This window comes from Aquila chrysaetos, chromosome 12, assembly GCF_900496995.4.
Source record: "Aquila chrysaetos chrysaetos chromosome 12, bAquChr1.4, whole genome shotgun sequence".
Taxonomy (NCBI): Eukaryota; Metazoa; Chordata; class Aves; order Accipitriformes; family Accipitridae; genus Aquila; species Aquila chrysaetos.
The window spans coordinates 26,114,939-26,246,663 of NC_044015.1; the positions used below are offsets into that span (position 1 = coordinate 26,114,939).

At 39.5% G+C, this 131,725-nt stretch overlaps 3 protein-coding genes across 7 annotated transcripts; 1 reads left to right on the top strand and 2 right to left on the bottom strand.

Moving 5' to 3' along the window:
• Nucleotides 1–1,069: 1,069 nt before the first annotated feature.
• SH3GLB1 (SH3 domain containing GRB2 like, endophilin B1) lies at nucleotides 1,070–27,451 on the bottom strand. 5 transcript variants are annotated; one of them, XM_030032058.2, is made up of 11 exons: nucleotides 27,323–27,451; nucleotides 22,568–22,709; nucleotides 19,959–20,087; nucleotides 18,056–18,189; nucleotides 17,573–17,665; nucleotides 15,398–15,436; nucleotides 13,915–13,938; nucleotides 8,395–8,484; nucleotides 7,760–7,860; nucleotides 2,549–2,780; nucleotides 1,070–1,543 (listed from the first exon to the last, which is right to left on the bottom strand). In XM_030032058.2, the coding sequence occupies exons 1-11, from the start codon at nucleotides 27,392–27,394 to the stop codon at nucleotides 1,436–1,438; spliced, it is 1,164 nt and encodes a 387-aa protein (XP_029887918.1). In that variant the 5' UTR covers nucleotides 27,395–27,451; the 3' UTR covers nucleotides 1,070–1,435. The 5 variants fall into 5 exon arrangements, with proteins under 5 accessions (XP_029887918.1, XP_029887917.1, XP_040983638.1 ...); XM_030032057.2 differs by having other exon boundaries at nucleotides 15,350–15,436; XM_041127704.1 differs by lacking the exon at nucleotides 27,323–27,451 and adding an exon at nucleotides 27,059–27,078 and having other exon boundaries at nucleotides 15,350–15,436.
• Nucleotides 27,452–27,608: 157 nt separating this feature from the next.
• On the top strand, nucleotides 27,609–90,836 carry ODF2L (outer dense fiber of sperm tails 2 like). Its single transcript, XM_041127702.1, has 20 exons — nucleotides 27,609–28,050; nucleotides 29,011–29,125; nucleotides 31,219–31,352; nucleotides 48,118–48,164; nucleotides 48,435–48,535; nucleotides 68,858–68,977; nucleotides 70,267–70,416; nucleotides 71,954–72,016; nucleotides 72,250–72,321; nucleotides 74,131–74,247; nucleotides 77,435–77,650; nucleotides 78,960–79,069; nucleotides 80,449–80,584; nucleotides 81,149–81,259; nucleotides 82,411–82,515; nucleotides 83,676–83,834; nucleotides 85,928–86,013; nucleotides 86,100–86,262; nucleotides 87,155–87,280; nucleotides 89,255–90,836. The coding sequence occupies exons 6-20, from the start codon at nucleotides 68,870–68,872 to the stop codon at nucleotides 89,381–89,383; spliced, it is 1,851 nt and encodes a 616-aa protein (XP_040983636.1). The 5' UTR covers nucleotides 27,609–28,050; nucleotides 29,011–29,125; nucleotides 31,219–31,352; nucleotides 48,118–48,164; nucleotides 48,435–48,535; nucleotides 68,858–68,869; the 3' UTR covers nucleotides 89,384–90,836.
• On the bottom strand, nucleotides 36,351–55,050 carry LOC115348794 (calcium-activated chloride channel regulator 1-like). Its single transcript, XM_030032055.1, has 14 exons — nucleotides 54,714–55,050; nucleotides 52,733–52,873; nucleotides 52,354–52,504; nucleotides 51,590–51,707; nucleotides 50,677–50,845; nucleotides 49,581–49,808; nucleotides 47,593–47,817; nucleotides 46,299–46,476; nucleotides 44,396–44,502; nucleotides 41,383–41,607; nucleotides 40,953–41,220; nucleotides 39,590–39,754; nucleotides 38,482–38,709; nucleotides 36,351–37,122 (listed from the first exon to the last, which is right to left on the bottom strand). The coding sequence occupies exons 1-14, from the start codon at nucleotides 55,020–55,022 to the stop codon at nucleotides 36,695–36,697; spliced, it is 2,940 nt and encodes a 979-aa protein (XP_029887915.1). The 5' UTR covers nucleotides 55,023–55,050; the 3' UTR covers nucleotides 36,351–36,694.
• Nucleotides 90,837–131,725: the final 40,889 nt, after the last annotated feature.

Below are 131,725 nucleotides of genomic sequence, written 5' to 3' on the forward strand. Positions count from 1 at the left end.
GATGAATACAATTTTATCCATTCCACTGAAGTAATTTGTATCACTGAAAGTTTCATCACTACATGTTTGCAACGACAGTGTTAAAAATTCTTTACAGAATTGTCACTGCGAAGTTGCTGATCAGAAGCAGTTAGCTAAGCACCTGGTACCAGTGTTCCGTGAGAGCTGAAGTGGACTTCTGTCAATGTTGCGTGTTCTGCAAGGAGAATAATTTCCTTCTCAATGGAAGGAATTTCCTTCAACAAGTCCAACTCAATTAAATATACTGGAACTTTAAAAAAAAAAAAAAAAAGAAAAAAAAAAAAAAAGAGAGATTCCCCTCAATCTATCCTTTTAATCTTTTTATCGCCTTAAAAAAATTTGCTATTTATGAAACATTAAAGGGTGCAATGTTTAGGGAAAAGTTACGTTATTTGCAAATAATACTACCTTTGTTAAAGCCATTTTTAGGTTCAAAACTTTTTTTTTTCCTTCCCACATATTTAAAGGAGGTCCTCTTGCAAAACAAAAAAGTGTAACGCTAATTGAATCCAATTAGAACATGACAATGAACTGTTGCATAAGAATTGTGGAAGCAGATTTTCATTAAAACCTATAATCTGAACAAATGTATGCTCATCTATAGAACTACTTAAATGTAGAGAGACACTACATATTTGGTTAGCAAAATGTAGTGCTTAATTTAACATAAAGGCTGATTTGCAGTTGAAAGAATCTTAATAATTACTAATCAAACTGAATTAGCCTCTTTTCTGGAAAGCAATTAAAGGGAAAAAATACAAGGCAAGATTAAAAACAAGTCAGAACATATGTCACTAGCTTGTGTCAATTCACCTAGGTGCAGTTTAAAACCTCAACATACTAGCAATTTGCCTTAAATTTTCAATAGAGAGAACACAACTGTTTTCATTTTTCAAGGGTGATTAAATGCACAAGTTACTCAGCAGATAGCTGTATATGCCTCAGCATATTTGAACACCACAGGTGTTGGAAACAGAACCATATGGACTTTAAGGTTTACATTTCACGTTTGGTTTTGGTTATTCAAATAACGTGCATTACACCTGCATCAGTTCACAATAAGTTTATTTTATGTGAAGAAAAGCTTTGCCATTAATGAAAAATTTCAGTAGAAAACAGTACCTCCTGCTTTCAATCTAGATTACTCAAAAGTAGAAGCTTGTATTAGTGAAAACTTCAGTAGAAACAAATCTGTAGGAAACATGTTCTTGGCACATGAAGTAAAAGCTTTAAACACATTAAGTTTGAATAGAGTATTTACCATGCAACCATGCTGGCAGAAAAGCCAGTTTGTAATGGCTGGTATTTGTCCCTCAAGACAATAACATGGAAGACACTTAAACCTGCTTACAGAACGTTAATTGTATATAAATATGTGTCGCCATAATTGACAGTCTTTATTCAGGCCAACCATTTAGTTCAGCAGTTCTAAATAAGTAATAGGCACTTTGCCTTTCTGATTTCCCCTTTCACCCATCAGCCAGTCTGAATCCATGCCAGGGATACTGTACACTGTTATCACCTAAAAAAACAGAAACACATAATTATAACCTTTCCTTGCCTGGAAAAAAATTACAGTCTACCTTCATGGGATTTCCAAGGTCTTAGAATTGAGATTAACCAAGTTATATAGAGCATTTAATATGAGCATCCATGGAACTTAATCTACTGATCATAAAAATTATTTCACTGGTCCATTGAAAAGAAGTAGATATAGTAGAACATTTTAAAGTCCCTTTTTTTTCCTGATGAAATTTTATTAGTTACTGTTTCTTTTCTATTTTTTTTTAATCTATAAATCTTGTATATCGCTATCAACTTTAACAGGCAATTAAATGAAAGTTTGTTGGATCTTCAAATGCATGACAGAAGGACAGACGGTGTTGATGTGCTACATATTAACAGAAATCTTAGGCCACAGCTTCTACCTAAATCACTGTCTAGATAAGAAAAAAGTCAAATAGAAATGTTTAAGTAATGCACATTGAAAAAACCAAAAAGTCTGAAGATTTTTTTGTGGATGCTCATCTTCAGGGTTAAGCTACAGTCACATTACCAGGTGGAACTCTGTTCCAGCACTCTGCTTTATTGTATATCTCCGCCTGCTTTGCATAGTCTTTCTGACTTAACAGCACAATTGAATTGGAATGGGAATAAACACAGCACAACCATCACCATCAAAACAAGAAGCAGTTGTATTTTCATATTCTTCCCAAATTGCAGTATTTAATGTTTGAAAGACTAATTGTATCGAGAACAGTGCTAAAGGTGTAGTAAAAAGTAGACAGCAGAATTGCACCTTGATTGTCTAGCAAATGCTCTTGCAAGCTAAGCTGGTGTAACAAATGTTAATATTCACTACAGAATATTAGGGTATATAGGTACAGGAAAACTCTCTAAGAGTACTATTGAAGTTTAATTAAAAAAATCAGCTACACAGATTTCTTGACGTAGCACATCTTTGCTGGCTAGTCACAAGCATTCTGATTTTACTTTTAAATTATCAAGGTACATAGAAAACACTTACCTCATCTGCAAGTAGTGATAATTCACTGCTGTTTGCAGCATCATAATCATAGAGAACTCTAGCTTTTCTGCTGCCACTTGATGACTTCAGTTCACTGATGCCTGAAGTAACTATTGAATTGCTTACTGAAGTCAATGAAGCAGAGGCTGAGGCCAAGACTGAGGGAGTAGAAACACTCTGCACAGGAGTTGAGGAAGACTGATTATTGTTAGAGAGGAAAGTAGATGGAAAGCTGTGGGAGAAAACAAAACGAAAAGACTTCTGAGTGAATCAGTTCTACATGGGGAGTTATACATGCCTCCATGCCTAAATTAGCATTCTTGCTTTTATCAACTACAGAATAAACACGAGTAGACAGTAGTAACAGAACAGCACTGATATTTGTATAAACCTAAACAAAGATACATGTTCCTGACCTGTAGTATAAATCAAACCAATATACTTTAAAAGAAATACTAACACCTTAAAAAAACTTGATAATTGCCTCTTAAAAAAAAAAAAAAAAAAAAGGCAAAACCAGGAAAGCACTGCTGGTCAGACTTAATTCAGACTGTATTTTAATAAACATTTCTTTTGACAGCTCTGCCAGTAAAAGTAGCCTCCACCTCCTCCTGCTCATTCCTCAATTATGTGGCTACACAAAAGATTGTGCTGGTGAACCAGATCAGGGAATTATAATGCGGGTTAAAAACACAGCCTCCCTCTGAAAGAAGAAGAAAAATCACAACTATTTTTGTAATCTAAATCAGTTCTTTGATTCAGCTAACTGCAAGCTGTAAAACAAAAATATTTGTTACACTAAAGATGAACTTATATCAACTTAAGCCCCTCCTTTCTAGGTCAAGCTGCTGCTTGTTCTGTGCCAGCTGTAGTGCTTGCCAGACCCTTCTATGAAGTCAATTCAACTCATTAACCCGCCTGAAAAAAAAAGAAAGGGTAAAAAAAAGTCTATAATCTTCTACTAAGTTAATGAGCTGAATTACTAAAAACTGTGATGAGAGCCAGAGCAGATACAAGGGAAAGAACAGAATAACATGGCTGAAAAGTGGAAGGAGCAGAAAGAATACAGAAGCAAGAGATTTCAGGGCAGTGGGGTAGGAGGAATGGAACAGCAGGGGGGCAACGATGAGCTGTGAGATTGTCTCATGTCACTCTGCCCTACAACCTGGGATGCAGTTCCATGGCACACTAAACTTATTTATTTAGCAGTTGATGTAGTCAATTCCTTGTCCCTTTGCTGCCTTACTTTGTTCCAGCACTCATCTGATTCTACCTTAAAAGCAGGTCAATGAAGGTTTTGAAAAGTGGTGGAGCTGATGAAGTGAAAAAGGGTCAGCAAGTAGAACACAGACTGAGTCAGGATGACATGGAACTGTAGCTGCATTTCCTTCCATTCTTTTGACTACACATCAACTAGTTAGTCAATTCCCACATATAACTTCTACATAGATGCTTTTTCATTAACACCTGGGGTGTTGACATATTACCCGCCCTTTTTTTTTGCCTACTCTTTTGACATAAAGAAGATCTATTCATATTGTGTGTATGAATCTGTCAGAAAACACAGTCTCATCTCATCCCTTCCCACCTATGCTCCCCAGTTAAGTTTTTCTTGAAGATGCAGTTCAGTGACAACTTTAACCATATAAATCAAGATCAGTATATTCCCACACCAATGTCTGCAGCATTACTGGTGCTCATATAATCATAAAAGGAGCTAGTTTAGGGAGCTGATGCAGGTGAAAACTAAATCTATCAATACAGCAACTAATTTTTGGATCACATGGCCATGAACATAGGTGGAATTAAGGCAGCTCAAGTCTGTATTGGCTGCAGCAGTACTGCACACAAGTTTACAGTTTCACACGATACTTAATCTGCTAAATTTACACTGCCACCAAACAGGGTGGATTCGCTCCTCTACTCCTTTTTTGCATAAATGTTCATTCTCTGTCATTTGAGTCAGATCTAGCAATCTGTTGGTTTTGAGTTGTTTCAACAATCTGATCTAACAAAAATCATCAAGCAGATTGCTAATTGTCCATCAGAACAGCTTGTTAAACAAGTTCACCTTGCAGTCATGCTATTGTTATATCTGACTGAAGGGAAACAGCAGGAATATATTGTGAAGGACAGAACTAGCCCCTCCACAGTTAGACTGAATTGCGTATAAGAATTGGGTAGACTTTCAGGAGACTGGTGTGAGTTTAGTTAGCAGTTTACTACTGTCAAAACAAGGAAGCCCCACTTCCCCCTCTGGCTTACCTTTACTTCATTTGATCATAAAGACCTGGTTCAACTCACCAAGAAGACTGTGACTCCACCAAAAAAAAATTTTTTTTTCATTTGCCAGATTAGTTTCTCAAACCAGTTCACCATGTTTGCTGAACAAATCAGATGAGCAGAACAAAGGGAAGAAAAACTACACCACACTTTTTTTTATTTTTTTTTAGAGATAACTCAGCTGTGCCTCATGATATATTTATTATTTGATTAGTTGGCATTCAGAGGGATTTAATTTTAAATGACAATCAGCTGTTTCTCAATATTGCTAAATTACTGTTTAGTATACTGCTAAACCTGTTAGCTGTTAACACAGTAATTACTTGTAAATCATTCTGCTCAGTTCAAAGGGTCACTGGTTTGTACAGGTAGTGGAAAAGAAAGCCAAAGCTTTATAACTGCTGTGTCAATCAGTAAGTAAAGCATTAAGTCCCATTCTTTTTGCAAAGCCACATGTAGGCATGTTACTGGAAAGCTTCAGCTATACAGAGGTTGTCTGGGATTTGTTTTGAGCACTTGAGCAGCAGGAGTTTCACAGCTTGTAGAGTAGGGGACTAGTAACGGGTAATTTGAAAAAAAAATAACGATGCCAAAGCTTAGGCTTTGCTGTCAGGGAAGCTGAGAAAATTCAGAGCAAAAGCAGCTATCAGCTAGAAAAGCAGCCAGAGTACCAGGATATTTGAAGTAGATTTGTTTAGTTCCTTCTGAGGAACTAAAAAAAAAAAAGAAGAGAGATTGCTTTTAACCCGGGAGATTTGATTCTTTAAGCAGCCCCACTGGAGGGGGAGGCAGTAGAGGGATAAGCAGCTGGTGCTGCACTGAAGAGAAACACCCATAAAACCACGTCTATTTTTATAAAGAGAACTGAAGTTTTTTCCCCCACATCTGACTCTGGAAAGTACATCAGGAAGATCAGTACTCAGCTTTGGAACTTGAATAGTCTCAGTGTGAACCAGGTTAAGGTTTATGCCCTAGATTCTGACCCAGGTAAAACATATAATATGTAACTATTCTGAGAATCAGGTTTCTGTTTCAAGCAACAAACTATCCCACTTAGAGGCTGAACACTTCTGGTCCACCAACAACTTCAAAATAAAAATAAGTCCCTCACAGCTCTTGGCTTTCATATGAGAATACAGCACAACGTCATTCTTAGATGTGTGAAAAGAACATGCGTTAACTCAGCACTATATATCCCTTGTTAACCAACAGAGTGCTGGCAAATACCAGCAAAATCTAGCTGAGCTGCCTAAACTATTTATTTGGTGCTATATCTGCCTACGCATAACATAGAAAGAACACTACACATATCCTGCTTATCTGTTTATTTAATGCAAGTCCTATGCACCATATGCCTATAATCCCAGGAACTCTTCCAAAGCAAGTAGCGCAACTTGAGACCCTGTCCCAGTGCTCTCTTACAGTTCAGTGGGACTTCCTTGCGCAAGGAAGGAAAGACACACCCAAGATTTAATACCATTACTGTTTAGTCCACACAGGCAGAGAAACTCATTTGGCTGTTTGAGGCATTTAGGATTTTGTAAAGCTTCCATGCTTCTGGTCTTCTAGCAGTCATAGTAATTTTATCAAAAACTACTAATCGGATCACAGCCACAGAAAGATACATCCTTCTGTGTTCCTAAAGGCAGTATTCAAATATACTTTTTTATACCTGGTAGCAGTTTACACAAATTTTAAACAAAGACAGCTGTTCTGGACATGCTGTACATCCTAAATCAAGAAATTTTAAAGAGGAATACATTTTTCCTTAGGTTAACGTATTATGCTTAAAGCTTTCGGTACAGATTTTAAAAACATGCTCTCAAAATAGTTGTGTAAATATACTTCTGTATAATAAATATACTAAATATACTTAATTTCTAATTTAAGAGACGCTTGTCCTTAATCCAGTAAACGTTTCTTTTCAAGCTATCAATTCTACAACTTGCATTTATGCGCTACCAAAAAAGAGGTGGCTTTTTTTTTGAAATCACAGTTTTAAACTGAGGAAAGGAAATCAAATGCCACAGGAAGTTGCAAGTCAGGAAAAGGACACAACTCAAGAACACTTTTGTTTTTACTTCCTTGTCCTGACATAAACAGAGATACTTTATAGAGACAGTTATTTAGAATAGACACTACAGTAAACTTCTAAGTACAGACAATCCTTCAATGCATATGCTCACCTAAAGAATGTGGTCTGGTATAACCCTAAGAAAGGCTGATTTGTGAAGAAAAATTAGATAGGGAAACTTTACGAAAGTAAGTATGTAGATCTCTACATCACCACCAATCACACAAAAAAGACTATGAACACAAACTAATGTCAGACAGTTTCTTCTCTTAATTTAAAAATACTAAACCCACGAAACAGTAAAACCAGACAAACTTGCTTATTCCACTGTGAGTGCTTTGGATTACTAATTATAGATATTATAAATTACATTTCTCCCTAGATACAATACCCATGCTGGCAACTCACTTACAGTGGAGAATGCAGTTTCATTGAAAATCAGGTAGTACCCTGTAGCAAATTAAGATGTAACAGGAATTTACAGGCAGTACAAAATCTTTTCCCACCTTGCATAGTGGTTTTGTAGCACGAAGCATAAGAAAACTGAATGATTACAAGTAAACCTCTAGAAATTCCTTTTTGTGCCATTAAATGAGGTTACCATGGGCTTACCTTCCTCAATTACAAAATACACAAAATCTCAGTAAATCAACCCTCAAAAGGCATTAGTGCTGTGTGTAGGCTTAGGGAAGTAGTTGCACTGTGGTAATTTCATATTAATTACCTGAGAACAGATATATTTCCTTTCAGTCCAGCATGCCTTGTGTTCACCACTTATATCTGCCTAAGTTTTCCTACTATTCATAAGCACTAGAAAAAACTGGTTTTTTCTGAAGTTTTTACAGTGTTACTACCTTCCAAGTTGCTTCTGGAGATCCAACATGTATTGGTAACATTGTGCATAATAGGTCATCTGAGCTTCAACAAAATCATTCAGACAGCGAAGATGATGTGCCTACAATACAGCAAAGAATTCAAGCTTTTAGTCTGTAAAAATACTATACTGCATTAGAATATCTGGTGTCCTAGTCAGATGCTAATGCCAATATTGGCATATAGGGATTTATGCCACATACGCACAGTGCCTGGATTTACCAATGAAATGGGATAAAAAGTCACAAAAATTAACATACTTGAGCACAAAAAATAGGTGCTGTACAAGCATCATGCCATTTACCTATGTTGTTTCCACAAGAGAATAAATATTTTAGCACATTTTTGTAGTTTCAATATTCAGTTGATCTGATGAATGGGAAACTGAGTTTAAAGAATAAAAATGAAAGCTCCTGCATGCTTAAGGTTAATGGGAGAGTAAAGTTAAATTCAGTGGATACTTAACTAGAATTCAAAAAATAAAAGAACATGGTTTGATGTTTTAACGCACTGAAGTGAAAACTCGTAGCCCAAAGCTCCCAAGCAGCTTACTGTAGTTATTTTTAGAAAATGCCCTGATTTTGACTTTCCCCATATACCCCTTTTGGGTACTCACATGTGTGCTGCTGATTCCTTCCAGCAGAAGTCTGGTAATCTCTGCTTGACGGTCAAATTCACTCTGAGTAATTCGTACTTCCTGTTCAGACTAAAGTAAGGATGCACATTAAGTGTTTGTACATCGCACTCTGTTACACTTTCTGACTTCAACAGTTCCATTTGATTCTCAGCTACTCATACAAATGCATTAATCACAAGCTTAGGTATTTGAAACATGCTTTTTCTTTGCAGACCTTTACTAGGCAAAAAGAGTAATTGCATTTGGGGTTCAGAAATGTCGAGGCCCTGCATATACAACAAACAGTTTTATCATCAGACACCTACCACAAAGAGTCAATGTATGCAAAAGGAAGGCATTTTTCTGCCAGCGGTATTACCCCACCTCTCCCAATAACAAACCAAGTGTTCACTGGCACAACAGTGTCTTCACCAGGGCTTCTCTCAGCATAGTAGTGTGTATTGGGTTTGCATGGCAAGGTTTTGGTAGTGGGAGGGGGGCTACAGGGGTGGCTTCTGTGAGAAGCTGCTGGAAGCTTCCCCTGTGTCCGACAGAGCCAACACCAGCTGGCTCCAAGACCTGCTGCTGGCCAAGGCCGAGCCCATCAGCGATAGTGGTAACGCCTCTGGGATAACAGATTTAAGAAGGAAAAAACATTGCTGGGACACACAGAAACGGCAGCCGGAGAGAGGAGTGAGAACATGTAAGAGAAAGAGCCCTGCAGACCCCCAGGTCAGTGAAGAAGGAGGGGGAGGAGATGCTCCAGGCGCCGGAGCAGAGATTCCCCTGCAGCCCGTGGGGAAGACCATGGTGAGGCAGGCTGTCCCCCTGCAGCCCAGGGAGGTGCACGGTGGAGCAGATATCCACCTGCAGCCCAGGGCGGACCCCAGGCCAGAGCAGGTGGATGCCCAAAGAAGGCTGTGACCCCGTGGGAAGCCTGTGCTGGAGCAGGCTCCTGGCAGGACCTGTGGCCCCGTGGAGAGAGGAGCCCACGCTAGAGCAGGTTTTCTGGCAGGACTTGTGACCCTGTGGGGGACCCACGCTGGAGCAGTCTGTGCCTGAAGGACTGCATGGCATGGAAGGGACCCACATTGGAGAAGTTCATAGAGGACTGTCTCCCATGGGAGGGACCCCACTCTGGGGCAGGGGAAGAGTGTGAGGAGTCCTGCCCCTGAGGAGGATGAAGCAGCAGAAATAATGTGGGATGAACTGACTGCAACCCCCATTCCCCATCCCCCTGCGCTGCTGGTGGGGGGCTAGGTAGAGAATTTGGGAGTGAAGCTGCCCAGGAAGAAGGGAGGGGTGGAGGGAAGGTGTTTTGAGATTTGGTTTTATTTCTCATTACCCTACTCTGCTTTGATTGGCAATAAATTAAGTTAATTTTCCCCAAGTCGAGTCTGTTTTGCCCATGATGGTAATTGGTTGAGTGATCTCTCCCTGCCCTTATCTCGACCCATGAGCCTTTTGTTGTATTTTCTCTCCCCTGTCCAGCTGAGGAGGGGGAGTGACAGAGCAGCATTGGTGGGCACCTGGCATCCAAGCCAGGGTCAACCCACCACACAGTAGCAGCCAAGGACAATGTAAATTTTTTCCATACTTCAAGTTAACAGGGCTCTGACCAAATAATTTAGGGTAAACCTCACATTATTTTTGTCAGGTAACTGCATGGCCACCAGCTGTACATAAATATTCAATGTTAACAGCGTATTTCATAAATTAATGTCTCATACTGGCCACCAAGCTACTACAACTATTTCTGGAGCTCGTAATTGAGGTGTCTTTAAAAATAAATAAATCCGAACTATAACAAATGTTCTAACTTCAATTATCCCATGTTACATATCATTATCAGCATTTTAAAAATAATTTGACAATATTATAGCAGTTTTAAAGGACTTCCATCTAGCACAAGCCAAAATTACTTTAGAGTACTTGGGGGGGGGGGGGGGGGGGGGGGGGCAGGCACACATGTGGAAGGACTCAAACACACAAATACATAAAAATATGTGTTGTAATATCTAAGATTTACTGTTCCAAGACAGAATGTCCTCAGCCTGGAATCTGGACTACCTTGCCTCAATGCTTATATGCATTTAGTAGCTTGTTTCTAAAAAACAAACCCAAGGCAAAAAATCTACATTAAGTCCAAGACACAGCAGTTACTGTTCTCAACAAAACGGAGTAAGAAAATATATTTTCAGGAAACTTCATGAGGTGATACTGATAGGCTATCGGTTTCAAAAAGATTTTATGTGTTTGCAAACATCCTGTTCTTGCATTCCGCTAATGTTAATCAATATGAAAAGTTGCATGGAAGGATCTTAATCTCAGAAATGGGCACAGAAGAATGATGCAGTTACCCAAGAAATATTTTTCCAACTGAAGTCACTGCAGCTGGGAAGGCTTACACATTAATTAAACAGTGAGGAAGCAGCTATAGACTACTGTGTGTTTCTTAAAACTGAGATAGCAGTGTATGTATCAAGTTACAAACTAATTAGGCTTTCTAAGTTTGTTGAGGCAAGACTCTTTGCTTGGAATTTTCCTATTAAATCTGTATTAATATCAGTGAAATCCATCTGGCAGTCCCTGAGAGAAATGTAAGAACAAACAGAAGAAAAAAGCAGATCTGACAGCCAAGAGGGGAAGAAAAGCATTCCCTTCTGTATTAACAACATTTTCATTCCCTTTAAAAAAACCAGCAAATTCATAGGTAAACCATTTATCTGAAGATAGTCTAGTCTCTTGCTTCTCTGAAATCAGCAGTTGTTAATATGTTTCTTTCTTCCTACCAGGTAAGTAAATACATGAGAATAGTAACTTACAAGAAGGGGAAATATCCATCAGAATAATTCTATTTGTTTCAACAATATTTTAGCAAATCAACTATTTTCTATAAGAAAAGGCAAAGCAAGTAGTGTGGTAACATGTATTAACTTAGCCAGTACAGAGTGACTTTAAATACATTGCTTTACAAAAGCCTGATATACTGGCTTTGTACAGATTTACATAAACTGAACTATGTGATGATGTGTTTAATCTGTTTTGCCTATCCCTATTTTCAGTACTGCAAGGTGAACAGTAGCAGGACAGCGTATCTACTCTACACCTTACAGTAAAGGTGAAAACGAGCCAACTCTCAGTCTGGGAAGTTTATGGCCTGATCATCTTAGTTTCTGAACAGAATGAAGAGCTCAAAATACAAGCCTAAACTTTCCAGTGACCCCCAGCTGCAGTCAGATTTTGGTTTTAGAACAATTAGAAGGCCTCACTGGTTATCTCCCATGAAGATCCCTCAAAATGGTACTTGCTCCCCAAGTTCAGAATATGAACCCAGTTTCTGAATATGAATATTCAGAAGTTCATAATCTCCCCAAATTTCACATAAGAATGTGACCTCTCAGAAATACTGTGCAATCCTGTAGTGAAAGGGTAACACACAATCGTAAGAGCATAGGAAATAAAATCACCTTCCTAACATTGTTTTATTAGACATGCTATTAGCAAAACAATGATAATGGACATATTCTTGCTACCCAATATAGCTGTGCCTCCTTGTCTCCTTTGTAGTGAAAAGAGAGGAGCTCCTCTTGATGCTGAAAACCAGTCTAACCTCAACATGCTGAACAGATGCTAAAAGCCTCTGCTCTTTCCCTTGACTGCACCAGACACCTCAGAAGATTCCTAACAAAATTCACGTTTATAAAGTGTGTAATATCGGTACCCACCCTATGTGTTTTATAGTACGGTATTTAACATCCTCTAATTCTACATTTCAGAGGGGAAGTTAAACTGAAGAAAGTTTGTCATTGACACCACGCAGACCTTTTGTTCTAACTCAAAAAAAACCCTGTAATTGATCCAGAGATCACTGGACAGTCCAAAATGCTTGTTGGGACATTTCTTAGATGTAAATTGAAAACATCTATGAATCTGTTTCTCCAACTTTCAAACACAGAAGGACAGATTGCCTTTAGAAACCTGGATGGATTACTGCTTCTTTGGCAGAACACGTGTGTTGCAGTTTCTTCTCAATAGTTTCTGCTTTTTTTATATGCTTAATAAAAAAAGGGGAAGCTTGAATTATGTAATTTATTACAAGATTTAAAGCTTTTAGTCTCCTTTATGCTATGGTTAAGCACTTGTATTATTTCTTTTTCTCTCCAAGACACAATCTGTTAGATTTCACTATCCTTAAAAGTTGCTTGTCATCATCTCTGAAAAGCAAATAGTTTTATTCATCATTGTCTTACAGATTCAAGATTAGTTTTCGTTACAGCAGTACTGCTTCCCTGCCATCTTTTTTCCCCCGAAAGAGCACCAAGTACTCCAGCAGACAGGTTTGCTGCTTCCAAATTTTTACTTTACTTAAATAGTAAAATAATTCTCAAACTTTGGGATCAAAGCTGACCTAACCCTCCTTTTACAGTTCAATCTCTAAATTCCTTCTTACCCCTAAACTCTCACACTCTACACATATACTCCTCTGTCTGCACCATAACTCGGAGAAACTTGGAACAGAAAAAGCCTTCGTTTATGTTCTCTCACAACCCCAAAGATTTCACCCAAAGCTCCATATCCCAGCTTCTAATAGCAATTCCCTACACCTCCCACAGCTGCCTATCTAGTCCCCTTTCAAGAACCATACTCCAAAGCCCCTGCCCTCCAGCTACCCTTACTTTCTACTGCTACCCTTAATTTTATTTCCCCTCCTCTATAGAAATCCCCTAAGAAATTTCTCCTTAACTGTTAGCACAGCTTCTCACAGCCTGTTCCCAATACTGCTTTGTCAGAGCCAGTAAGCCTGATAACAGCCCTTCTCGTGGCACCAGAGCAGCTGTTGCCTAACACTCCATTAGCTCCACTGAGTTTGTCCCTGTGCAAGGGATGGCATGACAAGAGAAGGGTGCAGCCCCCATCCCAAGGCTAATGCTGTATTTATGAACCAGCCTTCAGTCCATGTACAGTTTTCAGATGTGCCTACCTCCTAACTTCAGTTGCTTAAGGTAAGCACAGCATTCTCTAGTGACACTGGGAGAAAGACATGAAAAAAAAACCAACAAAACAAAACCCCTCCAAAACAGAGTTTGCTCTGAGTTTCTTGCATGCACTCTAGCATTTTAGTTACTGTTCCATGTTCTGGGTAAAAGTTGAAGAACAGTGTTTTTCAGGACAGTTTAGATTACTTTCTGAAAATCTTCAGATAAGCTAATTCTTAGGAGGTAATTTTTAACAGGATGCCATACCAGTAAATTTTGAGACAAGTCCTGTAGTCTTGTCACATGAGAATCATATGGTACTAAGTGACAGTTAGCCAGAAACAGCTTACTATAAAACAAGCCCCAGGCATTGTTTCACCAGTGGAGTTTGAAAAGCCCTAGAGGGAACGAGTGTATTCTGATGTAATGCATCAGGCTGCCAGCATTAGATTGAAATCAACAACATGCAATATCCTTTATTACATTAGATCAGCACAAGTTATGGTTTCAGAATTCTGCAGTTTCTAAATTGTTTACTTACTTTTGTCACCTCCTCAGCCCATATCTAGTCAGCATTAAGAGTAGGGGAAAAAAATAAAAACATACAAACTTGAGACATTGGTGGCACTTTAATACAGGATGCAACTATACTTAGGCTTTTAACTACTTTCCTGCCCTCAGAACTTCACAGGGATTTGAGGAGTACTGTAAGTCAGTTGCCCAAAACACTTCATGTACAATGAAACTACAAAAAGTATGGATAGCACTGTATCTGTGAAATAAATTAGATACTGAAGAGTATATGACTTGTAGAACTTCTATGTTACAAGAATCTATTTAAAACAGGCTATTACAACAGAAGACATAACTACTTAGAAAATTACATGAATGAGACAAACTATATTACCTTATGGAGGAATTTAAGTTACCTTAATGTGTTAAAATATTGGAAAACTATGGAAAGCTATTCTCATTTTAACACCATGTTAAGTAAAGACTGAAACAGACAAATGAATGATTTCTCTTGCTAATTCCATTACTGGTTTCCTATTTCACAAGCATTCTTACTGAAACCTAAATTTAATTTAAAATGCTACAGAGGTATCTCAAACTGAGTATTAAAGTAGTAGCAAGTAGTACAGCAAAACCATACAACTGCAAGGAATTTACTTTAGAAATTAATTACTTCAGTTTGCTGTCCCAGTTCACTCTTGTAATGCAGTTCTCCTTTAACCTTCATTTTCTGCAGTTCTAAGATGACACAATCAGGACTTCAGTAGGAAGAAACGTGTATAAATGTTGCAGAAGCAAGTTGTAACAAACAAGTTTATTCACTCTTTTATCTGATTATGACTGACAAATCTGGAACGCTAATTGAGATGAGACCCGCTATGCTGTGCAGATCCAAGACCCAAAGCAGGACAGGCTGAACAGCACAGTCTATGTTGTACATAAATAATTAACCCCTTCCTTTTCCACTTTCACAATTATGGTGCTAAAAACAGCTGCATTAATGAGTGTTGCAACAAGTTTAGGATATACTGTACTCTAAGTTAAGCCATTAATTTATTAATTCAATTTCAATTATTTGTAAAACATTGCTTGAAGGGAATAATTTCTACATATTCCTGGCTATTTCACATAATTCACTCCTACTCATATTAAAAAAACAGGAGAATGAAATAATTCCTTTCCCTCCAATGGGTGAAATTAATTTCAGAAGTGATAAAAAAAAAATCAACTCCTTTGCATCCTAATTCATAAACTCATAGAAATTAGAATATAATGCTGTATACTTCAGATTATCAGAAATATTCTGATAAAAACAACTTCTAATGTTGTACTGACATAAGTGTATTTAGTACACTATACCAATCCAGTTTGGAATGGAAAACATCTGAAACAAGACCACATGAGCTGGATAGCAAGAGGAAACATTTGATAGGAAAATGAATGAACACAGGAGGCCAACAAACCTTTAGCCATTTTACATGCAGCAAGTTGAGCACGTAAGAGACATTTACCATAATGTTATTCTCTTCAGGCTGAGAGGTGTTTAGTTGCTTAAGTGCATAGATAAAAGACAAAAGCAAGTTACAACACTGAATATAGCAGATGAACAGATTATTGGCACAAAGCACTGCAAGTTTAAGCTAAGCAAGACTGTGAACAGAATACAGATAAATAAAACTGGTTAGATTTCTATTTTAAATACTGATCTAAGCTACTTCAGTTGTATACTAAGCATGGGAGAATGTAATTTCAAATATTTAATATTTTTTTAAACACAGAAAAAAATAATCAAGCATAGATACAATTTATCACTTTATCCTATCTAAGAAAGTAGTAAAACATAAAAGTTTGCATCATAACTCAATATACTTTGCTAACCTATCAGTTCAGCCCTGTTTGTCAGATATCTTCCTTCATAAATAAGTGAGCCAGCAGAAGACGAACCATTTGCATCACACCTATATCCAGGTTAGTTCTCATTTCTATATTGCAGAGGATAAAGTAGAGATGCAATTTTTTCACTTCTCTGAGAATTCTACAATCCAATACTTCTTAAACATGCACAGTGCTGTTAAAATGTAATTAAAATTGAAGTATAGGCAAGGCAGTGAAGTAAGAGGCCTAGAGTCTCATACTCTACCAGCACTAAATTATTTGTGCATAAATCGGTGAATTACTTGCTATATGATTATTTAAGACTGGTCAAGTAGTAGCAGCAGCAACTGCCAATAATTTTGTCCACGCACCAAGCTCTAGATATTACACTGGTGATGGAACTAAACTCAAATCTAGAGCCTTTCTTTTAACACTAAGCTCAAGAGCAACAATTTCCTTATAGTCTTTCTATTGCTTTAGAAAGTAAGGTATATGCCTGCTACCACACCAGAGGAAGTTAATAACAAAAATACTTTTTTTTTTTTTGGAAACTTAACTATGAACAAATACAAGCAAAGGAATAGTTTACTATCCATTGCTTCTCTATGCATTGCTTACAAATTCCACTACTAGCTGACCAAAACCCTACTTTGCTCTCCATTGTTAGTCTTACCAATTAAGAAAGCTTGACAAGTAGAGAAGTAACCTTTTTGCATAAAATTTACATAATGTAAGGAGAAATGCATGCATGGACTTAGAAAATACAGACAATTTAAATACAGGGACAGTGTGCATGACATGGAGAATTGAGACATAGAAGCAGAACTGTCAGGTAGAGATGACATTGTTTTTTTAGAAGGATCACCATCCCAAAGATGCAAGGTGCTTCATCTACAAAGCTCCGTCTCAGAGATGATGCTTCTAAGATCTTTCAGGACAGTGACCCATTTAGAAAAGCCAGGAAAATATGACAGTCCCGCTTCTGCCTCTTCATCATGTACTCTGTCCCTGCGTACTTACATTGCCTGTATTCCCTCAGCACCTGCGTGCATGACCCCTGCTGCATTAAACCTTATGGGAAAAAAATCTCTTCATGACCCATCATTACATGCTGCACTTTTCGGAATGCAGTCAAAGAATAGCTATGAAAATACTATAAGCGTACTCTGCTGAAATTGCATGCATTCAATCATCTATTCTTCCATTTAGAGGTGTTTTAAAGTTTAAAAAGCAAAAGCTTTTTAGTTTATAGTAATTTTAATCTCCTTGAACAAGCATTTCTTGAGGGAATAAGAATGGTTAAGAGATGTGAGTTTAAGAGTCTCACCCTGTTTGGTGGTGTGAAATAGTAAACAATATAGAAAGAGTAAACTACAAATATTTGATATAGAGAAATTAAGTATAGATAGGTTCATCAGTTGGAAGTAATTATACATATGCTTCAACGCTTGTAGAGGTTCAAATGCCAAAACTTGACCTCTGAATGATTTGTATTTACAACCATCTTGGCAGATTGTAGCAAGTCATTTTTGGCAGTATAGGCTCATCTAGTACAGAACAAGGGGAGAATATTTACTTGGGTCAAGTAAGTTCAACTTGATGGAATATCTAAAAATAGATGACTAACACCTTGATCAGCAATTTGCTTTTGTTTCCTTGTATTCCACTGAGGCATTTCTTACAAAGTATCATCTAGAAAAATAGTGAGCATAAGAAACTAGGACTGAAAACATAACCAAGCAGTTGAGTTTACAAATATACACCAATAAGTTTAAAAGTTATGGACGAATTAAAAAAAAAATTCTACTTACTGCAGCTCGAGCTTCTGCAACTTTTGCCTTCTTCAATCTGGTTTTTGCTGCATCCAAATCTAGTCTTTTATTTTGTAATAGTTTACGTTCTTTCTGAAAGCGAGTTAGGTTAGTTTGTGAGAATAGGTACACATACTCAAAAGCAAAAGCCTGTCTACTTGGAAATTTTTTAATGAAGTATCACGTGCAAAAAGGTTCTTCAGTTGAACAGAGAGGCAGAATTAGACCTTAATTATTCTCACACATTTTATACTCAAGATACATACCTTTAATAGAACAATAGTTACAAAAAGCAAGTTTTCAGAATTATTTTGATTTTACCTGGTCAAAAGGAAGGAAAATACACTGAAGGCACAAATTCTACCTGAGTTTTTCCTACATTAGTTTGAGGAAAGCAATAGTGCACAATTATCTACTACTTCATTTTGAAGATTAACAATTACAATTGGTGTGAAATGCTGAAGAACGCACAATTCAACTTACAGTAATAGTTTTGTAGTCTCCTTCAATAAAGTTTCTCAGGGGAGTGAGAAAGTTTATAGCAGAAGTTTGAATTAGTTCTCTGTCTGCTGTCCCAATTCGCTTTTGTGTTTCTCCACATTTAATAAGTGCATTTCCTGCAAAGGAAAAAATGTTAGTTTCATAGTAATTCAGGCAGGTGGTTAACAAAACAGGTTTCTACAGGCAGGAAAGTTTAGGCCAGCAGTTTGAAAGATAAGCCAATGCAATCACAAGGGCTTTCAGAAGAAATCCAAACCAGCTACAAAAAAAAAAAACCCAAACCAAAAAAACCCAAACCCAACAAACCCAAACAACACCACACACCCCGCCCCCAAATAAACAACCACCCAAACCAAACAAACCCACACACCAAACAAAACAATTTTTGTTAACAACAGTGACAGGTCAAGGCAAGATTTCAATGAGAACATATACAGCATTGTAGACATGGCACCAACTATGGCAGCTCCATTGTGAACACCTATTGTAGAACTGGATATTGTACCTACTTATTTTAATCCAACAACCTCCTCGCCTGATACCATATTTTTGTTTAAGTCAAGAGTAGTTGGTAGCAAGAAAAAAGCTCATTTAGCTACTGGAAAATAATGTGCTTTTCCCCGCCCCCATCTACTCCAACTTCTAAATATGCATTTGTACATTAACTGAACAATACTTTGAAATTTGGTTGTGAGCTAGGTATTGAAACTGAAGTTAGTGTATCAAGAATACAGTTATTATTATCATGTTTCAACAGACTGACAGGGCTGAGTTAGAAAAGACACTAAGTTTTCAGAGAACTAAAATATTTTGTGTCACCATATGAAGGCTAACAGCGTATCTATCTTTATGATAATAGATTTTACTTGCCTGAACTTTAAAAATTCTGCAAGTTAAGGGATAGTGTGCCTGTAAGTACAACTTTATTTGATGTTAAAAAGCAAGACTTGAGGCTGATGATCAGAAGGAAGGCCACAGATACCAGCATAAAACCATGTGGAAGTAAGAGGAACAAAGCCTGCCATTATTGATTTTGTGTCCATAAGTCTTCCATAAAACATTTACTTTTTTTTTTTTTTAAGTGCACTTTCCTTCTTTTGAAAAGGAACAACATTATTTCCAGATATAAAGAACTCATTCTTCCCAGAACAAAAGTTTTCCCTCCCACTGCAATTTTGAAGAAAGCAACTAAAGAGAGCTAACTCAGACTTTGATTGCAGAATATATTATATACATAGACACCTATGCATTTCAGTTGGTTAAGTTAAATTAACACCTAAATCTATTATCAGGAACGTTAAGAGTCTTGTTGTAGAGAACACTAGAATTACACTTTATAACGAATGCCAGGGTAAAAACATTAGATATAGCACCCCCAATCCGCCTATCATAGGTATATAAATTTGCTGGAGAAGGAAGAAAATTTAGATTATGTTCTATAATCTCATCTTTAGCAAAATATATAATAAGAAAAGCAGTAGTACTGTAAAGTTAGAGAGGCTTCTTTCTAAAGAAGTTAGTTTCAGATAACATTTTCACTCCACAAATAAAATGCATAAATGTTGTTAGATGTGCAAGTGCGTTCCTTTAATGAGGAAACTAAGTTCCAGAATTATTTGTTCTGGTAAGAAAGTTATCCATCCACAAAGACTGTTATCATTCCAACATCAGGTTCTATTTCTAGATTTGGATAGAAACCTCATCATTGATCTCCTAATGCTCAAAGTTATACAGCAGGTCATCTCAAACTGATACAAAAGTAATTGAACTGTTTTATCTAGAGGAAGACAAGAAATATCATTTTACATTGTTAAGAAAAATTAGAGCTGTGCATTTTTCCCCCTTCATTTCTGCAACACAAGACATATCTTTTACTTATACTTACCATAGGCTGTTCCTGGGCCAAATTCATTCCCAGCATCAATCATATACTGGCCTAGTAACTCTGGATTATTCATGCGACTTGGTGCTTTACGGTCCAGCTTCTCATAGACAAATTCTTCTATTCTGGCATCTAAAAAAAATGTTTATTTGAAATAATTACTGTCATTCAAAACACAAGTTAGAAATAGTAACAAACAAACAAAATTCAAAATCCAAACATTAAACTCAACATTAAGTGAGCAACGTTAAGCTGAAGATACTGTTCTTGGCAACTGACTTTATTCCATGTTTGTCATGCTATGTTCAAGTGTTTCTTAGAGTCACCTGTGAAAGTGAAAAATTATACTCTTCCTCTCCCTTCTATAGTTTTTCATATTTTGTTTCATATTCATAGTTTTTCAAAATTTTGTCCAGAAGTCTTCCCTGTAAGAGCATAAGAGAACACTTCTTCTTAACAAAACCAGTCTTTTTGCCCCCTCCAGAAAAAAGTTGTGAAAATTGTTCACTAGAATTAAGAGTGTAGGAATTAAGTTCAACAACTACTGTAGGTTCCCTATTAAGGTATTCTGAAAGTTTGGTAGCCCCAGAAATTATATCCTCTCTTTCCAACTCTCCCTGCTTCCTTGAAATGCTTTGAAAGAAACCACTAAAGATACTAAAAAATGTTTCATTTTGTATTCCCATCTTTCCTTAGTTTGAGCAGCAGAATTATCAAAAAAACTTGTCATGACTATATGATCATTAATATCCATCCATTTCTCATAATATTAAGGCACAGTATGCTTCTTGGGTGAAAAAGCCTCACAGACATAAGCAGGGACACTGTTAATTACAATAGCAAACTCCTCAAATACAACACCCAATTTCCCTGACCAACTGTTTTGACTTCATAACTAGCTCACTTTATTTATGCTGTCAGTATGAACTAATTTCAGCCTGCAATAGTACAGACAACCACAAAGGAGCTCTCCGATGAATAAACCTGCCACTTTGATGCAACCCAAAATAATACTGTTAATTAGACAACTTTCATCAGCACTGGATTAAATTACTCTCTAATGAAGGTTACAAAAATCAACCTGACAGAGACAAACATGGGTACCAGCACATTCCCTGGCACCAAGGGTGAACTAAAAATGATCCAAATTCACTGGTTTTAATTTAATCTATCCATAATATTTATTTTTGACTAAATGACAAAAGAACTGAAAAGTAATCTAAAATTAATGGACTATTACATGGGTCTGACCTAAAGGTACAATTAAAAATGTGATTGAAAGGCATTTTTCCCCCCCGAGACAGGATTGCTCTATTAACAACCAAAAGAAGCTCTCTACAGCATATGATAGTCCTCCCAAGTAGGCTGCCAAAAAGCTGAAGTTACATTCACCGACAAAGACCACTGCTTAATGCTGAGTATCTTTACACATCAGAAAATTGACTGGTCAGCCTAACTGAGATACTACCATACATTATCATTCAACTCAATCTTCCTCACACAGTTCTACCAGCCTTCAGTTAGTGATTCAATATTCTACAATTACAAGTTTCTGAAAAAGTCAATAGATATTACAAATACTGAATTAAATGAACAAGATAACTATTTCCTCTGGCCTAGACAAAAGTTGAAACTTGAGCCAGAACACTCTTTTAGTTCTATTGCATCCTTCCCACAGGATTAGTTGTTTTGGTTTTTACATTTGTTTTTTAAATACTGCTTTTATGGAACTAAAGTTCCATCCTTTATAGAACTAAAGGATGCAACTGGCTTCCAAAATAATACTTCTAAGATAAGCATTATAAAGAATTTATCTATTTGGCATTAGAGAAGTGCTATCAGTGTATGGTTTACCTGTACTAATAAATCCTAACTCAGTACATCATTACAAGGAGAATATTTATGTCTTCAGTGCAGAGGTATTAGCGGTATTATAATTTTATCATTTGAGCGAACATAAAGGAGGTTTCGATTTTTTTTGGTAAAAGTAGTTCACGCAGTGACTAAAGACCAGGTCTTGACTTGAAATCTAGATCTATACACTAAGCAAACTCCTATAGCTGCCAACTCTAGTAAAACTGCCACGAATGGCACAGATAACTGTAGGATGTAAGTCTGAAACTGATATCCTCAACATTACTACTCATAGCAGCAATTTAAGAAACAAATAAAATTAACACACCAGAAAACTACATTTCTTCCACCCATGGTTTTTTCTGTTATTGTTACAGTAAGAGATTCACCAGTGATGAAAATTTATTTGAAACTTTATTGTATTGCCTAAGTATGATGGATCAATCTAACTATTCTTTAGTAAAGGAATTGTTAAAGACAGACATTTAAGTTCATCTTGCCTGCTTCAAGCTGAATTGTATGGTGCAGACAGTTTAAAGTAATGAAATAGTAATGAAATTTCTTAAGCCACTGCATCTACCCCATGAAGAACTTCATTCTCAGTAGCTCTTCAAAATGTGCTTTCCCTAACTCCAACCTTTGTATTTTAAAAATACTATATTTAGTCATAACTTGTGCAATACCTATTGCAGTAAACTTTTACATTGGCAGATCTATTAATTCAAAAGTTGCAAACAAAAACCTGAAGGGCTCCTTACTTGGATTTGGCTGCAATAGTACTTCTGTTTGTTTCATTATTTTTTCTGTCCACAATTTAGTGCATTCTGCTTTGCTGAGAAGGTTCTCCAGGTGAGCATCCAGTTCAGTCTTCTCTGCTTGACCAAGCTTTTCTTCCGTAAACTATGAGTTAGACAGGTTGAAAATACTCAGTTAGTTCACAGAAATAATTTCCCAGGACAAGTTTAAGACAGTAACTATTCATTCATATTAGTTGCAGATCATGTTTTCAAAGACATAACTATTACCCAGTCATCAATAAAAATCTAAGGATATATTTGAAAGTTGTTAAGTTCAACAACACACCCTTACTATCAGGAAAAAAAAGGGGCGGGAGTGTGTTAATCAGACCAAGATGAGGAAGGTAATTTACAACATTATGAAGAAATCCTCTGCTCTACTTGGTACTGAGAGCTCTCACTTGAAGCATTTTGTCCAATTTTGGCTTTGAAACACGAGCCAAAAGGAAAGAGGCCAGCAATAAGGAAGACCATTAAAAGATTACTTCAATCTTGTATATATTTTTATAATTAAGTTGGTCCCTTCTCCCGCAGTAAAACCTGAAGACACAACAGATTCTCATTGTAGCTAGCTTTAATGTGTTTCAAAAAATGTTATCCTGCCCACAGCAAACAGGACAAAAAGTAGTGAGTTGAAACTTCAGCATGAAGATTTAAATTAGAATTCAACATTAGAGAAAGCTTTTAAAGACAAGGATAAAAAGCTAAAATAGACTTCTCTGGGAAGTTTTGGAATATATATCTTTGGGGATGGGGTGTGTTTTGCTCTTTAGAATAGGACAAATTAATGTTTTGATGAACTGTTTAGATACAAGTGATCCTGTTATGCCTTACAGAAACAGAAAGATGACCTCCGCTGTTCTTTTCCAAGTTGTGTTTTCAGTGACAATGAAATACAATGTAACTCCATTTAGCTAAGTAAATCCAGCAGATGATTCATTTCAGTTGATATTAAATTCATGCCAACTCTTATTAATCCACAAGCAGTTTGTACTTCAATCCCAGTTCTCTGGGAGAGGGGGAAGCCACACGTTCCACATCAGGGAACCAAGCAAAACCGGAACTGAGGGTTTTGCCTGCCTCTCTTTAGAGCAGTAGTTCCTCATGACAATGATGATCTCACCACTTGACAGCCTGTTTAAAGTCAGGCATTTTCAGAAGAACCTGGCTTATGATTAAATCGCTAACAAGCTTACCAATTAAGAACATAATAGGACTGGAAGCATTTTTGACTGTCAAACTTCATTCTTAACAAGTTCTTTGGTGGGATATTTAAACTTGCAGTAAGAAACAAGAATACAATACATGCAAATTACATTGTCCAAGTTTGTTTTAATTTCTATCAGATGTAAAATAAAACCAACTTTGATAGCATGCACATCTAAAGTCTCAATAAATGCTAGAGCATTTCCAGTTCCATAAAAGCAAACTGCCTTCGTGAGAAAGTTCGGTTGCAGTATAGGGAAGAACGGAGTTTATTTATGGATGTATTACTACGACTGTTTAAAAGGCTCCCTAAAAAAGATGTCAGGTATTGTAAGTTGTTCTCAAAAACTTTGTACAAATTCATCACAATACAATATTAATGGTTTTGAAATGATTTTTTACTAATTACAGAGAAGAGTATTTGTATATAAAATGGGCTTTCCTATAAATATTTCCACAAATCTTCTCAGCAGTGTGAAGATTGCTTAGTGAAGATTGTAACGTTAGATTTGACATATACACTTAAAGGAAAAACTTGATTTTGGCAATACTGAGCAGCATGGTAAGTAATAGTTTGACAGAAGTACGGTTTCCAGCATCAGTTTAATGCAACAATGCTGCCACTGATTTCCCATCTCAGCTACCCTGAAACCTAAATTTGAACTGGTCTTTCTGGTTTATGTCCTTTTTCAGACATTACTCTGTCACTTAAGGATAAGAACAAAATAAGGCAGGTGGTGCTATGAATCAAGAATTTTTCTTCTGCTTAGAAAAAATGTTCCAAGATAGGCAGATACTAATGATTTTCTACTTTGATTACAGCTCTAGGAGTTTTGTTTTCATTTTTATTAAAGCTTAAAACATGTCATACCGAGATACTTAATGTAAGCACTTGATGGAATAAATCATATCAGTAAGACATCTATCTTTATTAAATTTAACTATCTTTATTAAATTCAAAATATATACAAAAGTTGCCTGAATATGACCCACTAACACAGAAGGAAGTTGTACTGTTTTGTATACAACTGGGTTATCTCAGCCCAATCAACATTTCAAGTCTACACTGCAAAACTACTAGAAAGAGAAATTACATTAAGATAAGCCTCTAACTTCAGGTAGAGGTCATGAACAATAAAAGTGTTTCTGCTACCAAAGAGTAAAAGGCCAGCTCGCTCCCGACCGCTAAGCAGGCAGCTTGTCGATTACACAGCCTGGCAAGAGGAAGGACTCACATTCTTATTACTATACTCTACAAAATTATTTATTTCACCTCAAATATCACTAACTATAACCATTCACTACTTTGTTCCACAAACTGCAACTACTGCAAGACTGACTGAGAACAACTCCTTCAAGCATTTTCTGCCTGCCAGAAGGAAGGGTAGGCTTTGGATGAAGATGGCCAGTAAGCTTGATTTTTCTGTAGATTACTAACTAGAATATGTCAGGCTGAACACAGTATAATCTCACCCGCAGAAGGGACAGGTTTCCTGGAACATGAATATCAGGTAGTTGTGGGTAAAACAGCCCCAATCCCCTTGTAACAGAAAAGTCTGATAAGGCTGAGAAACACTAACAAGATGTTCACCATCTCACAAACTGAAATGGAAATTTTAAGTGATTTTCCTACATACCATATTATGCTGCTGAACTGTTTCATAGGGTTTGGTGGGGTTTTTTGTTTCTAATATCCCAAAGCAACTAGCGTCAGGTCATATCACATCATCTGGTGATGCCTGAACATAAGAGTTTAACTCAATATACAGAACTGTAATTTTTACTAGAGGACACAAAATCTACACCCAGATTATATTTTAAAAAATCCACAAAATTAATCAATATTATGTGTAGGCCTTACACAGTAACTTTAAAAAAAAAACAGGGGAAGCAACAGTAGCACAGAGAACATGAGTTAGTTTGTAAGAACATGTTAGGGATTTGCTCCTCCCTCTCAATGGCTTCATTAAACTTCTCGTTTTAGGGGAAAGTAGCAGCTGGTAGAGCAAAATTACTACTTCCACATTTCCACTGAATTTCAGTTTAGATTACGCAGATAACTAATGTAGTTATTCAGATGTAAACGAACAATACAGATACCACATACTGGAGTAAACCACAGTTCACACCACCTTTAAACCCTGACAGACTGCAAAAACCTACATTAGATTTAATGCAATAAGCTGATTTAAATGTAAAAACTCAAAATAAGAGATGAAATCACAACATCCCATCACAGGATCTTACAATAAAGGGTGAACTGCATCTCCTTTTTTTTCTTGTCCAGCAAGAAAAGGGAAAGGGGTGGAGGCTGGAAAGGAAGAGATGGTCTGGGAAACATGTAGACCTAGAAGAAGCCGGGGGCGGGGCGGGGGGAGCATGGAAAGACGTCCATCACAAAGAGAAGCCACAACGACTGCTTTAAGTTCATTTAAATTTGAACAACGATGTTTTCTGACGAGTTTGCATTTTCAGAGCTCTGCTGTGCTGCTGATCATTGGTTCTGCTTGAATATTGAGATTTAGGGCAATACATCAGACCGATCGGACCAGATAAGAACTTTAATCACGTTCCAAACCTGACTGTGACCCAGCGAGAACTCATGAGAAACCAAAGTGGATTACTGTGCACTGCTTGGATGTCCACCTCCCTACAAGAAATCTGTTCAGGTTTGATTATATAAAGAAAGGGGATTACGGCTCAAGACAACAGCTAAGAAACAAAAGCCAATTATAGTGCCCTTAGCGTGAAGAAAGGGGAAGACCGATTCAGAAACAATGGGCTATCGAACAAGCTTAAAAAACGATACTAAAGCTCACACAAACCCCCAAAGCCTAAGCAGACAGATACTTTCACGTGTCACACCAGAGCTCGAATTTTACGATCAGGCAGCGGGATACGTTTTTAGCAGCCAGTAAAAACACCAGCGTACTTCAGGCGAGACACACCTTTGTCCTTTCCACGTATAAAGTCCGACCGTATCTCCCCCCAGCTAATGCCTGCCCAACTCGCCCCCCCCTAGCCCAGGAGCCTCCTCCCCCCTTTGCCTGTCCTGACCTTCGGCTGCCCCAGCCCCCCCCCGCCAGCCCCTCGAGGCCAGCTGTTTTGCAACCAGCCTGTCCGAAATCCCCGCGTCTTGCCAAGCCCGGGGCTAGCAGGGGACCCGCGGGGGAAGGAGCTGGCTTGAGAAGGAGGCGCCTCACAGCAGCACATCGCCGCCCGGCCAGGCCAGAGGTCTGGGCTCACCCCTCGCCAGCGCAGCCAGGCCTGGCGCTCCCTCAGAGCTGCAAGACCGCGGCGGGCCCAGCCGCCGGCCCGGCCCGGCCCCTCCCGGCCGCCGCTCCCCCGGCCCAGGGCGGAGCCCAGCTCCCCGGCCAACGCCCCGCGCCGGGGCCGGCGGCGGCCCCGCGGTGCCAGCCCGCGGCCTCGCCCACCTCCCGCAGCTCGGGCCGCGGCGGCGAAGCCCAGTCCCGGCGAGGCCCCCGCAGGGGCGGGCGACCGGGGCCGTACCTGCACGGCGCGGCTCAGGAAGGTGCCCGCGTCGGCCGCCAGCTTCTTCACATTGAAGTCCATGATGTTCATCTTCGGCGGGGGAGGGGGCGCTGACTCAGCCCGGGCACCCGCGGCGGCGGCGGCAGCGGCCGCTCCGGCCCGTCCCTGTGGGGAGCCGCCGGGGGGCGGTGCCAGGCCAGGCCCGGCGCCGCAACGGATTGGCCGCTGCCGCGGCGTCAGCCGCAGAGCCCGGATCGACCGGTGGAGCGGCGGCGACGCCCGCCCCGGCCCCGCCCCGCGCCGCCGTGAGGGGAGCGGTGGGCGGGGCGGGGCGGGCGGCGCGTCCCGCCGCTGGGGGCGGCTGCCCCTCGGGGCCGCGGCACGCGTCCCCGCCTCAGGGAGCCCCGGCCGTTATCGGCGCGCTCCAGGGCCTGCGGCTGGGGCTGCCTCTGGAGCGAGTCTCAGCCCGCCCGCCAGCCGGGGGGAAGGGAGGCTCCCCGGCGCCGGTCGCGGCCTTTATCGTAAAGACCAGCTAGCGGGGCGCGCGGAAAAGGCAGAGGCCTCTTGTGCGGGCGGTGATGGCCGGCCGGCCCGCCCGCGGCACGTTCGTCCGCACCCCTACGCGTGGAAACCCCGCCGCCCCGGGGGACTGCGGCCCGGCCTGGCCCGCCGGGGCTGGCACCCTCGGACCCGGCTCGGAGAGGACAAGTTTCCCCCTGGCTCCCGTTTCTTGAGTCCGGTATTTTGTAAGTCAAATCTTGTCGTCGTGAAAAATAGTTCTGGGATAGACCGTGAAAATGTAAGCTGGGAAAGAATTTTTAACAAGTCGTTCAGGAAAAGGCCGTTTATTAAAAGAGCTTCTTTAGGTGAATGTATGCTGAGACGCAAGTATAAAATAGCACCAAAGCATCACAAAGGGAGTATTTGAAAATGCGGTGGCTGTAGTAGCATAACTTAATGCCAGCAATCAAGCAAATTAGAAGAAGAAAATAGTCTCTAGTTTTAATAACTTCCATTATTTTAACAGCTGTCATTGTGATTTTCAAATGCCCAGGACAGAAAGAAAGGACCTTTGACATGGGCTAGTGATTAGAAAACAGATTTACAGTGTGGCATCATTGGCAACAAACTAATATTCCCAGCTTGAAAATGGCCCTGGTCATTCAGTTAAGTAATTTACCTCATAATCCAAATAGTAAGTAATGTTTGGCTAAATTTGATACAAGTCAGAGGAAATCCTAGGGCACTTTGACAAGAAGTGAATTCCAGAGAAAGGAAATAACTGTAACAATCAAAGCAATCTCGCTTACATGCCGGTCAGATTCCAGGAATTAAAACCAAAACAAAACCCAGGCTTTGTCAAGTTCCCATTGTACCTTTAGTACTGATAAGGAGAGGCCTTGAAAGCTACTGTGTGTGTTTGCTTTACTTGAATACGTTTTACCTTTTTCAGCTTTTATTGTCTCACTTATACAAGGGTGTAAGTGTTTATATATAAAACTATATGGCAAGTTTGTTTCTATTTCTTAAAATTAGTATTACTGGTATATAAAGGTCTCATGAGTCTCTCTTGTAATGCTCAGCACTACATGGTCATATAAGAGCTGATTACGATTTATTGTGATATCAGTGTAGGATATGTGAAAAGACAGCAACATCAAAGATTTTAAATTTGGACACACAGCTGCAATTATTTCACTTCATAGCTTTCATTGGTGCTAAGCATCAGCAGTTCCCATTGATGAAGTTCCACAAAAAGACAGAGATGCCAGACAACTGAGAGCAGCAGTTCCTGAGCTTGAGGCAGAAACACCACCTCAGGTAGATGTACCCCAATAATGCCTTGGGAGAGTGGTATGTTCAGGCTGGAATTGACAGCAACCAACACAGTCTAGCTCTTCCCTGAAGTTTGCACCCTGTTGCTGTCCATGACATGAGCCTCACCTGCCAGAGGGGGAGGCACTGCTTTCTGTGGTATATTAACCAACAGCCTTGACACTGTGCTTTTTCCTTCAGAAAATGGTTAGATACCTCTCCTTTCTAGCATACTTGGGATGGAAGAGGAAGAAGACTCCCATCCTTTAAGCCCCCCATGGGTTGGAGTGTTCTTGTAGTATTTGGAATACCTCCTTTTAATTGCTGCTTTCCTAAGGAGCCCTGAACAGAACAGTACTACTTATTAGGAAAATGCCTTAAGTAGACAGTACTTCTACCTTTAGCAGATAGGCTGTTTGGCATATGTGGGACATTAGATGTGTTTTTTCAGTTCTCACTTTTAACATCCTTCTTCTTTTCATGAATGTTTAAGCAGTCAGAATGTGAGTGAGAGGGAGAAAATAATTCTTCAGGCTAATGGTTACTACACCTATCTAAGAGGAAGATCTGTTCTAGTGCATGTTTATATATTTCATATAAAACCCTAGGTCTGGATAATTTTTTTCCCCGTTTTATCCTACGATGTAAAAATAAATTCAGTTATTGGATCACAACCTGAAACTCCGTGCTTCCTGAGTTCCACAGTATTCTACTACCCTTAAAACACTGCTAAGTTACTCCCTTTCTTGAAATTCTCTTTCTCCACACCCTGTAGGCCTATAATGTAGTGTTCAGGACAAACTCTGGAATTTTTTTTGGCATCCTAGAAGGAACAGGCATTCAGGTGTTAACAGCTGAATCTTGGAGATTCCTCTTGTCATTTTAAGAGATTACCACACACAGGCTTTCTGCCCTGTCTTTATTGGAAGCTTCGATACCTGGTCCTGGTAGGAAATGTGGTCCCTCTCTACAGCTGCTATTCAGAGCCAAAAACATTGTCAGGGATTTGGGTTCAGGATAAACTGATACATCTGGCTCGGGTAAAGAAAGCCATACCTAGCATGTGGGCTTAGTTACAAGCTAGATACTGACCTAGAGAGCTCTGAAGGTATATTCAAAGAATGTATAGTGTGTAGAGATACCCTAACTCATTCTGATAAAATCAGCTGCAAACAGCTGAGGAGTCAGCATGTTTATTTCTGCTAACTTTGCTTCTGTGTCAGGCTTATCTGTGAAGAAATTAATCTTAAGGTTTTATTTCTTGTCATTAGACTTTTCTTGAAAAGCTTGATGAAAATCAAAAGCATTGAAAGTGTGTGGAATTGAGCTTTTTTTAAAGTCACTTTGCAGAAACATTGTAGGTTTAGCACAGTTTAGTATGGTTCAGAATGGCTTGATAGAAAATGCCAATTTTTATAGTGTTTGTTGACCTTGCCGTTAAGGTGTGCTTTAATTTTAAGGAATGTATGATTGTCCTAAAATATTTGAATTTTAAAGCAATCCTTTGAATACCACTTACCAATATCCAGTGTATCCATTGGGAGTGCTTCCAGTATTCTTTCCTGGATGCTAACAAGTCTTAGACCATATCCATAAAGGCTCACACTTACCAAAAAAACCCCAAACCAACCAACCAACCAAAATTGTATTAATATAAAGGTTTATAGTATAATTAAGAAAACAAAATATTTTAATATAAAGAATAATAGCTTATAACTGAAATGCTTCTAAGCTGACTCCCAGTACTGCTTTCTGACTTTATGAGAAGATCGTGTTTAAAACAAAGGCTTTGGAGTCAGAGGTTTAGCAAAGACAACCCAAAAATGCCTCCTTAGGTCTGTTTATATCACCGTGAAAACATGGTAAAATAAACAAATACATTTTGGTAGCATGTGTAATCCCAATAATGTAGTACCCACCCAAGTTGGAATTAATACATATTTAGTTCTATAATAGATTGAGTTATATGGGTCACATCTTGTGTCACTGTGTGTATATCCACTATTCCCCTTCCCACTCATGACTTACGTAACTGCATGTATTTGCATTAAACAGCTGTTTTATGAATATTTATGTATTTATGTCATCTTTTAATGCAGTTAAACAGTGGGAAATGAAGACTTCTGGCAATGTATTACCAGACACAACTCTGCAGAGCTCCAACTAATACTTTGAAGAATAGCAGCAATCCTGGAACCAGATTTTCAAAACAGATGTACGTGAAAATCTGAAGGTAAATTTGATTTAGCATTTATTAATGTAGTTAAAAGACATATAAAAATAAAAGGAGCAGAATGTGTCATTTTAAATAAACGTTATTAAACTTTAGCTCTATTTAATAGTCAAAGCTTGTTTTACTAAAATAGGTAAGGGCATTTGTTTGTGTGTGAGTCTACAGCTTCTGTGCCAACATTAACAACTGTGAGCTTAGCTTGATAATAACCAGGCAAAGATTATAAAATCAGTAGTGCCAGCTGCCTGGCCTGTGTACAATCAGGCTTTCATGAAAAATCTGGGGACTGGATTTGACAGAACCAGAAAGCAGCTGTTCTCAACAGCACACTTCCGCTCAGAAAATACAGCTATCTGAGTGAGAATTAATGCTCCTTTTCACATTAGTGCACTTTCCACTGAACCTTGTGGCAGCTGTTGCTGTGCTTCCTCTAAACACTTAAACTGGAGTTGTACTAGAACTGCATGCAGCAATTGGTGAAAGTCCTGAAATTTCAGGGAATTGGGCTAGGTAAATCATGTGTTGTTTTTGTGATCTTTGTCCTTTCAGTATCACACTTCCCGGAGCCAGAGTGGGTTAGTTTGATACCCAGGCAGGATAATAATTTGGTCCCACACCCCAGCTGTCTATCTTAGAAGCAGCTGACTCTTACACTTGGAGGAAGATTGTATGGAAAATTGTATAGGCCATAACTGGCCCCTATAGAAATAAAAATTAAAATTTTGGGGTATCTTCCTTTTACTATGCAATGATAGTTTAATGACTGGACGTGTATTTGCAGCTCTACTACTCCCCTGCTGATGACTGTGAGAAAGTCACTTTATTACATGGTACTACAGTTTCTCCATATGTGGCATAGGAATAATTAAACTTATCTTCTCCATGGAACACCATGAGGTCTGCATAGGAAGCTGGAAGCTGAAATTATTTTAAGAGCATTGAGAAGAACATATTGAGGAACAAAGCTTGTACAGTTTTGACTTTAACTATCGCATCTTTTCTAGCTAGTCTGAACGGGCATGTGGCAGTTGTGTCAGTGACAGGGACCCCAGCCCACATAGCTTTTGAGCACACATACTGTAGTGTAGACATAATCATTGAAATCCGTCAGTGTTACCCCGTCATTTTGCACTTGCTTGTCAGGAATTATGAAATAGTGTGGTGGGTTGACCATGGCTGGATGCCAGGTGCCCACCAAAGCTGTTCTATCACTTCCCTGTCCTCAGCTGGACAGTGGAGAGAAAATATAACAAGGGGCTTGTGGATCGAGATAAGGGCAGGAGAGATCACTCACCAATTACCATCATGGGCAAAACAGACTCAGCTTGGGGAAAATAAACTCAATTTATTACCAATCAACCAGAGTAGGGTAATGAGAAATAAAACCAGATCTCAAAACACCTTCCCTCCACCCCTCCCTTCTTCCCGGGCACAGCTTCACTCCCAAATTCTCTACCTACCCTCCCCACCAGCACAGGGGGACAGGGAATGGGGTTTACGGACGGTTCATCACACGTTATTTCTGCCACTTCATCCTCCTCAGGGGCAGGACTCCTCACGCTCTTCCCCTGCCCCAGCATGGGGTCCCTCCCATGGGAGACAGTCCTCCACGAACTTCTCCAACGTGGGTCCTTCCCACAGGCTGCAGCTCTTCACAAACTGCTCCAGCATGGGTCCCTTCCATGCCATGCAGTCCTTCAGGCACAGACTGCTCCAGCGTGGGTCCCCCACAGGGTCACAAGTCCTGCCAGAAAACCTGCTCCAGTGTGGGCTCCTTTCTCCACAGATCCACAGCTCCTGCCAGGAGCCTGCTCCAGTGCGGGCTTCCCACGGGGTCACAGCCTCCTTCGGGCATCCACCTGCTCTGGCCTGGGGTCCTCCCTGGGCTGCAGGTGGATATCTGCTCCACCGTGGACCTCCCTGGGCTGCAGGGGGACAGCCTGCCTCACCACGGTCTTCCCCACGGGCTGCAGGGGAATCTCTGCTCCGGCGCCTGGAGCATCTCCTCCCCCTCCTTCTTCACTGACCTGGGGGTCTGCAGGGCTCTTTCTCTTACATGTTCTCACTCCTCTCTCCGGCTGCCGTTTCTGTGTGTCCCAGCAATGTTTTTTCCTTCTTAAATCTGTTATCCCAGAGGCGCTACCACTATCGCTGATGGGCTCGGCCTTGGCCAGTGGCAGGTCCGTCTTGGAGCCAGCTGGTGTTGGCTCTGTCGGACATAGGGGAAGCTTCTAGCAGCTTCTCACAGAAGCCACCCCTGTAATCCACCCCACTACCAAAACTTTGCCACACAAAGCCAATACAAAGAGCAAATTTTGTCTGTCTTTTGCAGAGGTGTTGGGGGAGTGCTGAATCCTGCGTTACTTGAACTTAGTTCTTCAGAGCTTTTACAATAGACAGAGCTCAGTAAACTGAAGCTCCTAATTCAAATAAATCTCCTTCAGGCTCCTGTAGTAAGAGCCAGCCTTAAGTACTAAATTCAACCTTCGACTATTCATATTTGATTGTACTTTAAAATATGCATTTATATTAAGGTCAGAGCATCCTAGAGAGAGATGCTTTGATCTAAACCGATTTTTGGAACATTTGGGAAAACTGGAAGTGTTGTTGGAGCCCAGTAGATGTCAGTATTGCCACACAATAGACTACTGCAGCTCTGCTTGCTAGGCAGGTAGGATTGGGTGTCTTCAGAGTAATGGATGAGTTGTCTTGGATCATGGAGATTGGCTATGTCATATTTTTACAAAACTCTAGTAAGTAGTTCCGGGAACACTGCTGCAACCCATTTATTCTGATTGTATGATGTAGTTCCTACCATACAATTTGTATGCAGCAGAAATACTTTAGGGAATAAGAAGACACATCACAAGCAAACAAAAGGAAGTATTTCTGAATAAGTGGACATTCAGTGACCTAAAAACTATTCGAGGGAACTGATATCAGCAAATAATGCTTTGATTTCTGACTCTCTTCTCTGAAGGAGTCTCTCTCTAAAATGTGACTACTATTCTGGCCTTGATACGAACTGAAATTGTGGCATATATTATTGCTTGGGGAAATGGAATTTTAGATCTGAAAACACATCTAATAGTAAGATTCATTAAGAGATGGTGCATTAGAAGTACAGAAACCCACAAAAAATGGGAAACCTAGATAAAGAAAAAGCAGAACTTGTAGAAAGTCTAGAAATAGGAAAGGAAAGGTAGAGAAATTCCATTAAAATATTAAAAAGTTGGTGCTGTTAAAATTTAAAAGTTAAGGTAGAACAAAGGGCAAATTTCATGTTGCAGATATAAAGACGGAGAAGAAAACTTCAGATGATTATTCAACATTTGCATAGATTTGTTGGTGTATGCAGGAAAACCACAGAATCATAGAACAGCCCAGGCTGGAAGGGACCTCGAAAGATCATCTGGTCCAACCTTTCATGGAAAAGGGAGCATAGATGAGATTGCCTAGCACACCCTGTCCAGTTCCATCTTGAAAACCTCAGGTGATGGGGACTCTACCATGTCCCTGGGGAGGTTGTTCCAGTGATTGATTGTTCTCACTGTAAAAAATTTCTTTCTTGTATCAAGGTGAAACCTTTCCTAGCGCAACTTGTACCCGTTGTCTTCTCCATGTGGCTCCTTGTGAAGAGAGAGCCTCCATCCTCTTTGTAGCCACCCTTTAAGTATTGGAATACTGTGATGAGGTCCCCCCTGAGCCTTCTCTTCTTCAAGCAGAAGAGACCTAACTCCTTCAGTCTTTCCTCATAGGGCAGGTTCACCAGTCCTCTGATCATCTTCATGACCCTTGTTTTGGACCCTCGCCAGTCTGTCTGCATTTTTTTTTTTAATTGTGGGGACCAGAACTGGACACAGTACTGTAGGTGCAGCTTGACAAGTGCTGAGTAGAGCAGGGTGATCACGTGTCTATCTCTGCTAGTAATGCAGATACAGCCCAGGATCTGATTTGACTTTGTTGCTGCAGTGGCGCACTGCTGATTCATGTTCAGCAAGGACTCTGCAGGACCCCCAGCTCCCTTTCAGCAAGGCAGCTCCCCAGGCACAGACCCCAGCCTGTACCGGGCTCTTACGTTATGTCATCCCAGGTGCAGGACTTTGCACTTCTCTTTGTTTAATGTCATACTGTGCTTGCTAGCCCACTCTTCCAGCCTGTCCAGGTGTCTCTGTGAGAGGCCTCTGCCTTCTGACATATCCACCTTGCCACCCAGTTTAGTGTTATCAGCAAACTTGGTGAGGGTGCACATTATATTATATTAATTATAAAAATTGTATATTGGTTTTGAAGTGTAATTCCCACTATCAGAAATTTCATTAATAGTATCAAGCTTGTTAATAAAAATACTCATGTTTGCTAGACATAGTATATTTACTGGGTAATGCTAGACTGTGAATGATAGTTTGACTGTTGAATTTAACATTTTTTCATTATTATTGTACATTTCTCCCAGTTTTTGGAAGGCAGAGGTAAAAAGTACTTGGCCGTGTAAAAAGCCTGAAGCATTCTGGTTTGAGCCAGTTGTTAATTTGCTAGTCAGCAACCTAAGAGTCACACAGATCACCCTTCTCCCTGTATCCCTCACACTTCTTCTTCATTAGCAGCTTTTAAATTACCTCTTATTATATAAAGGTTTATTCTAGCTCCAAATTTATAGCTTTGTTTAGTCTCCACCTAGGAACGTTTTCCATGTGCTCATTTGCATATACTCTGCAACTCTCATTCTGAAAGTATTTATATACTCAACTCTTCTACACACGTATAGATATGCATACTTAAATATTTTTTGAAATATAATCAGCCTGAAGAAACATATTTTTAAAAAAATAAACAGCCTGGAGGTACATACTTTTGTTCTCGGCACGCTAAGCCTAACTGAAAACCTGCGGAAGATACATAGGAAGTCATTGCACTACTTGAAGTTTTTTCTGATTTCTTTCCCACCTTGCCTTACTTGATTGTTATGTGGAGAATAAAAATAAGGAAAGTATCACATTCTTTTGCCGCCTTTATTTAAGAAAAAAACTACACTACATTGGAAAAATCTTGCAACAGAAGAGTTAAGTATTTTTATCACATAGAAACAAATGACGGTACACATATTATACTTTACTATATTTCTGAGTACGTGCTTTCATGTTTAACATTTAATCAGTGTACATGTACTTGAATATAAGACACACGTTTGAAAATCTATACCTATCAACCTATGAAAAAAGACAAATACATCTGTTTACAATCAGTGCACTTATTTTTGAATATACAAATACCTCTTTCCCTACTTTGAAACTTGTATAGCAAAAATTACAGTAAATTCCTTCTATTTTTTTTATTTTATTTTACACATGCTTTTGCATTTTTTCAATATCCAGTCTTCTCTTTTGTTTTTGCAAAACACACAGAGTTGAACTTACAATAGTACAGACAACTACTACACACAGACCTACTATTGCCAGTATTACTATGCTGTTAGCACCATCATTGTCGCCGTCATCATCTAAAGGCACAGGTGCTTTTGGAGGAGTGAACCATGTGGCTTGTGCTATATTAGACACCTCTGAAATCAAGTTGGTATCATCAACAGCACGTATAGCAAAGTAGATTATGGTGTCATTTTCTATTGTGAAATTTTCTGGTTTTATTTTAAATGATTCTTCTCTACCAGCCTCCTTAGGTATGAGATTAGAGGAATTCAGAGAAGTAGCACGATCAAAATGATTTCTTAGGTCCAGAAGATTTTTACTACTTTTTATTATGTAGTGATCAGCTAGGGAAAAAAGAACACATGTTAACAACAAATTAAAACAGATGTTTTAATATCACTGCTTGTGGTGACAGTATAGGACTTCTAGAGCCATTTTGTAAAAAAAAAGTGCTGATGATTCCTGTTTTACTACTGACTATTGCTCAGCATGGAGGGTTGGCAAGTTTGCTTTTAAACCTTACTTTACAGCGTCAAACGTCTATTGTTGCTCAGTCTGGGAACTCATTCTTTTCAATAAAAGTTGAAATTGAATCTGCCTTAAAAATACTGTTTCACCAACACTCTTAGCTTTGTGCAGACCTGTACAAAATGTAGCTGAATGAAAAACTGTGCTGTCCCAATACAAACATAAGGTGAAATGGCAATTAAAATATATGTGTAGATAGCAGGGGCAGGCCTTGCATCTGAGCTGTTTTCTCTCTCTCAACATGAGGTTTTGATAGCAAAAACTGTGAAAGACACAAAATGATTCTCCCATTTGTAATCAAAGAACTGGTACTTATATTGCTGTAAATGTGTTTGATTAATTCTGGGGGGTTCTGCTGTTTCTCTTTCAAGTCCGTAGCTTTTCAAGACTTTCCCCTCTTCCCCCCCACTTCTTGTGAGTATCTTTTCCTCTTTAGATAGTAGAGAGATGTGCATGATATTCCCAGCTCCAAACCAGTGCAGGGCCTGCTATCTTAAACTATAATGCAATAACTGACCACTTTAGCTGTAAAAGTTTTTAGGCATATAGTTGCTAAATAGCAATAAAAGAAGTTGAGAATTTTTTTAATTTGAGTTTTTATTCCTTGTGTGGCTGGTTATTAAAAATTTTAGATAAATGTAAGATTTTAATCTGAAACTGTGGTCTGTGTAACCGTAGATTTTATTTTTTAACATACAGTCTCTGGTTTATGCAAGGAAATGCTTGTACACTTCATCTGGAATTAAGTTTCATTTTTCCTGTACAACAACTTCAAAGTGAATATTTTGGATAGAGTGTTACTGCATCTCTGTAGTCCACTTACATTTTTGTAAATAGACTAAAGCTTTGTATTGTCCATGTTGGCTGATTTTCTTTTATTTTTTTTAATTATGCACAGACATGGACTAAGACTTGTCGCTAAAGTCTCTAGTGATTGTACTATAATTTTATTTATTTGATTTGTTTATAATATTCCTTGGTTTACTTGGTTTGGTTTTTTTTAACATGAAAAATTAAGAACTAAACCAGGTATCATGCAACAGGGTAACCTTCTGTTTGGTTACGTTTTCAGGTAGGAAAGGTGTAGCCCTCGTTCCTGAGTGGTGGTCCTCAGGGTATGTCCTTTCAGATAAAAATAGCAACTTCATCTCATAAAAATGTAGCATCTGACTCACCTTTTCCATTGTCAAAGTCACCTCCTGGAGCTGTCCAAGACAAGACTATTGTTTTGTTTTCTATACGAGCATGAAGGTCTGTAACTTCACAGGGTGGATAAATAGGTGCAGAATCTCCTGCTGTATTAACTACAAGAGAACTTGTTGAAATTCTGCTGAAACTTCCCAGCTTGACTTGGATTTCTTTATCAGCAAATTTAGGTCTTGCTGCATTCATATAAATTTTACCTGTTTAAAACATTTTTCAACTTTTCATCATGACAGAACTCAGAATTGCATTTTCTTTTAATTTTTATATCTATTCTCTCTTCTCATCCTGTAATTTTTCTTTAGCTTATTCAAATTTAATGGAAAGTTAGAGAAGTAAAGACAGAAAATAAGGTGATCTCAGAATTCTCAGGAAAAAAGCGCAAAAAGCAGACAAAGTCTGAAATGTGTAAAAATTGGAAATTATGCAACCAATAAAGCAGGTTGCAGATGTTGGTGAGCCATGGCTGCATTAAGGTAGTTCTATCCATCTTTTCACCCATATTGCAAGCCCTAAGAGAGTTTCAGTTATATAGGCCATACTTTGTGAGTATTTTAGACAATTTTTATGCTGGGTTTTCTAAATTTCACAATGTATAAGTGGGAGAATATTAAATTGCAACAACTAATATATTTTTCAGGATTAAGATGAAAAAGTACTAAAAAATCAAGAATCGCAAAAGCTAAGTTTTCTAGCAGCATTAGTTTGTATACTAATGTTTCAGGCTGAATTTATTTATCATAAATGCCCATTTTAAAGTCTCAAGAAGAATTATAGATTTGAAATTCCTGTTGTGAGATGCTGAAATACAGATTCTGAGCAATATTTATCCTTCTCATGGCTGTAAGAGAAAATAATTTTTAGATTAAAGACAAGATATTATGCTATTCCCATACATAGGAAACAGTAGTTAGAGCTGGTTTGTTTTGTTTGGGCTTTTTGTAGTGAAAATGATAGATGGAACACATTTTATGATCAAATGCAATTTTTGTGAATCTAAATGATCCCATTTGCTAAACCTTTACATCCCCCTACATACATATCATGCAAAGAATTATCTGTTTCATAAACGCTCTTTACCATTTACTCTGTAGCCTGGTATATACAAGGCTCGATTTTGCTTGAGGCTAAGTCTGGTGGTTGTATTTCTCCCATGGGCATTCACTTTTAGTCTGTATCTTCCAGTGCCTTGTAAAGAAGTAAAGTACCTTGAGTAGATTCCATCATCCTTCATCGTGTCAGCGCCTTGGTATAGAATTATTGAGAATTAATATCTCAAATAAGATACCTGCTGGTAAACACGGTTATTTTTGCTATTCATACATAAACATAAAACGTGAACATTACTATGCAGAAAACCTGACAGTGTTTTTGTAATGTGGACATCTTTAAAAATAGGAGTGGTCCTGCTATGACAACCTGTTTCGTATGTATTATGTTAAAAAGAACCATTTTCCATTAACGCCTTTAACTAGGTAAATCTCTTGTTACTATATGGAACCACCAAGTTAATACTTATTGACCATCTACTACATAAAGCACCTTTAAATTAGAAAAATGTCATAATTTAACCTTTGGCCAGGAATTCATCAAAACAGGATTCCTTCTCTTTAAGTGAACTTGTGCAGTTGTACCTGACTGGCTGCAGTGGATAATCTGTTGGTGGCATCCAAGCTAACTATTTTAAAGCCTGGCAGCAATGTAAAAATAACCTCATGGGTTCAGAAAAGAGAACATGTTTAAGAAACACAGGATAACACATTGAAATCTTACTATATTTTTAAGTACAGCAATGTGAAAGCAAGTACAGAATGAGGAGGCACTGCTGGCTACTACTGAACTTACAAAGCTACAGGTCTACAGCAGTGGTGAGAGGAAAGGAAGAGGAGAGATGAAAAGAGATCGATGGATGTTGAATGCCAGGAATGTCTGGCTGTTGCTTTAAGAAAGAGTATTCTTGAAAAGAAGAATAATGCACTTATTTAGCAAACAAAAGAGATAAAGCTAATGTTTGGTGAACTAATGTTAAGACTGTGGTCCAGCTTCATTGAATACGAGATGGACTAATAAAACAGCTTGTTTTCTTTTTACTTCCCTGTTGAGGGCAGATGATTACATGAAGTACACTTTCAGAAAGTAGATACAAGCAATGTACCCTCTACCATGACAGTTCTTCTGCTTTCACCCTCAATGACAGCACAGGAAAGAAAGCAGAACAATTTTTCAGGTAAAGGCCCATGTCTTTGTTTTCCTCACCAAGAAAAAGCTTTGTAGCTTACTTCCGTCCTAAAGCAGTAGGGTTCTCTGTCTCCCTTTTTATTTTTTTCTTAATTTAGGGCATAGCCATGACTCAGTCCTTAGTGATAAATCTGAGGGGAGCATGCAGACTTGGATTCCAAAATGCATAAATGCAACGGTTTTTACTATGTATATGGAAACTTACCTGTGCCATTATCAAGAAGTTCAAGTGTTACTGCTCCAGCACCATCCTTCTCTATGGTGGCTATCACAGTTGCACCAAGAACAGGCAAAAACCCTTGGCTAACCTCTGCATAAACAACAACTGGATTAAATGCTTTATTTGCCCTGTTCATGTGAGCTGCAATTCTCACAGGAGGAACATCAGAATATGCTGGTCGAGAGGTAGCTGTTACTGATATAGTTTGAGTTGCTGTATGAACATTTTTAATACAAAACTGCCAATCACCCACCTGCAAATAAAATACAAAAATATAAAAAACTAGTGAAAAAGCTTCATGTTCTAACAGGGCCATTGACTCCCTTATATAACAAAAACTTAACTAAAGAAAAGCTGTATGATAGTCTATAGGAAATGTTAATTCAGAAAATAAAAGAAAATGTTCAGTCTTTACCTCTGCAGTGCCACTTATACTGAGTCTGGCTGTGTTTGGGTTTGAATTACTGGTTGTAAAGTCTGAACTTCCATATTCTTTTCCTTTGGGGTCCCTCAGGAAAAAAAATGGCCGAGATAGACTCCATGCAATATGGAAGAAAGTGTCATTTCCCACAGTTTTGTCCACAGGCACAGTAGTATTCATCCATCCAGAATGCTGAACAACTAGGTCTTTGCTTTCAAGCTGTTGTTAGAGAAATAAAATTTGTCTTACTGCTATTTAGTAAAGAAGCATTTAATGTATTTTCAGAGTGATTCCTCATCCATTGCACAATATTGTATCCATTCAATGCTGACTGAAAATGGATTAGTCTTTGAGGAGAGAATTGAAAAGCATTTATGCCTTTTGGAAACTAGCATGAAAAAAGGATCTCTGCTTACTTATTTATAACTCAGAGTTATATAGAGAAGATGGTAGGCTTTCTAGTTCTGCTGTCTCTAGCTACAGGAAAATTAAGAGCCATTTGGCATAACTGTTGAATGAAGAAAACTAATAGAATACCAGATTCACTTTATGAAATGGCTGCTTGCATAGTAACATTGATTTTAAGTGTGAAATTATGGCAAACAGAATAAGTTACAGTAAGTGGAAGTCCTTCATTTCTGTATCTAAACTATTTATCTACCTATCTAACCCATTGTGCCAGTAAGATGTATTTCCACTGCAGTTTGTCTGTCTCAAAATCCTGGAAGAGAGAAAGAAAATGTCTCATGTATGACTGTAAGGCTTATGAGTAATGAGAGAGACAGAAATAACAACAGAACAGAGGAGAATATATAGAAGAGAGACATAAACAATATTTCCTTTATTCAAATTAAAATAATTTTGTGTCATTTTCTCACTCCTATATTATGAACAATAAAGTCTGCAGTTAGAAAATAGCCTGCGTAGGTGGGACAGAAGAGTCAATTAAAGGCAATATAACAACTCAAAAAATCCTAGACCTGCTTTTCAAATCTACATTGACTGATGCTTATAATCTAGCTATTTTTGTGAGTGGTATATTTTGGATAAAACATAGGACTGGATCTGTGTTAAAATATTATCATTCATATCATTTATCAGCAATCCTGGTCAACGGGGGAGGTCCCAGGCAACTGGAGGCTTGCCAATGTGATGCCCATTTACAAGAAGAGTCGGAGGGAGTATCCAGGGAACTACAGGCCTGTCAGCTTGACCTTGGTACCGGGGAAAATTATGGAACGATTCATCTTGAGTGCGCTCACATGGCACATGCAGGACAACAAGGGGATCAGGCCCAGCCAGCATGGGTTCATGAAAGGCAGGTCCTGCTTGACCAACCTGATCTCCTATGACCAGGTGACCCGCCTAGTGGGTGAGGGAAAGTCTGTGGATGTTGTCTACCTGGACTTCAGCAAGGCCTTTGACACTGTCTCTCATGGCATACTCCTTGAGAAGCTGGCGGCTCATGGCTTAGACAAGTGTACTCTTCGCTGGGTGAAAAACTGGCTGGCTGGACGAGCCCAGAGGGTTGTGGTGAATGGAGTTAAATCCAGTTGGTGGCGGGTCACAAGTGGTGTTCCTCAGGGCTCGGCGTTGGGCCCCGTTCTGTGCAATATCTTTATCAATGATTTGGATGAGGGGATTGAGTGCACCCTCAGTGAGTTTGCAGACAACACCAAACTGGGAGGCAGGGTCGATCTGCTCAAGGGTAGGGAGGCTCTACAGAGGGATCTGGACAGGCTGGATCGATGGGCCGAGGCCAATTGTATGAGGTTCAACAAGGCCAAGTGCCGGGTCCTACACGGTCCTACACTTCAGTCACAGCAACCCCATGCAGCGCTACAGGCTTGGGGAAGAGCGGCTGGAAAGCTGCCCGGCAGAAAAAGACCTGGGGGTGCTGGTTGACAGCCGGCTGGATATGAGCCGGCAGTGTGCCCAGGTGGCCAAGGCGGCCAACGGCATCCTGGCCTGTATCAGAAATAGCGTGGCCAGCAGGAGCAGGGAGGTGATTGTCCCCCTGTACTCGGCACTGGTGAGGCCGCACCTCGAGTACGGCGTTCAGTTTTGGGCCCCTCACTACAGGAAAGACATTGAGGTGCTGGAGCGTGTCCAGAGAAGGGCAACGGAGCTGGTGAGGGGCCTGGAGCACAAGTCCTGTGAGGAGCGGCTGAGGGAGCTGGGGTTGTTTAGTCTGGAGAAAAGGAGGCTGAGGGGAGACCTTATCGCTCTCTACAACTACCTAAAGGGGCGTTGTAGTGAGGTGGGTGTTGGTCTCTTCTGTCAGGTGGCTGGAGATAGGACAAGAGGAAATGGCCTCAAGTTGAGGCAGGGGAGGTTTAGGTTGGATATTAGGAAAAAATTCTTTACTGAGAGGGTTGTCAGACATTGGAATAGGCTGCCCAGGGAAGTGGTTGAGTCACCATCCCTGGAGGTATTAAAAAAGTGCATAGACAAGGCACTTCACGACATGGTTTAGTGGGCATGTTTGATGATTGGACTCGATCTTAAAGGTCTTTTCCAACCTAAATGATTCTATGATTCTATGATTAACAGTGAGGAATGAGTTGCTAAATTCTAATTAAGAATTGGCCTAGATGAAAAGTCTAAAAGTTTATACATTAAAATGGTACATATGGCTTAGGAGAGAAGCTGTATTTTAAATTGTATCTTTGTTACTTAAGTTAGACTGTTAAATGCTCTAAAAGATAATATTTCATGTAAGAGTGAACTAAATATCCTGGGGGATTTCTGCTTGCTTTTTTCTCTCAAAGTCTCTTGGACTTTGACAATTATGAGAAATAATTTTCTTGAGTTTGTGAAATCAAGAATATATACATTATGTAAATTATATACTTATTTCATTGCAGTGAAATGTAGATCACTAAAAAATGTGCTTGTTCCTATTTCCACATTGAGCCACTGACAATTATGATCATTAATGTCTAATTTCATTCAATTACTGATCAACTAAAAGCACAGGAGGAAAAAGAAGTGCTGAAATTCAGACCTGAATAGATTGTTCACAAATATCTCCGCTTCTTGATGTAATTGCACTGAATGTCTCAATTAATTTACTGGGGACGGCTCCATCTACAGCATAAAGATTTAAACCTCCTGTAAGACAAGAGCGAAAGAATTAGAAATACTATTTTTTACTCTAAAATTGCTAAATTTTATGTGACTTCTGGTACTGAATGTTCTACTGAGGCAGCCAATTTGTTACAAAATCAAAAAAGAAATGTATCTTTTTATTACTCTCTTAAAGCATGTGTCATAGTAAATTCTGGCTTTTGTGATCAACTCATTTAATCTCTCATTAGCAAAGTTTGCAAAAAAATCACTCCCTGCAGCATATCATCAAGTACAGCATTTTTAGACTTCTCCTAGTACTTTTGGAGTCACATTATCCCTTCAGTGAAATTCTGCTCTGAAAATACTTCTGTAGAAAAGACACAGTGGCATTCCATGGTTTTTGACTCTTAAAATCCAGATCATCTTTATTTCCAAGTGTGAAGTTTAGATCTCTCTTCATGCATACCGAGTTCAAGCAGCTCTAGTCCATTGGAGGTTCTCATACTTGGTGCAGTTCTATTAATGAATTCATTGTGAATATGGCTTCACCCTGCTCTACTGAAGCATCTGCACTTCACACATTTGTTGCAAGTCTCTCTCAAACTAGGATCATGCATGCCGGACATAAACTGAGCCATCACTGTGTTCCTAATGTACACGTCACTGGAATCCCAGAGTGGGGGAGAGACTGCCATGCAGCACTGAGCCCTGTGGAGCCTAGTCGGGGTGTGCAGAGGCTGCGCACAGCCCTTCCCCACCACCTAACACCTCTCACCCCCATCCCTCGCACACAGACTGACATAAGGTGTGCAGGTTACATCAGGTGTATGGGTCTATCTCATGAGAGAACACATGGAGTCGTATGAGCTGGAGGAGGTGTTAGCTCAGAGATCTATTCAGTATCTTTGGAAAATTGATTTTTGTTTCTAAGCAGGAAGGCCTGCTGGTTGATGGCTATATGCTAAAGGACTATCTGGGTTCTTTCTGGCTCACAAATCATTCTTAATAAATACTCCGCAAGTGGAGCTTAAACAACAAATTCTGTCTTAAAATACAGGCCAGAATAGAATTGAACTCTGGACTCTCCCATAGTCCTGTTGATCTAATGATGTTGAGGAGTGTATAAGGGCATTACAAGTTATTTAAATTGCTAAAACAAGTGGATTGTAGTCTGAAAATGCACAGCATGTGCACCTCTTATTAGAATATTTATTCACCATTTTTATTTGGAGTCAGCTTGCTTTCTAGATCTACACAAGAAGTTTTTGTTCTTCCATGGCATTTGCAGGTGCCTTAGCATGAAGCAACATCGCTATGGGTAGTTTTTAAATGATTGTTTTCAAACTGATTATGTAGCTCCAGCTCAGCTGACAGCTATGCTTGCTAATGACAAGGGTAGTCACCGTGTTTACAATTTCCTAGCCAGTGCACTTCAGCTGCAACAGTTGGAGAAAATTATTATTCTTTATGTAATAAAAAATGCTTATAAGTAAAAGCATATAGAAAGTTCTAGGCATTGGATGTAATGCCAGAAATAAAATTCTAGACATTTCTTTTTATGTTATATAACAATATCATAATTAAATCTCCTTTAGTAATAGGGTATTGTCGTGTTATTGCATTTTTTAAATCAAGACAGCTCTTAAAGCATATCTATGGATCTAAAGAGTTCTGCTTGTTTGCATTAAAAAAGCCTGTCATGAAAACCAAATTTCTTTAAAATTAAATTTGTTTTACATTTCTTAAATTTCTTTTTTCCAGACTGATTAATTGCCATGCTTTTACATTTTCATACTTGAACATGCGTGCCAGACAAAGAGTGCATTTAGAATATTTACCTGTTAGTTTTGAAAATCTTTCTAATTCTTTGGATGCCAGTGGCCCCAGTGCAATGGTGTGAATTGTCGCTGCACTTTGTTTCACCAAATTAAGGCAAGTTGCTATACGTGGGTCCTCTCCATCTGTCAGTAACACAATTTCTGAACCACATGTAGTAGTCATTTTTTCCGCAATTAACTGCATCAAGAAAAGAATTCATGATATAAGCAGCAGAATAATTTTTAAATACTAGTTTATCCCAGAGCACAGTCAATGTATGCATTTAGAGCTGTTAACTTTGAATATGACACATTTATTCTTTAATAAGTGCTTAAATTTTTATGTAACACTATTACAGTATTAATTATTGCAGTTGATATTGCAAGATCTAATTGCTTAGATTTAGTAAGTGTTCAATTATAAACAATGAATATTTAATATATGTTTTCCTAGGGAAGGAACCTGTCCCAAATTGAAGATGTCAGAAACATTCTGCCTGTACATGCTTTGCTGGTTCAGGGACTGGATGTTTAAGGGCAACATATTAAAAACTTATGTCCACTGTCTGGAACTACTCTTTATTCTCCATCAAAATTTCAGGAGCAGAGAAGGACAGACTTCCGTCTAAGGGTGGACTCTGAGGTAACTGAAGGTGGGGCAGAAAGGCATAGGGGGCAACCAAGGGGGAGGCCTCTATCTGTGTCTGGTTGCCAGTCTTCCTCCCGATGTCCCCCTGTCCTGAGCCTCCTCTCTGCCCTGGACCGTCAGCTATCTCAGTAGTCGCATCCTTCTCTGTACAATTTCTGTCTTTCTCTTTCTTCCTTTTTCCTACACGTTGCTCCTGATTTTCAGTTTTGCATCTGAATTAGGTGACATCTTCTGGGACTTCAGACTGTCAGCCCAAGGAAGTAAAATAGACAAATAAATAATAATATATATCCATCACTGTTTCCCAATCTCATGATTTGTATGTGGTTTCACAATTTTAGGGGCTTGATTCATGACTAGTGAACTGTGGGAATTATTCTAAAATTTAGATCATTCTTGTAGTTCATTTTGGAATTTGATCTTATTTTTCAATATCCTTTTTGAAGCATGGACATAATACCTGGCCTGTTTTCTGGTAATACTCTTTCTAATGCCATATAATGGTAATGCCAAATAGTTTCTATACCAAATTTTCTCCTGATAGATTCAAGAATCATGTTGTCTTTCTTAACTCTACCATTGTGTAGAAATCCATGTTCAGGTATGTTTCTCGCTTCTTCCTCATTTTCCATACATTCCAGGAGATATTTCCACATTGTACTTTACCTTAAATCCTTTACGTATGCCTGCACAGATATTGGTTTGTCCACTAGCAATTGTAGGCAAACATTGAACAAGTTTTTGGCGTGCTGCGTCATTGGTTATTTGTTGCAAAGGAGCTTTTTCAGATGCGTCAGAGTCAAATGTGACAATTCCAACCCAGGAACCAATTTCAATAATATGGAGCAGAAATACCTCTGCAGCACTACGGAGATGTCTGAGGCGGTCATGCTGTACGTGAAAAAAACCAACATCCTTAGAATGCAATCTCTTCTGAAAAGCTATGACTATGAACAAAATGTAGGAATTTTTGATTTTGATCAGATTGTAATTAAAAATTAAAAACTATCTGCCATAAGGTAACTCGTATGTATGCTCAGTTCTAGAAGAGAGGAGATGTAAACCATGTTCTGGTATTGTGAAAGTGCAGCAAACTGCAGCTTCCAGGAAAGATGTCGCCAGGCAAAGTCCATCTTCTGATGTTACGACTTTACTCCTAATCAAGATTTTTATCACTTTTTTTTTTGATAGTGTGATGGCAATGCAAAAGGACAACACCTATGAAGCCTGAGGAGTAGGTTAGTCTAGAGACTAAATATTTTGAAAATATACATAACATTAAAGTAGAAGTATGGCTATTTTAAATGCAAATATTCAAAGGGATTACTGAAAAAAAAAAGTTATATTTGAAAACATTTATCTCTGGAGCTAGCTATTCTTGCAATATTTATTTCATAATTATCTTAATTTTGGTTTTTGTTATTACATTATTATTTACTAGATTTAATAAAATGTATGATTGGGAGACATCTGTATTACAAAAATAATATAATTTATTACAATTGCAGATCTTTGCTGAAGATCAGTCTCAAGAACAGCTCTGGACTAGAACGGCATATCTGGAAATAGATCTGTTGATGGGGCCCTATGGGAGAATCCCCCAATTATTGTATGTATGCCATAACTACAGAGTTGGAGCATATACTGCTTTATGCTTCTTCATGTATATTTTGGTTTAAGGTATGACTGTCAAATATTTAAGAGTATTTCTCAACATGTTTGAGCCTTTTGAATTACTTTCTTTAGATGAATAGTCTTGTTTTTAGCCTTGAATTGCTGTGGGAAATGAAACACTGAACTTGTGGTATTTTCAATAAGAGAGCAATGGCCATTGACTCACTACTGAACTGTGGAAGAGGTAAGTTACGGATAAGAAAATGCAGTATGTTGTCAAAAGAATATATGGGCTGATTTTTAAAAGCTGTTAGAGTATGCAAAGATGTTTGAAGTCTATTAATAAATTATGAGATAGCTGCCTTACCTACCCAGATAATTTTGTCATCTTTCTACTGATGATCAGATTGCTTACAGCTTTATAAAAGTATTGGGATATTTATGCAAATAAGCACATATTCAGTGCTTGCATCCATAAACAAGCTTAGTATCTCATGCCACAAGGAGCTGTGAAAGAATAAACCTATGCAAAGTTTTATGGAAAAAAAAAAGGAAAAATAACCTCAGCCTTGTTAAAATGACATAACATTATGCCAGCTCACATTCTTGATTCCAAAGAGCAATATTGTAATGAGGAAAGAACATCTAATTTATTGACGTATTGTGACCTACATATTTACTTTAAATTTTAGAATCATTCATAACAAAAATAAAATGTGAAACTCCATCTATGATACATTTTCTGCTTGGAAGAAATACAAAGGCATTGTCATTCTAGGTCTGGAACAAAGGAAGGAAAGGATATAAAATTGAGATTTTACAAGAAAAAAAAGACCAAGTCTGGCCTACAACTGTCAGTATTTTAAGTGGTATGTTGTAGGAATTCCTAAATAAAATTACCAAGGAGAATAAGAGTAGTCCTTTTTTTTTCTAAAATAATCAAGTTAATTACAGAATTGACTGATTTTTTTTTTATTTTGTAACTTTTTCTGTTTCTTAAAATTTTTGCCAAAAATTGCTTATAAAATGCATATTCTTACCATTGACATGCTCCCAGAAACATCAAGTACTAAGGCGACTGCTCTGGTTTGGGTCTGCAGTAGTGTGAAGGTAGTCTCAGAGGGGGGTGCAGAAGCATTTATAACAGCCGAGTTGCGAAAGTCATCAGATTCCATAATTACTTCCCACGTGCTTTTGTGGTTGCATATCTTATTCTGCATATTTGGAGCCTCACTATTGTGAGTGTTTTTGTCACAAAATTCAACCACCTAAAAGGTCAGATTGAAGCTGATAATAATTCTGAACCGAACAGTATGAGCATAAGAAAATATCTCAGAAAATATGTGGTGGGGGACAGGACAAATGGAGGTGTTCTCCTAGAACATTAGTGTGTTATTGGTACTGTTTTGGTCAAAAATCTAAACCATAGCACCATACGATCTGTTATGAAGAATATTAACTGTATCCTAGCCAGGCCCAGTACACCCACAAAGTTCTTGGTAAAAGCTTGCCCAAAGAAATAAGGTCAATAACTGGAGGAATTGTGATCCTGTACCACAGAGATCTAGCCTGCAAGGAGACTGAGTGTCCTGCTAACCCCTGTCCCCGCACCCTCTCCCAGACACTGGAACAGTACAGAGCTGGCGTAAGGAGGCCTGCCTGGTTGTCCTGGCGGCTTTCAAGAGAGGTGGGCTGCTGCTTCTGTGTTAAGGATATATAGACAGACCAGATTGTTCTGCAATGGAGTGTAATAGAGCTAACCAGGTAACGCAGTTTAGGTGCCAGTTTACATAAGGAGTGATCAAAAACCACAGTTGTCTTATGGACAAGGCATCTGGCAAGAATGCTTCATTTTCATGCCTGTTGACCTGATTCTCCAAACATGGAGCAAGAAGGATGCTGACACTGCAGTACATCTCACCCTTATTGACAGGAAACAGCTGTCAAATCATTTGTAGTAGCTCCTTTGTCTTCTCTTTTGAACAGATTCGGATAGAACTGGTAGCATCATCCATATTCTTTTAAATAGAAATTAATTAAAGAAACACCTGACTGATCATTCTCCCCAGCACAAATAACTGACTAGACCCCAAATGTTACTAAACTCTCAGTCCAGAAAGGTATAGTAATACTTACAGAAGGTAATTGCAAATACATAACAGAAAATGACGTATTTTGTTGTATATCTGGAATAAATACACATCCTTTTTCATATAGCTGACCATCATATCTACAGATTCTTGGCTCACACTTGTCTCCGCTGCAGTCTTGGAAAACAGGTATACCAGTCACACCAGCTGGACAGCTAAGGAAAGAGAAGATAGGCAGGGCTGGTAAAGAACCCATATATAGTCTGTAACTGGTTATTTATTCGAATTTTGGCTGCCCAAAGCCAAATTGCTGCTGACACAGCACTGTACTAGACACTGCACAAGTACATAGGTAGGCTGTTTCAGTGCCTGGCATGGTCCTCACTCTAATCTCGAAATAGTTAAAATCATAAAATACTTGCGGTCTTTTGTGATCTTCCTTGTGATAATTATAGGCTATGCAGGAAAGACATCCTGCTAGTAGTTGCAATACAAAAAAGTGTATTGGTATGCCTGAGCTAGGAAAAAAGGCGAGCCTGAACTAATTCTCTACATCTATTCAGTTATTGTCCCTGTTTGTAGAAACTGTTTAAAACCACAGTGGTTTCAGTAGGCAATTTCAGTGTTGTTGATAACTGCTCTTTAATAAAATTATGTTAAATAAATAAGTATGAAACAAATGGTGGCTGAAGTCTGCAGTTGCACACAGAGCACAAGATTATCCAGCCTGATCTCCTGAACCTCTTACAAAACAGCACCAGACAGCTGTGGTTTTCTGGGCTGCAGAGCAGGCAACAGAGGTTGCTGACTAAGCATCTTTTAATCATATGAACAGGTCATGGACACTCTACAAAGTACAAACTCAGCACAGACAAGGAGAATATTGAAAACGTTATTGAAAGACATTGAAATGTTTAAACCTGTGTAATGTAAAAGGAGAAATATGAAAAAAATAGTACCTTGTTGCTTCAACACTTGCTTCTTCGGAATTTCTAGACACATAAAAAGGCATGTCACTACTATATTCATCAAACACCCCCCACCGAAAGTGAGCCCATTCGTGGACAAAAACTCGACCTGTTGAAAAAGAATAGCACACACACATTCTAAATACAACTGTTTAAAAGCTACTCAGTGTTTTACTTAGACATTTTAACAATTTAAAATAATCCTTATCTGAGGTAATACAGGAAGATTGTGAAATATTTAAGCAATTGGGATAGTAATTTTTCCTTGAGGTAAAACTAGGTAGGCATCAGTTTAGCAACCAGGACCAGAGTTTTTATTCATATTTGACTCTCAGAAATGCAGCAACTGTTCTAGAGGCTTTCTTCCAAGTTGGCAAAAATCTCCTAAGGAAATTTGTGAGGTTTCTGTCCCATAGAGCAGCAAACCTTACATTTTTTTGACACAGTGTAGTACACAAACACTGGATAGTTTATTTCATTAAGTGGTCCTAAAATGAAAGCTACTGCTAATGGCAGTAGTTAAGTGCAGAGAAATAACCATTTAAGGTTTTCAAAGGGATGAACACCTTCTGGATCCAGTGTTTGAATATTTAACTTCAGAAATTTCACAGGTAATTGCTATTTCTGAAAAATAAGTCTCTCGAAGTTTTTTTCATTTTAGCAAGCAAAGTACCTAAATTCATTAATCACTTTAAAAAATCTTGGCCATTTTGTACGAACAATAAAACAGACAATTAATTAAATAGTAGTATTACCTTTTTCTCCATAAACATTAGTCAAATTGTCATTTAACAGGAAGTTAGGTGTGAAATGGATGTACTGTCCTTTCTCCTTACATCCTCTATAATGTAAGGTATAAGGATCATCTACATGTGTCATATAAGGGTCTGCTATGATGACATCTGCCTGAAAAAGTAAGACCAAAGTTATACATGACATGAGCGTAGAGAAAAGTTAGGTGATTCTTCTTGAATAAATTCAGTCCTGCAATTTTTTTTATCCTATGAACACTCTCAACATTTTTGAGTAAGAACTTCCAGGATTAGTCCTAGATTTTGCTGTGATTTGTAATGTAGCCTTATCAGTCTAGCTTTTCCTTGTTGTTCTAATCATAAAGAGTTCTCTAAATCATACCTTATCATATGATTCTGTTTTTAATCTTGAATAGTTCGTGTTTTTCTTCCACGTTTTAGGAATTATAATTTTTACAGACTTGAAGAAAAATCGATGTTTTGTCATTTCAAACAAGTAATTAGAAGCATTTTTAATCATGTTCTAGGGAATGAAAGAAAATAAAATATTAATGTTAATATTAAAAATTTGACTGTATGTGCAATTAATAATTTAGCCTTATCAAGACACAGCAGTACAATAAAGTAGAACTAAGTACATAACACAAAACTAGAAGGTATTACAATCTTTGCTAAGAAAAGAATAAACAAAGAAGCCAGGGACTAAGCTGTAATTCTTGGAATCTCTCACCCATTCTATAATCCTGCTTTTAATCAGAGATTGTGGTAAAATTCACACTCTAGCCTTCCTTTGAGATGAAAACTACTAAATACAAGGATTTTACCCTTAAATTAATACTGGCCTGACAGCAAGTGTGGGCAAGTTTCAACATTGCACCTGCTTTTCATTTATCTGATTAATGTAATAATTTTTCTGTCAAATTTGCTGTTTCACATCTCTTCTTATTTGTATTATAGCTACTATACGCTGCCATTACTTTCCTTTCCTCTTGCTCTTTTACCACCTCTCTTGGAGTAGAGGCATCAGAAAAAGCATTCCCTTTGTTTATTTTTCTCTCCAATAACAACTAAGTGTTTAGTGGAAAAACAACAAACAGGAAGGAGGGGACTAAAATCTATCCCACAGGCTTTTCATAAGCTAAGAAACAAGCTGTCACAGAGGCTTTGGAATCAAATGTCATGTTACACGTACATAAAATTCAGCTAAAGGAGATTTCTTGAAGAGGTTCAGTTTGCCAGGACTGAGAGTGATAGTGAGTGCTAACCCATGAGAAGCTGAGCAGTAATGGGACATGCCACTTCAACTGTTCCTGTGTGACCCTTACCTACCTGCTCTGCAGATAGAACAGAGCAGTTTTAACTGTTTCAAGGGAACTGAAGGAATGGTGTAAGAGCAAGTTCTCATAAGGTCAGCTATAATGTGAATTTAATATGTGGTAGGTATCTCACAGTAACAGTAACCATCAGTCATACACTTCTACCCTAAAAAACATGCAGTGCTTTGACCTTAATGAAAATGGAGTGATCTAAACTCTAGTTATTGTTAAAAAAGGGGACAGTCAGTGACTGATGGTAAAAAGTAAACTATCAGATCCACTTTTACTTCATGTAAGCCTCTTCTCACAAGATGAAAGAAATCTGGAAATGTTAAAAATGTCATGGTAGCCTTTGTACTTGATCTTAGAGATTACATGGGACTGAGATAACCCTACATCAGGATCTAGTAGGCACTAGACATACTGCAGAACCTGGGCATTTGTCAGAAGTGTCCCATTCAGCAGGTTTTCTCTAAAATGATTTGACTTTGTAGAAAACAATTTCTTTACTTTGAGACCTGGCCAGCATCCCCTTCTAGGGCGATTTATCCATTGAGGCATCTACTTGGATTGGAATAAAAGTTAAGGCCAGAAATGCCACTAAACCTAATTTTTTTTTCATTTACAATTTTTAAAGGAACATTATGAGACGTACTAGCTAATGACAAACAGTAGTATAATCGATGGCTATTAAACAAGCATTCATAGGATATTCTTTCAGGTAAACATAATTTGGAAAGCTACTTAAAGGAATTTCAGTCTGCCTCCCAACAGAGATATTACAGCAACAGTCTGCCTCCCAACAGAGATATTACAGATATTATATGTCTGAGGGAATTAGTGCTCTTAGTAGTGACAACAGATGGCAAGACAAATTAGAAGTTACTAGTTTAGTAACCATGGGATTAATCCATAATTAATTCAAAACAACAAGAAAAAAAACTATTGGCAAGAATGGGAGCTAGACCTCATTTGTGCTACTTTCCAAGCAGAAAAGTCAAGTCACAACTGCTGAGAAACAATACATGTAAGCGCAAATGTTCTTACCATCGTGTTCAGGATGATGTTGGCATCTTCTGGCACCTGGGGATTAATTGCAACAACCAAATCCTCATAGCCATTCTTATTTAGCCATACCATAGAACTTTTTGCCACATGCAGGAGCTGAAAAGACAGCAAAAATATCAAACTCTTAAACACCTCCATTACTTGTTCCTGTCTGCAAGGTTCTTGGTTAGAAAATGATAGCTTATCAGTCTTATTTATATGACCGCCTGTAGGGTGGGAGAAGACTTCGTTATGGTAACCCAGGATAGTTTGCCTCCCCCATCCGAGTATGTAGAGTCCCAAGCACATCTTATCTTCTTGTTACAGCAACCTGGGATAGTTTACTTCTTCCTGTCCGAGTATGTAGAGTGCCCAAGTGTGTCTTATCTCATTGTTGTAGTAACCTGGGGTCATTCGCTTCCCCCTCATTGCGTGGCCTCCAGCATGACAGCCAGCTACAGATCTTGGCATTCGGACAACAGGACCTACATTACATCAGCGAGTTCGCTAATGAGCCAAACAGGACATTGCATATGTATGATATGTTAATCAGCACGAGTTTTATTATCCACCCCTGTGGTGCTTTCCCTTGAGCTTCACTCCCAAGCAGGGCTCCGCTGCATCAGGTCCCCATTTTGATTAGCATCAGTGCCTTGGGGCTCCCACCGTGGTAACGCTACGCTTTCCATAAAGCCCAAGCTTTCACTCGCTGAGTGTTGTGCCTCATCCTCGAGGGATTTGCACCTGATCTTTGCTCCTAAAACTGCCTTTATGTCAAAAAGAGGTGTAACAGTTTGCAACAAAACACTGATGTTCTATGCAAGTACAGTTATATCGGATTTGTTGGCTGCATTTAGTTATGTGTTAATTTTAGGAGAAAATACTTGATGTTTTATTGTGAGCTAAAAAAAAACAATTTCATTTCCTTATGCCTCTTCAGGTGATCTATGCTTTGTTATTCATTTTAGAAGAGAGAAATAATTGCAAAAGCACAATTGGAATTTCCTGGAAAAAAATTCTGAACAATGCAATAATTATGTAATATGAACTTGAAACAATAGAAAAAGCAAGATTAGATCAGTGAGATAGTAAAATGCTGATAAATTCTGTATACAATATTTGGTATGTAAAATCTCCGCTTTTAAATGGCATTGTTTGCCTTTAGATGAATAACCATCCCATTTGGAATAAAATGTGTTTTTCTTCAGTGGGAACAGTTTGTCAAGCAAGCCAGATTACTCTGTGAGGCTGTCCTATCCCTCCTCATCATTTCTCACTTCATACTCAAAGAAACTTGTCCAGAAGTTACTTTATATTTTATTCCAATTCCTTGATAAAGTATTTAACAGCATCACGCCTATCACGACTTGCAATCCTTTGAGAAATGTCTATTAGATGATGATTCCCTACCAGCTACTTTTTGAGATCTCCCAGCTAGGTAGCTCCTAATTTGTTAACGAGGTGCTTGGTTAATCCAACATAGTACTATATTTTGAACTGAGCTATCACACAGTAATCAGTTCACAAATATCTCCTGATACAGCTACATTGTTAAATTCATAATTGCATTAAAAATAATAACAATAGAATAAATGTGGTAGTGATTGACCCTGATTATATTTTCATCCTTTGATCCATTGTTGATTAAATTCTGTATCAGCTTTCCTATTGTTTTTGTGGGACAGATGTTAAGGAGATTTTCCAATAATTTTGCAGGTCATCCCCTCTGCCTTTTTTAAAAATACTGTGTCTTCTTGGTGATGATGTAAGAGTCATTAATAATCAAGTGAGTAAACTGCTGCTGAAGGTCTTATGCAAATCTTGTAAAATCACTGTGGGAAATTTATCCAGGCACATGCATTTAAAAGTACTTCAGGCTGAAGATTTATCCCCATCTGTTTTCCTAGTGTATCAAAAAATAACTCCTGATAGTCATGGTATGAAATTCCATCATCCCACTTTTTCTGAGATACTGGACACAAAAATTAGCCAAATTCTTCGGGGGGGTGGGTTCATATAAATATGAAATAATTATTGTTTTCAGTTTGTCTTTAGCAGTCACTGAAGCCTTGGAAATAGTAATGACTAATTCCTTTTTAAACACCTCCACACTACTGGTTAGTGAAACTATTTAACTTACCTTTGCAGCCAGCATGCTCAGGTGATAGAGGGCAAGTGTTCACAAAAGCAGTGTTATAAAAGTTGCCTCTTAGTTCCAGAGGAGTCTCACCTGTTCTGATTTCATAACTTGCAGCTGAAAATACAAATATTAGAAGATAGTCATGTGTGTTAGCTATCATTCAAACTTTTGATCCCTTTCAAAATAATTTCTTTTCAAAATACTTTCAAAATATTACTTTCTTAGTTTCAGTTTCATTAATTAGTTCAGCTACTGGGAAAAATAAATGCAGCATGGCAGATAGATCTGCAAAAAACTTATTTTATTACCAAAACTGAGTGCTTGAATGATTAAATTTCTCACAGCACAGCACTGAAATGAATAGATGATGGCAGCCATCATGAAGCCACACTGAAGCCTCCCAGTATTTCTGACTTCACTGAATTTGACCTTGTACTAAATGAAGTAAAATTCCTATTTCTTGTTCAAATTTGATGTTTCTTTCCACTCTTTCCTTATATTCACAGAGTATATGTCTGTCTTCCATGAGTAGCAAAATACTACAACATAGTGAAAGAGAGCCTTCCATTAAAATTCCAAGAAGCTCTTTCTAAAAACATATTGGTTAATTCCATTTAAAATCTTTGCAAGAGCAGAGCAAGAATAAAGCCCTGGAACCACTGCACAAAATTCCCACTGGTGTCATTGAGACTAAACTCCATTACAGAACTTGTGTTGTGTGATGTATATCACACAGGATTACTAGGACAGCATATTTAAGCCATTTATAGTTAACAAAACTTTGATTCATGATGAAGAATGAGAAATGTTGAGTCTTCAGTTTCTGCTACAAAGTACAGACAAAAATTGAGTTGGCTCTTATACAGGTGCTTCCAGATGCAACAAAATACTGTTGATAAAGGTTGAGAGCTCAATTAAAATGCCCACAGAAAATGTATTCATTTTGCAATTTCACCTTGGGCAGGAGGCAGGATAGCAAGGCAAAAACGTACCTTGGACTTCATCAAAATAATTTCCTGGGGCAGTCCACGATAAAATGACCTTATCATCTTCTATGCTGGCATCAAGATGAATAATTTTGCATGGTGGAAACACATCAGCATAAGGTCCCATTGAAACTGCAGACACTACGAAGGATCCTTCTGCAGCTGTTCTATGGAAACTTCCTCTTCTGATCTGAATATCATTTTTAATAGCTGAGGGTCTTGATATGTTCATCTTGATTTTACCGCAAGCTTTAAAAAATGCTGATTAATCTTAACTATATGCATATTCTTGTAGTATGCAGGTGACCTGAATTTCACCTCATTTATATGGTTTTAAATCTGAAAAATTCGTTAACCTCAATTAAGTACAATAATTTCTAGTGCAATAGCTATTTCTTTACAGTTTCAAGAGTGCTAATTACTAAGAAAGCTACTATGAAGTTGAAGTAACTGTTATAATTACAGGACAGTTTAATTTACTGAAACTTCAACAGTTCTTAATTTAAGATGACTGATTATAGTACTCTAGTTAATAAACCTGCAGTTATTCTTTTCACAGGCAAACACAAATCCTGTCTATCTGTAGTATACAGACACTGCTCTATTATAGCTGTTTACAGTCTACTTTAAATATTCTTCTGGGGAATACAGACTTTTCTTGTGTTAAAGGGAAACAGCCACACACAGTGTTTGAAAAGTGTTCAACACTAAATGCCTCTTAGCTGGGCTGTCATTGCTCTAGTGCCTACCCTTAGTATTTGTGAAGGGACTTGACATATACAAATGCTGGAATAAATAGCTGTATAATTTTCTCTGCCTTACTTCACTGTACCATTTTCTACATGACTTGGTATAGACATGGTATGACTCCACGGCATTGCAGTTTGTGGCACCATAGTTCTGTTAGCTTGGATGTAAAATTTCAGGCTGTATCTGCCATTCTCAGGGAAAGTAAACAAGTACTTGGAATAGATCCCATCATTCTTAACAATATCAGAACCTAGCTATAAAAATGACATAAATTAACATCAAACAAAAATGGTTGTATTTATTCATGCTGTCTAGATTCATTTATCCAGAATATAAGAATAACAGGAAAATTCTTCTCTGATAGCAATCTGTGCAGGTCCTCTGGTTTTGATGGTATGTTAAAACTGTTCGAGAAGACTGCAGTCTTAAGTTAAGATGCCTTTTTTTACTGTGTTTCAATGACAAGAAATGCTAATTTCTTAACAAAATCATCTGTTATTTCATTATAAAGCTAAAGAACAGATTCTTTTCAAAATCTGTACAGTTTTTAATTACTTCCCATGTGCTTCTGTAGTCACACATTTGATTCTGCAGATTGGGTGCTTCTCTGTTCTGGTTATGCTCATTACACAATTCAGCCACCTACAATGATAAACAAATAGACAAAAATCAGAATTAAGCAACAAAAGAGTAACAAATAAAAATAGGGATGGAAATAAATCTTAACTGCTGATTTATACAGTTGAGACCTCAGCTGATGGTAAACTTCATTTTACAGTTATAACAGTATGCATTACAGTTTATTTACTTACATAAAAGTTGAAATAAATATTACATTTCAAAAAGGAGGATATAGCAAATTTTATAACAGTATGTTTCATTGAAAGAAATCTGTTCTTATGTGTTTGTACTTACAGATGATGAACTTCTTATATATATTATTGACAATTCTGCAGTTTGATTTCTTTCAGGAATAAATGCATATCCTTCCTTAAAAAGCCATGTTAGCTTATTAATGACACAATTACCTTCAGTGCAGGCATTTTTTTTCACAGATATAGATGCTGGTAAGATCAGAGGAACACCTAAGGATAAAACAGAATACATTTCCACTTAAAAACCCTATCTGAATATAGTGCTGACATTAATGGTGCTTGGAGTGTAGTCTGCACTCTGTCCATGTAAAAAAGTTATCCTTATAAAAAGATATGAATATACCTTCCAAAATGACACCAAGAATAATTATTGATTTGTTTGCTTCTCCATCATTTCAGTCTATTGTCTGAGTAAAAATATTACAGTTACAGATTTAAAGTTTATAACTGCAGAAGTAGTCTTATTAATTCAGTAGTTACCACTTCGAAATATTGCTGTACCCTGGAAAATGCCTGTGAAATTGCTTCCTGATTGTGTACAGGCACTTGATCAGTGAGTTGCAGGTCAAATATGCTGTAATAAAACTTTGTTTCTCGAGGTCCATTGGCCATATGGACAGAGAGGAAAAACAGATAGTGAGCCAGGCACTCGTGCAGTGGTAAGAGCATGGGGTGAAGTTTTGCAGAGGTAGCAAAGCTATAAAAAATGAGTTTGAAGCAAGGGAGACCCAGAAGCTTAATAGGAAAGCCCCAAAGTCGCAGTGTACTCTGAGAAGGGAGAGGTGAGATGAGAAGGAAAAGCTTAGACAAACACTGTGAGCAGAGACGAAGGAGGATTTCTGTACAAGCACCATTTCATCTCCAGTGGTGATGAAAGCACAGAAGTGATAAAGTGTCTGGTGTCAGTTCAGAAAAAAGTAATGCCCAACATCATTGCCAATCCATCAACCACAGAAATGTGTAAAGATGAATGCAGAGAAAATCACATGATCTATTCATAAAGTAGGAAAGATATTTAATGAGGGATAAGATAAGGACTAAAAGAAAAAGGTTTATAGAAAAAGTTTCTAGAAAAAGACCTGTCAGGTTTCTAAAGCCCAACACAAAGTGCTTGTAGATGGAGGAAAACGCTGAGCTACCTTGTAACTTTAACGTGATTCTGCCCAGTTGCATAGAAATGCCTGTCACTGTCATACTCAGCAAACACCCCCATCAAAGGTGGACCCACTCATGAACAAAAATTCTGCCTGCAGGAAGAACAGAAGGGCAAATGCATGATAACTGTAGTCAGCCATTATATCACTGTATGCAAAATTAGTCAGCAAAATTATATGGTGGACTTTCTGAACAGCAACTTTCCAGCAACACTCGACCTTAGGCAGTTTTTAATATCAAGTAATTCACTTTTGTGGCTACGTGTGGCTAACTTTAAATAACACCATTTGAAGGTCTTAGCTTTTATGTCTTTTAAAATTGGCTTTTACCATTATGTGTTTGAACTTGAATTCTGTCTCTGCAAATGTATGATAAACCAGCGATGCTTTTTAATATACACTTACATGAGAGTAAACCACGCATCAAATTGTAATTTAATATTTGACATTGTAAGTGGAACTAACATCAACAAACCAGTGCTTCATTTTCCAGTTAGACACACTACTAAGGGGTTAGGAAAAAAAGGCTACCTTTATACATTTAACGCAGGTTTTGCACAGCAGTACATGCTACTGAGACATGTAGGAAACCTACAGGAAAGGGTTAAACAACATATGCTCTGTATTCTTCAGTCTTTTCTTCTCAACAACTGAGGGCAAACCAGAAAAGTAAAATAGTTTAGGGAAGTTACCCTGTGACCCTTAGATGTCTATCAAATAGTGGTTTACTAGGAAGTTAGGTGTGAAACTGATACATTTCCCATTTTTCCACCTGCTTTCATGTTGTAGGGCATACAGGTCATTGCCATGTTTCCCAGAAGGAGCTGCCACTATGTATGTAGAGAACAGCAGGCATCTGAAGGAGGGAGGAGGAGGAGAGAATAAGTTGGCATTTGCAAATCAGAGGGTTTTGTAGTGAGCATCTACCTCTGCTTCAGATAGACTAGAAGGCAAACCTTGGACATGTCTCTCTTATCCTTCGCTCAGCCTCTGATAGCTACAAGTGAAAAGTGGCATGTACAGAAGCAAGGCTAACTAACCAACTGTTATGAACTACTCCCTACTTCTTTTTCTGCCTCTATACTTCTTGTTCTGCCTCTACACTTCCTTTTCTGCCTCTGTAGCAACAACCTGCCTTTGTTCTCCTTGGATTTCTTGGCAGGCCTTCCCTCATGACTCTGAAACTCCACCTAGACAAGTATTACTGCTGTCTTCAGCACAATTGCCAGCCAGGAGTTATTAGAGGTGTGATGGGTTAAGAGAGCAAGGCAGGAGGGCAGAAAAACACTGGAACTCATAGCAAAGGTTTCCGACTTGTAATAAATGTAAAACCACATGGAGAAATGAAACTGAGTATGAAGAATACACAGACCAGACAGGCTATTCAGACCAAAGCTATTCAGACCAGTCACAGACCAGGTTTCTAAAATGATTTCTCTAGAGAAAAGGGCGGGCAACTTGGGAGGAGTACAGGGATCTTGTTAGATCATACAGAGAGAAAATTAGAAAGGCAAAAGCTCAGCTAGAACTAAATCTGGCCACTATTGTAAGGGACAACAAAAAATGTTTTTACAAATATGTTAACAGTAAAAAGAATCCCAAGGAGAATATCTATCCTTTAATGGATACAGAAGGGAACATAGCAACCAGAGATGAGGAAAAGGCCGAGGTACTTAATGCCTTCTTTGCCTCAGTCTTTAATAGGGAGACCAGTTATCCTCAGGGTACTCCACCCCTTGAGCTGGAAGGTAAGGATGAAGAGCAGAACATACCCCCCTTAATCCAGGAGGAAATAGTTAGTGACCTACTACGCCATCTGGACACTCAAAAATCTATGGGACCTGATGGGATCCATCCAAGAGTACTGAGGGAACTGGCAGAGGTCCTTGCCAAGCCACTCTCCATCATCTATCAGCGATCCTGGTCAACGGGGGAGGTCCCAGGCAACTGGAGGCTTGCCAATGTGATGCCCATTTACAAGAAGAGTCGGAGGGAGTATCCAGGGAACTACAGGCCTGTCAGCTTGACCTTGGTACCGGGGAAAATTATGGAACGATTCATCTTGAGTGCGCTCACATGGCACATGCAGGACAACAAGGGGATCAGGCCCAGCCAGCATGGGTTCATGAAAGGCAGGTCCTGCTTGACCAACCTGATCTCCTATGACCAGGTGACCCGCCTAGTGGGTGAGGGAAAGTCTGTGGATGTTGTCTACCTGGACTTCAGCAAGGCCTTTGACACTGTCTCTCATGGCATACTCCTTGAGAAGCTGGCGGCTCATGGCTTAGACAAGTGTACTCTTCGCTGGGTGAAAAACTGGCTGGCTGGACGAGCCCAGAGGGTTGTGGTGAATGGAGTTAAATCCAGTTGGTGGCGGGTCACAAGTGGTGTTCCTCAGGGCTCGGCGTTGGGCCCCGTTCTGTGCAATATCTTTATCAATGATTTGGATGAGGGGATTGAGTGCACCCTCAGTGAGTTTGCAGACAACACCAAACTGGGAGGCAGGGTTGATCTGCTCAAGGGTAGGGAGGCTCTACAGAGGGATCTGGACAGGCTGGATCGATGGGCCGAGGCCAATTGTATGAGGTTCAACAAGGCCAAGTGCCGGGTCCTACACTTCAGTCACAGCAACCCCATGCAGCGCTACAGGCTTGGGGAAGAGCGGCTGGAAAGCTGCCCGGCAGAAAAAGACCTGGGGGTGCTGGTTGACAGCTGGCTGAATATGAGCCGGCAGTGTGCCCAGGTGGCCAAGGCGGCCAACGGCATCCTGGCCTGTATCAGAAATAGCATGGCCAGCAGGAGCAGGGAGGTGATTGTCCCCCTGTACTCGGCACTGGTGAGGCCGCACCTCGAGTACGGCGTTCAGTTTTGGGCCCCTCACTACAGGAAAGACATTGAGGTGCTGGAGCGTGTCCAAAGAAGGGCAACGGAGCTGGTGAGGGGCCTGGAGCACAAGTCCTGTGAGGAGCAGCTGAGGGAGCTGGGGTTGTTTAGTCTGGAGAAAAGGAGGCTGAGGGGAGACCTTATCGCTCTCTACAACTACCTAAAGGGGGGTGGTAGTGAGGTGGGTGCTGGCCTCTTTTGTCAGGTGGCTGGAGATAGGACAAGAGGAAATGGCCTCAAGTTGAGGCAAGGGAGGTTTAGGTTGGATATTAGGAAAAATTTTTTTACTGAGAGGATTGTCAGACATTGGAATAGGCTGCCCAGGGAAGTGGTTGAGTCACCATCCCTGGAGGTATTAAAAAAGTGCATAGACAAGGCACTTCACGACATGGTTTAGTGGGCATGGTTGATGGTTGGACTCGAGGATCCTGAAGGTCTTTTCCAACCTAAATGATTCTATGATTCTATGATTAAACAGCTTGCAAGGACTCCACTTATGGACTACGATAGATTTAGCCTGGAGCTTCTTACAGTCCAGCACTGTCATTGTTCATTTATAACCAACAGGATGGCACAGCTGTTATTACTGATGTTGTTACTGATGATCGTTACTTATATATTTACTAATGGTGGTTCATAGATCATGATTTTGCCAGTTCTTAAGGGCACTCCCATGCAAATACTTTTTCACATCGCTTTTTAAAATTTAAGGTACATTGGGTGCAATACTAAATGTGTGTAAAAAAATGTATTGCACTCTATTCCCTGCAACAGGCTTTGAGTTGTAACTTTTCACAGGACTCATGTTTTAATTTCTCATCAGTGATAACCAGAAGTGCCAAAACCAAATCCTGCCCATGAGCATGAAGGATGCCCGAGCGGAGCTGGCGCAGGGCGTAGAGGGCTGGAGCCCCGCATGGGAGGGCAAGGCGGGTGCCTGCTGGGCTCCCTCCTCCCTGGCCGGCTCTGCCCCAGCAGGAACCCCAGGCTAGGCAGTGATCCCCAGCTCCCTCCCAGCTTCCCAGCACGGGGTGAGTCGGGGCCTTTCCAGCCCATCTCTCTCCTGAGTAGTCATCCTTGGCCAAGTGCTGCCAAAATCCCAAGACCTGGAGCCCGCCAGTGCCCCATGTGGGGCTGGCCTCTGCAAAGGCATGGCCAGGCTGTGCTAACTGTGGGCAAGTGAGGTCAGCCCTCCCACCATGGAAAAGCTGGAGTTTTTAGCCATAGGGACTGCTGCGACCACAGAGAATGCCCAGGACTGGGGAACCCACAGGCTACTGGGGCTTAAGCAGAGGTTTGGCAAATCTAAGAGCATCTTCCCTGAGCAGCACCATGAATGACCAGCTGGGGATGGGTTCCCTGCTGTTACGCGGGGAGAATGGCTTGACATTCGTTATGGTGTGTTACATCCACCCAGGTTTCTGCTCACAGTTCCAGCTGACCACATTAAGAACTTCTAAGGAACTCCCCATTTTCCTGTAGGTATTGTTTGTGTCCCGCTAACCACATCCCGGCTGTCCGCTCCACCCATGCACAGAAGAGTGTCTGCCTCCACTCACTGAAAGGCAGAATTTGCAGGGCTACTTGTTAATGGGCTGTCACTGATAAGAGAGAATTTGGCCAGATAAAGAATAAGGCCTTCCAAAAGTCTGCCTAAAATTGAAGTTATATATTTGAGTGTGCCCCTTTCTCTTGGACAGGAATTTCTGTAACTAAATTATTTACAAATTAAACTATCTTAATCTTGCAAATACAATGCGCTCTCAGTTGTTTCTACCCTTTTGCTTGGAACTCCACTCTGTAATGGGTCCTTTTGCTCTTTCTTCCACCCTTAAAGTCTCTATCCCATTTCCCAAGTCTTGTACAGACTCCTGTGGTACCCACACTAGTTCGGGACCTCACACTGCTCTCTGACCATTTTGCAGTGTAAGGAAGGGTCTGTAGCAATTTAGGAACTGGAGCAAGCAGTTTCCCAGGAGATGCACGTGCTAAGGAAGGGGAACAAACAGGTCCCATACTCACCCTCTGGGCTGCACTGCACAGGGAAGAAGTCTAAGTTGAGGAATGAATGCAAGTGGATTTAAGGACTGCTTAATAAAAGAGAAATAAATTAAAGATATTTTTGCCTCCTTTGAAAATGTAAAAAGTCTCCTGCAAACAGCTGAGATGTCTGACTGAGCTGGAAGTGATTCACATGGTGAGTAAATGAGTGAGACTCATTTATGGTGAACACTGGGAACTCTGACCCAGGCAGGTCAATACACATAATAAGGAAAGTTCTGCATCACTGTAGCTGCTATAACCTGCATCTGGGGTAAGGTGTTCGCAAACGTCCTTGGCCAAAACCTAAGAAGACCACCATTGAATCCGCAATCTGCAAATGAAGGACATGCAGACCTGCTGCCATATAACATGCTGTTCCGAAGAAAGCCCTCCCTGCTACTTCCCTGTATCTTGGAATTGCCTTATATTTCTTCCATCACTTAAGTGGGTGCAGAAACACCCACTGCTGCTCTTTGAGCAGTGAAGATGATCTAGTGCTCCTGCTAAGTCTTCTGTGCAAAGAGATGAGGCTCCTTGAGTGGGTGACTGGCTGTGGGGAACTCAATAGCACTACAGCATCGTAACCCCACCGGGCAGCTCACCCCAGTGCCCGCTGCCCCCAGGCACTGTGGAGTCAAGGATTTTCCTGTCTCCCTGCTTGAGAAGCTGTCACGCCGTGACACGGAGTGGGAGATGCTGAGAAACAGCCAGGGAAGTAGCAAACCCCACCATAACTATTTTACAAGATTGTGTGGGAAGAACTGTTGTCATCTCTCCATCTCTGCTGGATATGTATTTCTGTGTAAGGCAGTGAGTGTCTAAGGATTGCTGGGAGAGAGACATTCTGGTCAGTATTACACCACACAGTGCATAAAAGGATGGGGAAGGAACAGTGTATAAACAGGGTCACGGCAAATCTGCTGCTTTTGTGAGACTGTGATAGCAGGCTATTGCCAAAATTAAACAATGAACAAAAGCAGGCATTGGAGTTTTGAATTTCTGACACAGAAATTAAATGTTCAGTTATACCTCTAGAGCAGATAAAGTCATGAGCTGTGACAAACACTCAGCAGAGTTCCTGTGGTATCTAAAGAAGCCTCTCTCCAGCACATCTCTTTTATTAAGGCTTGCAATTATGTCATCGTAGAACTGTGTGTCATATTTCTAATTATTTTCCAATCTGTGGATTGTGCCACAGTCATTAGAATGCGGTTTTGAGGACTGAAACTTGTAATTCATTCTTTGTTTATGAGGTACAGAGTGCAGTGCTAATTATCATCCTAATTAGCCCTCACTGATGGATAGTGGTTGCTTATTATATAAGCGATCACCACATTTTTAGGTAACTGCAACAATTTATTGCTTTCTTTTAAAAATAAGTCAATCATATAGCAAGTTCTGGGAAGCTAAAATTATGAGTTCTGTCTAAGGTGACTATGAGACACCAAAGCCACAGCTCATAAACTGCAGTGCCGAAGCAAAGGACTGAGGGGGATGGTCCATTCACAATTCAAGGCTACGGGTCCTATAGAGAACAAATCATTAGGCCTTTTGCACATGCAAAGACAAAATCTCCCTTGTAATTCAGGTACAAACAGGCACTCAGTCCAGAATGGATTTGGAGTGATTTAATCTCCACTAGTATTAAAAAGATTGAAATTTAACCTTCAATCTGTTTTCATTATGGTGCACACATGGCTAGATAATATTCTCCGAAGAGTGTATAAAGGGAATAACTGCTCTGTTTTCTGAAATTCCACTGCCAGCGAGAGAAGAAAATACACACACATTGGCATGTTTACAAGTGATGCCGAAGGATATGTTTTATATTTTGATTATTTCCCCCAATGCCAAGATTTTTTAAAAAATACAAGTTGCTGACACTGGTATTTACTGAGCATACTAAAAAGTAACATTTCTATCAGTATGCATCTTTCTAAACAAAATGTGCAGATTATCACTATGTATGATCATATGTATCTACACATATGTTTCTATATGTTTCTATACATATGATCGTATTCATACCACATGATCATTCTGGTTTGCACACTTCATTATCTGAAAGTGATCTTTCCATACGTCTGTTGCGATGCCTTGGATATTCTATAAAGTGCTGCCTTAAGTGTCATTAGTGCTTTCTCATGTGATGCAAGAGTAATTGGTTTATTTTTCATCAGAACGTGTTTATTTAAAAATATGTGGCTTTTCTACAATGTTTGAGAACGCGCAGCCAAAAAGCTTCACATACAGTCAGGTGACATGAGTTCTTATTGTTTAACGTCAGAAAAAAATATATTAATGGAAACGCCCAGAAAGAAAACAGAGGATCCAAAGCTCGCCAGAGCTCTCCAACTGTCTTGTCCATCTCGCTCCGACAGTAACCTCCTGGGTGCGCACGACCCCCACCCCGCCCGCACAAGTTACGCGGTGGTAATGGATACAGCCACTTCTTGGCGCGCCTGGGAATCCTGACGGCATGAGACTCTTTCTTTCGGGGAAGGGGGCGATGCTGCTTCTCCAGGCCCGCGGAGGTCGCAGGCCCACGCTGCTCCGCAGAGCTGGGAGCGGCCCGCACAGCTGCCTCCTATACCCCCGTCTCCCCGGGCCTCCGCGGGCCGCACCGGCCCCCACCGCGGGGGGGGGCGGCGGGGTCCTCCCGGGGCGCGTCCGCAGCCGCTGCGCCGCGGGCCAGGACGGGTCCCGGCCCCTGGGAGAAGGCTGGCTGCGGGGAGGGCGCCGCCGCCTCCCTCCCGCCCGCCCGCCCGCCACCAGAGGAGCAGCCCGCGGCAACGGCTGGTTGCTGCGGCAACGGCTCCCGGCGGGCAGCGGCGGCGGCGGTGAGGGGCGGCGGGCGCAGGCGGGGACGCCGGGGAGGGGGGCCGCTGCCCCGCGGGACACCTCGGGGGCAGGAGCGTTTGGCCAGGGGAGAGGGGACGGGGCCCGGGGTGAGGGCCGCTGTTGGGTGGCCCGCGCCCCCGCTCCTCACCCTCTGCGCCGGGGAGCGCGGGAGTGGGAAATGGCAGCTGCCAGCTTTACGTCGTCCTCGCGTGCATTCAGTTTTCTGCTGTTGAGGGGTTTGCTTTCTGTGCACCAAACGTGTGAATTCAGTGGTACTTAAGAGATTACAAGTTATGAATATGTGTGCAAGATTTCAGTTGCATTAACTGTGTTAAATCTCTGATGAGACTGGGGTTTACGTGGTCTGGTACACTGTGTTTTCTAGTGGGAACGACCAGGGACGCCGGTAACGTTTCAGTTACTGATTCACAGAACGCCAATAGATGTTAACATATACTGTCTTGTTACACAGCATTAAAACAAAATGTTGTCATCATCGCAGTCATCCTCGTCTTTACCTGTATGTAGCGGTACTGCTCCTTTACTGGACTTGGATCTTCAAGAAAAGTTTCTTCTTCCTCATGCTACTGAGGCAAGTTCATTCTGTTCCTGTTAAGCTTGATTTTTTTCATTCTATTTACTCGGTTAACAAGATTCAAACCAGATATTTCAAAACATACTTCCTAGCTACAGATGGGAAGTAGGCGATATTTAAAATATGGGTAAGTGAGAGTGCTGGACATAAAAATGATATATTGAAACTATGGAAAAATTCTTATTTGTTCTTTTCTGCTTACATCGATGGGCTAGGATAAATGAAACACAATGTTTAGTCTTCCAAGATGCTGTTTTCACTGGAAGTAATTAAATTCAAGAACTTAGTTTTGGTTATATAACGAAGAAAAAGCTGTAGAGACCCGCACTGTGTTACACAAGTTGAGGTCTGCCAGGAAATGTAAGCCTGTAATAAAAAGACACATAAATATATATATATAAAAAAAATTAGATGTTTGGAGTGTAGTTATTTGTGTTATGGCAACATCTGGAAGCAGAGCAGTCTACATTCTGATTGTGTGAGGAAGTGATTTATTTCGTTGGGGACTTCTGAAATTCTGTTACTCATTTTCTCAATTATGCTAAGGAGATATGGATATAGGAATATAAACTTTTAGTCTGACAAATCCTTTTGATGGCGATGCACCTGGCACAGGCTGAAAGCAGGAGAAATGCATCCTGGTGGGTGGAGAAGGCAAGACAATGAGCTTCTGAAAAATAATGAGTAGTCAGTGGAGCACTGAATGTAGTAAACAGATAATTTTGTTCTTGGCGAAGACATCAATCATGCTGGAGTGCAAGGGCAGAGGCAGAAGGGAGGTGTTTGGAGAAGGGGTGAGGGTGACGGCAGGTTCCTGGTGCTTGACAAGGAAGCGGGGAAAATGGGATGCATTAAGGTAGTAGGCACTGATACTTGGCTCTGGACTTGCCATGACATGGGCAGCATCATGTTCCTGTGCAGCCCTGCTTGGTGAGGAGTTTTTCCAAACTGGGAGAAGAGAAAAGCATTGCTGCCTCCAAATTGGAAGAACTCTGCTGTGAAACATAATGGTGTCTGAGCAGGACTTGGCTTCCACCTTCACTGGAGGTAAACTGTTTACCTTTGCCTTATAGATTAGGTGTGTTCTTTGAGTTTGAGGGTACATCTTGTGATAGCCCAGGCTTTTACCCTTGTTGGAAGTCATAAATGAGAGATCTCTTTGATCTTTAAAATTTTTCCTTAATGATTGTCCTGAAAAGCTGACTTGTTTCATGTTGAATTAGCAAGATCAGTGTCCTAACCATGAGTGATACTAAATTGTTACACAATTATGAATGCTATTTCAGGGAAGGACGCACGTGCCACCTGGAGAAGCAGAAAAACTCTGTTCACCAGTTCAGCTGTATGAAAAGGATTATCACAGAACTACAAAAGCCATCCAAGATGGAAAATATTTTACTGATCTAAGCAAAGAATCTGACAGTCTAGAACACCAAGTAAGAAAATATGTAAGGCATAAACATAGAACCGATGCAAATACACATTTTTTACGCAGGTCTTAAACTAACATTTAGTCTTATTATCTTTAATAGACTTACTGGGAAGATTTTTTTGTTATGTCCTGGGTACTAAGAAAGTTCCTGCAAAATTGGAAGGAATTTGGTGGGCTATGTATTTTAAAACAGGAGGTGGATCACAGTGAATTCCTGTTTAACAGTAGTGTCGTATGGAACTCACACAGAAACCTGATGGACTGAAGAATGTAGATTTCTTTTAAAATTAAATGTGATTTGTCATTGCTGACTTTCTCAGCTTTCTTTCGGAAGTCATAAAGCTAACCTTTTGCAAGCTAACAGAGATGGGTGTTTATTCTGAACTGTTTAATTTTAAGGGTAACCTTCCTGATTTTCAGGTTGTCATAGACAATGCTAGCTGTCTTACAGCATGAGGCCTTTTGTTGTTCATAAGAGAGGAAGTTTATAGAGAATTAACTGTGGGGACGACAATTTCCTGAGGATGGAATGATGGTATGAGTAATTTAGGTTTCCGGTCACTTCTCAGTTCTGGGAAGTCTTCTAAGCACTTCTGGTTTTGCTGATGAATTACTGTGGAGTCACAAAACACCATTCCTGTTTATATATTAGTTTTTTGCTGATAGCAAATCTGACTCAGTGTAGTCAGGAAAGGATAGGACTACTACTGAATACAATGTTTGTAAGTTTGCAGTGCATGCGGAGGTGGAAACCTGGGTGCAGAATTGGGGTCCATGTACTGACTTTACAGATAAACATGGGATCAAGGTTACAGAACATTCTGAGGAATTACATGCAGGCCAGGATAAGATATGCTTTGCAAGGAGTTGCAGTAGAACTTTTGATGCCAAAGTTTCCGCCCTGAGGCAGTGGGTTTATGCTTTCACTAGTGAAATTAAAATGTTTAGGATTTACAACCTGAAAGTCCCACAAGTCTATTTTTTTTAAATGGAAAGTTACCCAACTCCCAGAATCAGACGTTTTAAGATGAGAAGTTTAGCTGACAATATTATAGGCACATAAATTCTTTTGGATTTGTAGTAACAGTTAATGTAGGTTTATTTTTGTGATCTTCTAGCCTATGCTTTTTGGTTCAATCTTCACATTCTCCTATCTAACTTAAGTTCTTGAAAGGCTTTAATACTTAATCTTTAAAATATTACAAGTTGTACAAATGCTATTACTATTTCACTGAATGTTTAAATAACACTTAAGTATTTATGGTATTTAGAGTCCTTTTAGCTAAAATAAATAAATTGGTGTGTGGAATGAGCCTAGTTTGTTTTCTTCAGCTCTGAAGTTCTATGCGCAAAATAAATTGAATCTTTAGGGTTTAAACCACCAACTCTAAGTAGCTCATAAGTATGCGAGCTTTTACATTCATATGTACCAAATTAGAAAATGTAGCAAATGATATGTGCCAAATTCAAAACTGTTGAAAAATGCTACATCAATTATAATTGCAAGTAATTTTTTAATGTTTCCTGCTTCTCTCTTGCAGTTAAACAGTAAAAACATTGACACTTTGATGCAGAAGTTAAGTGAAAATGAAACCCAAAATACTGTAAGTAAATTAAAATTTTTGTCACTTTTTGTTCTATGCTGTACATCTGAAAATGGGTATGTCTTGGGATCATACAATCTCAAGTGACAGTGGCAAAGTGGGAGCATTTGTGGTTTATCATCACAAAATAGAATCTTAGTTTTACAGCTGAAATGTTCATCAGTATACATTACTGTTGCATTGTTGTGTACAAACATTAAAATAATTTCTTTGTTATTTTTTTTTCTATGAAGAATCTCAGGAGAAAAATACTTGAAAGGGAGAAACATGTTAAAGAACTTTTATCCAGGCTTCAGCTTGAAAAAGTGAGTGACCAATTCTGTTGGAATGAATGTTTTCTCCCAATGTACTAGATTCTTATTTATAAATTTTAAATTTTGAGAAGAGCAATTATGTCAAAGATCTGTGGAAAAAAAGGAAAATCCTGAAAGATGTTTCCTACAGAAACATCTTAAAACCATCAAGACTGTATCCAAACCTATTGAGGATATAGGTTATCCTTAACACTGATGTCCCATGGTTCAGGGAGGGGCATACATCTAGACTAATGGCTTTTGGCTTCTCATTTACAGATTTGCAATAGTTCTGGAAAAAATACTTATATTGAAGTAATACAGAGTGAACTAAACAGATTACTGTTCACAGTTAGTTTCCATGGCTCTTTGAGCTCAATCAATAGGGAGAGGTAGTACTGACAGCAGAGCTAGTATCATCAAAGGCTGACAAGACCTCATGCATTCTTGGAGCCAAAAGAAGGGGCTCAGTGCAGAAACCAACATAGGAAGAGAAGAATTATCTGTCCTGCATAAGAAGGTACTATGAAAGTTTCAAAATTATTTTACTGGTAGTTTAGCAATCTGTGTTACAGTACTCGTATACCTAAAGTGCACTTTATGTATGTACAATGCAGTGTGGTTCAGTGTTAGTGACGGACAGAGTAGGCTCAGTTAAACCTTCGAGGGGACAATGGTGTACTTTGATTTTTATAACTCCTTGGGGTTTGTTGAGAGCCATGGTTCTTCTTTAAGAATTTTTCTTTGCTTAACCAAGAGAATATAATGCTTGGCTGCAGGATAAACTTAGCCAGCTAATTGTAATAGAGGAGCATGTGTGGGTGCCCCCTTTCACACCTGGCAATTGGCACATCCTTGTCTTTATCTTGAAGGGAAGCAGCACTTTTTCATAGAAACATCCTTTTTCTTGAGAGTAGAAATGCTGAACAGAAAAGCCTATAAAGATTCTGAAGACCACAATGCCATCAAACCTCAGCATTGATGGCATCTGCGCAGCACGCTGTGCCCTGACTAGAGATCTATCTAACATTGAACAATTTGGGGTGCTCAGGATCTGAAGGGAGAAATAATTATCTATGCTATCCTTTTGTTCCTTCTTATGTTATCTCCAATAAATGGCATTTTCATCAATACCTAACTGAGTCTGAGTCTGCCTATCTTACTGGTATCTGTAATGAACACTTGCACTGGTGCATTACAATGCTTTTCTAATCTATACTGATAATATGACTTCTTTCTACCTGTTTTCATTATTTCTTATGTAGAACAAGCCAAGGGAATCAAGTTGCCATAAATTTCATAGAATCATCTGACCTCGGTTCTGGTGACATAAGCTGCCTCTTCCCTTATGCTTTATGTACTCCACCCCCGAATTAGAGTTTGAATTAAATGTATCAATACTTGTAATAGCAGGTGGTGCTCTTTGGTATTTAATGAAGATCAGTTCAGGCCTAATTAGTTAGGGCAGAGCTGATCCGTGTGGCTTAATTTTGGTCAACCTGCTAGCTAGATGCCTTTGCGAAGCCTGGATTTCTGAGTTTGTGCTTCCAGGCCTTGTTCATACTACTTCAAGAGTCAGATTAAATACGAGGCATCAATTATACATACACTCTTTCAAGTTTGTGGTTTCTGTTTAATGTTAATACCGTTAGTAACAAGTTACTGCTTACGAATATAATTGTAGAGCATGTTTTATCTTTTCCAGCTTTTGAGGACATTCAAATGTCAGTTAGAAACCATGGCAAAGTAGAAAGAACATAGATAGCATCATACAGCATATCCCTATAGACCAATAGATTTGTGTTTGTTTTTCTTTTTTAGATCAATGTACAGAAAGAAGACCACCTGTCAAGATCAGTAAAGGCAGTACAAGCTCACCTGCAATGTCAGATTCAAAGAAAAGAAGTGGAAAATGATGAGTTAAAAGTGAAAATACAGGTCAGCGTATTTTTACTTGTGTTTCAGTTTACTGAAAAAAATAGCAAATCCTTATTGTGGTCAGAGTTTAACTCAGGTGTGAGAGTTAAAGTACCACTTGAAATCAAACCCTTGGTAAAAGAAAAATCCCAAACAGTAAAAATCATTAGCATTTAATATTTTGCACAGTCTGCCTGACCACACTATCTTAATTGCAAGTATGTTCTTTTTAATTCTTTTCTTAGCTTGTGCATAGTAGTAGTTCTGCTGAAGAGAAGCTAAACACACAGAAGTATTTGCACTCACCTAACTGTGCTATCTAGGTGATAGATATCGATTCTGAGGCCGTCTCCATATAGTCAATAGAAAGAGATAGGCAAGTCCCCAAGATGAGTTTCTGTTGTAAGATAAGGGTGATGAATCACCACCTGTTTCTTTTTATTGACTGTGAAGGAATCAAGAAAACTCTTAATACTGACTAAAAGAGGAACACTTAAGACTAGTATCTAACCTTACTTTGTTTAAGGTAGGTGAAGTTATTTTCATTTCCTGTTCTAAAAAGCAAGAGGCAAATTTGGGCATTTGCATCAGTTACTGGCTTTAGAACAAGGCAAGGAAGAGGTCATGTGTCAGAGGCTGGTGCTGGCCTCAGATTTCAGTATTTGAAACTTGTCAAGAACTTAGGCATGAATGAGAAAACATTGGCTAAAAATAATGTATTTCTAATTTCCAAACTTTTTTTAGTAGCATCCCCTATTAATTGTGTAATTTGAAGTTGTCAAGTAACCTATAGCAACTAAATTTCAAAAAAAGTCATGTATGTCTATGTCTGTATAAATACCTCATGTTTTCTTCTGAATAAAAATTACTTTCTTGTTCTACCTAGTACCATTATAGAATTTCTGTTCTACCTAGTGCCATTATAGAATTCCAATACATAAAGTAACTTGATATACAGCTATATTTTCATTCAGTCTTTATTTAGAAGTTTTGTTTGCTCTGCACAAAGTGCTGAAGTCAGTTGCTAGCTTAAATCCTGATGATGATTTTGGTGGTATCTGGACAAAAGCTTGCGAAAGCTCCGCATTACCTTTATGAAATTAATTCTCAATTTAAATTTACCTCAGCCACTGAATAATGCCCAAAGCACTTACTCTTAGTGTAATTGTGACCTCCTGTGGTTGTAACAGGGGATAACAGCTGTTTACTTATATCAACAGTTGAAGTCCGTACATAGACCCAGATTTTCTATTTGCCCTGTTGATTGAAGGTGTTCTGCTGCTGCCCCCGCCAAGTCACATCTTTGTTTATTAAATGCCCTATAAGCATCTATATATGAAAACTGCTTCCTGCATATTTGGGGGGTTTTGTCATTTCTTTTTTTGAAGTAGTACTTTTCCTTTTTGGTGAGCCCCAGTACCTGAGACCATCTTTTACTTGGAAAACCACATACATTTTGCATTGATTGTGGAAAAGTTTGGGGGCCATTAGCAGGACCTGTACTGATAGTTATCCTCTCATATGCATAATATGCATATTTTATAGCAACTGGCAAATAGTATCTTGAATAAGGTTGGTACATTAATGTAGTCAGTAGGTAAATGGCATCTCATTCTGGTCTTTATTCATGTAGAACATAATTAAGTGTCAGACCTAGACACAAATGAAAAAAACAAATGCATTAATCATTCTTATGATTAGGATATTTATTAGTGACTTGAGCAATTTATTTACACTTCTAGCCTACTTACATTGCTGTAGTTTGGCAGAGAATAGTAAGCAATATCAATGGAACTTGCACTTGTCTTTATGAAAGCAGTTGTCTACTGGTAGCTTGCTCATGTTTTTGGTAAGCTGTAGCACCTTAAAAATAATTGCATGTGAGATTCTCTTTGAAGCAGAGTCTGATATTGTTTTTATTGTATGTCATCATGTATTGTTTTAATGTCTGGTCTTTTTTTCCATTCACATTTAAATAACAAGTGATATGTAGATGAAAAAATACAAAAGTCATGAAGTTAGAGGGGTCAGCTTCCTGGGTTGGATGGGATCAGTACACTGCCTTCATCTGAGTGATGTAAAAATCTAGTTAGTCAGAAATATTAACAGCAATAAAAAAGATAACACAATGACAGTTGTAGAACCCAGCTCTCATCTTGATTGCATTGTACACATCCGATAATATAATTAAATGCATTAAAAATACATTTAATGCAAATGTAGTTTTACATGTATTTAAATAAAAAATATATTTAATGCAAAGTTATTTTATTTCCTGAGTGCTGCAAAACCAAGCACTCAGGAAATTATAAGTTGTCCTTACAATGTGTGATTTACCACTGTAGTTTAAGCTTTTATCATAGCCTGTTTTAATTATCTTTAAACAATTGTCTGCTGTGGGCAAGGGAGTGCTTAATCTTTTCTTTTTGCGTTTTGTGCTTCACTATCCATTGAACACAAAATATAACTTGCCATAAAAAATAGTTTCTTCACTAAACAATTCTGTTTCATTAAAAGAGTGGGGCCATTATATGCATTGGAAAAAGTCAGAGATCTTCCAAGAAAATAGTATGTTGTCATCTAATCACAGACCATATCATAATACATATATTCAAGAAAAGACCCCGGCCTTTCCTAGCTTCTTGACTTAAACCCAAATCCAAGATCTTAACTTTCATATTCAAATTTTGTATGCAGTTATACTGATCTCCAGCCCTAGTTGTGTGTATGTTCACTATAGATTCAGAGCACAGACTGCTACTACATCAGTGAATATCACTAGTAGCGTTATTAAAGTGATACTCTTTACAGAAATCAGTTGCTAGGGATGATGAAACCACTTTTATTTTCCTCCTCATAAATGTGTTTAACATCCATGCCATGCCTTCTACAGTGAAATTCTGGATCCATTTCCACAAGCACACAGTGATGGTTAGACTGCTGTCTTTCCCCCTACTCCTGCCTGCTTCTGCACCTTCCTCAACCTCTTCTCTTGATCATCTTTATAATGAGTTTCCCAACATGTATTTTCTCTTGCCTACTGCTGTACGTATCTTGGCTAGCTCTTTGTATCAACCACAGGATTTGAGATACAAAGACATTTTGGAAACAGATTATAAATGTAATTGGTATTCTTGATTATGTTATGTCACAAAATGATCTGTAAGTTACAGAATTTGAAAAGAGTTGATGTTTAATTATGCTGCAGACTCTAGAAAAGAAAATAGCAGAGTGGAAACATCAAGTTGGTGAATACAAGCACCAGATGTTAGCCTTAAAGGAAACAAGTGAGCAAAAGAAGACTGCTCTGAAAAAAGTAATGAGGTCCCAGAAACAAAGAGCACAACACTTTGAAGCAGCAGTGGAAAATTTAACCTCCAGAATAAGAGAACGTGTGAGTGACTACACTGTGAGCGACTACACTGTGAGCAATGTCATCCTGTATTGTTTTAAATTGAACAATTGAGAGACTTTCACCTGTGGAAAATAGGAAAAGTTGGTTGGTCATGCTGTGTTTTTATCTCATTTATATTTTTGCTCCTTGGTTAAAGAAAAGGTTTCTGTAAGTGACATGCAAACTGTTACTACGTTCACTGCCTTAGTTTTGTTAAAATTTAGTGAATGTCTTAAGCCATGAGGTTGTACACTTCAAACTGTAGTAAGAGGGGTCTTACTAGCTTTCAGTTACACCTCTCCTATCTTCCTGTTAGACCTTTATGGATATACACTAACTCAGAAGTACAGTATACTAACTGAGAGTCCATGATTGGGGTTGGAACTCTTTGTTTTCTTTATTTATCGGTGTATGACATCTCATATGGATACTTAGCTTTCTGTTTCCAAGCAGCTTGCTCTGAACCTTTTCAAAATCCAAGTACAAAACTTCCTTAATCCAAATTGTTCCTTAGATTCTTGCCCTGCATATCTCTACAGTATGTAAATGTTAAAAAAGGCCAGGTGGATCAGAACTGTGCTGAGATCTTTATTGCCTTATTTAGATTTCCTAATAAGAGTATGTTTTCATACTCTTAGATGTGTTGCCATCATTTTTGATATTTTGATATGTCAGTATTAAAGATAAATTTTTCCAGTTAGTATACCAGGAGATGCTTAATAACTTTTTTTGTTTTCTTTGATTTTTGTGAGAAGGCAGTAGTGGATCTTTAAGTGCACTTTGCAGTGCAGAGGGCTGGCAGCTACTGAACTTTTGATGTTTTGTAGTCACACTGTTGTTTTCTTTCCCCATTGAAGACCCAGTGTACTTCCAAGATAGCATGTGTTGGTTAATTATCCATACTTCTTTGAGGGACTTTACCTAACTTTGCTTACCTAGCTATTATTTTTTATTCTTAAAATGTTTTGGCAGAAATTAATTTTTGTATTGATTTATGTAATTTATATGTAGTAGACGTATTGGAGACAAATATTTTTGTTGTAAGAAAATATTTTCATCTTAAATTTTGAAATATTGTTGTATTCTACAGTTGATATACAGTGCCAGTGTTTAACTGCGTCCCTGACTTGAAAGTAAGTCTGCACTTAGACTTTAACTTTTTAAAATGTGGGTAGTTTTATTTATTTTCTTCTTTTGAGACAAGACAAAACTTACATTGCTTTGTACTAGGGAGATCCAGTAAAGCCATCTTATATTAAATAGCTCTTGTGTTTAGAAAAATTTATACAACTAGATGGCATTATTTTGTAACACTATTTGTAATTCCTGTATTCTCTAGGAAGTTCAACTGTCTGAGATACTGTCAGCTTCCGATGTCTGGAAAAACCAGCATGACAGAATGGTTGAAGGAAAGACAACATTAGAAATTCAAACAGAAGATCTTAAGAAGTAAGTTAAACTGTTGATCTATTTTTTTTTTCTGTAGCCACACAGTGTTGATATTGACTAGTGTAGTATTCAGTGTTGACAATGTAAACAAGTTTATGTATTCATATTTTAAAATTTGGTGCAGAATTTAGAAGTTGGAAACTAGAACAAATTTAAGATTTTTAGCCTTCTTTCTGCTGCATTTCACAACTTTTTAAAAACTTCATTCCCCCATACAAGTAAGGACCATATTCCTTCCCGTGCATACTTCCGATTAGCCTGAACTTGCTAGTAGCTACTATGCTGCTTCCTCAGAACCACTTATTTGGTAACTGATTCAACCGCTTGTTAACCCTTGAGTGTTAACCCTTCTGTCTGCTGCAGTATAGAATAAGGTTCTTAGGCTTCTAGTTTCTACTTCAGACTAACGATGGCAAAATTATTTCAGTTCCACTAATGTCGCACTCCACTAGAGGACAGAGAAGGACTCCTCTCAGATGCGCATTTGAACAGTTTATTCTTGTAAGGAAAAGCAACACAAAATTGTCCAACCTTATTCAAACTATGTGGTCAAATCTTAACGCACATGAAGGATATGCCGTTTTCTTTGGCAGACAGTGACATATCCTTTTACCTTTTCTGTTGGTAGAAATACGGACTGTAATTCAAACAAGCAAAAGAAACTGGTAGATGCCTTTTTATGCTAGGTCTAACACAGAATATTTATTTTACAAAGAACTCGATTCATACTCAAATATGTAACAGCTCAAATTAATTTGGCTTGACTCTTTTGTTTTTGTTTCAGAAAATCTGACATTTCTGAAAATATTTTCAGCATATTTTAGAATTTAACAGGAGTGCAGGTACATGACATCGGTCCAGAAATCTGTCTAGCCCACTATTGGTCCAGTGTACATGAGGAGGCATCTAGGAAAGAATAAGAAAAGGGAAACATCTATGATACTTCCCTCAAGTACTCATTCTGCTTCCAGCTGGTTTTAATTCCTGTTGCTTTTAATAATGGAAAGTACCATTCCTAAACTAGCTATGGAATGTTCTTAATAGGACATTATCTGATAGACCCTATAAATTCAATATCATTCAATTTTGTACAGTATGTGTATGCATAGTTGTCTTGGAAGTATGCTTGGGTGTTCTAGGTAATGGATTTATTTATATTTGAGCTAGGACCACTTCCTTGGTGGACCACTCTTTTGGATAGTTTCTTATTTCAATAGATACTGCTTTCTTGGGATGCTTAAATGCATTCTACTTTTTTTTTGTTGTTGTTGTTTAAATAAGAACAGTGAAGGAGTATGTGTTAAGGTACAATTTAATTTGCATAGTGAGAGTTTTGGAAGCATTGTATATTATACAGAAGTTCTTGCCTATCTAACAAGGCAGATCACAAGCCTTTTGGAAGACCTGAAAAGAAAGGAGGAATGGAGAAGAAACTCAGAGGAGGAAATTCTTGGAAAGCTAAATTCTGTTAAGTCTGAAAATGAAAAGATTTACCTTGAAAATGAAAAACTAAAGGTGAGATCATTATAAATCATTGTTGAATGGCTCTGTATTTCTGATACATTAATGAAATAACCACATTAATTCCCTTTGGGCCTTCTGTCTAGAGATCCCAAACCCATAGAATAAATTTTGCCATCCATTTTTTACAGTAAGTGAAAATGAGACATTGAAAATGTGTCAGAAATCTATGGCAAAGCTAGGAACAGTGTTGTCTAATCATCTACCTGCTTAACCAGGATGCCATTTATTTTACTGTCAGTAGCTACAAAATTGCTTAACTAGAAATTGTTCTTTTATGTTTGTAAAACTTTCTTTCAAATTAAAGAACTGAGTTTAGCTGGATTATTAATTTCAATTTTTAAAGGTTTTACAGGTTTTGTATTGTGTTTATCCTACGAAGTAAATGTTCTCATGAGCTGGCAAATGAACTGTGGGCTATTAGTTTTGTTTGACAGGTTAAATGATTGTGTGACTCTTTTTAATGCCTGCAGGTCACTTGCTAGTACTATCATATTGTAGATTGTGCTATTTTAATAACACTCTTACAATTTTTATATTTTCCATGTTTTAATCAAGGCTTCCCTTGCTACATTGGAAAACAGTACCATTTCTGTTGAAAATGAGCTGCGAAATCTGCAAGAAAAGGCAAAGCTGCAGGAAAACCTTGTTGAACAGTATAAAAATCAGGTGATTAGCATATTTGAAATGTTCAAGTATGGTTTTTAAAGTTGTAAGCAGCTTTGAGGAAATGATGAAGGTTTTGTTTGTAATAAAACAGATTTGTTGTCATAGTGATTATTATACTGTCTTAGCACTGAGGATGATAGAAGAGAGTGCCATTACAAACCCTATCCAAGAGTAGTCTCCACACTGTTACTAGTATACATAATCCTTACTGAATTGTGTGAAGCCCAGTTGAAGCTCATTGAAGCCAACAGAGCTAATTACTTACTTGCTTAGAAAAGATTTGCTTCCTAAAAAGCAAGTTGGCAACCCGGTAAACTATATTTAAAAAGTAAAATTTGAGTCTGATGTCTTTGGTGGACATATCCAATGATATTTAGCCTCTCCTTGGTCATATCTTTATTTCCTCATTCCTAAGAACAGTAAACCAGCATTCAGGTACTGTTGTAAGAGTCATCTTATTTACGTAGGCAGCTCCACATTGAAAATACCAGCAAAACGTATAAATCAGACTTAAAATGAGCTTTTTATCAATTCCTTTTTTGTACTTGGCTTTATTTACACAGAAGGCATTCTAGAACATTGATTCAAAGTTGTATATATTTTTGCTATAGTATAAACAGCATTTCCCTGACCGTCTTCACTTACCTCTTTTTAAAATCATTGACAAAAGACATGACACAAAATCTAAGTACAGCCAGTGTGCCTTGTCTGTGGAATGCATCACCACAATTAAAGTTGCCAGCTTTAAGATGGGAGATGTAGTTCCAGGGAACACCCAGCCTTAAAGCAGTGAGTGGGGTGAAATACCCTAGCTCGTAGCTGTGGTGAGTCCAGATGGGAACTGTTGGTGATACTTGCTATGTGGGGAGAGAAGGGTAAGTCATGCTACTGCTTCTCTAGCACAACGGTAGCCCATTCTCCATTGTTGAAAATGAAATTTTGATATCCGAGCACTCTTCACCTGGTTACTCTTTTATATTTGCTGTGGTGAGTAGGATAATGAAAATAAATAACTTCATATAATGACAAATATTAAGATTCTATTTAGAAATCAAAGGTTTTCCTTTATGCTCCATACTCATGATTCTGTCTTTTCTATATTTAAAAGATACACCTTGCAAATGTATGTGGAAAAATATATGTTGTCCTAGGTACAAAAATTACAAACAGCAGTAGAAGAATTGAAATCCAGATATGAAACAGTCTTAAATGAAAGCAAAAGAATAACAGAAAACAAATGCTTAAAAGTAGATAAGGTAAGTTTTGCAGTAATGAAGCATGTTTCCAAACAATTCTGTAGGACATTGATCTTTCCTACATTACTGTGATCCACTTATTAGAAGTCAGAAGATACTGGCTCTTTTTTTTTTCCATGTATAGAATTGTTTTTAAATTCACTGAATGTTTTACTAACTCTTACTTGTGAGCTGGTGTTTTTTTGGATAATATGCAATTGCAAACAGGTGAGAAATGGTTCTTAGAATAATGACTAAGGAGTTGGGCTGCTATTTTAGAATTCAAGGATTCTTTTATCACTTTTTAAAATGTGATATTGGTGTTGATGATTTTAAAACTAGATCTCTCAACAGAACAGCTGTGAAGGTTGCATAGGGAAGCAAACCTACTGTAAGACTGCTTTGTTTGTTTTAACTAGCAGTTAAAACAGAGAATCCGTACAGAGATGAGTTTTAAGTTTTTTAGCGTATGGAGCTGAATACTGGAACACAGTTAGTGCATTCTTAAGCATCAGAAAACAGTAAAAAATTGGTAGGAAAATCACTTTCCTCAGTTCCACAGCTCATCAAAATACATATTCTTTTAAGTGATAAAGCTGAGGCAGGGACAGGTTTTGCATTGCCTGCAATGTTCTGTTTTAGAGACCAGAATCAGTCCTCACAGAGAAGCGTCTTAGATGTTCGTTTTATTTCATACTAACTTTATTTTTCCATGATCGAGTTGTAGAATGGAGAAAAATATTTTCTGATCCCATAAATAATATTTGCACAACATTGTATGTGGCTTCAGATGGCATTAGTTGTTGCCCTCTTTTCAAATACTGCAATACTTGTATGGTCAGAATTTTTCCTGTAAGCTGCTTAGTGTGTCTATATGCCATCTCCCAAAATATATTGCAGTAAAAATAAAATCAAAATTTGCTGTTGCATGATGAACTGCTAACACTTGCATAATTTTGTGTATGTTCATTGTGAGTGTCACTGAGTCTTTAATGAAATATAGTCAGAGGTGGAAATTTCTCGAATGATGAACTTGTAACTTTGTCAGTATTTTATAAATAGGTGATATGCAACTTGTCTAGAATTTCAGATTTATTACTTACATGGAAAGCCATTAAGTATTGCAACAATTAATTTATGGTTTTACACTTACATTTTTCTCCTGTGATGCTACTATGCAGGTGAGGGACAAACCAGAGGCTGAGTTAAAGGAGTTAGAACATGTTTGTGACTTGCTGAAAGCAGCTGAGGAAAAGCAGCAAGGATATCAGGAAAAGCTTATGTCCTGGGAAAGGATCCATGCACAGAAATGCAAAACCCTTAGGGAGCTGCAGGTTCAGGTGCTTAGAACATGCTGATTTTTAAAGATAAGTGAGAAAGTTATGTGGAAGAAAGTCTCTGGAACATTTTTCTCCTATTAACGTGTCGGACAGTTGTGTAGTTTCCCTTGTTATTTGCTTCATAACTCAAAAGCTTCTTCTGTAGAAATAGCATAATGCAAATGAAACTATTGCCAACTGTATATATGTGAATTCGGTACATGACAAGCCTAGTTGCTTTTAGATTCTGTATCTTTTAAGTGAGTATATTCTTGATCCTTTTGAATACTTATGTCCAGAGATGTGTCACAGAATTCTTCCCTGGAAATAAATGTGCAAGTCTAGTTATTGTTTGTGTCTAGTGGAATAATTTAATTCCACATTAGTTTTGTTTTTAATGACTGATTTATGAAGCAGACAATATTTACTCAGATAAATAGTCATAAATTATATTGTTGATGATGTATAACTTTAACATTTTAACGATTACATTGTGTTGGCTGATAAAATATTTTTAAAAATATGCTTTAATAGGATCATTTCTATTTTTAGTAGTATTTTAGCACTACTGCTTGTATTTTCTCTTAAGGCTGAATATGAATATTCTCAGCTTTTTTTTCTGTCAATTTCAATGGGAGGGCTAAGCTTGGGGTTTTTTGTTGTTCTCTTTTCTCTCTTTTTATTTGAAATGTGCTTTTGAGTTAGAAGAAAATACTCTGCTAACACGAATGACAAAGGTGTTTAAATCAGCAGGGTGGGGAAGGGGCTTAATCTTCTCCCTGTGTCAGTGGGAAAACTTCAGCTGAAACACAGTGAGTCTCTGCGTCCCTGTAGACTTTATATGCTTATAAAAAAAAATAGCTCTTGATTTTGTTTTAAATTTCTTGTCAAGATGATCTTTATAGCATTGAATTTTGTTCTTGTTTGTATCATTTTAAATACTCCTTCCAGGGATGCTCATAAGCTCATAAATCCATCTTTGCTTAGCAAAGTACTTAAGCAACAATGAATTTTGAGGTGCATATATAAAATGATGTATGTAATTTTAATCTTAACTACATGTTTTCCTGAATAAATGCAAAAAACCTCTTCAGTGTAGTGAAGCAATTGGGAATATAATCACTAGTCTGGTGGAACAGCGGTTAAATTTCAGCCTTAAATCTCGGTGACGTCCTTTAGAGCTTCTGACCCTTGATCCTATGACCAGAATTTAGGAAAATTCCTTTTGAAGCAACTGGACCATGTGTAGAAACCCTCTTCTGGGTTCAGCCAGACCAGCACATCAGTTTACTGCTCCTCTGCTGGAGATTCCTGCTACTACCAGTCTGCTAGCTGAACAGCCTGTAATTCACATAAACAAAATCAACCAGATTAGCTCAAATTACTGGATGGAACCACCTGAGGTAGTCCAGTGAATGATGAAGGTTGCCCCTTAAATAATGGTGCCAGCAGGCTGGTGATGTGGCTATTTATTGCTAATCTGCTGTTGATGTATGGTAGCAAGAGCAATAATCTCATCACTACTGTTAGATTTAAAAGAAAACATGTAAAAATTTGTCAGTCTGGATGCTGTGCAGGGGAAGACAGTTTGGCTGCTTGCTTTCTTCAGCTTCCACTACTGATATACCTCTTTTTACGAACTGGATTGTCTTTTTTGATATTAACTACTTTCTGAAATTCCTTGCCAGTGCTACAGTGTTCTGTGATAACTGTAGATATATATGCAGTATTATTTTTATGCTTCCTGTGACTGTAGTGTGAGAGAACTTATTTTTGCTGGAATCTAAATCTTAAGAGTCAAAGTTCACAAGGAGGTAGACCCAGCCAACTCCAATACACAAGGCTGTGTGAGCAGCATATGGGTTTTGTTAGGACTTCACTTTGTTACATAGTGGGTTTTCAGTCTTAAAGTGTTCACACAAAGTTTTAGTTTGCTACTTTGGCTGTATTTTATTTGTTTTAAATACAAGATAATGTTTACTTGAACATAATATAGCATTTACCTGAAATTACAGTTAAATTGTTTGATTGGATTTTAATAGGCAAGCTTACTTTACTCTGTAATGTCCTATATATAGGTCTCTTCAACTAGAAACTAATTGTCATTTTCCCAGGAGGAAGACAGTGTAACTTCTGTGGGTAGTCATTCCTTAGAAGAAGAAAACTGTAACATTCAGAAGAAACATGAAGATCTTAAAAGGTAACTTTTTAAAAATCTGACTGCAATTAATCCCTACACTTTTCTGCTGTAGTGAACTATAATGCGTTAATCTGTTTTGCATAAAGGCAATTAGAAAAGATGCAGTTTCAAAATGAAGAACTTGCTTGTCAACTCAAAAAAGAAGATGAGAGTCTTCAGTGCAGTAAATTGCAGCTTGAAGAGAAAATTGCAGAATATAATGGATTAACCAGACAATTGGAATCTGCTTTGGAAGAAGGGAGAAAAATGGTATTGATGATTTAATACATCTCTTGATCTTGTTTGCCATTTTCTATTTAAAAATAGCATTAAATCCAAATGTGCTTGAGAAGAAAAGATGGGACGATTATTTTGCACATAGGGAGCAATACTAAAAAGTTACTGGGAATTTCTGCATGTTTAAATATGGATTACACAATTCAACTCCTTTGTAGTATTCAGATCCTATTGAAATTAATGACAGAGGTCAGTGGACCAATATTTACTGTCATTTTTTTGGTGGCAAATCAAAATGCTTTAAGCACCTAATACTAAATCCCACACATGTGGCAAAAGTTTCTGAACAAAAGCTTAATCTTGCCTTTTTCTTATTTTCTTTAATGGACAGCTCACAAGAACTTCAGTGTTGAAATCCTTCTCATTTTAGAGGAAGGCTTTGCATACTTTCAATATTAAGCAGAGATTTCTCATTTGTAGAAAGGATGCAAACAGTAAATCAAATGGAAGAGGAAATGTAGGAATTTAGATTACAGTGAATTATATTAGTTTAATCAGAAAATATTTATGAAGTTGTAATTTCTGTCTCAGATTAATCATGTAAATAAACTATCTGAATTTTCTCAGTACTGTGTGAGGATATTGATTTGGGTTTGAAAAAATAGCAAGTTTGGCTTAACTTAAAAATGAGTTACAAAAGTGTCTCCCTCCCAATAATATTACATTTTTTTCCAAATTGAAACTTCTTTCAAATTTAGCCAGAATATTTCCCATGTTAGTTTAATTTCTGTGCATGGGAAATAACTGAAGTATTAGATGACAGACTAGGAAGTAGAGTTATTAATGCTAAGGTATAAGAAAATAATTTTGTTTGGGCTTTAAGTGAAAGTAAACATACATAATTTCTCTCTCATTACTATTATAGGTAGCTGAAGAACTGGAAAAAATGTCGTACAAAGAACAAGCCCTTCAGACAAAAATGCTAGCACTTGAAACTGAAGTGAGAGAGGGGCAAGAAGAGAAAAAACAACTCCTCTGCATATTTCACCATGTAGGTAAATAATACTGTTTATGACTTAAGAAATTACTTACCGCCTCACCATTTACAGTAAAAATTCCTTTTACTGAAAAACACACTACTAATACAATTGATACACACTTTCGGGAACAGCAAATTAATTCAACTTGACAATATGCTTTGCCTATTGACATTTCTAACAGACTTAACAGATGCCCAGTCTAACTGAATCACTGGAATAATACTGACTTTACATCTCTTACTCAACCCAGTTTTCCCAGCAAGGCAAAAATAAAAAAATATGTATGAAGATTAATCTGAGAGGGAAATTACAACATGTTCAGTAAGCATGCCTAGATTTGAATAAATGCATAACAGTTCCATAATGACATAGTAGTACCTGGTTTTTTTCCTGAGCTGATTACAAGAATCTGATGTTACTTCAATTTGTGAAAAGCTTTCAGCTCACATACTGATGTCCTACATAAATGTAGTTAGTGACAAAGGAGATACTCTGATTTTTCAAAGTGTCAAGCCTTTAAATGCCCAAGTTTTGATATGTTGATACTTACCTATTCAGCAAAGCCACAGTCGAAGAAGGTATTTTGGATGAGTAATACTATCTGAAAACAAAACATTGTTTTATTTAATCCAGAAAATTTCAGCAGATTTTCTATTAATAAAATGTCAGACATCGCTGAATTCCCTAGATTAGTGATGGCAAATCATTTGTTTTAATCAAAGTTTTGATACAGTTAGAGATCTGTCCTGTGATCAGTGATAATAAGCTACAAAGCTATTTAAAATAAATAGAGGACACTAAAAATGTTTACTATCACTCTCCTAGACTTTCAAAAACAATATTCTGTATTCTGACTTGCAGTATTGAAGATGAAAATCAAGCCAACCTAAATGCAAACTCTATTCAAGTATCAGAGATACTGTTCTGAATTCAGTATGCTTTAATTAATTTTTTTCTCTATCAAGTGTAACTTAACATCTGCATTTACCCTAAAACAAAAGTGTTCTTAAAATAAAATCAGGCATAGGCTAGTGTTTTATGCTACTTCAAATATTTTTTCATAGGAATTTCTTACTATGTTAAAGTAGTAAAATAGAAAACAAAGAAAATTTTCTTGTCTTTCATCCCAGAAAAACTCATAGGTATGTTTTCAAATGGTTTCCATTTGAAGCTTACAGTTAAAGTATAAATGTGAAAGATATGTCTGAGTGAACTGGTCTAAATTAATTACTTGCTTTTTATTCCAATTACATTTACATATAACTGAGAACGCATTACGGAAAATTATAAAATGGTCTTATTCCTGTTGTTGTAGTGAAACTGGAAACAAAATAGGACTGTGAAGGTAACTTTATTCAGTTATTCATTCTAACCTGATTATTTTTTTCTAAGGCTGGATTTAAATCTGATGACTATAATTCCATTTAAAAAAAATTAAATTTATTTTAACCAACTAGCATCTGAAATCTATAATAGACATAAAAGGAAATAGCCTGAATATCGGTAGTAATTATATAACAAATTATCTATGGTGTGCATCATTTATGGAACTAATGAGCAGGTAATATTGGTATCAATCATCCTTTTTTATATTAGGAACTATAGGCATCAAAAATCATGTTGCATCAGAGATCAGTAACAGATGTTTCCTTGAAAAGTCAACATGAGAGAGAGTGTTAAGTCCATAATAGATTTAAGATGCTAGGAATCTTTCATGATAAAAATTCAGAAGGTTAGTTTTTACGTTCCGAGGCCTTTTTTGGATTATAAGCCTATTCAAACATGTTCAGTTTGGTCCTGACTGAACATAAATAAAGCTTCAATATTCTGAGGCCTTTGGGGGAACCTTCAGTTTTGTGGAGCCTCTGAAAACTTTTACAGGTAAATAAGGCTTATAAAATTTAGGTACTAGTTGTCTTACATTATAATTTTGATTGATTTGTATTTTATTTCTAAGTTGCATTGCACTTCTCTTTTTTCTTTAGAATGAAAAGCACCATGAAGTACATTTGAAAGAGCTGGAGAACAGCCTTCAAAAGTCAGAGAACAAGAACCAGAGCATCCAGAATTATGTCCAGTTTTTGAAAGCTGCATACATAACAATGTTTGGCTGAATTCTTTAGATTATTTATTAATAAAGAAACTTTTCAAGATTTGGCTCTAAATCTTGTTGGAGGCAAGGCTGTTGAAGCCTTATAGTATTTTGCAGGACTGAGTACTCTAATGTTATTTCTTCCCTAGGAAAACTTGTGGGCAAGGAAAAGCAGGTCAATCATTACTGTATATCCTACTGGCTGGTCACATATGGAAAATTTACCCGGTGTTACTGATACAAAGAATTGTTTTATTCATGGAACAGCAGTGAAAAGGCAGACTGCATGATGGTAGTGACAGGTGTGTGAGTGTGGGGTATGCACACAAAGTTGTGAATTGGTCAGCGAATTTACCATGTGTTAGGTCCTGTGCTGTAAAATCTTACCTGCATCCTTTTAGTCCCTGGTAAATGCAGATGATCACAGATTACCTTTCAGTTCGCGTGGGGGAAGAGGACACCCATGGACTGCTTGCACAGTAATTTCCGTATTTTAATTATTAATAATTATATAATATTTATCAGTCATTATACTTCTGTTACTGTAGAAGTCTAGTTGCCCAAGGTAATGATATCTATCCTATTAAGACAGGCAAAAATTTAGAGAGCATTAGGCTCCCTTCCTTTCTTTTCCCTGTAGCTTAGCACCAATATAGCACACGCTACTGCACTGCATGAAATATTTGCAGCCACAAGGCTGTCCCATCCAGCCTTTTTTTCCCTACAGCCCATTGTGATCAGGACTATACTATAGTAATATTTAAAAAATGTAAGTAGGAAAGTATTTTAGATACAGGCATAGTTTAAGCTCTGAATGTCACCCTTTCATGGTGACTCAGCTCCAGGAAGGTATTTAAGTATTTGGCTGTGTTTGAGTACAAGAGCTGCTGTTCACTAAAGTGAGTAAGACTGACTTATGCCTCAGGTTAAACACATGTAAACATTCAGCTGATAGAGGACTAATACAAAAACAATTTTGATTGAGAAAGTAATTGTTTTTATAGATATATGCTGTGATAGTTTTTTTTTTAAAGTAGTACATTCAGATAAATATATGTAATTTAGAATGTGTATTTAAATAATATATATTTTTTTGACTGAAAACATCAGCTAGTTCATGCATGGACAATACCTGTGTGTTAAATGTAGTATTTCAGTGTTAGTTATTTATAATGTGTAAAATGTTGATTTTTTTTTTTCCATTTTTGCAAATGCTTAGCCATCCTAACAAATACTGATATGTGCTAATGATCTGCTTGTATGCACTTTTTAAAAACAGAATTATCATTTATTATATATGACATGCTAGTAGCAAATATTTCTGTTAAATTTGGGGGTTTGTTGTGTTACACACACATACTTACAACCATACTTGTGTTCATTTAGTTCTGCTTGTGCTACTTATAAAATATCAAAACCTTTTTGAACGTCATCATGTATGAAGGAAAGATTTCAGAAATAAAGTGTTGAATCTAGTCCATGACTGGTTTTTAAAAGGTTTTAAAAATTATATGCATTTCATTGATAAATGATACAAAGATGTAGAGTAACTTGGTTTCAGCCTATCTTTTGCTATCCAGGTGTCCTGGTTTCGGCTGGAATAGAGTCAATTCTCTTCCTAGTAGCTCGTATAGTGTTATGTCTTGGATTCAGTATGAGAAGAATGTTGGTAACACTGATGTTTTCAGTTGTTGCTAAGTCGTGTTTAGACTAAGTCAAGGATTTTTTAGCTTCTCACGCCCAGCCAGCAAGAAGGCTGGAGGGACACAAGAAATTGGGAGGGGACACAGCCAGGACAGCTGACCCAAACTGGCCAAAGGGGTATTCCATACCATGTGATGTCATGCCCAGTATATAAACTGGGGGGAGTTGGCCAGGGGGGCAGATCGCTGCTTGGGAACTAACTGGGCATTGGTCGGCAAGTGGTGAGCAATTGCATTGTGCATCACTTTTTCTGTATATTCCAATTATTTTATTAATATTATTGTAACATTATTATTATTATCATCATCATCATCATCATCATTATTTTCTTCCTTTCTGTTCTATTAAACTGTTCTTATCTCAACCCACAAGTTTTACTTTTTTTTCCAATTCTCTCCCCCATCCCGCTGGGTGGAGAGGAGTGAGCAAGCAGCTGCGTAGTGCTTAGTTGCTGGCTGGGATTAAACCATGATTAAACCATTAGATTTTTTTTTTCTCTCTTTTTTTTTTTTTTTCCTGCCTGTGTCAAAAGAAATAGATCTGGAATTATTAAAGTTGCTGACAGCTTCAGGTATCTATTTACCTCTAAATGTTTACAAACAGAATAAATTTAAGGTACATCAAACTATATGTGAACTGATTTAACTTATAAAATCAGAAACTTTTTTTTTTTTCAGCTCAAGCCATAGTTTCCATTCTATTAATCTAGACTTTCTTTCCTTTTCTTCATATTCAGTCACTGGAATATACATTCTTCATCTCTGAAGTCTTAGAAATAGCTTAAAAATGTAGACAGTGTTTTCCAAATGATGGTGATGTTTTTACATCACTTCTATGTGATGCAGACAGTAAAAATAAATTTTAAATAAATTAAAATTTTAATATTTTAAAAATAATTTTTTTCTTTCAAGAAAAATATTAGAATCCCAAAATACAGTCAACTCAGTATAGCTGTAACCAAGAATTCTGCAGCATGACACATGGAAGTGAAGAAACAAGACTCATTATGCTTGCTTTTCTGGGAATTTTCATCTCTAGACTATTTCAGAAGCCCTTGATAATGATGGTGTTCCCAGCATCTCACCTCTCAGCCTTTTTTCAAATGAGATTTTGATTTAGCATTTCCCCCCAAAATGCTTAATATGCTGTTGCAGTTTTCAAATACAGATGGTCAGATGAAACATCTTACTGCTGCAAATATGTACAGAAAAACTAGCAAAACAACAGTTACTGGTCTGTACTGCACTTGCTTACGTGATTATGTTTTCAGTCTGGTAGCGTTCATTCACAGGACCCTTAGCAAGCAGGAAGGTTTCTCTTCTGCTGCTCAGAAAGTCCTTGCTCAAAAGAGCAGTAGAAATCAGAGATTCTGTGTAAAAGTTTGACCATGCTTTCAATGATGAGCTCACCCAGTAGGAAGTCTTAAAGAGATTTTTAGCTGGGTAAGGACAGAGTAGAGAAAAAAAATAAGATTAAAACGCTAGTATTCTCTATCCCACTGTATATAGAAGATTTCCTAGTAAAAAGACATTTTTTACCATAGATTTACTAAGGTACGTAGTTGAATGTTACACATTGTATGCGTTGCAGGATTTTTTCGTTTTGATGAGATCTTGTGGTCATTTTTCACAAAAGCTGACTCAGTATGATCCAAGGTACATAAGAGAGCCTGTGGCTGAACTGATGCTAGTGTTCTTTTTGTAAATCAAATCAAAGCTACCCGCAATGGTCCCGTTTTTCCCCAGTATCTGTATATTGCTTTGTTTGCTACCCATGTTAAATAATGAATTAGATCTTTTTCTGTGGAGTTTTCCAGGAGTGGCTTAAGTGTGATTGCTATGGCCCTGCTTTTGGGTCAGTTTGTTCTGTCATTTATAGCTGGGTGCAGAGACACTCTGCCAGCAGGATATGTGCAACTTAACATGCATAGAGCAGTTATTTATTGGTTAGCACACACCGAAGATAGCCAGGATTTAATGAGCTATTAGGCTAAGGACTAGTATGCTCTCCAGCCCTCGTCCGCTGGGTGCTATGTGAGGCGCCTTGGCTGGCCAGGCAGGCGTTGGGCAGGCAGGAGGAGTCGGGCTCCAGGGAACAGATCCCGCTGTCGCTGGTTTCCTCCCTTCCACCAGCTTTGCCCTCAGTGGTGCCTTTCCAAATTGCATTTTAAAATGCAATTTAGCAGTCAGACAGCATTTAAATCTGTATGGCGCTCCTTGTCAGTGCAGTGTATACGGCTGCATGCATTTCCTAATGGGACAGGATTTCGGAGTTATGAGAAACGAAGTGCTTTGAGATTGGCAGATTCACTTCCTAGCCAGTGCATTTCCATATTCAATCATAATTTCAGAGCTTTAATTAGGTTAAATTGTAAGCATGTAGAGTCCTGAAATTGGCAGACCTTAAAGAGTTGACCTGAACTCCCGCTCCTGCAATTCTTTATCTGTAATAAAATGGACAGTAACACATCAGTGCCTCATATCTTGCTGGTTTTGCGAAAGAAAGGATTTGAAGTAGAAGATCATTATCTTATCATGTGCTTTAGATTTGTTAATGTATGGGAACACAGAATTTAAAGCAGAAGCCTAAGTCTTAGGGCTACTTGGGGCCCTACCCCCTTTAATCCTGTCTCCCAAGTAGCTTAATATTAGCGGCTTAAGGCCGATTGAAGAACTTTATCTGTTTCCTCTCTGTGGTGCAAAAACTGCTATAAATCCTATTGTACGATGGAGTCTTTCCAGTAAGAGCGCAGGAACGTAATAATTTCTCTCTGGACACCTGCCTCCTTAAGGGATATCTTTATAGAAGACACATAGCAATCATTGAGCTCCATACGGATGACTCCTCAGGGAAGCGTGTGGTAGCTTACTAGCGCAGCATTTCTTTTGATTAGTCCTTTCATCTAATGAACGGTGAATGAAATCAACACTTGGATTTTTGAGAAAAGTTTAAGGAGGGACCATTATCATGCAGCTCAAAATGTCTTCTGCTAGAATAGTGTCCAGCATCCTGCCTCGGAAAAGAGCCAGATTAGACTTTTTGTGACAAAATCACTTTGTTGGTGATTTTCCTACAGGAAAAGTGACCTGGCTTCCTCTGCTGACAAGCTGTTTAGCAGCATAACATCTGTGTACAGCCCTCACTGTGCTGGGAGGCCTAGAGCTGGCCAGCACAAACAGGGATCAAAGCAGGGCCTAATAGGAAAGGGTTGTGCGGGGCGTGAATTAGACGCAATGATTTCATACAGATTTCTTTGCTTTTTCAACGAAAGCTTCCTGTGGACCTTTTTAAGGCTGACGTAGCCCAAGCATGTTACTTAAGGCCAGAGAAGTGAGAACACTGTGTTGATGTCCACTGATGGGGAAGTCAAGCAGTCAAAAACATTGATTTATTGCAGTCACGCAGGTCACCCTGCTATGCGTTTGGCTTCAGAATATTTTCTTGTGTACTTCTGGCTGAATGGTAATCATGTAGCAGCTGTCATTCAGTGGTAAATCTTCCAAAGGTTTGAAGGTGGAGTTCTATTGCCATCCACACCTATCTGCACCCCTCACTCAGGATTCTTGATGTAGTGCTGTTGGCTTGCAACCTTTGGATAAGGGCTTTTACAGCTACTAACAGGCCAAAGGAATATCATCCTAGTGATAAGTAAATCATTCCCACTCAGAGAAATCTAGTGTCTTTAAAATTCTGGTTTTATTGAGAATGATAATATTGTTTCCAGGAGGGAACTGACTTATAGACAGGCCTTTTTTGTTTGAGTGTTTGACAGACCAGATCAAATACCTGATTAACATATCGTAATAGTTTTATGGCAGGTTAATCTACTTCATTTAAAAGCGATAGGGAAAAGGATGGTTTTATGTGTAGAGACTCTGCTGCAATCTTGCCTCCCTCTTCTAGCAGAATAAACATAGCATTTTGTTGGCTGTAAAACTGTACCTTCCAATCTATCGACAACATAAATATTTCATATGCCACTCTTCCTTTCGGTGGCACTACTAAAAGTTGAAACCAGGTCTTGTTGGTTAGGCTTTGCATGCTTTTCATCCAATTCAATCTTTCAAAAGAATCTTTGATAACATCTAATTTCTAGAGCAGCTGTTACCCATCCAACAACCATCTCCAGCTCTCCCATCAGTGTTTCAGGCATGCCAAGCCCTTGTTCATTATCACCGTGACCACATTGCTATTCTTAGCAAAGATTCTCCTTTGCAGAGCAGCAGCCTACTCTGCTGTGGCAGCAGTCCACTTACTAATTTACAACTCCACCCACTAAATGCCACTGTGAATTATAAACTACTGAAGTAAACCATGTATTTTTAACAGCCTCAATTTTACCATCATGCCTGTTTATAAAAGTCAAAGACATTTTTGAAGTGCAAAAATGCGAAGTTGGCATTTCAGGTTATTCTCAGGACATTAGCTGTTCCTCCGCAGTAAGGTTTCCTCCTCCTTTCTCCGCTTGAGAAAATCAGTACGTTAATATGCTGCAAAATGGAAACTGTTTTGTACCAACATTTCATTCTTTTTCTAGAGGGAAAAAATCTCAAGAAATCTGAAGAAAGAGCCCAATCTAGGAGCTTTCAAGTCTTTGTGCAAATCCTTTGCCAGAGTGCAGGTAAACTTCCCTGATTCTGTCCTAGGCTTTATTTCCAATTTGTTTCTGAATTTCTTGCCATGCAGTAGAATATTAGGTCCTATGCTTTATGAACCACGTAAAACACAGTAATGACATCAGTGTTTACATGCCACTGTTTAGCTGGGTTTTTTTTTTAAATTGGGTCATGTTGTAACACGAGATGACCTTTGAACGTAAGTGGAATTTGCTGTAGCAAATTTCACCCACAGTCTGGTAGTCATTTACGTGTACTTAGCTTGAAGCACACAAGTGACCCCTTTGAGCCAGTCGGTGATTCAGAAGCCAACTTTTTTTCTTACAGACTACTTTGTAGAGATAAACAGTATACTTCATGGGTTGCTATATTTGCAAATGATTTGATAATTGATACAATTATATTATGTAAAACATAAAATCCGTCTCATGTCTGCAGTACCTTATCAAATCTGTCAAGTATACTGAGTCATAAGTAATGTTGGTTTATTTTTTTCAAAGTGATAAGGCTGTGTAATTGTTTAAAGCCAGCAACTACCAGAAGCATGTCACATAAGGTTTTAAATAGCCTGTTTCTCTTCTACCTTTGGTGCTCATGGTCTGCCCACAATGTAGACTACTTTAATTTTGCAAGACAGTAAAATGACAGGCAAATAGTGTCAAAATGAAATTTCAGAACCAGCCAAGCTATCATAAAGGATCAGATCTTTGCCTATGATATTCTTGAAAATCATTAAACTACTGGGAAAGCTTGCTTGGGGACCTGGTTGAGAATTGTTACAGGCAAAGTGGTCTAGGATTGATAAATTTTCTTTTTTTCAGTAGCTGCTGGCCTCCATCTTTTTATGAAACCTCAGAGCTCGAGATGGTTTTAGAAAGCAAGGATGGTGGCTCTGGAAGAGGTTCAGCAGGATCAGAAGATCCTGGAATTAGCAGAAGAGAGCATCTCTGTAGGTGCCAGCCTGCTGTTGATAGGAACAATCAAGAGAGAGGAGAGTGCCTTTAAATAATATAAAATTAGATGCTTGCATTTCTCTGGAATTAAGTGTAAGCCGAATGATCTGGTTTATCTTGTAAGAATTGTAACTCCAAATATATTTTTAAAAATCCAGTTTCTTTCCATGTCAAATAAATTTCCTACTTTTATTAAGTCTTGTTTTACTAAGATTATGGTTTAGGAGAAATTTCACATGGATATTTCTGAAGAGATATAATCCTATAGTGTGTCTATAGAGAAAAAGGGAGTTAAATGCTATAAATGGAGAGTTCAAATATTGTTCCGACATTTACTGATGACATTCCAACCATCAGTAATTCGATGCAGTTATACTCAGGCAGCGACATATTTTATGAAGTGTGTGACGCAGAAATAGACATTTAAATACTTCTTTGCATATTTGTATTTCATGGGAGATTTCCCCAGACAGAAGCATTCAGAGGTGGTAGTCTTGCTGATTTCTCTTTCAGTGTGCACATATAATAATGGAGGGGAAACGCGGTTGTCTTCTAGTGACATGTTTCTAGCAGACCCATCATCCCAAAATCTGAAACAAAAACAAGCTCCCCAGAATGAAATAAATCCCAGTAACAGAATCAAGAACTCCATGCTGTTGTTTTGCAGAAGACATCCTTTGAATCCTGATAGGTACTGCTTGTTGATAGCATTCTTGGCACGGTTCCACTCCCAAACTTAGCGTGCCTAAGCAATACTCACATCTGCTGGGGGTACTTGGAACAGTGGTATCAACTGCAGTTCCTGTTTTTTATAAAATACTGCTTGCGAGGATTCAGCTCTTCTGGCCTCGGTTGCCAAGCTAACGTCTGGAAACAGGACAACTTTTTGATTTTATACAATAAGTCTTGTTTCTTTCTAGCAGCCTAATCATTTCTCAGTTCTTGGCGTCATATCTGGCTTTGAATGGTGAATATCAAGAATTTCCTTTCCCTTCTGTCTTCTCACTATATATAATGAACTAAAATTCTGTGTTAAAATAGGAACTTTGCTCCATCCATCCAATTCTGCCCCCTTTGGAGCACTTTTCAGTATCACATAACAGAAAAATAGTGGCTCTTTCTTTGAAGGTGTCTTTTGTGAAGGTACTTTATTTGAACAGTCAAACAAAGTATGAAAACTTCAAGTGCCCAAGCACCCAGTTTTTCACAAGCCCTCTAAGCATCCTTTCTCATTGTGCCTTTTGGCAAACTCACATTACTTGATCTAATCACTCTCCACAGTTTCTAAAGGACACCTTGATGATTTGGTTGTCCTTTCTTTGAACAATGTTGAAACTCTTGAAGTGAATTCCTTCCTTCAAGCTTTTTTCCAGGCAGAAACAAACACATTTTTTAATAATTTTCTAAAAGCTATTTTGGAAGTTAGATCAGAGTTATGTTAGAAATACCTTTGCACACATTAGAGTCTGATGCCTGAGTTTTCTTTTCACTGCAGCTGGAACAGTCCAAGTGAAGATGTAATTTAGCTCCAAGACTTGTTGCTCATTTCCATTTTGCCTTTGCTTTATATCTTGCTATTTACATCAGCTGTGGAAGTTTCAGAAACTCCGGATTATGTACTTCCCAGGGATTATATGACTTTACAGTGAAGACTTTGTTTTGACTAGCCATTTCATTTTTCTCACAAATGGCACATTTCAGTGACAGCTGTAATTTGGCCAATCAAGTACTGGGAACAAGACAATCATGCCAGAAAGACCTCAGTAATTATTCTCTGGTGCTACTTTTTTCTGTTTGCCTTTAGCACAAGTAGCCCAAATCTTACAGGAAGACTATAACAGCAGCTGCCCTCCCCAATATATTCTCTAGGAATCTCCTTCCTTGTTCAGGACCATCCTAAATTTGCTGCTTTTCCCTTTTTTGGCAAAAACTTATGTTTTAAAATCTTATTAGCCTCACGGTATCATTTACTTAAATAGGGGAAAAGTGTATTTTACTGTAACTATTACCTCCTGGATAAATATTGGTTTACAGTAGTGAACCCCATACTTCATTTTGCATGTCAGACTTCACTTCCCAAAGTGTGAAGAGATGCATCTAAAAACTGTACACATGGATGAATTATTTAAAGGTACGTCCAAGGTTGCCAGACTTGATTCCAGATTTTAGTGATTTAACATCTACTTTGGTCTGGGATGATATAAACTGAGTGCTTCCAACAGGACATCATAATGAAGATTCACATACACTTGCAAAGTTGTGTGAAAGAGCATATGGATTACAGAAGCCCTTCCAAGGTGAATGCCCAAGCAGTTTGTTTTGGATGGATGGCTAGATGTGGGATGGATAGTTTTAGGTACAATGTCTGACTGTGCTGTCAAACTGCTCTGAGAATGAGATTATTTCTTTTATGATAGATGAGGCCTCTGGTGGGCCATGTGAGATGTGATCAGACTTCTTGAATTATCTTACCATTGTATGTATTTGATTAGCCATTCGGAAGCTTAAGTTCTTGAATCTAAAAATCTGGAATTAATTATCCTTGCTTAATGTTTATCGCACTGGAATGGATTAATCATCCTTTGAACTAGATTGTTTCCATACCAATACATAACTCAAGATTAACTTAGACTTATCAGAATTTTATTAACTAAAAATCCATAGGCCATTAATAAAGGCTTTCTGGGTCCGTACCAGTCTCAGACATTTCCTTCAAAGCAGTAAACTGCTCTGTTTATTCTGCTTCCGCGATGGCTTTTGATGCTGTTCTGTTTGCTCATGGAAGGTGCTCCTGACCACTGTTAGTAGAGAGCGTGTTTCCATTGCTCAGAGACAAATGCACACGTGGTGGTGATTCACAGGCCCACACTTGTATGAGAAATGTGCGGACAGGTAACGTATTTCAGGCATGCACACAAACATGAAAGGAAAAGGGGGTTGTGAGCAAAGTGAGAGTGTGAATGTTTGTGGTTGCAGCTATTGTGCCTTCATTTCAAAGTACGCTCCTTTTGTCTGGCATGCCCGCTATTCCTAGCTGAATGAAATAATACTCTCATACAGAAATACCTTAGAACTCTTGGTTTCATTCCTCTACTTGCCCTCCCTTCCTTCTTTAAAAATAATGTTTGCGCACAATTTTGTGGGAGAAGAAACTCACAAATTTGTGAACTTCAGTATCTTTATTTAGAAGTTGCATGCAATGTTTTCCACACATCCTCAGACATGCTATTGTTCTTAGTTGAGAAGAAACAAAGACAAAAACTAAGTTTTAGTTCACACAACACAATGTGTTATATTAAATGAAGCAACTCCTACTCCTATGCTCAGTCTCTATCTAATTCATTTTTTGATATTCTAATAGTACCTGTTAGAGTCAATGGCTAGGGTTTTATTAAAACTCCGTAGGAGTTTTGCCAGTGACATCAGCATGGCCAGGACTTTGTCATATACTTTTCTACTCACTGTACGTGGCGTAAAAGTCTGTAGCTGGCTTCTGAAGCTGGGATTTTTGTTTTAGTCAGAACTATAGAGAAATGTGGACCGATTCAATCTGGCCATAAACAAGTGCAGCACCTTTTTAGTCAGTGACCCTGTTCCAGATCCTTAGCTTGCCCACTTGAAAATATCTGTTTTAACTGCTCACAGAGCCCATAGGACAAAAATAACTTCCACACGTTAAGCCACTTAAATCTGTCAAACTTGAGAAATTATTTTACCCAACATAATTCAATGTTTGAATTTGGCAACTTCAGTGACATATTGCACCACAAATCGTGTTTCTTAAATATGTCCCTAATGATGTAAAATTCATAGGCCAAGGCACCTGCTAACCATCTGACAGTGTCAAGGCATTTGATATTAATTTTAGAGCTCTTACTATTCCACTGTGTAAAACTCAGTATTACCATCTTCATATTTAATGTGCATATGTGCTGGCAAATACAAAGTTTATATTTGAACTGCACACCTGTCTGTGGGTGACTATTGACCATGGCCATATTTTTGAAATTAGAAACAACAGACTTAGTGTTCATATGAACGCCTCTCAGAAGAACATATTGCTGGCAGCTGTTTTATTCGCTAGGTACTAAAACATTAAAAGAAGCTATATTTAGATTCCTTTAAATAAATAATCAGGGTTTTTGTAGTTCTTAACATAACCTTAAACTCCGTGAAACCAAATAATAAATTGGGGTTGACTCTCTGGAGCATCCGCTCAAGAAAAAGGATGCTGAGTAGCCTTTCAATTGTATTGACCTCTTTAGCTGAAACCCTTCTTCTTAAAGAGTATATTGACCTTATAAAAGAAAGGAGATAATGATTGAAACTGGTAAAATTAGATGAAAATTCTACTCACACATCAAACTTGATGCTAAGGCACCCAGACAATCCCAACACTCACGGCCAATACCCTGGAAGAAATTACCTTTTTGCTATTCTACTTTATTGTTTCTGAATACTCACTGTATATCAGATTTTGTTTATGTGCCTCCATTTGCTTTGAGACAATCTATGTTTCATATGTTGGACAAAGAAACTCTTATAAAGCTGTGCTTGCAAGTGAACAGGCCCTAATTTTAGCAAAATTGCATCTAGCGCATCTTTCAATGTTAGCAGCTCAGGCACATGCCATCTCCTGTGTCTTCCCTAGCAGGGCATCAGAGTAGACCATAATAATGGGAAAAAATGGGACTATAGTATTGCAAAAAGAAGAAAAGAAAATCCTGTAGAGGACCAAATGCCCTCTTGTCAGACTACTGAAATGGGTCCAGTAAGAGTGCTGGTGAGAGGCACGAATATTCATTTTCTTGGTGAACTCTTTCACCCTTGAGAAACCGTCCTGCCCCGCCAAAGACATGCTCTGAGACCCAGGCACAGCAGCCATGGTAAGCAAAAAAAGTCAACTCTTTTCTTCCTGCCTTGAGGATCAGTAAGAGCTGGAACCCTCTAAGCAACCCTTTGCTCTTGGCACAGGATATTCTCTCCCTTGCATCGTCGGTGGTGGTTGGGAAGAAGTTTTCCCCAGGGAAGGACAGTTTGCTTGAAACTGGAAGGCTTCTTTGCCTTCCTGTCAAATAGAATTTCAGAGCTGGAGAGCTTGTGAACTGGAGAAAACCGGACAAAGAGGGTGTTTCTCTCTGCTGTTTTTTCAGCGACAAGGAGTTCGTTGCAGTCAATAAGGCAGGGAATCAGTCCTCAAGAATAACTACCAAGCACCTGGCTGAACCTAGAACCTTGGTTTCTTCCTTCCCACTCCCAAACAACCCCAAATTTTGAGGAATTTTTACATTCTCCAAACACAGGCATACGATAGGAGCTGACTTCGCATGCAAGTACACACACACAAGATCCAGTTTATACCTCAGAAAGTGTTGGTATAACTTTTTTAAAAAAACAATTTGTCATTCAATACAACCTTGTGAATGGTTTCTACGATCTTTTCAGCTGTGTGCTACTGTCAGTAGCTCTCTTTAAAATGTACCTCTAATAATGCAAAACCAGAAATACAGCAGACAGGGAATGAAACTAAATCCCTGTGGCTGCTTGTTTGTTACTCTCATGCCTAAATGTCGTTTGGTGTGGATTTGCTCATTAAAGAGCTACTATTGCTTTCTAGACAGCTCTACCATCTGCCTCTTCCACAGTCGTCGTTCTTACTGAAATATCCATGGGGCAGAATCATTTGAGAGGTGTTAATAGCATGTATTCACAGCAGGAATAACGAAAACGACCAACTTCACCATAGAGGAATTACAGCAAAATACCTCCAAAGGGAAGTTGTTTGATTCAGTTTCAGGAAAGCATTTATTATGTCTTTGGTCTGCATACTTCTCATTTTTCTGCACAATATAAGGGTTTATGTCATGATACTTATGGTGGCTTATGCAGGAATATTTTTGATAGTATTGTTTTAGTACTAGCACTGGAAATGGGGGAGGAAATGAAATGAAGCACAGTATTATTTCTGTCTTTTATCTGCATGAACTCTCAAATCAGGTTGATTCTGTTCAAATTTCTAAAACATAGTTGCTCTCCTATGGGTATGACAATTAAACTCTAGGCTGCTGTATCACAGTATCCAATGAAATTAATTATAGTCCCATATTATTAATAATTTGTGATGATAGTGGTACCAAAAATGGCCATAACAACTCTTAGCTCTGAAAAGTTTGGCAGCTGTAGCATCCGTGGAAAGGTCTCGGGGCAAATGGAAGAAAGCTTGATTATTCTCCATTCTGCATTACACTATATTTCAATACCTTGTCTATAGTAAGTTAAAGCTGATTCAGGCTAGATGTGATTTACATCATATTCATTTATACCAGATGTTAATTTAAAAAAATAATTTGCTTAATATCAACAAGTGATTCCTGTAGACTTCCTTTAACCATCATATGCAATTATATATATTTTAATATAGATATATTCAGAGCTCATTCACATGTTTCCCAACATAAAACAAAGAATGCATTGATGTGAAAAAAATCCTCCCAAGAAGTCCAGAGAATACAACTATATTAAGTTGTATTAAGTACACTTCCCAAAGATGGTGTAGGCTCTCCATTTATGATTAGTATTCAAAAGCAAGTGCTTACATACGTGTTGTATTTTTAAGAGCTTTTACACATTTCCTGCTATAAGTAAAATAAAATAAACCTGCAATAAAACTCGCAGGTATTTTCAGCAGCACCCAAGTTTTGAAGATATATGTCAGCAATGAAGAATATATTTTTACACCAAATTCATTGGAAATGAAGTATAGTCCTGACCAATTCCTTATTTTTTACTCATTTCTCTCAGATCTTTTTAGTCTCAGATCTGAGCAGCGTGACAGAAAGACCTCAGCCATGGAGGGTTTCTGCATTCAGAGCGAGTGGCTCCCTCACATCTGGTTCTGTACCGGTGCTTTAGTTTGTTCATGAATCCCCAGCTCCTCTCTGCAGGCAGCTTTTGCAGAGCTGTTTGACTGGAAGCACAGTCGAGAATGGGCTTTTGCTGCTACATCCGATCAGTGTAGAGGCACATCCTTGGTCCTTTGGCAACCAGCTGGGGACAGCTGCATAGTAGATGAAACTTGCATCTTTCAAAATGGCCCCAATGTCTTGCTTCTTATTTTGTTTCTAGCATTCCATAGTAAAATGCCGATTCTTATTCCCACAGGTAGCAATGGTGCTCCTAGGGAAGCCTAAATATTTTTGTGAATATATATGATTACCATACTTGCTGTTTTTATTCACGGATGCACTCTTGCAGGAATTATCATAACCAATAACCATATCTGATTGAATCATAGATATTTAATCCAGCGATGACAACCAATTTCTGTGTAGTGTTAGCTTTGAACTTCCGTCAGCCTATAAAACATAATGAAGCATTTGTGATCTCATTCTGGTGGGGAAAAACTCCAGATCAAAAGAAACTCTTTTATGTTTCCTTCATTTTATTATTCACAGTTTTAACTCTATAGGCTGTGGTCCACCGGATGAAGATGCTTGATTAACAGTTAGTGAGCTGTGTTGATTTGAGGAACCTGGTCTACTGGGGGCTGATGGGGTCCATCTGTCAGAGAAGGGGAAGAGCATCTTCGGTCATGGGCTTGCCAAGCTGGTGAAGAGGGCATTAAACTAAAGTTGCCAGAGGAGGGGCACCTCAATCCATCCCACTCCTACCAGTTTGATGCCAGTGCCAGCAATAGATGCCCAGAGCCTGGAGAGGGATCCCAGGTCAGCAGGAGAGCACCCGAAGAGCAACACAAAGGAATTCCAGCCACACCAGCCAGTAAGTCAGCTTCATCGGGGGCCAAACTTAAATGCCTCTATGCAAATGCACATAGCATAGGGAATAAACAGGAGGAGTTAGAGACATGCACACACCTGCAGGGCCATGGTCTTATTGCCATCACAGAGATGTGGTGGGATGGAAGGATACAGGCTCTTTAGGAAGGACAGGCAGGGGAGATGAGGAGGGGCTGTCACCCTCTATGTCAATGGCCAGCTGGAGTGCACAGAGCTCTGCCTGGAGATGGACGAGGAGCCAACCGAGAGCTTATGGGTCAGGATTAAAGGGAGGGCAGGGACAGGTGACATTGTAATGGGGGTCTGCTACAGGCCACCTGACCAGGAAGACCGAGCGGATGAGGCCCTCTATTGACAGATAGGAGCAGCCTTACGTTCTCAAGCCCTGGTCCTCACGGGGTACTTCAACCACCCCGATACCTGTTGGAGGGACAGCATGGCAGGGCATAAGCAATCCAGGAGGTTCCTGGAATGCGTTGATGGTAACTTCCTTCTCCAAGTGATGGAGGAGCCAACGAGGAAAAGTGATATACTGGACCTCGTTCTCACCAACAAGAAGGGGCTGGTGGGGAATGTGAAGCTCAAGGGCAGCCTTGACTGCAGTGACCATGAAACAGTGGAGTCCAAGCTCCTTAGGGCAGCGGGGAGGGTGCACAGCAAGCTTGCTACCCTGGACTTCAGGAGAGCAGACTTTGGCCTCTTCAGGGATCTGCTTGGTAGAGTACCATGGGACAAAGCCCTGGAGGGAAGAGGGGCCCAAGAAAGCTGGTTAATATTCAAGGGTCACCTTCTCCAAGCTCAGGAGCGATGCATCCCAGCAAAGAGGAAGTGAGGCAAAAATGCCAGGAAGCCTGCATGGGTGAACAAGGAACTCCTAGACAAACTCAAACACAAAAAGGAAGCCTACAGAGGGTGGAAGCAAGCACAGGTAGCCTTGGAGACAGAGAAATTGTCCGAGGAGCCAGAAAGCAGGTTAGGAAAGCTAAAGCCCTGACAGAATTAAATCTGGCCAGGGACATCAAGGGCAACAAGAAAAGCTTCTATAGGTACACTGGTGATAAAAGGAAGACTAGGGAAAACGTGGGCCCTCTCTGGAAGGAAATGGGAGACTTGGTTACCCAGGACATGGAGAAGGCTGAGGTACGCAACAACGTTTTTGCCTCAGTCTTCACTGGCAAGTGCTCCAGCCACACCACCCAAGATGCAGAAGGCAAAGGCAGGGACTGGGAGAATGAAGAACCGCCCACCATAGGAGTAGATTGGGTTTGACACCATCTAAGGAACCTGAAGCTGCACAAGTCCATGGGACCTGATGAGATGCATCCGTGGGTCCTGAAGGAACTGGTGGATGATTGGCTAAGCCACTATCCATCATATTGGAGAAGTCATGGCAGTCCAGTGAAGTTTCCACTGACTGGAAAAGGGGAAACATAACTCCCATTTTTAAAAATGGAAAAAAGGAAGCCCAGGGAACTACAGGCCAGTCAGTCTCACCTCTGTGCCCAGCAAGATCATAGAGCAGATCCTCCTGGAAACTATGCTAAGGAACATGGAAAATAAGGAGGTGATTGGTGACGGCCAACATGGCTTCACTAAGAGCAAATCATGCCTGACGAATTTGGTGGCCTTCTACGATGGGGTTACAGCATTGGTGGATAAGGGAAGAACAACTGGCATCATCTACCTGGACTTGTCCAAAGCATTTGACACTGTCCTGCATGACATTCTTGTCTCTAAATTGGAGAGGCATGAATTTGATGGATGGACCACTCAGTGGATAAGGAATAGGCTGGGTGGTCGCACTCAAAGACTTGTGGTCAATGGCTTGATGTCCAAGTGGAGAGCAGTGACGAGTGGCATTCCTCAGGGGTCGGTATTGGGACCAGCGCTGTTTAACATCTTTGTTGGCAACATGGACAGTGGGATTGAGTGCACCCTCAGCAAGTTTGCCAACGACACCAAGCTGTGTGGTGCAGTTGACACGCTGGAGGGAAGGGATGCCGTCCAGAGGGACCCTGACAGGCTTGAGAAGTGGACCCATGCAAACCTCATGAAGTTCAACAAGGCCAAGTGCAAGGTCCTGCACATGGGTCGGGGCAATCCCAGGCACAGATACAGGCTGGGCAATGAGTGGACTGAGAGCAGCGCTGCAGAGAAGGACTTTGGGGTATTGGCGAGGAGCTCAACATGAGCTGGCAATGTGTGTTTGCAGCTGAGAAAGCCACCTGTATCCTGGGCTGCATCAAAAGAAGTGTGACCAGCCGGTCAAGGAGGTGATTCTCCCCCTCTACTCTGCTCTCATGAGACCCCACCTGGAGTACTGCGTTCAGCTCTGGGGACCTCAGTACAAGACATTGACCTGCTGGAGCAGGTCCAGAGGAGGGCCACAAAGATGATCAGGGGGCTGGAGCACCTTTCCTATGAGGACAGGCTGAGAGAGTTGGGGTTGTTCAGCCCGGAGAAGAGAAGGCTCCAGGGAGACCTTATAGCAGCCTTCCAGGACTTAAAGGGGGCCTACAGAAAAGGTGGGGAGGGACTTTTTGCAAGGGCATGTAGTGATAGGACAAGGGGTAATGGTTTTAAACTGAAAGAGGGTAGATTTAGATTAGATGTAAGGAAGAAGTTCTTCACTGTGAGGGTGGTGAGGCACTGGGACAGGTTGCCCAGAAAAGCTGTGGTCGCCCCATCCCTGGAAGTGTTCAAGGTCAGGCTGGATGGGGCTTTGAGCACCCTGGTCTAGCAGAAGGTGTCCCTGCCCATGGCAGGGGGGTTGGAACTAGATGATCTTTAAAGTCCCTTCCAAGCCAAACCATTCTATGATTCTAAGATTTCAGTGAAATCATTAAAGAACTTACTTCAAAGATGCCAGATGGATTATGTTTACAGCTAAATTAGCACCCTTGATCTATTTTTAAGTGAGGATCCTTAAAAAATATATGAACATTTGCAAGAGAGAGTTAAAAATAGGCTGTGCTAAAATTAAAAGGAATGACAGTTAGTAAGGTGCACTACTGCACTGCACTTTAAGCTGAGCATGGCTGACTCTATTTTACTAGAGTAAAGATGCTCTCTCCTGCCTACCAGTTATGTTCAGTGATACTTGAAATAAAAGTATTACACTAATATTATCATATTCCACTGACCTTTGTCAGTATGGTCAATAATGTCAAATTTGGTCAATAAATAAATATTTACCTCTCAGGGTACAGGTGACACTGGCACAGTGTGGGCTCCCATCCGCAGTGCCGGCAGGGCAGCAGAGACCCTGTGGATCATTTGCACGGGATTTTTAGCAGTCCTCCAGCCGCTGATGGCGATGATGCCACATGGCGCTGACCTAGACGATGCCCGTCAGTGAAGCAGGCGAGGGTGAGGGGCAGCCGCCGTGGAGCAGGGCTGTGTCCCAGGAGCCGGCGCAGGGCAAGGGAGGGGGAAGGCAGAGCCCCAGGGTGAAGCTACGCACCGCCAGGCACCAAGGAGAAACCAGCGCTCCCAGTAGGCCCAGCACTGGAGTGAGGACAGACCTCTGCCGTTCCGGTGTAACCACGGTTACATTCAGGTGGAACCTTTCCCTTTTTCCAGCCCATGGTTAGTCTTTTAGCAAAGCTAAAATGTGAGAGAAATAAACATAAACTTCACACCCAGAGGTAGCTTCCACTATATATATTCTTTGGTCACAGGACAAAGAAAAGGGACCATGCAAAGGACTTTGAGACAACCTTTTTCTTGTTTTTATCTTTTGTTTTGCATTTTTGTGTTGACCTAAACCCACCAATACATCTTTCATTTTTGATTAGCTCACAAACATTGTTCTCAAGAACACCAGGAGGAAAAAAAATGATTTATTTTACAATAAGGCAAAGCCCTGCACTGCCTGGAAAAGTGAAAACTCTGGACAATGTCAGTCCAAACAGTCTCCCGTTTCTTTCTGAGCAAGAACGGTACAGAGGAAGCAGGCTCTGCCCAAAGACATGATGTATAAACAGCAATAGTGAGTCCAGCAATAGTGTAAGCAGAAAAATCAAACCGAATGTTACATGTCTGGCCATTACAAGTGCCACTTCTTTGCTCGCTGGATGAAAGAGCGTCATCAGGTACAGTGGGAAGACAGTAGAAGCTGTGAAGAAACACTTGCCATCAAGCATCGGATCCACACTCACCATGGAGGTAGCCTGAAGAACTACTTTAGGAAAAACTAGGAGTCATTCAGTTCCCACAGTTATTTATGCTGCCTGGATACCGCTTGATAATACATCAGCTAATAGAAAGGGCCAGTAGAAATACACCTCTGTCAGTAAAGGGACAGCCTCTCCTTCTTCTCAGACACAGGAAGGATTTTGAAATATTTGCTGTACAGCAGGAGTGAAATCTCATTCAGAAATGTACGAAAAGCAGTTCCTTGGTCAATCTGATATTTCAGCCATTTCAGATCTTCTCTTCCCTGTGCCTTTGTGGCTTACTCCCTGATTTTCCACTGCCTGCCGAAATAACGACACTCAGTCCCTTCAAGGAGGATAGGAGAAATGTAAAAACCCTTCTGTGGTGGCTGACAGTTTCAGTCCTTCACTTCAGACTATTTATGACAATTTATGCTCACTAATTTACTACTGCTGCTGCAATCTCAGTATGATTAATAACAGAAAACATGCTGCTTTTTACTAAAAGATTCACTCCAGAGTGTCCCAGGCTATCACCTGGAAACAGGCTCCCAAGGAGGTTTACTCCCGCATGAATACAGAAAGGTATTGGAAAACCAGGTTAATGTTCCATATTCCATGTGTGCTCCGTTCTGTCAGATTAGGTTTCAGTAAATCATGCTCATCAGCTGCAACTTTTCTTCACTGCCAGAGACTAGATAAAAGATTCAAGGGACGTGCTGCTCAGTTACAAATTGCCTCAGAAGGAGGATCCCAGCTGTAATGAAGGGGTATGTTATGGGGGAAGGTGCAGAGCTAGAAAGTTCCTTGTGCTCCGCATCTAATAGAAAATGGTTTGTGGGGAGAACTGTAAATAAAAGAACATATGGCACAAATTATACCATAAGCGCTAAACAAATCTTAAACTGTTAAAATCCTCTTGGGTTAGACCTTCTTAGCAAACTTCTGCTGTCTCTGGCATAAGCTGATGCCTCCAGTAAGTGTTATTTTACTAAGAGACTTTAATTTGTTTAGAAGCTTTACGAAAGAAAAGTGACTTGGTTGCTGCGAGAAGCTTCTCGGCGGTGGCACTACTTGCACGTCCCCACGTGTAGGAGGAGTGGCCAGCCCGGTCTCTGTCCCGAAAGGCTTCAAGCAAACGGCTGGTTGTGTGACAGTGGAAGACGCCTCAGCTCCAGCTCTGCTGGAAATAGTCAGCAGGAGATTGTCTTCAAGATGGAGCTGCATCTGTGAGTCAAATATGACTTTCTACGGACATGGATTCTGTCCTTCTGTGCAGAGGAGCCTTTCTCAAATTTTTTAAGCTGTTGCCAATTAACTGCAAATCTTATCCCTAACATATGTGGAGTTCCCAGCTGGACTCAGTCAAATAAAGGCACTCTGATAGTGTTTCTGGAGTACTTTTGATTAACTAAGTGTATCTTATGGTAAGCAGGATCATTACCTGCACTGGGCATTATTTCTGAATATACTCAATTTTCAGCAAAATCATCATTAAAATTTACTAAGCTCGGGGAAAATTTTTCTGGGATATCTTTGCAGATCATTTAGTATTAGTAACATCTTTCTAATAAACAGCACAAACCAGCTTCTGTTGATGCTTTTACTGACTTGAATGGTTTAATTTTATGTTTAGAGCACTTTCTTCTTTATTAACTAGTATCTATTGTGAATAAAAATCTCATGCATGGCACAATACCTCTATATAATGTTCTGAAAATAAAAGTCACATGTTCCCTTGACAAAAATACTTTGCAGCAGCAGGAATCCCTTAAGAGTTTTGTAGTCTGTAAAGATAAACAGAGAAAACCAGTTTATTTCTGAGGTTGAAAAAAAGTTTTTAAAAAAATGTTTAAAAAATTAAGCTAAAATCTTCGGATACTTAAAAACGTGGTCCTCCAAACAGACATTAATAACTGTAAATGTGCTGAGTCCTCTGATATGGAGTACAAAGTTAATTTCAATAGACAGATAGTAACTCACTGAAAAGAAATGTAAGACTATGAGAAAACAAGTGAAAACTTCACATACTTCATACTATTCATTAATAATTACTGACAGCAGAATGATGTATGAAATTACCATGAACGTCTTGCCAAGGCAAGACTGATCTCTTCTTCACTTTGGTTAAAATGTTCATATCGCTTCTGTCTTCTGTATTTGACTTTTTAAATTTACTTGTGCTTTACTTCTAGCAGACCGAGTCCCAAAGGGCACAGCTTGCAGTGAAATACATCTTTGGGGTATCACACTTAGGACAGATGCTCTCAAGTCCTTGATGGTGAAGTGCGAGGAGGGATGTCCACCCTTGACCAGGTCCACACACAGAGCTGCTACCCCGGGGCCCCATGAGCAAGAGCCACCGCGCCGGTACCAGCCACTGCAAAAGCATCCTCAGAAGCAGCTGGAAATGTAAAGGCAGGCTCTGATGTAGCTTTTTGCAGTCTGACAGGAGTTCATCCCCTCTCGTGCACATCTGGTGTGTATTTATGTGCTCTAGAATGTGGAAAAGTAAAAGCTAAACATATGGACTTAACCCATTTCACCTAAAGAGGTGAAAAGTGGGTGTTTAGATATTATCAGGTCTGTAGCTGGCAGTCATATACACACCGTGTAAATCTCCGCACACCGGCGGCACCTGGCGTGGAAAGGCATCCTCCGAGGGCAGCCAGCAGAGCCCAGCAGATGCCTGTGCGTGCCCAGCACCATCAGACCCCGAGGGTGGGCAGCGCCAGGAGGAGGACTCGCACAGATACACGACCTGTCTGCGGAGAACGTAGTAACGTCCTGGCATGAAATATTCTCATGCGCTTTCAATGCACGGGCGCAAAAAGATCCAGGAAACAAAGCTTGGGCACAGCTTCTCTTGTACGGGTTTTACTGAACACGCACGCTGGCCTGTCAGTAGAGGAATCTCCTCAATAAATTATGTTTTGAGTAACAATGTCTCCTTTAGTGAGACAAACCTGGGTTATCAACCAATTGTCCTATTTTGGCCTCAGACTCGGTTTAGCTAAGCAAACCCAGGACTGGACGACAGGCAGCAGGACCTTTTTTGCTGTCATTCAGCGCAGCACAGAGTATTTAGTTCAGGAGAAGCATCTTTGATTTCTGCAGGTCAGAAATCTACCAGTACCACAATATATATCATATTGGAAGATACTGTGGTGATGCCCAACATCGGATGTAATTCTGAACCACTTAAAATGACCCACGTTCACCATTGGTGTAGTATGTATTTGTGCTGTGGACTGAAACAGAGCAGCACCTGCTTACACCGATGTATTTATCCATCTCTCTAAATAGCTGCTTTATTAGCAATTGTTGATTCTACTTTAAAAGGTGCTTACAGGCAGATGGTTTTACCTCATAAATCACATCATAAAGAACCATCATAAAGATGGATGTGCTTTATGCAGAAGTGGAGTTTATGCCTTCTTTTCTTGCTTACTCATATTAACAGGAATGTGTATGCAAATATCCTATCTCCCAGCAGCTACAATAAATTGCTCTTGGGCACTTGAACCCCTTCCAGCTTGATTTAGAAGTTCAAAAGAAATGTAAATACATATATTCCACACCGCCACCCCCCACAAGCTGGGGCAAGGGAAGTTGGCTGCTTGGGTAAAGGTTTTAACCCCATGTTAGCAGTTTTTGAAGGCGCTATGGTTTCGATGAGATAGGGCTGTCTTCCCCCCACCCCATTGTATGTGGGCTGCTGTTCAATAAGCCAGAAAAATGTAAATAACAGATATGAATAAGACATAAAATATAGACTGATGGTTAAATACATTGTGGCCCTCTGTGTGAGAGACAGCCTCAGCAGAAGCCTGGGTAAAGCTCCAGCTGAGATGTATTGTCTCTTATTACAACGGTCAGTCCCAAACAATCAGCTGGTTTCCCTATATACCCCCCAGGCCTGAGGTAGTCTGCTTAGTTGTTGGTGGGAGGTTGCTGAGATGTTCCTCTGTAGAACTGCTGCTCTTCAGCTGGGTGAATGCTGGCCCTGGGCAGCTATTTTGGGTGTCTCCATAGGAAGCAATATGTAAGTAAGGCTGTTATTATATGTTGTGGCTGGAGTGTCATGCTTGGTAGGGTCAATATGTTTTAACAAAGTTGATTCTTTGTAAAATGATGTTGGGGTTGGTTGAGTGCAGCTGTTAATGCAGATCTTGCATGTGGCTGTGGGCTTTGAGTCCTTATTTAGTTCATCTCTACTATTTCTCTTCTCTGCTATGATACTCATGTGTATGCCTAGAAACCTATTCTATGTAGTTAAATGAGTTGTTTTGCTATCTCAGCGCTCTGCCACCATGTGTGATGGTAGCTGCAGTCATATGCATCAACATTGAAATAAGTTTGTACGTAGACTTGCAGATGCATGCTTGGGCTTTTTTACTGTCCTTTCTCTCTTATAGCCTTGGTGTAGAATAAGGGAAGAAAACTAGAGTTATCACTTTGTTGTAAAACTTTGGAAAACATCTGAAAGAGTGGTACGCTTGCATTGTGTGTACTGTGCCACTGCTCGTGTGATGCACTGTTTATTCCCCTGTCAATTGTAGGACATTTGTGAAAGGAAATCCAACTATAAACTTTGGTTTCTGTAGCTGGTGAAAAGCAAAAAAAATGGTCCAATAGGTAAAATACACTGCATGCGGGGTTGTTTCCAAATCTGTCCCACTAACTACCTTGGCACATGGCAAATGGTTGTTAAACAAAAGGGAAAAACTTTTTCTGCCTGTTCTAGTGGTGGGCAGCTTTGTACCCTGAGTTTCCACCACTGAAATCAGCTGTGCTACACCACACAGAGTTGAAGTTCCGCATTATAACTAAATCCCAGCAATCTGTCTTGAAACTCATCTCAGATGGGATAAATCAAGGTGCGTCTGTGACTCCAGCACAGACTCCATGCTCTGAGGGGGATGTGCAGGGTCAGAGCCATTCCCCCTGATCCTCCTGGATCTGAGTGGTTTAGCTTTGTGTGAACAGGCAAAGCATTTGGACTTTTGCCTGCTAAAGTAAGTCCTCATTTTTCACATCCAAAGTGCCTTTGCCTCAACCTGCATCATTGTAAGAATTAGTTGAAATAATTTAAAGCTTTCTCCAGATATGTCTCACTATCTCAGCTACATTTTTGGGCGCTGAACAGCTCAGCTTGTTGGGAGCTGAGAGCATTCTGATACGTTAGAGACTTTCTTTGCCATGTTAAAAATATGGAATATATTTGAGTGAATACAGTATTAGAAAAAACCCACCTTTTTTTGCCTTTAAAGGCAAGGTATTCCTGGTTTGCTTCAGAAACCTGATAGGCATGTGGGGCCAAATTGGCTGCTGAGGCAGGCACAGGAGCAGCTGTTTTATTTAATGCAATTTTACTCACTAGTAAGATCACAAACTTTATCCTGCGAACTGATAAGAAATACTAATGAGCTTTTACAACTGTCAACAGAAAACTCCCAGGATCATGTCTAGATTTTAGACCAGAAACTTCTGAGAGAGCAGCTGGTCAGAGTACGGCATGTTGCGGAGTATTCCCGTCTCATGTCATGTCCACTGCGGAGGGACAGACAGCCCAAGACCATGGCCTCGTGAGGCACATCTTTAGCTTTCTTTCATACTGTTGCAACAGAATAAGCAGCATTCAGTGGCAGGGTAGTCAGACTTGCCCCAATGAATCTGTAGCAGATGAGTTGAAACACTGGCATGTAGGTGCATTGAGATAATCTTGGGGATTGCTCGCTAAATAGTGTTAACTTTCATCCCTGCTCACCACTGGTAGTATTTCAATTCACTGAGCCGGTAATAAAAAGATCTCTCATGGCCTTGAAAAGGCAAGGGAAACAATCAATGAAGAACTGCAAAATAACTAATCTGCTGACTCTGGTGTAGCAACATTATTTATTCACCCCTACTACAGGGAATAAAACAAGGGTGAATTTACCTCATCCTCCTTTAAATTCATCCCTCAGGAAGAAACTATATTATAGGAAAGCATTCCCACTGTTTTGGCATGGCTGCTATATTACTTGCTGGTTCTGGGAGTATCATTTTGGTAACATAAGAAAGGAGGAGTGTGATCTTTGGAGAAAGAGGAACTCTAAAGGAAGGGGAGTGATCTTAAATGCTGTGTTTTGGTGAAAGGAAGCTTTGTCCTGAATGACAACTTGCATCGTAAAAAATTTACTTAAAGATGGCCTTTCTTGGCAAGTAATGTGTGCCTTCTATTTACTTCCCGTGAAGGCGTCCAAGCATGTGACTTAATTCTCCCCTGCGGTGCGGGGGATCGTGTAGGACTGACCCGGTGTTACCTGTCCCGGGTGTAGGAAGAAATGAGCCAAATGGTGGGGGTTCAGCCCTGCTCTGTGCCACCCCCCGTGCCTGGCAGTGGTGGCCTCTGGGCGAGGGCGCAGCCGTGACCGCGGACCACAGAGGCTCGGGTGAGCGCAGGGAGGTGTGCCGAGCTGTGGGCAAGTGCTGGGGCAGCCCCGGGAGTGGGGAGGTTGGGGGGGGGGGCAGGAGTCGTCCCCCACTACTGCCCTGCATTTGCAGCGCAGGAGCAGGCATGAACCCCCATGGGGTTGTCTCCAGCTCCCTGTTGGGCTTCGGGCAGGGGAGAAACCCGACTTTTATTTGCTTTTGATTTAATTAGAACTGCCCTCAAATTAAAGGAGTGTTTTGAAAAAGCGAAGCCTTCAGGGAGAGGCAAAGTGCGTACAGAAGAGAGCAAAAGGTTTTAACTGCAATTCAACAGTGTGCCTCTGTGCCTATTCACGCAGGGGTATTGCCTGCTTTTTCACATCTAACCAATTTAAAAATGCTTTGGGAGCCAATATGCCCGTGTCCCCTGTGCCATCGGGAGGAGCAGATGGGCTCTTCCAGAAGCTCCAGTGTACTGAAAGTGGTACCCTGTGGCAAACTGGAGCTGCCTGGTGTGTCACTTATGTTCACCACAGGTGTTTGATTTACTCCTGGAACAGGAGCAAAACCAGGACTTGCAGCAAATGGTTAACCTGCACAGAGCTCCTCTTCCATCCAAACCGATTTCCTCCAAATGTTGCAAGCTTTGGGACAGCTGCATAATAGAGGTTTTTATGTAAGAGAAATTGGTGAAAGTTCTCTCAGCTTTGATGCTTTCAACTGGCCCTGTCAACCCACACTGACACCTGTGTAAAGGAGGAAAATGGCAAATATCTGCAATTTCTACCTTCTCACTGAGTGAGACTTGCCAGCTCTGTAAGTGTCAGAAGGGCTGCACACACAGTTTCTTTGTTGCTGCATATAGCGACTACTATGCAATGGAATGTCACTTAAAAGTGGTGATACACTGGATGTGTTTGGAGCCTGGCAGATGTGCAGGTGCTGAGTGGGACCATGCTGCAGGTCACAGCCTCACCGCTGCCCCCACAACCGCATGCCGAGGAGCCGGTTACTGCTCATCAGCAAACCTGGGGGAAGAGCCACTCCGCAAACTCCTGACCTGCGATGAGACACGAAGTAATTTGATACTAGTTTGTATTGCAGTGAAAATGTATGCGCCAGTGATCTCCTTTTATCCCCCTAAACTACTGTATGAACTCGGGAAGCCTTGCACTTCAGCGTAGACCCTGTCTGTGATCTCCTCGCTGCCTGTAAGACTCTGGGAAGCTGTGGATATGACGTTTCAGCAATACACAAGCCCCTGGTCATCCTAGCCAAATGCAAAAGGTGTTTCTTCCTGCCTTCCAATCCTTGCCAAGGGCATCTGGGTGAAGGCAGGCTCTGGGCAAAGGCTGTGGGGATGCTGGGAGGGGGAGAACGTGTCGCTTTTGTAATGGGACCCATTGCAGGTGCGTGGTCACTGCTTGATCTGTGGGCAGACGTGCCGTGCTCCCTCCTCCCTTCCTTCTATAAATGGTCTTCTCCTTGATTAGTGGTCTGTCTCACCACTTCTGTTTCAATGGCCTAACTTAGAGCAGGACTACAAATTTGCATCCCTACAGCCAGCTCAATGTCCTTAATTATATGTGTCTTTATATGTCTAAGGAAAATTTCAGGTTTGAAAATGGATGGAGAGAGGAAAGGTTTCTATATTTATAGGGCTATGCATTTTTCCCATGTAGCATTTCCTGTAAAAACATCTGGGGCTGATTCTCATTTATGGTAAGGCTGTTTTACATGAATACAAAAGGGAGTTTGAAGCATGAATAATGGTGTTTTCTGCTAAAGCAATGCTGGGTAACTGGTAGAAAAGGGAAACCCATCAGAATCCCAATGTCTGAGTGCAATGGCCCTGTTCTGAGATATGGTCTCTGGAACCACCTCCACCCTCCCTGTACAGGATGCTCAGATGCGCTTCTCATGGCAGTCACATTTGTAACAGCGAAGGAGACATCTCGCTTGTCCCGGTTTTGAGAGAGGGATAAAAGGGGACAACACCCCCCGCCCCCCAAAACACAAACCAGTAGAAATTACTTGCTGTAAAGGGTTTATTCATTGTTCGTTACAAGCTTCCTATTGTACCTGGCCCTTTGAGCAGTCTTTGACCGTGCAAAAAGTATCACAATAAGATGTGGCTTAGTCTTGTGTACTGTTACTCAAACATCATCTCTTCATGTTCCTCTCAAACATGCCATGTTTCACAGGCTTGCTTATAGTACCTGCACAAATGCTTTTTCCTTTTAGTTTTTTCCATAAATAATCTGTGCAAAGGTCACCAGCCACAAGCTGTTGCTGTTTTCAGAATATCTGTAATATTTGCCCATTCCAATAACCTTCCTATGAGAAAGTCAGTGTTCAACCTTAGCTAGAATGAAGAGGAAACATGACAAAGCTTACACAGCTTTCTCCTTGCTTTTAATGCATCAACCACAGTCTTTTCCATTTCCTCTTCTAAAACAAGGCTGGAAAAGTCATCAAGAAGTTGCATTCATTCATTTAAAAAAGGTTGTTGAATCAGGAAATGAAATGGAAAAGTAATTTGTGCTAGATACTTTCTGGTGTTTTTTCACTATGTAACATTCCGGGAGATGGTTCCTTTGCTTTGTCACCAGTTCAGTTCTGCCCGAGTCCCAAGCCAGACATCAATATTTAATATGCTTTATGGATGCCAATTGGTTTTGTGGATTGTTTATTGCCCTTCTATTATGGACATAATATCCTAGCAAATGATGAGAACTACCTGCTGGCTAAATGAAAATGCCAGATGCAAAGAATTTTTGTTCCTTTACAAATGTATTGTAAAGAATGACAATACTTCCTTTGATTTTTCTTGTTAATGTCACTTGTTGGCCGAAGAAGTGTTCCTGAGTACGTCTGTCCCATGCCTTGTTACTAGATGAGCTGAAAAAAAAAAAAAAAAAAAACAACCCAAAAAGACCAGCCAACAAAAAAAACCAAACAAAAATGCCAGGGAATTCAGCAGGTCTGATTCTATTCTTCTCATTGGTGTAAATCAAGTATATCATCATGGAAATCAGTGCAGTTAGTGGAAAACAAATCTAAGTGAGGACAGAATTGATTGAATGTACACGAGAAATATAAGCAGCTGAACTGAGTAGTGACTGTATTCTCAATTACATTTGCCTTTGACTCTGGTGTCCAAAGAGATGTCACTGAACCAGCCCTGCACACCTGGCGGTAGCGCTTGAGGTGCAGCAAGATTTGGTCCTACCCATGGCCACTCCTGGCTAGCTGCTGTGCCCTGCAGATCAGAGGGGAGATCCTCATCCCAGGTAACCGCACTGTCGTGAGTGACCTGCAGAACTGGGAATCCCCTGTGCTGCTGAAGCCCTGCCAAAGCCTCTTTTCAAGGGTGGTCCCTCAGGTCCCAGAGCAAGTGCTGCATGTCTAGGGAAGGACTGCTGAGGGCAAAGCCATGCTGCACAAGAATCCAGGCTGCCTTGGAGCTGGCAAGCAGCCCAAGGGAGTTGCCATCCCTGCGGCACCTGGGATCCCTTAGCACCCAGAATGAGGAAGGTGTGATGGTGACCTGAAACGATGCTAAACTTTTCTTCTCTTCCAGCTCTGGGATTTCTCACTTTCCTAGAGGTAGTTATTTACGTATGACGATAATACTGACTAATCCTCTAAAATTCATTAAGCAATGGTATGAATCCTACTGCAACTATATTGGCAGTGTGTTCAACTGTAAGGCAGCTGATTGACCTGTCCCACAGAGCAAGGCATGAACTGCAGTCCCCTGTTCAACTAACTATCCCATCTCCTCTGCCCCGTTCGTGTCAGCACAGCTTCCTGCCTTGGCCCTTCAGGCCTCTGCCATCAGGGCTGATGCTGTTGTAGTGCCCCAGGGCTTACTCCATTGCGATGAGGTTAGAATCCAGCAGTAAAAATATGCTTTAGCACAGCTGCTTGGTGCTTGCATCGGTCAGGCCAAGTGAACTACACATGTTGGGGAAGATAACGTGGCCCTTCAGGCAGGACATCTGCCGCTGAATTTGAAGAACTGCAATCCTGGTGGTGTTTTCAGACCTCCTTACAATGCTGACCTCTGTTACCCTAAGGATGGCATAGCAACATGCTTCAGTTGCAGACTGGCATTGAAAACCCACCGAATCTCTTTCACGCAAGGTAGCCAGCCCATGATGCGAGAAGGTGCGACAGGCTGATACCTCAAGTTTTCCCATTTTGACTTTTATGTCAGCCTGATACGGTTCTGAATATTTAAAGACTGAGGTATTTTGGTTACTAGTGGAGTTTTCTCCACGCTGTTTCCCATACGCAACTTTCACGTTCAGCAAAGGGAAGGTCCCGGTTCAGACTCCAGGTGAGGAACAGGCAAAAGTCTTCTGTGGTGAAAACAGCTCAGCCCAGAGGCTGCTGAGAGTGCAGTCCATCTGCCTCTGGGTCTTCACATAAGGAAGCTGTAAAGCAGCCCTGACTGCAAGGTCATGGAAGTAAACTGCCCATGCTTCATTCTCCCTGAGAAATCAAACAGTGTCAGGTTCAGGGTGAGAAACCCTCTTTCTTCATAAAGAGATTGATGTCCTCCTAAATACATGTGACATTGCTAACTTCCAAGTTAGGCATGTATCTTCTTCCAGATTTAAAAGAGTTTGAAGTTGTTTGTATAAAGCTATGGAGTCTATAAACTAACCTTTCAAAGGTTTGGGGCAAACATACTCGTACAATTTTTCTTCACTTACATGACAAGTCTGCAAAAAAGGTCTGAAAGGCTATTCTAGTACAGAGTAACACCTAACAGTGGAATTAAGCGTTCTCTAAAGCAGTCACATTTAACAGTAATATCTATGAAATCTTGTCTTAGTACCTGAAAAATCAAAGTATCTTTTCAGTAAATATTCATACTTAGATAATCTCTGAGATCTTCCCAAAGAAGTTGTTTCAACAGCTAGCATTTTCATGCTAGTTCCACCCCCTGCCGGGTTTCTTAGGATTTTTTTTCTATTCCTGTCATGGGCACACAAACATTTCACCAAAATTGTCTGTGAATCTTCTTGCCCTGAAATGCATTTGGTTTTAGGCAAAAACTGTTATCAACTGGCTGTTAACATATTGGCAGCTATTGCTTCAGTCATGATGGCACCAAGAAATGAAGAAGGAGTTAAGTCTCCTTGGTTTTATTGAGGTTGAATCCAAAACACAATCAGGAAACACTGACCCCTCACTCCCTTCATGGGCATTTGCTGTTTATTGTATTTGTACATGAAACTGCAAAAGAGCTGAGACATGACCCTGTGAGATGCCTCTGCAGAAAACAAGTTAAAATCTGTCTCCAAAAAGAACATTGTACACTGCAACTTTGTCCTTAAATGTTTGTATCTGTGAAAGCAGTAGGTAGCTTTTTGCAGGTAGAAATACTGGAGAAAAGAGGATGCCTTTAACCAGCTTGATTAAACTTCAAGTAACACAGGATAAAGTGTTTCAGGGTAGCTGCTTACAAGGAGCTGGAGCTGCTAATAAATCTGCAGCTTGAAGTATTTTACTGCCAGCTTAGGATGCTGGAATATTGTATGCAGTCCCTTGATCTGCATCTCCTGGCTGAGCTGGCACAGAGGTTTGTCCGAGGGGGCAGGCGGCGAGCGTGGGGAGCGATGGCTGTCTGTCCCGGCTCCTTGCTTGGAGAGGCGGCTGGGTACCCCACGACAGCCTGTGCGTGGGGATGGCAAGGCAGGGGCAGCACGTGGTGCCTCTGGCTCCACACCACAGCCAGGCTCTTCTCTGGGGCATCAAAACATACAAATTTTACTCTCCCATTGCCTCTCCTCATCTCTTTTGTGGTAGGCTTTTCTCTGGAAAGGAGAGTCTGAAATGAGCCAACTTAAATCTGCTCTTTCATCATTGAACAAGGGATTCATGAATATATCACGCTTAGGCAAAAATGAAGGTTTCCAAACCACTCTTGTTGAAGAGAAGACTTGCAAAGTATCAGCTATATTTGAGTATCATTCCAGAGCATGGCTTGACTTGCTTTACTGAGAGACTAAAACCGATCCCCTACAACTTACTTATTTGTAAGTACTTATTTTGCTCCTTTACATATGAAACGGTATCCAGACAACACAAGTTGTCTGGTGGAAAATTTTTAAGTGATTTGCTATTCCTCTCTCACAGCGAGTTCCTACTGTAGCACGTTCAGGATTGCGCATTTGCAAACTAAAATAAAACTGAAAATATGACAAAGGGAAGCAGACCAAAATAAACCCCTGGTGTGAGATGTCATTACCTGTTGTTGGGAAAGCAATTCAAGATTTTCATACAATTGGCTATAACATTTCCTGAGCTAAATTATGCTGTCAAGAAACCGCACAGAAGTAATTTAACAAATGTCAGAACATCTTGGGGGAAAAAAAGAAAAGAAAAAAAACCCCACATAAGTACAAGGGCGGGATAAAGCTATTGTATGATCTGTCATGAGAACCAGCAAATGGAGAGAGCTGTTTCTAACACTTTTAAAGCATCTTGGGCAGCTATAATCCAGCTGGCTAAGCTGACTTAAATATGATGGCTGGGTAAAGGAGAAGAAAGATTCACCCACCCCAATGTGATGGCAGGGGGAATGTTTTAAAAATGTTGTTATAGTTCCCTTTGAGTTAGCCATGGCATGTTTCAGCCTCTGAATGACACTGTTGGGTTGCATGTAAGTTCAACAATTTTTATTAAAATTAATATTTTTTTGAATTACTAAAAATTATTTTGCCCCTCTATTTTAAATCTCTATATGTAGTGCTATAGCCTGGTATATATTAAAGAAACTTTAAGATAGATGGGTATGCAACACAGTTTAAGACTTGCCAGTGGGAGAGGAAAAAAAATATCCACATCATTAGAGTCTGAGAAAGATGAAGTCTATGCTTGCAGACAATCAGGAGATAAAACATTGGATCGGTGTGCCAAAGAAACCTTTCCTGATTATGCTGAAATCTTTTATGAGAGGTTATCAAAGTACTCCAATAAGGCTATTGCATAAGGACCACATAACTTAAAAACAAAGCCACATACAAGATGCAGCTATATGAATTGCTGCGCAGATGTACAGCATTGTCTGTGTGTGTTCTTCCCCTTACAGGGAACGCAGGAAAGCTCAGCTGCAGGTGAAAGCACAATAACAAACAAGATGCCAAACAACCTGGCTTTACAGCTTCGCACAGCACAAAGAGAGGGGGAAGGAGCAGAAAGAGGCACAAGGCACAGGGTCCAAGCTCCATGCAGGAGAAGCAAAGTGCAAAAGAATGAGGGATTACTGGGACATGGTCAGGAGGTGCGGCTGAGTTAAACAGGAAAACCAAATGACTGTTCCTGGTTTTGTTTTAAAATTGAGCAGGAATACCATGAGGATGCGTGAGCTCAGGCAGACAATAGCAAGCCTATGCTGTAGAGCCTGGTGTGGTAGCAGAAATGTCAATCCAAATAACTGAGAACTAAAAAAGTCATCATAATACAGCTGGTACTGTTTGGGAGGATAATCCCTTCAGACTTACGTGCTACGGGACAAAAAAGCCCAATGCAGTCTGAAGCGCCACCATCCATCAAGCTTTTTGCATTTACAGCGCTTAGACCTACACAACAACAGACTGAGAAGGAAGAAGTCTTGTGTGAAGAAACTCCATCCTACAGCACTGTGGTAGAGAGAGAATACAGATGCAAAGTTGCAAAGGGCCAGACTCTGCTACAGTATATTTATCTGATATTATCACTGTGGAGAGCAGTTCCTGGGGGAAATGAGGAAGCCACTGTATGAGGTGAAACCAGGCCATGAGTCTTGCATCCCATGGAGAACCAGTGTTACTGCTGGTGCCTAACCAAAGCCAGCAATTCAGGGGGGCGACTGACAGCACAGCCAGCATCTGTCTCCAGCTGCCAGATTTACCTCAAGCTCTGAATATGCCTCTGCAAGAAGTGCCATTTCTGAGAGCAAGAAGGGGTTTCATTGGCCCAAAAAGCCATTGAGTTTCCAAGATGATCACCATACATTTTGGCAACTATCCGCATTTGTTATATTTTGGGTGCGTTTGATATTCTGCTTAGAAATAACCAAGTGGGGCTGAGGGCTGGAGGATAACATACCCCCTGCGCTGTGCGTGCTCCCCTCTGCAACCAGCTCCTGCATCTGTGGCTAGAAAGCACTGCAGGCTCCTGTTAGTGTCAGGCATTTAGACCCTTAGAAAAACACAATGGTTTGAATGATATGAGGGTTTTTTCTGTATTATATTTATTCTGGGAAATACAAGGTGGATTAGTTCATATTTTAGACTACAGGAGGTAAATCAAGCCAGAGGTGTGTATAGAGTGTGTAAGTTCGGAGTTGCTGCTGTTTAACGGACTGTAGTCACGTATCACAGCATGTGTGCATGTAATTGTCTCCCAAACTGGAGACTGAATCCTTAAAGGTTCCCTTGCTACGCATTACTTCTCTAAACAAGAGACGGAAATATAATACAGTATTACCAAAGTAGATGATTCATTCTGATATGCTACTTAAAACACGCCAAGGACATTAGCTACAGCTCAGCCAAAAACTCCCTGTCTGAAATAAACATTGATTTGACGGAGTCCTGCATTAATTTTTAAAACATAACAGCAGGGGGCAAGGAGGGCCAGGGTTTTGCACTGCAAACTAGCTGCTTACACAATAGGAATGAGGTATGTTTTCAGTGTTTACTGTTCTTTTTCTAAATAATTCTCCCCAGAAGCTGTATTTGCAATGGCAAAGTTCTGAAGAATTCTAAGGTTTTTAAGGCTCTTCTTTCAGAATAATTCAGTTTTCAGTAAATAGTCTAGAAAAACACATGCTGCCTTGCACATAAGACTGCAGAAACGTATTTTTAGGGTCATGAGCTAAATTAACATCTGGCTTGATTGATATTTCAGCCGTATTACATGCATTTGGTCTGAATGTAGCCCACTGCTTATTTTTTGCCCTTGGATTATGCAATGGCATTTATCCTATATGCATATAGCATGCAACGTATCCCTAACAGCTGAATAAGTCTTGGCTTTTCAGTCATCTGGCATACTTGTAGGTTCTCCACATTTTTTATTACTTTGCTTACAACTAATTACTCTGGATACAGCACAGTCTATTTATATGCTTTGTAAACACTCCCTCTTCCAAATGCTTTGTGGTATCATTTTCTTCAGTGTTGTTACAGAAGATTGTCAAGTGAAGGAAGCAGCTGAACTGGAGAGGCATAGGAAAGAATGGAAAATAAATCCCCTAACATCAACAAGGAAGTGATTGTCGGTGTTAGCAAATATTTCTCTGATAACTCTTCTGTTAAATTATTTACAAATTTGGTGTAATATGTTACCTGCTGCTATGCAAAATGAAGATTTGGGTTTTTTTCCTATCAGACTGCCAACTGAAGTAACTTCAGTGCATAAAATCCCATAGAGCAGAACAAGCAGCTTTGGTGCCACTGGGATTCTTCCCACTACTTGATGATGGTCTGACAGCAGTGATCAGTCTTTCAGTGCTCCTGCAGGCACCAGCATTTCCTCAAAAGTATCATTAAGATAATAAAATTATCTTAAAATAGATGCATGTCTTCATCTGTATGGATTAATGCATTGTCTCCAGTTCTGCATGTAGGACAAGGGCATGCTTGCCTGGCTGTTGCTAGTACGTGCCACTTCTTCCAGCAATCAGTATGAAGCCCAGAAGGAAGTTTCCTAACCCCAAGTTTGCTAAACCAAAGGCCTTCAAAATCTCTTCCTTCTGCCAAAGTGCAGAAAATGGCATTGTGAAGGCACAGAGTTGCTGCTGGCTGTTAGAGGCACGTGTGAAATTCTCCCCTTCCATGCGACTGACTTCCTGAAATCTGGAGTTCTTCCACAAAACCCATGGGTGTATTTGACAGTAACTGGGATTTTACAAAGGTAAACTCGACCTGGCAGAGATGATATTGCCAAAAATGAAGGTTATGTTCTTATAGAAAAGTGTGTGACTGAAATATCCAGATGGATTTGAAGAGAGGCTTTTATGTCTTGGAAAATTTAACACCTTTTGATTGCCACTGTTTCCTCAGGAGTCTGCTTTGACAAATGTGGTGGTTTAGGACCTGCGAATGCTCCAAATGGACTGCTCAAACTTTAACAGGAAGGCTCTGTTTTATCATCAGCCTCATACTGCCTCAGCTACCGCAGTGAATGACAGAAAATAAAGCCCCAAACCAAAACCAAAGCAAGCCCCACAAAACAAAAACAAACATACCCACCCTACCCCCCAAAAAAACACCTAAAAAAACCCCAAAACTTGTGAAGAATATTAAGCTTAGGGAAATAATTTTCTAATAAATAATGTCACTTTAAGAATAATGCAAATCTGAAAACATTTGTGGATATTTGTCCAACTTCTTAATGTGTATTTAAACTATGAAAGTCCTTTCTCAGATAAGAAAGGTTATAGCTGCAATTCTTTGTAAGGGAATAAAATATTAATTTTGTTGAAAATTTTTATTAAAATCCATCTTGTTCCAACATGCAAATAAGAATGCTGTTATATTTACATACGTAACTTTGAAATCATTGCAAGTTAGCTATCAAGAGAGAATACTTTGCTTTGGAAAAGAGCAGCTAGCTTACATGTGTTGGCTGACCAATTTAAAGCAAAGCTAAACAACTGATAACCACAAATGCTTTTTTTTGTGATCTCCAAACTATAAAATAGAAAAAGAACAAACTATAGAATTTTTATGTAATTTTTTTTCCCTCTTACTGGTTTTAGAGAAGTCTACGTTTTGGTCTGTGTGAACATCTGTCTCAGCTGGATGGTTTCAGAAAAGTTTACACAGCCCCAGTAGTTTCTGAAGGGATGTAAAAAGTATATTGTTGTGCCTGTGTTTCAAAATAGAGACTGAGGTAAGGTTTGGCATCTCCTGCTTCAAAGCAAATGGCTAAAATCTGGCAGTGCAGAAGATCGTTGTGCCAGCCTCATGTCTCTTGCCTTGCCATTACAATTCACACAGGACCTGGAGCACCAGAAGAAGGTCGGAGCCCTGTGAAAAATAACCCATGATCCTGTAAGGACTCTAGTGTGCAATGCAAAGTTGCAAACAAAAGTTAATGCTGGTACTTTGACAAGTTCTGGACTTCTCAACCTTGATGAAATTAATTCATTAAACTGTTGCGTGTGTGTTTGGGTCAACATGGTGCCGTTACTCCTATCATCTGTTCTTCAACTTTTGACTACGTCTAAGCCAACACCGGATAACTAAACCACCATGAGGTTTTTACGGCTCTCTGTAATAAGAATAATCCAGGCACATCTGGCTTAATGAACTTGTTTGATCCAAGCAGAAAAAAAGTCTCATCTTTCAGATGTATTCATAGTTTTTCCTCTATTTTTTTATCAGTGTTTATAGGAGGATTTTATTTAGTTTTACTTTTTTAGATTACATGAGTGGGGAGGGGGGAAGGGTTGCTCTGAAATAATTCTGTGCCTGGTGAAAGACCTAGTCCTTTCTTCTCCTGCAACAGTTGTTCTCGCTCACATATCTAATCAATTTTAAATAACTGAAGAAAAGGATCGAAATTTTATCTCTAAAAATAAGGTGATGAAAGTAGCCTATTAAAAATACTGCGCTATATTGGTGGTACAGCTGTAAGGGATTTACAAAAATTAATTATATTACTATTGTAAAAATATCAGCATTGAAGTTAGTGCCAATGTATTTTGGTCTTGGATTCCACATATTCATCTGTCTGGTATTTTCAGAAAAAGCAATCTACTTAAAGTCTCTTTCTCTATAGAAAATTTTTCCTGCCATTATACATGCCTGATCTACAATTCTTAATTTGGAAATTAAATGTTCGTCATACAAAAATAGCATGTACTTGACAATACTTTTGGCTTTCTTCTTAAATCCAGAGATTTCAAGAAAACAAAAAACAATAAGCCCCATTTTTTTTCCTTTATTGGGAGCTAAAGAGTACTGAAGAAGTCCAATGATGACTTACGTGAAAAAAAAAAAAGAAGTGGGAAATAGTGCAATTTCCGTTTTCACTGATATTGTTAATACCTACTGAGTCTGGAAGATCCTGTTTTGATGAACGTCATCAACAAATGTTGTCAGGTTTAAATTACTCCATTGTTCTGCTTGATTTAGGTATGCTGTGTGTTAAGAGACTCAGGATATTTAAAAACCACTAGAGAGAATTGGTGGGAAGTTGGAGGAAACTTTCTGACATATCAGAGCAATAATTTATTGTTAATGGATGAGATAACTATATGAAGTTGGTCAAATTATTTAAGTTTTTGTGTTTAAATTTCTCTCTTCCCAAAAATGGAGTTCGTAAGTATTCATAGTATTATGACATTATTTCTCTCTTCCGAAGTTGGGGCAGGGAAAATGGAGTTCTTGTGGCTGCCTCAAACAACTATATTTTGCACTATTTCGAAGGTCATAAACTGGAGTCTCATGGAATTTTCTGCTTCTATAATTGTGGAGAAAATTCTGATAAGATTTTTAACATGAGAACAAGTCCTCTTAGATTTAACATGGTGTTAGCCACTGAGCATCAGTAGCTTATCTCTCATCAGGTGAGAAAGTGGAGGACTGAGGCTTCTCCAAACTCCCCTTGCTGTTGCCAGAAGCTAATTTTGCAGAAGCAAGCCAAAACTGTATTTGAGTTACTGCAGAAGGACTATCTGGGAACACATTTTTTTTGGCTGCAGGGCAGCACTGTGAAAACCTGCACAGCCCCAGGGCTGGAAGCAGAGATGGTCAAGACAGACTTTTCTAGGACTAATGAACTGCAGAATGAAGCATCTCCCACAGTTGCTAAGAAAAGAAAGGGAATGTCTTTAAAAAGGACTGGCCTAATGCAGAGCTCTCTGCGGCTCAGGGATGAAATACTTCTCAGATGACTGCGCTGGTTCTTCCAGATGTGTGAGCAATTTTTAGTGCTGATGAGATTTTGCTAGCAGGCTGAAAGCACCATATGAGTGTGGACAGTTTCCCTCCAAATGAGCTCCATTTTTATTCTTTTACAGAGAGTGGTTTTTCAGGAAATACCTGCAGATTTTATCCTGCAGAAAGGTGTCCTATAAGATGTCTCTAAGTGTTTTTTGACCCATACTTCCAACGTGAAAGGGCGCTATGGAGCACTACCGAGGAGGTTAAGTAAGCGTCCTTGAGTGCTATGAGCTAGTGTTTTTTCACACAGGACAACCACAGCTTTTTATTTTTTGCAAAAATAGGCTTTTGCTTCCTTTTACGGATGGAGACGGGGCAAGTTTTATGCAATGACAAAGAGCCAGGACCCTTTGGGGAGGGCTCCTGCCATGGGCCAGAGGCTTTGGGGAGACCTGCTGGGGAAGCCCTGGTGCAGGGGACCCCACCGAGCTGCTGAATGCCCGTGGCAGGAGGTCACAGCCACCACTCCGGTGGGGGAACGCTCGTTAAACACACCCGCTGAGGCCTGTCTTGCTCTTTCGGTCTCTCTCGGCACATGTCAGCAGAGGTAGTAATTTGGTCCTGGGAATACAGACTCTTAGTCGTATTTACGGACTTCACCTACAAGGGGATTTTCAGTTCATGAGTATCGCAGAAAACACCTCATGTCAAATGCATCTTCCCACCCGTAAGAGTGGGTGTCTCCACTTCCTGCCTGGATGGCAAAACACTCCATCGATGATGGGATAAAGATTAACTAAAAATGAAAGTCATTGGATTTTCTCTAATTCCTTCTCTGTTTTTTCTTTCACCAGTTGCTCTTAGGCTCCAGAGCCCCTCTTTGAGATGGAAATTTACTGTGCTTCTCTCTTGGCAGCTTGGCCTATTTGGTAATTGGAGTCTTCTCGTTTGGTGAGCTGTTCCCATGGTTCCCACGTTGCACTCGTTCTTGCTCTCGTATTTTCCGTTCCCTTATTACTTTCCTAATAACTGCTTCTCAGGCTTCTCTCTTCCTTTAATATTTTCTTGTGTGTTTGGCCAGGCTTCACCACATTCTTGGTATGGCATACGATGTGCCATCACTGGAACAAGACGTCACAGCTTTTCAGCGGCTGGGTGTGGGGTTGCTGGTCCAGAAGTCTTGGCTTCAGTCGCCCGTTTCAGCTCTCTCCATGAGTGTTTTTCCTCTGCTTTATGGTGGGTCTCTGCTATAGCAGTGACTTTCTTAAATGGATGATACCTGGTCTTGTAAACAATTGCAAGTAACTTGGCTTCAGTGAGACACCTTTCTCAGTTGGAGCCACTGCAGCCTTGTGGTCTGGAGCCTCTACTCGCTCTTGCGGTTCACTGAGGCTCTCTTCTGTTCCTCGCTCCTAGCTGGATACGTTCCCTTGTTTGCTTTAACTAAGCATCTTAAGGAATCTCACTAGTCTATATGGTCATTTGTGGCTTGGCATTTTTGTCTGTCCTGACTCTGTCGTGGCATTTTTTTGCTCTGTGTGCCAGGACCTCTGAAGTTCAGTCCCCTGAACCCACAGCATCTCTCCTTTCCTCTCTCAGCCCCTCCCCCCCGCAGGTTTTTGTGTGTTGATCTTGTAAGACAGAAAAATCCTCTCTACTCTGAATTCTGCAGAATGTAACTTTATGTTAATTATCTCTAATAATAATTATCTTTAGTTTGCTGGTAGGAAATTGGAAGGGATGGAATGAATCAAAAAAGTCATCAACTGTGCCTTTTAAAGGAATTTCCAGATTTTTGATGCATTCAAAACTGGAGAACATTGCTTCTCACAAATTCCTTCTATCAGAAGGTAACAGGTATAAGTAGAGAGAGAAGGCAGACGCTGGTCATTACAATTTCTTTCACTTCTACAAAGCATAGACACGTCTAATGGTGTCAGACCTGGAGTTCCCCTTCCTTCAATTTTAGCCAGTTGTTGTCAAAGACATGCTGTAAACCTTTCCATTTCTTGTATTTCTTAATCATATTTGATAGCTTGGTAACGTTCTTTAACCGGAGCAATGTGTTAAACTTCTTTTGGCTGCTACAGAGAGAATTCTAAATAAATATTTTACTGAACTAGGTTCCAGCAGTTTTGGTACACAGCCTAACACCATATATTGTGGTGTGCAGGGAAAATCAGTTCTCCAAAGGGAACTCAATAGCAGCATGGATCTTCTGCCAGAAATTCCTAATTCTGGGACTGTACCAGGAAACTTGTGTGGGTCCCGTTCTGCTCCTACTCAAGTCAAAGGTAAAGCTCCTACTGACTGCAGTGGGATAAGGCTCAGGCTCCAACACTCAGTCCTCACATTCCTGCTTCACACATATTCCTTCAAATTCTTATTCATTTTTAAATTTATTTTTAGGCTCTGGAAATATACTAACCATTGCTCTCTCCTGTATGTTTTCTGGAAGGAGAATCACGGATAGGAACCATTTTCCTCGCCTCTTACACTGTTTAACAGGAGCTCCTGTTCTGTGCCCCAAAGCGTGGCTGGAACTCAGCAGCTGTAATCTGGAGTGACAGATGAGCAAGTCAGATCATGAAAGGAGGAAAACAACTGCTGGAAAAGGAGAAAACAAAGAGAAGAAGAGCTTGCAATCATGTCAGAAAGGCAAGAAGTGATATCTTGAAAGAACTAAGTTTGTATTTCAGTAATCCTTGGGTTGGAGAGATAAGAGAAATCAGGGATAGGCTGTGGTCAAGCAGGAGATAGCAGACATGGAAAAACGGGATCTCGGGATATTCACTATAGGAAATGAAACTCCAGCACCACTATATTGCAATGAGTGCTAACACGTTTGGAGCTTGACCATGTCTTTTGGTGTGTGTAAGTATACAGATGGCTATATATAGCTCTGGAAATAAACACATGCAATCTGATAGCTTTAAACATAGTAGGTTTTGCTTATTAGGCTGTAAGAACACTTGCAAGAAGCAAGTGTAAGGATAAAACTGGTACTGATTTTTGCCATGAAGCTTAGAAGAGATTTGGAGCTGATCGAAAACACAAGGCAATGGGCAACAAGTTGGGGACTGCTGGACTATTTCTGACAGTGCCACACACTCGCTGTCTGACATCGGCGAATTGATTTGATTTCCTTGCGCTTTTTCATTTGCTTTCTTCATCTGCGTTAGATGGTGCTCACTTCTTCTGTTAAGAGCTTCAACAGCTCTGAAGGGTGTTAATATCAAAGGCAAGCAACTAAGCTGCAGAGCAAGTGCAAGAGCTGCCAGGGGAGACAGGGGGAGGGAACAAGGACCTTCCCTCGCACATTCCCAACCGAGTTGTGGACACATGGCTCAGACGTGTGAGCTGTGTGCGGTGAGGAAATGGAAGGGCACAGGTAATCCTTCCCCTGGCCTGTGCCTCCCCATGGCCTGACCAGCCCCTGGGCTCCTTACAGGAGAATAGCCAAGAACCCTGCCCACGTAGCCCAAAGGCAGGGTTCAAACCACAGCAGGTGCTGTAACAAGGACCTAAAGAGCAAAGCGACAAATGGCAGTGAAGTGTCCTATTTTGTGAACTTAATTTTGTAGTTCTGAGTACAGAAAACTGACCAACCAATGCTATTTTTTAAAATTTATACTGTTTTAAGTCACTGCATGATCAGGGTCAGCAAAGCTTTGTTTACACCCTGTACGTGCAGCTGGCAAGAATCTCAAGTTGTGCCTTCTTCAGTGCAAACGCTGCTGGAAAGGGAGGTCTTGACACATAATGCCCCCAGCCCATCTTGCCATGTGCCGCAGGTTGGCTCCTGTACTTGTCCATGTGCACTGA

Excerpts from the sequence above, each read along its gene's own strand:
- ODF2L (XM_041127702.1), top strand. The coding sequence starts at position 68,870 with ATGTTGTCATCATCGCAGTCATCCTCGTCTTTACCTGTATGTAGCGGT. Across the intron at positions 68,978-70,266 it reads TTCTTCCTCATGCTACTGAG|GGAAGGACGCACGTGCCACC; the intron begins GCAAGTTCATTC and ends ATGCTATTTCAG. Across the intron at positions 72,017-72,249 it reads AAAATGAAACCCAAAATACT|AATCTCAGGAGAAAAATACT; the intron begins GTAAGTAAATTA and ends TTTTCTATGAAG.
- LOC115348794 (XM_030032055.1), bottom strand. The coding sequence starts at position 55,022 with ATGTGCTTGGGACTCTACATACTCGGATGGGGGAGGCAAACTATCCTG. Across the intron at positions 52,874-54,713 it reads ACATCATCCTGAACACGATG|AACATGATTAAAAATGCTTC; the intron begins GTAAGAACATTT and ends TTCATTCCCTAG. Across the intron at positions 41,608-44,395 it reads TTTGTGAACAATCTATTCAG|CTTGAAAGCAAAGACCTAGT; the intron begins GTCTGAATTTCA and ends CTCTAACAACAG.
- SH3GLB1 (XM_030032057.2), bottom strand. The coding sequence starts at position 27,394 with ATGAACATCATGGACTTCAATGTGAAGAAGCTGGCGGCCGACGCGGGC. Across the intron at positions 13,939-15,349 it reads TGCATGTAAAATGGCTAAAG|ATATGGGCTGAGGAGGTGAC; the intron begins GTTTGTTGGCCT and ends AATGCTGACTAG. Across the intron at positions 1,544-2,548 it reads TATCACTACTTGCAGATGAG|GTGATAACAGTGTACAGTAT; the intron begins GTAAGTGTTTTC and ends CTGTTTTTTTAG.